Source organism: Acinonyx jubatus, chromosome B4 (assembly GCF_027475565.1).
Source record: "Acinonyx jubatus isolate Ajub_Pintada_27869175 chromosome B4, VMU_Ajub_asm_v1.0, whole genome shotgun sequence".
Taxonomy (NCBI): domain Eukaryota; kingdom Metazoa; phylum Chordata; class Mammalia; order Carnivora; family Felidae; genus Acinonyx; species Acinonyx jubatus.
In genome coordinates, this window is record NC_069387.1 from 37,829,498 (window position 1) to 37,930,692 (window position 101,195).

The 101,195-nt window shown below is 44.8% G+C and overlaps 1 protein-coding gene across 3 annotated transcripts; it reads left to right on the forward strand.

The window, feature by feature from the left end:
* Positions 1 to 3,313: 3,313 nt before the first annotated feature.
* Positions 3,314 to 100,515, forward strand: PRMT8 (protein arginine methyltransferase 8). Of its 3 annotated transcripts, XM_053225730.1 has the most exons (11): positions 10,656 to 11,699; positions 12,115 to 12,217; positions 44,383 to 44,568; positions 58,072 to 58,227; positions 61,403 to 61,466; positions 75,972 to 76,114; positions 76,740 to 76,827; positions 84,068 to 84,183; positions 89,783 to 89,933; positions 98,738 to 98,859; positions 99,636 to 100,515. In XM_053225730.1, the coding sequence occupies exons 3-11, from the start codon at positions 44,488 to 44,490 to the stop codon at positions 99,717 to 99,719; spliced, it is 1,005 nt and encodes a 334-aa protein (XP_053081705.1). In that variant the 5' UTR covers positions 10,656 to 11,699; positions 12,115 to 12,217; positions 44,383 to 44,487; the 3' UTR covers positions 99,720 to 100,515. The 3 variants fall into 3 exon arrangements, with proteins under 3 accessions (XP_053081706.1, XP_026929867.1, XP_053081705.1); XM_027074066.2 differs by lacking the exons at positions 10,656 to 11,699; positions 12,115 to 12,217 and adding an exon at positions 3,316 to 4,496; XM_053225731.1 differs by lacking the exons at positions 10,656 to 11,699; positions 12,115 to 12,217; positions 75,972 to 76,114; positions 76,740 to 76,827 and adding an exon at positions 3,314 to 4,496.
* The last annotated feature ends 680 nt before the right edge of the window (positions 100,516 to 101,195 follow it).

Below are 101,195 nucleotides of genomic sequence, written 5' to 3' on the forward strand. Positions count from 1 at the left end.
CTTGAGGAGCCAAGGATTCACTGCAGCTTGCCTTGGCCATATGTGAGCCCAGGCCACATGTGAGGTTCTCCTAGAAGGAAGAGGGGGGAAGACACAGGACATGTCTTATACATCTTTTATTGCAGCAACCACATTTGGATGAGCCAGAGTCCAGGCTTTCTCAGAGAAATTGCATCCTGATTGCAGGGGCACTGGATTTGGGGAAACAGCCAAGGCAGTGTTGACTACCTCCTGAACTTGAGCTACTACACAGTCTATACCTCCCAGAGGACTCAGAAATGAGAGGAGACCATTCAGGAGTCACAGAATGGAGTGGATGGAACCTCAGAGGCCTTGCTCAACCTTCTAGGGTTTGCAGTTCCACTGCAATAGCTATGCCAAATAATAGTCTGACTGAACCCTTTCCAGTGGCAGGAAACTCACTTCTCTGTGGCATCTCACAAAGGCAGATAACTTTTCCAATTATACCCTTCCCAAGAGTCTTATTCCAACCTTTGTATGCTGGCTAAACCATCAGCACATTTTCACTCTCAAGAACTTTGTGGCTCTCAAGAACTTCTGTGTTAGAGATGGAGCTTTCTATACTGTGGTGGGGGGGTCCTATAGTTTTGGGGGGCCCTTTCTATAACTTAGAGACCTTCTTTCTCTGTGGATACTTTCATCTTTTCCACATATCCTTATCCAGTTGTCCTTGACCATGACTGCTCAATAGAATCAGCTAGAGAATTAAAAAAATTCTGACGCCCAGGCCTCACTAAATCATACTCTCTGGGGGTCGAAGAAATGCACTGGTATTTTTAAAGCTCAGATGACTCCACCTTGCTGCCAAGTTTGAGAACCACTGTCTTGTTCACAGAATCTGGTTAACCTCTTGAAGGTCATGCTATGGAATAAATCATACTAGATTTGAATCCTGACTTTACGTAACACTTGGACAATTCTCTGTGTTTTTGTTTTCTCATCTGTTTTTGAGGGATAATAACAGTACTTTCCCAAAAGAGTTGTTGAAAGAACTGCATGAGGACACATTAAGTCTAGATGAGTCTCTGGCATGTAATAAGTGCTCTGTAATGTTTGACTCAGAGCCTAGCACAGGGCCTAGCAAGCATTAACACAACGTTTGTGGTCTTCCCATGAGCCAGACACTATCCTAAGCACTTCACATGTCCTCTTCAATACATCTTGTTGCACCAAAGACGTAAGTAAAGTAAAATGTGTCCTCAAGACATCTCTACCTGGAAGGGCATTTTGTTCCAGAATATTTAACCTACTTCTTAGTGTATGTCTGGTCGTCCTATGTATCTTCTTGCCTCCCATTAAATCCCTTCAAAATTTCTTCTATGAAAGTTCTATACACTTTCAAAGCATTCAAGGTAGCTAAATTGAGAGCTCCTCAATGATCAGCCCAATACTTTTTGTTGCCTATTGTCAAGCCCAGTGCCTATTAATGAGCTAGGCATATAACAGATATCCAGTAAATTCTTTGTGGAATTCTCTTAATATTGTAAGAGCTGTGCTAACATACTTATGCAAAAGAGATGGAGAAAGACTGAATTCCTGTGAATGGTGGGGTAGTGGGGATGCCTACTATGTGCTAGGCACTTTTCACACATCATCAATTCTCACAACCCTAGGACGTGAGTGTTCAGGTAATCTTTTGCTGTGTAACAAGGCATCCCAAAACTTAGTCTCTTAAAGTAACAATTCTTTTGCTTGTGAATTTGTAATTAGGTGGGAACACAGCAGGAACAACTCTCTGCTCCAAGGTGGCTCAACAGAGGACTGGACTGTTCGCTTTCAAGACTACTCACTCTAGCCATTGTGGAACTACCATGGTGGCCTATGGTTCTCACTCACAGCCTCAGGCTGGGCCTGCATTGGATGGGTTGGAATAGAAAACTCTTGCCAGGAGAATGCAGCTCTCCATATCAGCCTCTCCACTCCTCATTCTAAGGGGAGCTGTGTCTGTGCTTGGGGAGAAGCCAAGCCAAGCAAAAGATTTCAACAGAGAACGGAGGAAACACACCCACTGAGGTTCTCATAGCAACATAATCACGCACAGGCAGCAGCCTATTTCGGTGGGAGCTTGTCTCTGCTCCCCTCCTCCCTGGTTAGTCACAGAATGGATGCACTGCACAGGCAGAAACAGGGTGGGAGAAAAGTGTAAAGCTGAAAGTCAGGAGGCTGGGGAGCTTCTCTCAGATGCTCCCTCAGCTGGCTGAAGGATCATGGACAAATGGCCTCCTTTTTCTGATCTCAGGGTACTTATTTGTAAAATGAGAGAACTGGACCAAAGAGCTGTGAGGATCCTTTCCTTTCTGATTTTCATTGATTGTAATAGTACTGAGACCCTCTTTGTAGAGGATGAGATGTCTCAAATCTGTTGTTTCTGAGAAAGCTGCTTAGAGAAAATGGGGGTCAAGAGGGTAAAAGTCATTCCTTAGATTCATCTCATTCACCCCCCTACAGCTTTCTGCATGTGTGAAAGGGAAGGAGGATGACCAAGTAGGTGTTGCCAAAGATTCTGCTTCCTCACCCCCAATACTAGTCAAGGTCTGTGGTCTGAGTAAGAAAAAGGTTAAGGAGTTAGGCTCATTCTTTCATTTACATTCGCTCTTTCCCAAACACATATAACATGCACACACATGCACACATGCCCAATAACTCAAGCCTGTTGCCCATTATCTTTTCACTCTTTTTACTCTCCACTCCTCCTCTCCTTCCTCCAATTATTGCAATGCATCTTCTCTTTCCCCTAGGACCAGGTGATGGAGGCATTTTTAGATTCTGGTCCATTTCTTCAATGGACCCTGAGGTTAGCTGAGGACAACCAGGCTCACATTTCCTGGCTGTCAAAGGTGATAAAACAAATAGGGCACGCATGCAGAACTGATCTCCCGATGCAAGTACAGGGATGAAGTGAAGAGAGCCAGGGTGTTCAAGGAGCATGTATCTTTTAGGTCCCTGTCCTTGACTTGTGGGTTGAAAGCTTGAAAGTGCAGCTGTCTTTGAAGGAGTCCAGCCTGAGTGGCCTGTTGCAAAGGGAGAGACAGAGTGCCCCCCCCCCCCGTTCTATTTCCCACCCGCCTGACAGATGGCCAGTAAGACAGAGAAAAAGAAGCTCTCAAAGTGAAGACAGGAATGCATTGTATAAAAATTCACACCCCCTGCTGCCGCCCAAACTCCCTTAAAAAAGGATCAAGAGAATCCTAATGGGTACGTGACATCCTCCCTCTCTCCCATAAAAGGGACTTCAAAATCTGGTGACCGTGGGGGAGGGGTGAGGAGGGAGAAGAGAAATGTGTGGGCAGGGGGCTGCCGGGGAAGACTAGGGTAAGGGGAACAGGACTGTGGGCTCAGCCATTTGACTTTCTCCTATGGTCTCTTCCGAGCCACCTCTGGCTGAACCTTTGGCCCGACCTCTCAACCTGAGAGAAGCTTGGAGCCCCAAGTGCCTGGACGGGGACAGTGGGAGAAAAGGAGAGATGATAGCACACTTAGCCTTAGAGTTGAAGGAGTTAAGGACCCTCCCTCATCCAGACACCCACCCCTTCGCTCCTGAAACCATAATTCGCCAAGGAAGGAACCAAGAATTGACAGAGGATCTGGGAAGTTGGGGGTGGGGTGGGATGGGGGCGAGGTAACTATGGCCCAATCTTGCCCAGAGCTTGTCCTCGGTGGGAGGACATACACCCGGGTCTAAGAACCTGCAAGAGCCCAGCTCCGGCGCCTGCTTTCATCGAGTCTCCCGCGTGGCCTTGCAGCGTCCACGCCGCCCTTTGCCCCCGCGCAAGTTGTCCGCGCCGCCTGGGGGTGGAGGCGGCCAAAAGACCCCTGGAGCCTGGAGGAGGCGGAGGGCCCGGGGGCGCTGGGGGCCCTCCGTCTGCGCCCAGCCGCCGCTCGCTCTACCGAACCTCCTACCCCGCCCCCACTCACCCGGCTCAGCCCCTAGGAGAGACGCGCAGGAAGCGTGTTGCTTCGCCCAGCCGATCGGCAGAAGTTGAGAGGAGTTGGTGGCTGCCTCCGGCCGGCCGGACTTTGCGAGCAGCCAGGAGAAGAGACGCCGCCGCTGCCGCGAAGCCTTCGGGGCTGCCTCCCTCCAGCCTAGCCCGCAGCGCGGGTGGAGAGGGGCGGGGAGGGGGTCGGGTGCGCGAGAAGAACTTGAAACTGTGTGAAGGAATCCGAAGCAGATGAGACGGGAGGAAAATAAAACAAAGTGGAGACTGCAGAAAAGACTCAACCGTAGTTGATTGTATCGGCTGACGCTCCAGCAGAGGGGCTGGGTTGGTTTTTTTTTTTTTCCTCCCATTCTCTCTCTCTCTCTCTCTCTCTCTCTCTCTCTCTCTCTCTCTCTCTTTTAAAGCTACACCAGCTCTCTCTTTCTCTACTATCTCTGTGTCATCAAACCCTTGCTGGCTCTTATGGGCATGAAACACTCCTCCCGCTGCCTGCTCCTAAGGAGGAAAATGGCGGAGAACGCTGCCGAGAACACCGAGGTAAGGAGGCGAGAGGGCCGGGGCTCTCGGCGACCCCGGCAGCCCACCCCGGACCACCGCGCCGCCGCCGCTGTCGCTGCCGCCGCCGCCACCGCCGCCGCTGCTCAGCACCTAGTGCCAAACTTTCCCCGGCTCCATCCCGCTTGCTTCTGCCGGCCGTGTGTGTGTGTGTGTGTGTGTGTGTGTGTGTGTATGTGTGTTGGGGGAAAAGCCAGTGCATGTCTCAGGTCCCCTCCCTTTTGAAAATGCAAAAGAATCGCTCTCACCCCATCTCCCTCTCCTGCCACCCGCTGCTCGCTTCTCTTTCCCCAAGTCCCAAACCCTGGGCAGCAGCGCTCCCCTGCTCTCTCCTCTGGGCTTCATTAGGGGTCCAGAGTCCCAGCTTCGTGCAAAGCTGGGGTGGGTGATCCTGGGACCAGGAGGCTCCCTGCGGTGCCTTGACCATCTCCAGACGCTGCCTGAGCTTTACCCTTCAGGCTCAAGTCAGTCCCCCCAGCTCTCGGTCCCCGCAGCACCGCGGAGAGCTCCGGGCCGCGGTGGGGCCACACCGAGCGGGTGGTGGGACTTGGGCACCACCAACAGACCCTCCCGCTCAGATCTGGGCCGGAGAGAGGTCTGCACACCCTGGAATGTTTGAACCGCCTTGGGGCGCTAAACCCGGGGAGGGAGCTCTGGTCGCGGCCACCTTCAGAACCAGGGACAGCGCCCGCTCCTGCCGCAGCCAAGCCCGCGCCGGGTGGGGGCTGCGCGCCGCGGGCTGCAGGGGAGAAATGGGTCTACAGCCATTCGTCCCGCAGCGGCTTTGGAGGAGGCCACTCTAGCTCTTCAGATTGCGCTCTTGCCCCCCTCGCCTTCGGCAGCCCAATAGCTGCCCTTTCTCTACTCTCGAGTTGGCCCAGAGACGCAAAGAGCCTTGCTGGGTTTTGCGTCCCAAGACTGGAGGCTGTGTTCCCTGGCCTCGCAGTGACCCTGCTGTCGTTACAACTGGACTAGTCCGTAGGCTCTAGGCACCTGTAGTCACGAAGGGGATCAGCGTGGGCAGCCCCCTTACCTTCCTGGAGAAACGGTGCGCCGAGGTGGGGGCGGAGTGGGGTATGTGTGTGAAGATCATCCCTTACTCGGTGGCAGGAAAAAGACAGAGAGCAAACTCCCGGGCTCTATTAATAGCCGGGTGTCTGGTGGGGCTGCCGTACATTTCACATATGGTTACCCATATGCAGCGTGAGGCGGGGATGGAGGTGTGGCACGGGGATTGTCCCTCTGTCTTGCTGGAATGCAAAACGATGCAGAGACCCTTCCGATCTTCGGTAAGGTCTTAACTGCAGCTAACCTTTACCCCATAGCAATAGGCAGCAACGCTTTTAAAATCCCAATTCTCTGAGAGATTAGAAGCAGCATGCATCTGGCAATTGTCGATTTCGAAAAACAAACACGCTCAGGGGCTTGAAAGCAGTAGGGCATTCAGCAGCTAACGCTGTCTCCTTGAGTTAGGGCAAAGCCAGCATGCTTATCCCCTCGACACTTCCTCTTCTCCACCCGCAAAGGCGCCTAGCCTCACAGCAGAGAGCTAGCCTTCCCAATCCCCTTACACTCCTCCCTCTGATCGCCCACCCGCGGAAGAGGTTGCTAAAAATAGCTCCGAGTCAAGGCTGCACTTCTGTAAAGTGTTGGACCAGTGGGCACATAGCAGTCCCTGCAGCCAGGTGGCTGGAGTGCCAGAAGCAAGAAACAGCTTTCTCCTGCTCTTCCCTCCCCCCACCTCTGGGTTTCTAAAAAAAAAAAGTTTTCACGGGTCTCTAAGCCCCCGCACCCCAGCTGTTGTACGGGGTCTGGATGCAGACCCCTGCCAGGTTCAGCAGTGTGCTGTGGTGGCTGCTGAGCTCCCCACCTTGGCCAGGGTTAAAGGCGTCCAGAGCAGGCAGAGCGGTGCGCGCCAGGCTATTTTTACTTGCTTCCCCCGCGGCTCCACGCTCCCCCCCCCCCCCCCCTTCTCAGCAGTTGCACATGCCAGGTCTGCTCAAGGCATCAATGAAAACAGCAGTAGAGGCGGCTGAGCTCCTGCAAAGAAAAAAAAAAAAAACACGTCGCATGCCTGGCACAAAGGTGGGAGGGGGTAAGGAAAGACCCAGCTGGGCTCCTTGGAGGAAAGGGATTCTGGGGTTCAGTTCTTAGCAACTTCCCTTGAGAAGGGGAGGAATTCAGACTTGGTCAAATGTGCCCAGTGGAGGCATCCAGGCGCGTGACAATCACTTGGTTTTCCTCCAGGAACTTGCTGTTTTTGGAACACACCAGGACTAGAGCAGTAGTTCCAAAAGCGGAGGTATTATGGGTTTGCCTGCATTATGGTGGGAGAGAGAGGAAGGACACCTGTGTGTGTGTGTGTGTGTGTGTGTGTGTGTGTGTGTGTGTGTGTGTGTTGGTGGTGGTAGTGGTCCTTGTCGTTAATTCAATGTGTTTATCAAACACTGACTCTGTACTAGAAATAATTAGGTACTCCAGATTGAAAGATGAAGACAACCAGGCCCCTGCCTGTAAGCAACTCACTGTCTGGTGGTCAGTAGTGCCCAACAATCCAGATAATTCTGTAGCACTTTTCCTACTTTCTGTTGGTGTTGTTTGCAAGCACTTTATCTCTTTTCCTCTTATAATAATCCTGTGAGGTAAGCAAAGGTTAGTATTCATTTCATATCCCCATTTTATAACTGAGGACACTGTGGCTGAGAGATCAAGCAGTTTCTGAAAGTCACCTGGTCAGCTAGGACAGTCTTGGAACACAGACTGTCCTCACTTCTTTTTTTTTTTAATTTTTAATGTTTATTATTTTTGAGAGAGAGACAGAGAGACAGAGACAGAGTGTGAGTAGCGAATGGGAAGAGAGAAAGGGAGACATAGGAAGTTAAGCAGGCTCCAGGCTCTGAGTTATCAGCACAGAGCCCAACACAGGGCTTGAACTCACTATCTGGAGATCATGACCTGAGCCAAAATCGAATGCTTAACCAACTGAGCCATCCAGGCACTCCAGATTGCCCTCACTTCTGATTCACTGCCCTTTGCCCCACACTTGCTACTTCTAAAAAGATGTCATGTGTGAATAGGAGTGGGTAAGGAATGGGGAGAATAGAGATACTTTGGAAGGGAGAGATACAATGTTGGGGGTAGGCAAGGATGATGGGAGAAGGTGTTTTTCACAAGGTAAAGACAGGGAAAGACATTTGAATTGTTAGACAGGAAGGAAAAAGTGAAGAATAAAGCTATTTACGTTGTAAGCAAAGCCTCCCTCAATAAGTGAAGTTCAGAGCTAGGGCAGTGGGAACACTAGGGGCACAGGCTTAGTGGGCAGAGTACCTTCTGGGTGGCACTGAGTGCCTCAGTCCCCTTTAACTTGAGCCAATTTCCCTTATGGTGGAGGGTAGGCAGAGGATATAAGGAAATACCGTGACAGTCCCTGGAACATAACATACATGAAGCGATATCCGTATCATTTACACTTTGTCCAGCTACTTGATAGGCTTCTCCTCCTCAACTAAACGCATTGTCACCTCTGCTCCCCACCTATCATCAGAAACTTTCTGATATGGCCTTCTGAAATGTCTGCAAAGCCTTTAGTCAGACTGTTCCATCCCACTATCCTTTTCGGTTCTCTCCCAGTGCCTGAGGCAGGTCATCTTCACTTTTGCCCTCACTAAGGCAGTAGCCTCTCAACTGTTGGTCTCCTTCTCCAATCCAGCCTCATTATCATCGCTCAGTGGGTTTTCAAAAGCACCAAACTTCTCATGCTCACACATCTCTTTAAAGTCTTACCATGTTGCCCTACTGAATACAGGATACAAGATAAAAGTCCAGTTCCCCTAGCATAGTACACAAAGTCCTTTAATGCCTGTCCTATGCAATTCTCTGTACAGATCACTTTCTGCCCGAATACTTTTGTGCATACTTGTCCCTCTGCCTGGGATGCTCTTTTCCCTTCTTCTCTGGAAAAAAAATCTTCCTTAACCTGCAAGATTCAATTCAAAGGTCATTTCCTCTGGGCAGCCTTCCCAGATCTGCATTGATCCTCCACCCTCTTGGGGAGTGAGTACTCATTCTTCTTCTGTGTTCTTAACACACATCTCACTTTTCTTATTACAAGATGATTGGCTTTTTATATGTCTGTCTCTTCAGAACTTTTCTTTGGTATACCCTGTTCTTAACACTGTGCCCGACACATAGCAGATAATAAATGTTGATAAATTGTTGAATGTGAGCTGATTCATGTGATTATGTACAAGCAAGCTCATGAGCTTTCTGGGTTTTAGCCACTCAGGATATTCTGAAAATTGGGCTTCCTATCTCTCACCTCTCTGCTAATGTTGCGGACCTTTAAAACTCAAAATGACTAAAGATTCTGGGAATCAAGTTGCCGCAGTAACTCAAAGCATGGGTACATTTTGGCTATTCATGTACCTATTCAATATTCTGTAATTACTGACTCTTACTATGGGGTGTTCATCTGAATAGCAGATAAATGGATTAATCACAATGCCCAATTACGAACCATGGGGGGATAATGGACTTTTCTGAGCTGCTCCTTGCTTTACTGATTCTTAGTGAAAGCCTGATGCATTATTTATGGTGATGACTCCCTGATTGGGGTTTTAGCACCTCAGAGGAGAGCCCTAGGGGTGAGAAAAGAGTTTTAGCAAAGGAGTCATTTTGGAGACTGTTTTGTTTTGTTTTTTTTTTTTAAATGTTCTATTGACTTACTGGCCCAGGGAGTGATAATAATTATGGGTTGGGAAAAATCCTGCAATGGGACAAGGGGGTTAGTGTTATATAAGCACAGAGCTGACTTCTGACATGGTGTATGTATGTGGCTAAGGGATCCCTCTCCTTGGGAAGTTCCTTTCAGCTGAAGTGTGTGGTCCCATAGCACAAAAGTCAGGGAATTGAGGAGGAAGAGAAGAGGAAGCAGTATCCAGCCCCACTTCTTTGAGGATGGTCTGTATTCACATCTCCTTCCAAAGAGTGTGAAAGCTAACTTACCATGCCAGCTCTGGAACCAGACTGCTTGGCTTAAAATCCAGCTCTGAACTTAGTAGATGTGTTATGTTGAGCGTAACCTCTCCGGCCTCATCAAATTGTCATGATAATTAAGTGAATTAATTCGCGCAAAGGGTTTAGAATGTGGTGAGCTCTGGATAGGTGTTTATGCTATTAGCCTGCTAGCTTGTAGGAGTCTTGCTGAAAAAGTGCAAACTGGATGAGCTCTCCCACTTGCTTGCTTCTCCAGCTGAAGTGATCCATAAACCATAATCCACATTGATTTTTCCTCCCTCAGCAAACACCAATTTCAATCCTTAAGCAAGCTCAGGAGCATTAAGAAGATACCCATATCCCACCCCCCACCCCTGCCCCGTGCTCCCCTCCCCCCAGGGAAATTCGGCTTTTCAGAGAGTCCTAAATTGGCTTTTGGCTGTCAACGAGGGTGAAACACAACACTCTTGTCTCCAATTCAGGAGTGGGTTTCATTTCCTCTTTGCTAACTGAAATGCAAAGTGATTATCACACACCAGTGTGGAACATGCAAACATCTGTAAAAACAGTACTTACACCTTGGAGTCTAGTGTGCCAGCAGAGGAAAAGTCGGCAGCATGACAACATGTGAACTGCCAAGGTAACTGGAAGCCGGATTGTGTTGTGTGAAATGCAGGCGTTATGTGCCATTGTGAACTGACTGGGAAAAAGCATGGAGAGAACACAAGCAAAAAGTTCTCAAAGGGTCGCTCTGTCCTTGCTTCTGCTGCTGCACACACTTCACCCAGGACACAAAGTTGGCTGCTGGGTCTCTCATTGAAAAGTTTTAGGGGTGCCTGGGTGGTTCAGTCAGTTAAGCACCCGACTTTGGCTCAGGTCATGATCTCATGGTTCATGGGTTCAAGCCCCGTGTTGGGCTCTGTGCTGACAGCTCAGAGCCTGGAGCCTGCTTCAGATTCTGTGTGTGTCTCTCTCTGTCCCTCCCCTGCTCATGCTCTGTCACTCTGTCTCTCTCTCAAAAAAGAAATGAACATTAAAAAAAATTTTTTTTAGAAAAGTTTTAGAGAAGGTGATTTCTCCATACTTATGTATCTCAGAAGGAAGTTCTTCCTTAAGTGGGGCTCAATCTCTTCTAGTGTAATCCGAGTCACCTTTGTTCATATTATTCTAAAAGGAGATAAAAGCTGGCCGGTGGTTTTTGCATTTTGGGCTGTATTAGGGCTGTCTCACCCTCTTTACTGGCTTTTGTTCCAAGGTATTCCAACCCAGTCTCTGATATTCTGACATTAGCCTTCTCATATGAATAACCAGGAGAGGATTGTTCAAGAAAACTTACCTTTCCAGTGTTATCCAGCCCATTGGATATTTCACACATCAAATGGCTTTTCTGCTTCACTTGTTATTAGAATTCCCTCAAGCATCACAGCTTTCCCCAGATTTGTAATGGGTGACCCATAAGTAAAGAGTTTTTTTAAAGTGTAATTTTATAAGAGCAAACAGCTTGATGTGCACTTTTTCATAAAATCATAGAAACTTAGAGCTGGATGGAAACACAAATCATTTAAACTACAAGATGGAAAATCTTGTCCAGTATCACAGAGATCTTGAGTGCTGGTGTTGAGACTGGTTTACTCCTAGGTCAAAGCCATTTATATGTTGGCATTTGTACACTGGCATTGGTCCTTTAAACATAGCATCTGATTTATTGTTTTTATATTTTTGTGCTAATTTTGTAGTATGTCCTGATACGTGATATCTAAAACCAGAGTTTCTGTACATAAGATCTAGGAACTGTGAATAATGAGATCTCTTTCCTTTTCACATGATGTTTAAAATGCTTTGGCATATATCATCTTGGTCAATGTATACTATTGTGCATTACATACATACACACATGCATTATACAATGTATGTCAGATGTACATACATAACATATATGAGTTACATACTATCCCTATTGTACAGATGAAAAAGCCAAAGCACAGACACACAGACAGTTAGTGTTACTTACCTAACATCCCACAAATAGTGAGTGGTAGAACTGGGATTCAAACTCTAGTTTTCTAGCCACCAAGACCTGTGCTTTCTCTTCTCCAGCCTACCAGGCTATGAAGGCATCTGAGGGACCAGAGTAGAAACTTAAACTATGAAGAGGAAGAATGGAGATATCAAAAGGAGATGTGAGGAATGGTGGCTTTGGAAGAAATTGAAAACAAGACTTCACCCCCACCTTTCGTTTTCCAGGGTTTCTTTTTCTGCTGCCACCACCACCCTGCAGTCCTCATTTTTCACAGTCCTCAATGCGATGCCCTGTGGGTGGCAGGGACCTGATATGACTTGTGGCTGGGACAATCCTTATTCCACACCGCCTACTCCTGTAAGATATCCTTATCCTCCAGCCTGGAGTCCTAATTGGTGGGCCAGAGGAGAAGTTCTTGTTTAACAAAGTATGCCTCTTTGGAAGCCAGACCCAAGGCCATTGGATTAAACCTGGACTCTCATCCAGCCTCTTCTGGGGGGTGAAATGAATAGCAAAGATTCCAGAACAAGAACTTTGTTTTTTAAATGTATCTTGGTAATTTTATTGCTTATGTTTATTTTCTAGGGCTGCTGTGACAAAGAACCACAAACAGGCTGGCTTAAAACAACAGAGGTGTACTCTCTGGCAGTTCTGGAGGCCACAAGTCTGAGATCCAGATGCTAACAGGGTCAGTTCCTTCTGAAGGCTCTTAGGGGGAGCTTGTTTCTTGATCCTTCCCCAGCTCCTAGCTGTTGCCAGCTATGTTCAATATTCCTTGGCTTGTAGACACATTGCTGCAGTCTCTGCCTTCATCTTCACATAGGTTTCTCCCGTGTGTGTGTCTGTATTTCTTCTTCTTAAAAGGACACCACTCATACTGGACCAGAGCCCACCCTAATCTAGTAAGACCTCATTTGAACTTGATTACATCTGCAAAGAGCTTATTTCCAAATAAGTCATATTCCTAGGCAATAGGGGTTAGGACTTTTTGGGGGAGGGAGACTTGATTCAGCTTGGTTCAACCCACAACGTCATCTGACACAGTGTCCACATACAGTAGGTCTGAGCTGAAACGGCTGACAAATGACTGAATTAATACATAAAGGCCTCAGAGTAGTTGCAAAGTCGATGAAGGTAGTCTCCCTCCTTCAAGTCTCTTTCCTCCCGCTCACTCAGCGGTCCACCTTGCCCATGGACTTCTCAGTGTCTTTATCAGGCCTTCCTTCCTTGTGCAGTAGCAATAATTAAAACAAGAGCTGCCATCTTAATGTCTGTACTGTGCATTGGAGAGTGTTAAGTACTTTGTAAGCATCACCGTATTTGATTTACACAACAAGATTACAATGCAACTCCTTCTACTTCTATTTTGCAGTTGAAGAAATGGGAATCTGCGGTGGTCAGTTGTAGAGCCAGAAAGTAGCTGAGTTGGGGTATTCTCAGACTTGGAATGTGCTCTGCTGTTGACTCAGGCCTCTCTCCTTTTTTTATCCACATCACCAACCTCAAGCTTATTCTCGTCTTTGCCCTACACCAGCTCCCACCCACTGAAGGTTTTGGGAATCTGGGAAGGAAGTGATACACTTCCATGCAGGAGAAAGGGACTATAGCTAATTGGAGCCTGTCAGTACCAGGCTCCATGTATTAGATCCCCTCATCCTCCCAGGAGATTTGCTTTGTCGTTGCCAGAGGAATTATTTTGGGGGTAGAGTTGTGAGCCCATTACCAGCTTATTTGAGGGGCAATTCTGGAGGGCAGGAGGGATAAGGATTTTCTTGGTGCCTTCCAAACAATTAAATCATGTGGGCCACTGACTTCTCCCCTGAGGCAGTTCTGTGTGACAGGAAGTGTGCAGCCCTTGGGACTGGCACGCCTGGGGTCGGATCTCAGCTTATCAGCCTGCTGCGCAAGTTACCATCATCGTCTGTGCCTTGGCCCATCATCTATGATATGGTAATAGCACTTTATCCCATTGAGTTATTATGAGGATTAAATGGGTTATTTCACGAAAAGCATGTGTCTGGCACATGGTAAATGCTCAAGAAAGATTAGCTGTTATTTGTAATCTGGGCTTATCTAGTGCCATCCCAAAGGGGGAGTGGATGAATAAAGGGTCTTTACCACCAATGTCAGGGAACCAGTTTCAGTAGAGCTGGATGGAGCACAGTGGCCAGGGGAGGGCGTCTTTGATTCAGGTCATACAATCATTGAATCACCAATTCATTTTCAGGTCAGCCTGCCAGAGCCATGAAGACAACTGAAGACAAGGCTCTTTAGCAGCCCCCTCCCAGGGGCCACTAGTCCTCAAGTGAAGTGCTTCAGTTACAAGAGGGACCCACAGCCTGGCCTACCCCACTCCAAGCTCTAGGAAGCAGGTGTTTGGCAACATCTTAAGAATGAAATGGAAACCTCACTGGGTCCCTAACAATGTGAGAGAAATGGGGGATGTGAGAGTCTCAATCATGCTTGATTGCAGACCTTTTGAGGGAAGGCCCATTATCACAGACTTCTCTGTGCCCTTCACAAGCCTTGCGGCTAAGAAGAGAGAAACTCCTACCTGTTGGTTACTGGGTGGATTGATAACTCCCCCCGCCCCGTTCCCACCGAGAGAAACTGAGGCACAGGCAAAAGGAAGAGGGAGGATGGAGATATTTCCCAGGCTCATGTGGCAAATTGGATGTTTAATTACTGAGTTAAACTCCCTGTCCTCTTAGCCATAAATCTAGCAGAATATATCACTGTGTGTGAGGCCTCACCCGAGGGAGGTACAGCTAAGACCCAACTAGGCTAATGCCACTATAAAGGGAAGACTATTAGCAAATTCATCAATTAGGCCCCCATTTGTAGCTCAGTTGTGAAAGGTAATCTCTTGTTAGCTGAAGTAAAGAACAGTGGTGGCCTTTCTGGAAAATGGAAGACTGTAATTCCCACAGAAGCCTTCAATTCAAGGACTTCATCTATCTCTGACAAGCAGCTATGACAGCCCTTCTCTAAGGAGGCTCAATCAGACAGTCCCACAAAAATGATTACAGCCCATCATGAGTGTAAACAGGACCCTAATTAAGGAATGCTCTATATTTACGTGTATTTGGTCGACTCTTGCCTCCAGGTACATAGTAGGACAGTGATGAATATTTCTTAAATGAATAAAGGAAGTCAACCTGTATATCATACATATGCCAAAGATTCTGTTAGAATCTTTTCCTACTCTCCCTTCTCCAGAATAAAAGCTATTGTCCCATGGAGGCACAGGAGAACATTTTGGTCTTCATCCCTTTGGGATTCTAAAACCCATTTTACAGGTTAGCCATGAGGATTAAATTTGATCATGGAATAAGACATAAAGAAGAATCTCTACAAACGTTTTATTCTTTTTCCTCCTGTTGTAACTGCTTATTAGGCCAGTGTTTTTTGTTTGTTTGTTTGTTTGTTTGTTTGTTTGTTTGTTTTTGTTTTTTTAGGGGAAAACCTGTAGTTCAAAGTCACTTCTAATGTTCCATTTGAGTAGACATAAATGACCTAATCCAGACTGTAGGGTGTGTGGGTGCGTTTATGTGCAGGGATGTTTATGTACACCTAAGTCTGTGGGTCCCTGATGCAGAAGTACATCCTTGTACGCTTATGTACTTATCCTACGTGATTTGCAATTTGTAGTAGGAGATATATAAGGGACACATTTAATCACTAGCCTGGAGCTTCCGAGCTCAAGCCAGTGTCTGATGAGTCAACACGGAGAAGCGTGTCCTATGGGGGACCCATGTTGGGGTGAGGGAGAGTCTTGTAGAGACAGACCTGAATTTCAGGGTCATGAAGATTAGGCAGTGCCAACTTTGCAGCTGATGCACGACATTTATTACGCAACTCGGACACTGTGGTTTTCCTCTGGGCTGGGCTCTGAGTCACCTTCTTCTCTACCTACCCATTCTGTCCAGGTCATCTTATCCCCTCTCTTAGCTTTATTACTAGTTTATGTGTTGATTCCCAGACTCCAGGCTGTAGCCCAGATCTGTCCTCTGAGCTTGGACACACATAGCTAACTGCCTATGGGACACCCCCACTCAGATGTCTTGCTGGCTCCCTTGCGAGATAGCATTTCTTCCCACCAACCTGCCTCTCCTCTGCTGACCCTCACCCTGCTTAGTAAGAATCTACCAGTCACAAGCCCTGACTCTCATATCTCCTTTCTTCATGGTGAGTGATGATTCTACATCCTGCAAGCTTGTTTCTTTGTCCTGAACCTGTCCTCCCCTTTCTGGCCCCACTTTTGTAATCCTGGTTCATGGCCCACTCTCGTTCCCCATCTCTTGCCTGATCTCCACAGTAACCTCCTGGACACTGTCCACACATCCTCCCTTCCTTGCTTAAATTTGTTCTCATAGCAGCATGAATGCATGTTCTGAAGTGGAAATCTGATGATACTTCTCACCTCCTTAATCCCCTTCAGTGACTTTTCCATTTTCATTAGGAGAAAGGTCTCCTGCTTACCATAGCTCATAAGGCTCTGCACGGTCATGCCCTAAGCACTTTTCCACCTTCCTTTCCTTAATTTCTTAGAAGTCTTTTGCTCCTACGCCAGCTATACTCAACTGCTTTCCTCCCTTTACTTCCTGGCAACCTACTACTCTCCCTTTAGATCTCTGCTTAGACGTCACCTCTTCTGGAAGCCTTCCCTGACACTACCCCCTTATCCAAGTCTGACTTTGTTCTCCCACCCATGTGATCACATATTACCTGTGCGTCCTCTGTCATGGCACACATCACACTGTACTTGCTGATTTCCTTGTCTATAAGTCTACCATAAATTTTGTGAGAGTAGGGGCTGTTCACAATTGAACAGCACCTACCACAGTGCTTAGTACCTATTAGAGGTTTAAAATCATTTGCTCAATGATCATTGCTACATGTACCTTTCCTGTACAGAAAATGTTCTACGGATGCTAGTGTTTAAATGGATATCTATCCATTCTGTCCCTTCCTAATGCAAATATGGCCAGTTACTTAGGATTCCACTATAGAAAGAAATCCTCCTGACCTGAAGCCAGGCTGTAGTTAAGCTGACACAGTTAGATGTTCACTGCTGATGGACAAAGCAAGAATTGCAAGGAGAAAGTTTATACTCAAGGAAAACTCGGTAAGGGGAGATTTTTGGATAAACAAGGGTCTAAGTTTAATGCCCTCCTGAACAGGTAAGGCGTAAGCCCCAGAAAGGGTAGGGGTCAGGGTTTTGCCTGAGAAATTGGGAACTACTGCACTTTAGCAGTGACAAGATGCAGTATAGAGACTATGGAGGCTCCCCTGAAAAACCTTGCTTGAGGCAGAGGAGTTCGGGGATTTGGATCAAACAATATATTTGTTCCCAACATCACTGACTGATGTGAGCAGGAGACTGAGTAGGGGATGTCCCAAGACAAGGGATCTGAACTTCCCTGAGGCTCTGGCTCCTAACTGCAGGCACTCCTAACTGACTTGGGGCCCAGCTGCTCTGCAGAGTGGACACGATTCCTGCCTAGAGCTTTGCAGAGGCTCCTTTATTCACCATTATCTTGGTCCATCACTGCTACTCACTCCTCTGTTTAAAGGTTAAAAATAAGATGCTCCATTTTCCAAGATGTGAAGAAAACTAAACCACTGGCTTGGGCTTCCAGTACTGCAGGGTCCTAGGATTTTGTCTACCAGGCCAGATCTGGCGGCTTTTCTTGGAGGCTTCATGGAAGCTCTGCCAAGCCCATGCCCACCTCTTTTTCTTCTTCCACCTCTGCTTCAGCATCAAATATCCACAGTCTTAGAGCTCTTGAGATCCATGCCCTCACCTCTGGAGTGTACCCCGTATGATCTAGTCAAGACAGTCAGGCTCTGTCCTAAGCACTAAGGAGGAAATGCCTCAACTTTTGCTTATTCATTCCAGTTCCTCAAGCCCTTGGCTGATACTAGGTAGTGTAGAAGGAGTTAAAAGCCAACAGACAGAACCCATGGTTCTGACTCTGTTGCCATCTGCCTTCCATAACTCTCAGCGACCAAATGAAAAATGGATGAGTTGATCCTAATCTACCCTACTTGATAGGGATGCCCCTGAACTAAATGAGACAATGGGCATAAGGCCATTTGGGAAAGGGAGGAGGTATTGTGCAAGTCTTAAACTTTGTTGTGATTCACTTGCTATCTCAAGTGCCTTCCAGTGCAGCATTATGCCAATTTCCCCTTATTGAGTTGTCAGTGGAGTTGGAGACAAGCTCATCGCCATCCTCCACATGGCTTCCCCTTCCAGACATGCCCACGTGTGCTAAATTCGTGCTGTTCAAAATGGGTGATGTTTCCCCCCTCGGTGGCAAATGGCATAGAAAGTGGAGGTTTGGGGAAAAGCAAAAAGATGCTGTCAATCTGGGCTTTGGCTTGGTGAGAAGCAGACCTCTTTTAGGGTCCTGACTTGAACAAAGCATATAAGGGTAGGCTGTTTGCAGGCAGCTGTTTATCTGGGGAAAAGTGAATCCTCCCCCAGAAACCACTGCCTTCATTTTTGCTCTCCACCTGCTGGCTCAGTCTCTTCCATTCTCTCTCACTTCCCAGGCATGGGCTTCTAGGCTTCAAAGAGCAATGGCTCTTTCTTTTTCAGGCAGGAGAGACTGTGAAGGGATTACCATTCAGGTGGTAGGGGGAGACAGCCACAGATTCTTGGTTCTGGACTCTGGGGGCCTGGATGTTGGAGAGAATCCAGTCTTGGGCAGCAGATCCTTTAATATCCACTTGACTAGGCAACTGATGGATAACCTTACTTGTGCCATGGGTCTAGCCTGTTCTGAATGTGTACAGGGCTAAAGGAAAAGAAAGAGAAGGGGCACCTGGTGGCTCAGTCAGTTAAGCATCTGACTCTCGTTTTTGACTCAGGTCATGATCTTACGGTTCATGAGTTCAAGCCCCGTGTCGAGCCCCATGTCAGATTTTATGCGGCTGTTGGTGTGGAGCCTACTTGGGGTTCTCTCTCTCCCTCTTTTTCTGCCCCTCCCTCACTCTCACTTGCTCTCTCTCTCTCTCAAAATAAATAAATAAACTTAAAAAGGGGGATTATTTGAGCTTCAAATTTCTTAAAGCCATACTTATTTGTCTTCCCCAGTGTGTGGTGCTGGACCATCATTTCTAAAGTGTTGGGGTCTGGCTTATGTCCCAGATCAGGCCCAAACTAGGATGCTATACTCCTTTGGGTACCATGGCTGGTGCCAAAAGCTGAGCTTCATACTGGAGGCCTGGGGGAGCGATAATCCTATTTTATCCTTCTCTGACATGATCTTACTACCAACGTTGGAGACCCCTTTGTTATCCAGTATTTTTATGGACTCTCATTACACATGACCAATCAATAACATTGGACACTGTTGGTTATTGTATTTTTCTTGATAGCTTCTCCATTTTGGTGTCCTAAGCCCTACTTTCTCCTGCCTCTCCCACATCTCTGACTGCTCTATCTCAATCTTTCATGTGGATTCTTCTTCCTGGTCACCTCTTAGTGAGGCTGTCCCCAGATTACTGTCCCTGGATGATGTCATCCTCTTCTACATCTTGTGACATCCAGACCTGGCTGGATTTCCCTTTCTTAATATTCTGTAGGCACTTCAAATTCAACATGACCCAAACTGAGCTCCTTATCTTTCCTCTGAATGTGCTCATCTCTGTCTCCGTTTGTATGCCTGTCTCCATGACGGGCATTGCCATTCTCTCCATCGTTCTATCCAGAAATTAGGAATCATACTAGAGGCTTCTCTTATTCTCACCTCCCCTATTCCGATCCCAGGTAATATATAACAAAATCCTTTTAATTTTACTTCCTTAATCCTGTTTTGTTAACATCTCCTTTCCCTTAGCCCACTGCCTTAGATCAGACACTAATTATCTCTTGTCTGGGCCACTGTAACTGGCTTCCCTCTTACCAGCTTCTGCTCTTGCTCCTTTCCAGTCCATTGGCTACACTGAAACACAATGCCTGGACACAGAAGAACTCAATAAATGTTAGTTGAATGAATGAATGAGTGAATGAGTTATGGGTAGAAATTGCCTGCTCAGAGGAACAATGCAAGGTGATTGTTCTGCAGCTGGTAGGCATTGTGAGTTAACATCAGGGATCACCATTCTTTATCTCATTTGGCCTTGGTGGTGATACTTGGATGTTAAATAATATTAGAATGAGGTCCAAGGGATTCAGGAAACCCAGCGATAGTCCAGGCTCTGCAATTTGCTTGCTATGGGACAGGTCTTTTCTGATGCTATCTTTGACCCTGAGAGTACTGCAAAACAAAGAATCAGGGAGTTTGAGGTTCTCGGTTGCTTTGCATTTACCATGCAGGCATCATCCTTTGAGAGGAAGAAGAACAAATATTATGATAGAGAGTGAACCTGGATAGGTGGTTGAAGACATATGGAGGTATCCTGGGAGTTCCTTACATGAAGCATTGTTCAACATCCTCAGAATCACTCAATTCTTTCAGAAAGCTCTAATGTGGGCTTCTATGTCCTCTTTCTTTTTCTTTCTTTTATGACAGGATGGGCTTGATCTTGGGGATTCTGGAAGTCTTTTTTGCAGAGCTCTTACTCCTAAACCAAATCTAGTTTGTGCCTATTTAACAGATAATTCCTATTTAAGTTTCCCTTGTATTTCAGCTTGAGCAGGGATTTTACATTTAGGTTGAGTAGTTGGCTGATGACCCCAGTAAGTCCCTTAGGTTATTTGGGTCTGGTTAATAACACCTTACCTGAATCCAGGGGACAGGGATACATCTCTCATTGAGGTCCCTTTCTGGCTTCCACCTGTTAATTCTACTTTTCCAATTGCAGATTTCAGTGAATATAATTATGCTCTATACTTGTACATACTATCTTCTCTTACCATGGTAAACTCCCTGTGATATCTTCTATGCTTTGTTGTACCTGGATCTTTTTGGAGAGCTGGCTACTTGCCTCTTCCAGGCTACTTTCTTCATCAGTGTGAGGGAAGTGCACAACATCAGTGCTGTTCAAGGGTTCTGGAGATGAAAACCAGGAAATGACTAAATAGAGCACCAAAAGTTACTGGTCTCAGGAAAACATTTAGTAGCAGCTATTTTAATTCAGTCGTTGCTTCAGCAGATTCCTTCCCTACAGTATATTATTTTGCAGTAGTTCATTCTGTCCAATTTTAGATAATGAGCAATTACAATTATATCAGGTATTGCTCTAGTGGTTTCCTCCAAGGAGCCTAAGGCAACTTAGCACATCTTGGAATTCTTTTCCAGGCCCTACCTCTTGAAGGATAAGGAGGAACAAGGTGGATGAAGAGGGCAGGAGTGAGAGTGACTGTCTTTTAGAGAGGGAGGCTCTCAGGAGAGATGCTTCATCAAGGTCAGAGAGTTGGTTTCAGGGCCAGAGCCAGGGCCTAGGCACTGCTGGTCCTATATATCAGGCTACTGTGCTTGTTTTCAAGTTTCTGCTAAATTCATCCTGTTTTTTCTGCTTCCTCCAAGGTGGTCTCTTATCCCTTACAGAAAGCCAAAGAGTTCAGTTTTCTCCACGCTTGGTGCCTAATGAGCTCACTGTCTGAGCCTTGGCTAGGTCTCAAACCAGGATCTTCTGGCTCACCTTGCCAGGAATGCCAGTGACCAGATTGATGTTGAGGTGTGACTAGCATTTCAGGATGTGGACCAAATCTATTAGCTCCTTCACTGGGGCTCACCAATATGAGTTGGGTTAGGGGCCACCTTACCTCAAGGTGGGGGTGTAGACAAAAATATCTGTAGGCCCTTTTCAAAGTGTGCTGGTGTCTTACATTTGTTCCTCCAATTTTCTCTCCATCCTTCTCCATCCTTCTCTGTGCCCTGGAAGACTGAGCTATAATGGACTACATCAATAGGCTCCCTTTCCCAGCCCCTCCAAGCTTCTGGCTGGTTGAGTTCCACCAGTGGGGAACATCAGCAGACTAAAGAAGGGAGAGAAGTGAAGTCAGAGTAATTATTCCTCCAGTTCCTTCCCTATGGGGTCACAGTTGACTCTTCCCCAGAACTGAAGTTTTCATGTAGTCCTTTCCATATAACCCTCACCATCTCTGGGTTCCAGTAACTTCTCTCCTCTTTCCTCATCATACAGCTCCTGTGTTACCAGTCCTGAGGTACTCCCACTTTAGCTTCCATTGAAATACTTTTACTAACAGAAATTTTTGATGGCATTCACTGAGTATTTACTATACTCCAAGCACCTTTCAAAGCTCTTTATGTAGACTGTCGAATTTAATTTTTAAACAATCTTTGGAGTAGATACTAATAATGCCCTCAATTTACAAAGGAAGGAACTGAGATACAGACAAATTTAGTGAATTTACCAGTGTCTAGTAACCAATGGACCCTGATTCCAAACATAAACAGTCATACACCAGAACCCAAATTCCCACTGGTTACCAATGTGATCGCTGGACCAACCAAATCAGCACCATCAGGGAACTTATTAAAAATGCAATTCTCAGCCTTGCCTGAGACATACTGAATCAGAGACTCTAGAGATAGATGTTGCAATCTACTCTTCAGGTGATTCTGGTGCCCACTCAAGTTTGAGAACCATTGCTCTACACTGAACATGGAACATGAATCTAAACACTCACCACTTTCTTTGAGTGAAATTCACTCTCCCTGTACCTTCTGGACTTGTGTGGCTGAATTAGCATGGCTGACTCCATTCTCTAACCTATTCTAGGCTGTCTTAAATACCATGCATTGCCCTTGGCTTTGGCAGTTTCTATCTTCTGTATTTTGGTTATTCTGATCAGCCAGAAGCTCAGGTTCCCCTCATGGTTTGTTTCTCAGGGTTGTGTATCTATTTGCCCCAGCCTTTTTCTTTCACTGACCTTCTTCTTTTTTGCAGACCTCAGCTCCCCAATTGGGAACACAATGGTGATAAATAATGGGAAGACATGAGACAAACTGCTCACAGTTTTTTTCATTTGGTCTCATAGAGGCCAGCATATAAAAATCAAAATATTTCTGGGACACCTGGGTGGCTCAGTCAATGAAGTGTCTCTTAATTTCAGCTCAGACCGTGATCTCCTAGTTCATGAGATTGAGCCCTATGTCGGGCTCTCTGCTGGCAGCACAGAGCCTGCTTGGGATATTATCTCTCTTCCTTTCTCTCTGCCCTTCTGCCCTCAAAATAAATAAATAAACATATTTTTAAAAATCAAGATATTTCTGATCAAAAGATGACATTATGGGACACCAGGCACCTCTTATAGAAGGTGCCCATCCTCTACCTGCTATAGCTCTCTGCTTACCCATGGTAGGTGTCGCCACCTATATTCATGCACTCCACTGGTTTACATCACCAGTTTGGTCCCTGTGGACATGCTTTTTTGATTCTTGGGCCCCATGGTATTGAATCTAGTCCATTTTCTTTCTATAGTTGGGAATCCAAGGCCAGAGAGGTAGAGGCTAACTCAAGGATGCACAGTGAATTAGTGGCAAGATGAGACTAGAAATAAGGTATGTTGGATACAAGTATGACTTTGAATGGAAAATACTTTGGGCAGGGGCTGTCATTACTCGTCCTACAGCTCAAGATCTTGACCTGGAGCAACACTGCTTCTCATAACTTTGTTAAAATTTGGGAGGCAGCTTCCTCTAGGCTTGATTCCATGCTCTGCCAATTTCTAACACAATGGCCTTGAACTTATTTGTTTTCTCTGGGCCTCATTTTCCTTTCTGTAAAATAAGAATCATATATTCTTTCTTCAAAAGATTGTTGTAAGGTCAAGTGAAATGATAGTGAAAGTGCTCTTACCATAGTGCCTGGCTAACAAATGGTAGCTGTTGTTTGTGGTGGTCAGTGTTGGTCAGGATTGCTACATGCTCACCTGTTTTGGGTGGATTCAGAAAAGTAGGCCTGGTTTGCATGTCACAGTTAGGCCCCAAGGGAGATGAGGCCACATATGGGCCCCATTCATCAGGAAAGATTCCTGGGGAATGGAAGGGGAAACTGGACCCAGAAATAACTGCCTACAGCCAATTCTGAAAGCATGGAGGCCTTGAGTTCTGTCATTTGTTGGCATCAGGGATCTGGCAGAAGCCGCTTAAACTCTTTGAGCCTCAGTCTTCTCTGCTGGACCATTTGCCCATCCATCCATCCACCCATCCATCCATTTAATTAGTCACTTCTTCAATAAGCATTTGCTGAGAATGTACTATGTGCCAACTCCATGTCATGCATTATGATAAGTCCTGGGGCTGCAACCCAGTAAGAAACCATCCTTGCTTTTGAGGAGCTTATGCTTTAGTAGGGGAGTCAGACAGGATACCAGCCATTACAGGGGATTTGTAAAGACTGAAGGAGGGGTGCCAAGGGAACCTCTATAGAAGAGAGACATTGGGTGAAAAGGACAAGACTTGTAATTTAAAGACTTCACCATTTGCTAAGAACTGCAATGCAAGAAGAAAGGCAAAGGCATGCCCCCAAAAGGCTGCATGCTTCAGTGCCCTCCATTCCTTAACATTTCTTTTTTTAAATGTTTATTTATTTATTTTAAGGGAGAGAGAAAGAGAGAGAGAGAGACAGAGATAGAGACAGAGAGAGAACACCAGCATGGGAGGGGCATAGAGGGTGGTGGAGAGAAAATCCCAAGCAGACTCCAAGCTGTTAGCACAGAGCTCAATGCTAGGCATGATCCCATGAACTGTGAGATCATGACCTGAGCTGAAACCAAGAGTTGGACGCTGAACTGACTGAGCCACCCAGGCATCCCCATTCCTTAATATTTCTTAGTACATCAAAACCATAAGCTTTCTTTTATACAGACATGAAGCCTAAGCTTTCCTCTGTCAACTGTCTTGTGGTTGCACAGGAGACAAATTTTGTGACACTCACCTGGGGAATAAATCCCATGATTCTTTTTTATTTTTTAAAGTTTGTTTATTTATTTATTTATTTATTTTGCGAGAGAGACAGAGAGAGAGAGAGAGTGTGTCTGTGAGTGGGGGAGGGGCAAGAGAGACAGGGAGAGAGAGAATCCCAAGCAGGCTTCATGCTGTCAGCACAGAGCTCCACTAGGGGGCTTGATCTCACCAACACTGAGATCATGACCTGAGCCAATATCAAGAGTTGGTCACTCAATCAACTGAGCCACCCACGTGCCCCAGCAATCCCATTGTTCTTAATAAGAAATCTTGGGACCCTCCGATTAGTAACTTTGAAAAACTGTCCTTAGAAAGGATTCTTGCAAAGCATTAAGGATGTATCATTCTGTTGAGAATTATCTTTCTCTAACAGTCAGATTGAATGTTCTGTGACTGATTTCTTCTGGAGGGGGTTTAATATGACAGGGAAAAAGGTAGGGAGACTTGCTGTAGGAATGACATCTGAGTCTCCTTGAAGACTAATTGGAGTTGTCCAGATGTGGGTTGGACAAGTATGTGGCAGTTGATAGTGAGGAGCTGGTGATTCTAGACAGAGGAATAGCAGGTACCAAGGCCAAGGGGCCTGGGCACAATGCATCAGGGGACACAGAGAAGGGCAGTGGGACTGGGGCAGCATTTGAAGAGGAACCTGAGGAGTAGATGGGGCTCAGATCATGGCAGAGAGTAGAGTAGTGTAAAGTTTGGTAATACATTTAGATTTTACCTGTGAGGACTTTGGTAGCTCAGCTTCTGCTTAGGCCTCATGGACAAAGGGTTTGCTAATAGCTAACCCAGTTTTCCTGGGCTCTGGAGTGTTCAGCGTCCTTTGAAATAAAGCAGGGCAGAGCAGGACATTCATAACGGGGAGAATCTGAGAGCCAGCACAGTGTGGGGCCAGAGTCAAGCACAGACAGGTGGCAAAATGTGCACTGGGGGCTCTGTGAGTTAGAGCTGCCTGGTGTGGGGTGAGAGTGGGCTTCCAGGACTGACTTCCATCTGCTCCATCATGGCTGTTCAGCCCTTTTCTTTTCATAGGTCCCCCAGATATTTGTTGAACACTCAGTGTCAGGCACGGTTCTATAAATTGGGATTACAGTAGTGCCTGATGGTAGCTACTGTAGCTTTCATTGTGTGGGTAAGACAGACATAAGCAAATATATGACCTATTATTAGGTAACAATACAAGTTCTGAAGAAAAATAAAGCGGGTAAGGGAATAGAATGTGATGGGAGGGGGTGTTTGCAGAAAGAGTAGTCTGGAGAGACCACTCTCTGCAAAAGTGAGATTTGAATAAAAACCTGAATTAGGTGAAAGAGGGAACAATTCAAATATATGGGGGAAGCAGTTGGCACAAAGTTCCTAGGTGGGGCAAGTTTTGGATGCACAAGCAGTAGAATGAAGTCCAGACTGTCAGAGACTGAATAGCAAGAAGGGCTTTGAGAGGCTGCAGTGCCTTATAGGTATGAAGGAGGGTATGAAGTTTGGGGACAAAGTTTAGAACCTAGAACACTGAGGGGATGGCAGTTCGACTCTGTGCCTTCCTTCTTCTCCTTTAGCACATGGCCTCCTTTTGCTTCTAGATATTATATTTCTCAGGCTCCAGGACCCATAGGTATTCCTTGGGCAAATGGTCTTTGGGTCTTACCTTCTTCTTCTTTCATCTCATTTCTTTTTCCTGCTTCAACTTTATTAGTAATGAAGGTGATATTTTGTTTTGCTCTCTCAATTTTTTCTTGTTCTTTTTTTCAAGTTGAAGTATAGTTGACACACAATGTCACATTACTTTCAGGTGTATAACATAGTAATTCAACTAGTCTATACATCATACTATGTTCACAAACATAGTTACCATGTCATCATGCACTATTACAATACTATTGACTATATTTCTTTCTCTGTACCCTTCATCCTTGTGACTTATTCATTCCATAATTGGAAGCCTCTACTTCCCATGACCCTTCACCCATTTTGTCTATCCCCCCCACCCTTCTTCCCTCTGGTAACTATCAGTTTGTTCTCTGTGTTTGTGGATCTGTTTCTATTTTTTCCATTTGTGCATTTATTTTTTTATTCCACATATAAGTGAAATCATATAGTATTTATCTTTCTCTGTCTGAGTTAATTTACGTAAGATAATGCCCTCTAGGTCCATTCATGTTGTCTCAAATGGCAAGATACCATTCTTCTTTATGCTTGAACAATATTCCATTGTATACCACATCTTCTTTATCCATCCTTGCATCTAGGCATGGACACTTGGGTTGCTTCCATAATTTGGATATTGTAAATAATGCTGCAATAAACATAGGGGTGCACACAATTTTTCACATAGTGTTTTTGGTTTCTTTGGGTAAATACTCAGTAGTGGAATTGCTAGATCTTTTGGTATTTCTATTTTTAATTTTTTGAGGAGCTTCCATGATGTTTTCCACAGTATTTGCTCCAATTTACATCCCCACTAATAGCACATGGGGGTTATCTTTTCTCCACACTTCTCTTCAACATTTATTTCTTGTCTTTGATATTAGCCATTCTAACAAGTGTAAGGTGGTACCTCATTTGGTTTTAATTTGCATTTCCCTGATGATTAATGATGCTGAACATCTCTTCATATGTCTATTGACCATCTATATACCTTCTTTGGAAAAGTGTCTATTCAGGTTCTCTGCCCATTTTTAAATTGAATTATTTGTTGTTTGTTTTGATGTTGAGTTTTATAAATTCTTTATATATTTTGGACCTTATTGGCTATATCATTTGTAAGTATATTCTTCCATTCAGTAGATTGCCTTTTTGTTTTGTTGATGCTTTCCTTGACCATGCAAAAGCTTTTTATTTTGATGTAATACCAATAGTTTATTTTTGCTTTTGTTTCCTTTGCCTGAGAAGACGTATCTAGTAAAACATTGCTAAGGCTGATCTCAAAGATATTGTTTATGTTTTCTTCTAGGAGTTTTATAATTTCAGGTCTCACATTTAGGTCTTTAATTCATTTTGAGTTTGTTTTCACCTGTGGTGTACGAAAGTGGTCCAGTTTAATTCTTTTGCATGCAGCTGACTAGTGTTCCCAGTACCATTTCTTGAACTGATTGTCTTTTCCTTATTGTATATTCTTGCCTCCTTTGTTGTAGATTAATTGATCATATAAGCACGGGTTTATTTCTGGGCTCTTTATTCTGCTCCATTGATCTACGTGTCTATTTTTTTGTGCCAGTACCACACTGTTTTGATTACTATAACTTTGTCTTTCTTATCATTATTAAAATGTACTTTCTTCCTCCTTTCAGGAACTAAGAGACCTGATGAATGAGTTTACACTAAGGTGTTAATTTGACGATTAAATGCTTATGTGTTGTATTAAACTCAATAGCACATAATATAAAACTTACTATAATAACCATTTTTAAGTGCATAGCTCAGTAGTATTAAGTAAATTCACACTGTTGTGCAAACATCAGTCCTATTCATCTTTAGAACTCTTTTCATCTTGCAAAACTGAAACTATACCCATGAAACAGTAACTCCCCATTTCCTCCTCCTCTCCTATCCCCTGACAATCACCATCATACTTTCTGTGTCTATGATTTTGATTACTCTTAAGCACCCTATGTAGGTGGAGTCATACAGTATTTGTCTTTTTGTGACTGGGTTATTTTTCTTAGCATAAAGTCCTAAAATTCATCCATGTTACAGTAATTGTCAGAGTTCCCTTTCTTTTTAAGGCTGAACAATATTCCATTTTATGTGTAGATCACATTTTGCTTATTCATTCATTCGTTCATTGATGGACACTTGGGTTGCTTTCACATTTTCACTTTATGAATAATGTTTCTATGAATATGGATGTACAAATATGTCTTCAAGACCCTGCTCTCAATTCTTTTGAGTGTGTACTTAGAAGTGGAATAGCTGGATCATATGATAATCCTATTTTTAATTTTTTGAGGAAGTGCCATACTCTTTTCTCTTTTCCATAGTGACTACATCATTTTACATTCCCACTAACAGTGCACAAGAGTTCCAATTTCTTCACATCTTTGCCAACACTTTTTATTTTCATCTTCTTTATTTCTTTTTAAAAACATATTAGCTCTCCTGGGGTGCCTGGGTGGCTCAGTTGGTTAAGCATACAACTCTTGATTTTGGCTCAAGTCATGATCTCACGGTTTATGAGCTTGAACCCTGCATTGGGCTCTGTGCTAGCAGTGTGGAGCCTGCTTGGGATTCTTTCTCTCCCTTCTACCCTTCCCCCCATTTGTTCTCTCTCTCTCTCAAAATAAATAAATAAACTTTTAAATAAAAAAAATTTTAGCCCTTCTAATGAATGCAAACTAGTATCTCATTGTAGTTTCAATTTCCATTTCATTAATAATTGGTTCTATTGGGTTTTGCTTCATACACTTTGCATATCTTTTATTAGATGAATATGCATTTGAAATTATGTCCTCTTTATGAATTGATGTTAATCATTATGAAAGTATCTTCTTTTTCCTGATATTATTTGCTCTTATTTCTAATTTTGTCTTATATTAATATAGCTACTTTAGCTTTCCTTTCATTAGAATTAACATGGTATACCTTTTTTTATCCTTTTACATTTTTATGTTAAAAGTAAATTTTGAATAGGGTGGCATATGGGTGTGCTTAAATCTAATACGACAATCTTTGATTTCTAATTGAGGTGTTTAGATCATTTATATTTAATGTAATTATTGATGCTATTGGGTTCAAACCTACCATCTTGCTATTTGTTTCTATATAGTTTATCTTTTCTTTGTTACCTTCATCCTTGTTTTAACCTTTTGGGGGAGGTAATACTTGAGTATGATTTCATTTTATACCCTTTGCTGTTTTTTTTGCCTATAACCTTTTGTGCTTTTATACAGTGGCTGCTTTAGAGTTTGTATTATACATATTTAATTTATCACAGTCTATCTTCAGGTAATATTATAGCACCTCACATATATTATAAGAATCTTATAAGAGAGCACTTCCATTCTTCCCCTTCTGGCCTTTGTGCTATTGCTATCATACATTTTATTTCTATGTATGTTATAAATATCACAAGACATTGTTTTTTTTAAACAGTCAATGATCTTTTTAAAAAATTTATTTACTTTATTTTAAAAATTTAAATATTTATTTATTTTTGAGAGAGAGTGAGTGAGGGTGGGAGGAGGAGAGAGAGGGAGACACAGACTCTGAAGCAGACCCCAGGCTCTGAGCTGTCAGCACAGAGCCTGATGCGGGGCTTGAACCCATGGACTATGAGATCATGACCTCAGCCAAATGTTGGACACTTAGCCAACTGAGCCACCTGGGAGCCCCTTCAGTCAGTGATCTTTTAAGGACATTTAAAGAAAAAGAACAAAGTTCTTTTGTATTTACCCATTTTCAGAGCACTCCATTCTTGGCATGGATCCAAATTTCTATCTGATATAATTTTTCTGCCCAAAGAATATCCCTTTAACATTTCTTATAGTGTGGGCCTGAGGATGATGGAATCTTTCAGCTTTTGGAAGTCTCAAAAAGTCTTTACGTTGCCTTTATTTTTAAAGATATTTTCCCTGGGTATAGAATTCTAAGTTGATAATTTTTCTTTTTTCTTTTCGGTACTTTAAAGATGTTGCTGTTCTGTTTTCTAGGCTGTGTTGTACTTATAAGTATTTATAAGTTGGCTGTCATTATATTTTTTGTTCTGTGTATAACATCTCTTTCCCTCTCTCTGACAGCTATTTTCTATTTATCAGTAGTTTTAAGCAATTTGATTATTATTACCTTGGTGTAGTTTTTCTGCCTCAAATTCACTTTCTTCAGGGTTGGTTGAGGTTTTTGGATCTGAAAATTTATGGTTTTTATTATATGGAAAATTTCAGCCATCATTCCATTATTTCCTTAACTATTTTTCTGTTTCCCCTTTCTTTGGGTACTACAATCACATGTGTACTAGGACATCTGAAGTTGTCCCACAGCTCACTGATGCTCTGTTTAACTTTTTAAAAACTATTATTCAAGTATAATTAACACACAGTGTTATATTAGTTTCACATGTACCGTATAATGGTACAACGGTTTCATACATTTCTCAGTGTTCACCAAGATAAGTGTACTCTTTGTCCCCCTCACTTACCTCCTCCATCTCCACCCACCTCCCCTCTGATAGCCAGTTTGTTCTCCGTATGCAAGACTCTGGCTTTTGTTGTTGTTGTTCTTTTTTTCCCCTTTGTTTGTTCATTTGTTTTGTTTCTTAACTTCCACATATGAGTGAGATCATACACTACTTGTCTTTCTCTGACTCTCTTATTCCACTCAAGATTATACCCTCTAGCTCCATCCATGTTGTTGCAAATGACAAGATTTCATTCTATTTAACTTATTTTCAGTATTTTTTCTCTTTGTGTCTTATTTTGGATAGTTTTTATTGTCCTGTGTCAGGTTCACTAATATTTTCTTCTGTAATATCTAATCTGCTATTAATCTAATCCAGTGTATTTTTCATCACATATAATTTTTATGTCTAGAAGTTTAATTTGGGTCATTTTTCTATCTTTCATGTCTCTACTTATCAGGTTTAATTTTTCATCTCGTTTCTTGGACATATGAAATAGTTACAGTAACAATTTTAATGACATTGTCTACCAGTTCTGTCACCTATGTCCTTTCTGGGCTGGTTTCACGTGATCAGTTTTTCTCCTCATTATAGGTAGTGTTTTCTCACTTCTTTGGCAAGTCTTTTAATTTTTGACTGAATACCAGACAGTATGTAATCCAGACCTTGAGACATTGTTGGGTGCTGAGTATTTTTTGATATATTGTACTTCTAGGCTTTGTTCTGGAATATGGTTAAATTACTTAAACAGTTTAACCCTTTCAGGTCTTGCTTTTAAGTTTTGTTTGGGGGAATTAAAGCAGTCTTTAGTCTAGGGCTAATATCCACCACTAAGGGAAAAATAACCTCTTCTGCATATTCATGAATTATGAAGTTTTCCACTCTGGCTTGGGTGGACAAGAAGTATTCCTGCCCCTGTGTGAGAAACATAAATCAGTACCTCTGTCTTCTCAGTACTTTTTTCCCCTAGCATCAGGTAGTTTCCTCACATGCATGGTTTAACCCATCTCAGCTGAAGGCTTGAGGGGGATTCTGTCCAGATCACCAAGACCCCTCCTCCCTTAGTCTTCTACCCTCCAGTATTTTGCCTTGCAAACCTTCACTACCCTGATGTCTTCAGAGTCCTGACTCTGTCTCTTTCACTAACACAGATTTCTAGCAGGTTTCCTACTGCCTACTCTGTAGCTTGGATACTCACGCTAGGTCATCATAGGATTCACTTTTTTTGTTTGCCACCTCAGGGATACAGTTTTTCATTGCCTGATGTTCAATGTCTTAAAACCTGTTATTTCTTATGTTTTATCTGGCTTTTTAACTGATCATGGGCATTGCCTGGGAATGCTTTTAAAAATCCATATTCCTGGAATCTGTCATTGGCTAATTTCAGCCACCATTGGAGGAGTGGTCAAATATATACTGGATGGTTGATATTGTTCTGTTTCTAGCTGGAATGCCAGTATTTTCAGTGCAAACTTGCATCAGAATCTCTGATTAAAGGAGTCAGTTATTTATGCTAAGGATCTGGGTGGAAATACATTTATTTGAAGTAAATGGGTTTTCTAGAACTAGATGGAAATTGTCTGGGGGGGGGTCCATGGAAACCAGATGAGGATCTAGATGGTGTGTCTGTGGTCTAGACAAACAACTTGTGATTTTCTTTCTGACGTGTGTCTGTAGCGCACTTTTCTTCAGCCATCAGCTTAATGGCCAGATGATGGGGCCTGAGGCTCTCTGAGGGTCAGCTCTGGGGTTTAGACCAGCTATGCTGTATGGGCTGAATCTGTCAGTCAGCTTCCCTGAGCCACAGTATCATTAGCTGCAATTCTGGCCTTGAACTACTTGGTGTGAAGAGATTGTTGGGAAAATGTCTAACAAATATGCTTGAATCTGTACTTGAATGCACTTATAGTCTGTACAGATGGAATTACGGGTGCTTAGTAAATTCATTCTGTATTTGCAAGATATATTCTTCTAGAAATCCCAGGAGACACTTCTTGACAAAGACATTTGGAGTACCATTGAACTTTCCAAGGAGTGTTGAGTATTATTAAGATCCTGATAATTATTTTTCTCAGTTTTGTCTTTCTTCCTGCCATCTCTCCACCCTTTCAAGGGGAATGAAAGGTCTCTGATTACACGGTGGGAAGAAGCCTCCTTCACTCCACTTTCATAATATATTTATGAAGGGCAACATTGACGCAACTGAAGTGTATAAGGATACTGTAACCAACACATCTTTATTGAGCCCCAGGTCTGTGCCAGGTATTAAAGGAGAAACAATAACACATCAGATATGGTCACTGGCCTGGGGGAATTTACTTCTTGGTTGTAGAAGCAACACCTACAATTATGAGACTATTTGTCAACAAAATAAAACAAAATGTAACCAGTAGCTTCATCAACAGATGCCATATGAGTTCAGAATAGGAGTAGAAGAGACCAGGTGTCAGGGACTGGAAAAAATGACTGATTTTCCACGACGGCCTTGTTCCTAAAGATAGCAGTTGCATAATACTCAGAAAGCTCCAAGGAAGGGGGGTAGAACAGAGCCTAGTGAGTGGACAGTATGGAGGGGGAGGACAAGAGTCAGGCAGGCAGAAGAACAGAATGCTAAGGGTAGCCAAAGCCACTGTGTCTAGTGCCAGAGCAGAGCCCAGAGAACATCCAAAAATAGCACAAGGGCATAGATTCAGATTGCCACAGATGGAAGTGTCACATACTCTTTCACTGCACATTACAATTTCCTCCGAATATTTATACACCCAGCATCTTTCAATCATCATAGTAGGTTTGTAAAGGAATCAGGACACAGAACTGTTGTCATTTGACAGAAAAGGAAACTGAGAGTAGGAAAGATTAAGTTGTTTTTGCATAGTGACCCAAACAGGGCAAGAAAGAGCCAAGACCAGAATCCACAGATGCACTATCTGTACAACTTCTGCCTGATACTCTTTGCCTCTATAGATGACTCAGCCTAGAGTGCAGACCCACAAACCATCTCATGTCCAACAGGGACAATTTGACCCAAATATGAGACTAAAGCTTAGTCCAACTCTGGGAGAGGTTAGGGTGTGAGGACATTGGCTGTGTCTTTCTGCACATTTGCCTGTACAGGAAAGTGGAGAGAGAAGCCAAGTGCTTGGCGACCTCTTTCAAGTCAAAAGAGAGAAAAGGCTCCTGTTGCCTTGGGGAGGGAAAAGGGAGGAAGTGGAGGGGAAGTCTGCTTTTTAAGCCCATTAAGGAGGAAGAGCCAGGAGGCAAGCATCCAATTAACCTGACATCTCTTGCAGCCAAAATATCTGAGGATATAAGAAGAGAATTTAATATGTGGAGGCTTGGGAGAAAAGTGACTAATAGCTGGAAAACAGCCCCAGTTTATTTAAAAAATAGGTCAGGCCCAACAAATCCAATAGATTCCTTCCCAGCAGTTACTGATCCAGGCGACAGAGGGAGTGCCGTGTGGGTGCAATGCCATTTTGATTTGAAGCAAGCACTGCTATTGTACCACAGACAGCCAGGGGCTGATGGGAAGCACGCAGACAGTGTGCACAGCTGCCGAGGACTGCCCTTTGAGTTGAGCCACATCATGACCCTGGCAATGCCAGCAAGGTAGGGACTGGTCCAAGGTCACCTAAGACTGAAGGTGAGAGAGCTCACACCCAATCCCAGCTCTTTTGCTGTGGGAGCTAAGGCAGCCTTTCTTCCAGGTGTCCTTGGCCTGGCTCTGACATTGGGGATCACAGTGGCACAAAGAGTATGCCAGGCTGGCCTCTGGGGGCTGCATTAGGGGTCAGAGAGTAATGGAGAAGGCAAGTAACTGTCCTCAGCTCTGTCTGGACCAGGATTTCATAGGCATCACTGGGGGAACTTGTTAAATGTGCAGCTTGTTGTGTTTTGTCCCCACAAGCTCTGAGATCAGACCCAACAAATCCAATAGATTCTTTCCCAGCAGTTACTGATCCAGGAGACAGAGGGAGCAAAGGCATTTTGATGGCATGGGTCTGGGGTCGGGCCTGAGACCCATCCCAAGGTGGTTGATACATATTTTAACAGAGAAACACTGTCCTAAATCAGAGTCACCCAGATGGTTTCCTCAGAACATTAATTTCCAGAGATGTTTATAGATGTCTCAGAAAAAAAAAGATGTCACAAATAAATTTAGGAGCAAAAGACACCCTAACTCCCTCTTGGAGATTCACAATTCATTTTAGCAAATTAACGATTTAAAAGTACTGCAATTAAGAAATCTCTTTCAATTTTTCATATATACATATATTGAATCATTATGGTGTACCTTAAACTTACACATTATATGTCAATTATATCTCAGTAAAGCTGGAGAACAAAAAGAAAAAAAAATCTGTTTAGCTTGTTTGTCCAAACTTGTTTGACCATGGAATCCCTTTTCTAGGAGTATCTATTCTGTGGAATACAATGTGGGAAAATGCAACTCTAGACTAGTGGAGCTCAAACTCTGTGATACATCAGAATCACATGGAGGCTTGTTGGAACAGATTGCTAAACCCTACCGCAGAGATTATGATTCAGTGGTTTCTGGTAAGGGCTGAGAATTTGCATTTCTTACAAGTTCCCAGGAGATGCTGTTGCTAGTGGTCTGGGGACTAGACATTGAGAACGACTTCCCTAGACCCCTTTGTAAGTCCTGGCTCATCCAAACGTCCTGCCAGGCCTCCTGGCAATGTTCCTTAGTACAAGGCATCCCCCCCAGTGAGAGAATGGGGACTGAGAATAGTGGGTGACAGGACCCGAGGGAAGGCGAATCCAGAGAGAACAGTCTCAGAGGGAACTTGAGTCTAAAGGAATAAAGCATGTGAAGATGGGCTCTACCAAGTTATAGTCAGGGACACTGTGAAACAGGAAGGTCCCAGTGGGTGACAGCAGCTGATACTCTGTGACGTGCATCAGTGCCTGACCTTGCCCCAGGGGGGTCTAGAGAAAGTATATGCCTTTAAAGAGAAAACTCTAGTGAGGGACATGAAGGTGACTGTTGACAAATATACAGACCAAGGCACCCTGGAGGGCCAGGTACAAGAAGACAACACTGTCTTGTGGGACCAGCAGCATCTAGATGTTTCTTCCCATCTCCCAGACTCACAAGTTTATGATTCCTAGGACGAGAAACCATGATCTGGGGCTATGTACTCTAGCATAGCACTTCCTTCTGGGGAGGCTTACTTTGACATTGCTTCCCTGGGAACCATCTTCAGCCCAGATGATAGGGAACATGGGTAGATATGAGGGTGGAACCAGGATTGTTTTTGGCCAAGGCAGACACGAGAGCTATACATTTTTGGTGTGATCTTTGGTATGAGTAGGAGAGGTCCACATGCCCACCAGAGCCCTTTCTGGCCTTGCTACTGCCGGACTTTCTACCATTAAAATGTTCTCCTTTCAGTTAAAGCTCTGGTCCCTATCTAAAGGCAGACACAGTGCTAGAAGAGCTCACTCTAGGCAATTACCTCACAGTCTTGTGAGTAAACATTGGGATGGAGAAAGAGTGTGAGGGTCTGAGGGTGACCCTGGGACAGGGGCCAGATGTGAGCATGGGCTAAAAGAAGCTGGGAGGGAGACAAAGGCATCTGGGAAGAAGGATGTAGTGAGACCTGGCCAGGGAGTCACCCCACCTCCCACACCATCTTCTACCCACCCTGCAGTGACCCACCCTTTGCAGTCTGTCCACCACTCCCCCCCATCCCGCCCCCATGGGACTTCAGGCCAGGCAGGCTGCTGCTAAGGACAGACGACTCAGGTTAGAAAAAGCTCTCTTGACATTTGGAAACAGAGCAGGATTTGGCTCCTCCAGTGGAGCCTCTTGTTCTCAGGAAAATCGTTTTTACAGCTTGGGCTGGTGCCAGTAAGAGCCATTTATAGCCCAATGGGCTTGGGTTAGCTTCAGCTGCCTGGTGCAGAAAGTGCTGGTTTCTCTCTGCCCCCTGCTGCCTAGCTTCCCCCTCCATATTCCTTCACCTCCATTCTCCTTCCTTAAGACCTCTTTCTCTTACCCCCTCCTTACCCTTTTTCTATTTTCTTGAAGATTCCAGTTCTGGGTTTACCTGTGTGACCCTAGACATATTCCTTTGCTTATGTGGACTTCAGCTTCTCCTTCTCTAAAATAGAACTTACTATTGACTGCCTTTTGAATTCAGTTACCTTGGAGAGATACTTACCTGTGCCTACCTTCATGGAACATTTTCTTCTTTTTAGTCATTGCCTTGTTGACCTTCTTTCTCTCCCCAGAACTGGGCGTGCTGTTTGGGCCAGCTTTGCCACCCATTTCTGAGGACAGGGCTCCTAGCAGTAGCTCAGTTAAGCTTGGTGTGACTGAACTGAGCTAACCACAGCATCGGTGTCAAAAGCATCAACTCTGGTGTCCAACAGATAATGGTTCATATCTCGGCTCTGTTACACCCTAGCCCTGGGCTCAGACAATTGACTGAATTTTTTGAGTATCAGTTTCTTTGTAAATTTCAGTTATTCATTCAGTTATTATGAGGATTTTAAGATGTGGTATTTGTAAAGTGCTTAGCACATTGCCTGGTTCACACTGAGCCCTCAATCTATGTTAAGGATCATCATCATTATCATCACCTATCACTCACCCTTACTTTCAGATGGAAGTCGAGTTAGGTTAAGAAAAATAAAGGAAAAATAAAATCTCTCACTGAATCCCTACCCCTGCCTGTGGAAATCTTAGCTACCCTTTGAGGACCAGTTCAAATGCTACTTCTTCAGGAAACTATCCTTCTTTTTAAAAAAAAAATTTTTTTTTAATGTTTGTTTATTTTTGAGAGAGAGAGAGCGCACAAGCGGGGCAGGGACAGAGCAAGAGGGGGACAGAAGTTCCAATGCAGGCTCTGCGTGCTGACAGCAGACAGCCTGATGTGGGGCTTGAACCCACAAACAGGGATATCATGACCTGAGCTGAAGTCAGACGCTTAAGTGACTGAGCCACCCAGGTGCACCAACTAGCCTCCTTTTGATATACAGCTTTGGTGTTTCCTCCAGCTTTGGTGCTTCCACAACACTTTATCTTTTTTTTTGTTTTTAAGTTTATTTATTTATTTTAAGAGAGAGAGAGAGAGAGAGAGAGAGAAAGCACAAGTCAGGGAGGGGCAGAGAGAGAGGGAGAGAGAGAATCCCAAGCAGGTTCTGCACTGTCAGTACAAAGCCCGATGTGGGGCTCAAACTCACGAAGCATGAGATCATGACATGAGCCAAAGTGGGACATTTATCTGAGCCACCCAGGCACCCCAACCCTACATCTTATCTCAGCATTTAGTGGGGCCTGGACCCATTCATCCCAGTGGAATGGGGTGGACTAGGAAGATCATACTGGGGAGAAAAACTGCTGAAAACGCCCCGGGAAAGACCAGGCCTGGAGGCAGATCACAGTGTCTGAAGAGTCCCAATCAGCAGTTAGCACTAAGAGTACAAGGCAAAGTCACAAATCCTGATGGTGACAGGTGACTCTCAGCAGATTGGGAGAGCAGTTGGCATTAGGAAGCCTTCTGCAAAAGCATTGCCCTGAGCCTAAGGCCCTTGGGAGGAGGTGGGAGAGCAAGGCAGGGCTTGCTGTATGCATTGCAGCACCAAGCATCCCACTGCATCAAGGATAGAGACAGTGGTGCAGGAATGGTTACCAGCACCAGACATCAAGTCGGAGAAGGCAGGGCTGAAGCATAAGCCTCACACTGCAGGGCTAGAGGGGTTAAGATGTCTAGTGGGAAGGAACTTGGGCACAGGGAGAAAATTGGAGCTGTGACAGTCACAGCTGCAGAGAGACTGATATGCTGAGGCTGGGAGTCAGTCTGGCCACTGTCTCCTACTGTGATTCCCAACCCTAGTTTGCCCTCTCAGCCAGTATATACAAGATGATTTGAAGTTTGAAGGCTGCCTTCACCCAGAGCCTCTGGTTGGCCTATGGAGGAGTCAGGGCTTCTGACTTCCCAAATGAGCTCACCATGGTCCCCCAAGGCCCACCCCCTACATTGCTCAATTCTTTCCAGGACACTGGAAGGTAGGCAGATGTGTCAAAAGCTGGGTTTTCTGAGCCTTTCCAAAGGACCTTTCTTTGTGGTGTGACCAAAATAAACTTTAATAGCTTCCACAGACACACCTGGCTTCCTATGCTGGCTCCTATATGCCCATATGGGGACCTAGAGGGTTTGTATGCATCTCTGTTCTTTCACAAGACCTGCACAGTGCCTTGTTACAGCAGATGTTTGGTCAGTATTTATGGGATGTAAAACAACACCCCCATGTAGCTGAATGCCTAGAGACCATGGGCCACTGCTGTTTCCCACTCTTGGGACAGGGCACACCTATCAGATAATGGGATAGTGCAAGTCCCATATGCGAGAGGCTGAGCTAGGCTGACAGCCTTTGGGACTAGGGACTGGTCCGTGGTGACCTCTTTGTCTTCATTGTTTGACCTGTGGTTATCGAGGTGAATGGCCCCCCAAATCCATTCACCACCTTGCTTCATGAATGCAATGCATGGTGCATGGTAGACACTTTTTGTAGGTTGGCAGATGAGAAAAAGGTTTTAGGAATCTTGTAGAAAAGGAAACCTTGGAATCAGAGCTAAGGAGTGCAGAAGGATCTTATCCTGATCATGTATGCTGCCTGTACCAGCTAGGATTTTTTCTCTTCTTAATACCTTTACATAGAGTAAAGATTGGGGTCAGCTTCATGCATGGAGCTTTCTTCAGCTTTAGAAGTGACTGCACAGCTTCCTAGGCATGGTGTCCTTCTGGGTAAGTGAGGCTAGATAGAGGTCGTCTTTGCTTTGGTACCATTGACTGGTCACTGGAGTGTAATGCTTGGATCGCACATCCTCAGATGAGGGCCAGTCACAGAAGTAACTCCTCCCTAAGCCTCTCTCCCCAGGTCCCCTGGTGCCTCCAAGGTCCTCAGAGAAGGAGGCTTCCAGCTTCTCTCCCTGGCCTAACCTCATTCCCCTCTACCACCTTCCCTGGGGGGCTTTCTCAAGTGAACCCTTTAGCCTTTCTCTGAGCAGAAGGTTTCCACCCAGAGTGTCAGCCTCAGCTTCTTTCCAGAGGTCTGGGATATTTTTTTTTACCAATATTATTACGTTTTGCTGTTTTCAAAATAGTACGTGTCAATGGCATACATTTTTGAAAGTATAAACAAGCACAAGAAAGGAAAGAATTAACTGTTTGTAATCCAGCACCCTGTCATAATTGCCGCCAATTCTGGTGCCTTCCTTGAATCTCCCCTCTTAACACACAGGCATGAATAAGTTTTAATTTTAAAAATGTGATCACACTATCTATTCTTCTCCCACTTGTTCTCCTCAGCCCACGGTTTATCGTGATCACATTTCTCTTATTAACCACTCTTCCACAATATTATAAGCAGCTGTATAGCATTCTGTTGTGTGGATGTACCACAGTTTACGTAAGCAGTTTTGTTTTGTGGAACCTCTAGATTGACTCCTATTTTTGTGTTGTCTGCCATGATTCTTTCCTTAGGATGAATTCCAAAAAAAGTAATTACTGGGTTTAAGGATTTGTGCTTTTAAAGACTTTTAACGCATTTTTATCAAACTGCCTTCCAAAAAAAATCCTCTCTAGAACTGTATGAAAGTAACTATTTTTTCTGCAGCCCTTAAAAATGCAGTGTTTTAATAGTTTCTGGAGGAGTCAAGCTTATTTGGTAATTAAAAGTTTTAACTTTTTGTTTTAATTTGAAGCTGCCTGATTTCTAGAGAGATTGAGGCAGAGAGAGGGAGACAGAATCCCAAGCAGGCTCTGTGCCATCAGCACAGAGTCCGATGCAGGGCTTGAACTCACGAATGTGGGATCATGACCTGAGCTGAAGTCAAAAGTTAGATGCTTAGCCGACGGATACACCCAGGTGCCCTTTCTTTTCTTTTTAAAAATTTTATTTGAGAGAGAGAGAGAGAGAGAGAGAGAGAGAGAGAGAGAGAGAATCCCAAGCAGACTTCAAACTCAGTGAAGAGTCTGATGTGGGGCTCGATTCCACAACCCTGGGATCATGACCTGAGCTGAAATCAGCCATTGGACACCCAACTGACTGAGCCACCCACGCACCCCTCGTGTTTATTTTCATGTGAATTGAGTAGAAGATCCTTTGTCCAATGCTAAATGGAAGATGTTTGCCTTTCTCTTATAGGTTTATAAGAGCTCTCTGCATATTAATGATATTCACTTTTGTCCATATATGTTAGACATGTACTTCTCAGCTTATCATTTGCCTTTCTATTTTACTTATGATATTTATTAACTGGAACTGCACTACTCTCTGCTTGCCTGACATCTTTTCTTAGATGACTCAATGATATTTCAAATTTCACAAATCCAAATGGAAACTCATTATCCCCCCCCATCCCACCTGCTCTTCCTGCTGACTTGCTTATTCCTGTTAATGTCGCCACCATTTTGCTAGTCACCCAGACTTGAAATGTTGAAGCCATCTTGGGTTCCAACGTTTCTCTTTCCCCCATATCTCATCAGCTACCAACTCCTGTGGATTCTATTTCTGCAATTTCTCTGGCAGGCAGGCCCTCTAATACAACAGTGTTCAGGTTATCATTATTTCTTGACTGGACTTTGAAAATGGCCTCATAATATCATATGCCTCCCCAATCCCCAGACCCTTGATGTGACATTTCTCCTCCTTGCCCCACCTGTACACTGCCACCACATTAATCTTCCTAAAGTAGAGCTCAAACATAGAACTCTCTGGTTACACACCACCAACAGCTCCCCATTGTCTTGTATTTAATTACAATCTCTTAGTCTGGCCTTAATTTCCTTTCAATGGAATCTCCCACTATTTTGGCCAAGTTGCTCCTCAAACAAGCATGCTGCTTTCCCACCCCTTTACATTTTTGTTCAAGCTATCCCCTTCTCTCAGAATTTCCTCCCACCAGCTCCACCTACCAAAATCCATTCAGAAAGCACTCCACCTACCCCACTGCCTATCCCAAGCGCTTCTGATTTTTAAAATGGAAGTGAATTCTCTCCTTTGAAACCCCTACGACAATTTGCTCAAGCTTCCCTTATAAAGCAAATCCTATTCTATCATCTAGTGGAGCCCTCAAAGGTCTTATATTCCTACCAGAAATCAGAGACCTTTGAGGGCACTCTTCTTATATGTCTGTTCTTCCACAGGACCTGCACAGTGCCTTGCTGCAGTCAATGCTCAGTAGGTATTTATGGAATGAAAAGCAACATCCCCAGGTAGCTGAATGCCTAGGGATTATGGGCCACTGCTGTTTCTCACCCCACTCCCAGCCTCCTGGGACAGGGTACACCTATCAGCTATGGGCAGAGTGCCAAGTCCCCTCTGCCAGAGGCTGAGCTAGGCTGACAGTCTTTGGGACCAAGGACTGGGCCACAGTCACCTCTTTATCCTCATGATCTGTAGTTATTGAGGTGAAAGGCCATCAGATCCACTCATTCCTTTGCTTCATGAATGCAACGCATGGTGCGTGGTAGAATGTAAATTGGCAGCTGGGAAAAGAAATCTCACAGACCTCATGGAAAAGGAAAACTTCAAATCAGAGTTGAATGGCAGCTAAGGGGTGCCGGAGGCTCCTGGGACCCTGACCATACATGCTGCCTGGACCAGCTAGGACTTTTTCTCTCTTTAATATATTTAAATAGAGTCAAGATTGGGGTCAGCTTCATGCACAGAGCCTTCTTTAGCTTTAGAGGTGACTCTGCAGCCAGCACGGGAGTATGCAATTGACACAGTCTATTTTTAGCCTCCCAGAGACCGTGACCAACATCCCAAGCTGAGGGTGGGCACACCTGCTGCATTCTAATGAAGCAGCCCCGATTGCCTCTGCCAGCCAGCCGGGATCTCGCCGACCTCAAATCTGATGTTGCTAAACTGGGAAGTCTGCTTATTTCCCAAAGGCTGTAGCCTAGATACACCAGGAAAATGGGACCATTACACTCCCCTGAGCTCACTGTCTTCCAGCCCAGGGCACAGGGCAGTCTTGGGGCTGTATGAACAGCATAATGAAGAGATGGAATCCCTTGGGTTTCTTGATCTTGCTCTGTCCTAGGGTCTCCCTATTTCCCTTGATGGGAAGAAGATTAGTAAGTCTGAGCTGATTCGGCTCACAAATGAGAAAATTGAGGCACAAAGCAGGGAAGTGTTTATGTAATCTGAATAATAATTATAATGGTAACAATAATAATAATAACAACAACAATAGAGCTTACTATTGCAAGGCAGTGTTCTAATGCTTCATGTACATGAACTCACCCAAACTTCTTGACCACTCTCTCAGATGGGTTTTGTCATGATCTCTATTTTATGGAGGAGGAGACTGAGGCCCAGTGATGACAAATGACTTCTAAAGGTCATTTGTCAGCCACCAAACAGCAGGGCTGTGTTTCAAAGCCAGGCAGTGAGGCCCCAGGATTAACCATGACACCTGCCTCTCAATATCTATTTTTAATTTTACTAGAGGCAGGATTGGGATCCAGGAGTCCCAGAAGACCAACTACTGGATAGTACTTCTTCTCTATTTTTAATTTTTATTTATTTTTAAATTAAATAAAGTTATTTTATTTTTGAGAGAGATGGCAGTGGGGGGGGGAGGGGCAGAGAGAGGGAGACACAGAATCCCAAGAAGCTAACAGCTGCTAATAGCATGGAGCCTGATATGGGGCTCGAACCCAAGACACTGTGAGATCATGACCTGAGCTGAAATCAAGAGTCGGACGTTCAACCGACTGAGCCACCCAGGTACCCCACTATTTTTTAAACTTCTGTCCTGCTTTGAAACCTTTGCTGTGCTGCTCACACACCTGGATTCCTACACTCCAGGGAGAGAAGTTTCTTCTCCTGGGATGACTACCCTTCTGCAGTCAAGCTGAAATTTTGGGCCCCAAAGCTCCCTGAACTTCTTCTCTTTCTCCCCTTAGCCTATAGAGGAAGAGGGCCTGGCTGGTGATTGGCAGCTGCAGTGGGGTATAGAGCCAGGCTACATGGTGGGGCTGGGAACCCAGAAAGAACAGTGATTGGTTGTGTGCAGGCAGGAGGCCACCATCAGTGTGGGTATTCAAGCTCAGAGTAAACTTCTGCCAAAGTTCAGAATAAAGTTTACAGAAGCCAGGAGGGAAGACAAGAGGTGTGAGACCCCAGAACCTAAGATACCTGCTTCTGTTGGTGGGGAGGGAGGGCAAGTGCTGCCTGCTGGGGGAGAAGCCCAGAGACTCATCTAAGCATGCAGGTGGGACTCAGTTTAACAAACACCTATTATGTGCTAAGCCTTTTTATAAGCCCTTCACAAATACAACTATTTAATCCTCAGGATGACTCTAGGAGATGGGGATCATTTTATTCCCCTTTGAGAGATGGGGAAACCAAGCCACTGAGAGGTTAATAATTTTGCCTAAGATTGCATAGCTCAGAAGTGGCAGAGCTGGATTCAAGTTTCAGCAGACTGGCTCTGGAATCTACACTGCAGCCACCATGCTATGTGACGCTATACATCTTGCCCTTTAGTGAGTGTTCGCTATTTGCCTATTGTTGTCCTCATTTAGCACATATGAAAACTAAGATCTGGGTCGGATCAGGTCGCCTGACTATTAAGAGATGGAATTAAGTTAAATGGACGTCTTTTTTGGCTCCTCAGTAGCATGGCACCTCTCCATAAATCATGGCCCTCAGTGGGACTTCCAGAAGGGTCCATTCATCCCTTAGGAGTGGCTGCTGTGGCAGACTGGAACCCCTGGGCTCAGGGAGGGGAGGCAAGCAGGGGTGACATCTCAGAGGGCAAGAGCTGGTCTCCACTGCTGACGCCAGACCCTTTATTTTCCCCCTCAGGTGAGCAGTGCCCCCCCGCAGCCCCCTCAGCCCGTCGCCCCACCCAAGCCTGTGCAATGTGTCCATCATGTCTCCACGCAACCCAGCTGCCCAGGACGGGGCAAGATGTCCAAGCTGCTGAACCCAGAGGAGATGACCTCGAGAGATTATTACTTCGACTCCTACGCTCACTTTGGGATCCACGAGGTAAACCGTGAGGAGCTGGTGGCAGAACAGGGCAGCTCAGCCCTGCTGTTTCTTCACTGTCCTCTGAGGCAGCCTAATGTGTTCATCTGTCTACTGTCTTAAAGTGGGTTTTCCTAGTGGCTCAAGGCCTCTGGCCCTCCTTCCCTCCTGTGAGCCTCTCTGGGAGAAGGTCAGAGCCAGGCCCAGAGCAGGTGAGTAGCTGAAAGCATGTGTCTGTGTGTTTCTCAGCCAGAGAGCAAGGGGTGCTTAGGGTTTCTTTGTTTTATGGTCCAGCGCCTGTGTCTCTTCTTGACCCTAAGTTCAGGTGATCCAGGCGGACCGATGTCCTTGTTCTAAGTCCTGGCTCTGCAGGAGATGCTCTGCAGCTCGAGTCCTAGATGCTGAGAGGACCTCCCGGAGGCCATGACATCAGTCTTTAGGCAGGCATGAACATGAACCCTTGGGCCCTAGACCAATGAGCACCCCCAGGGGAAGAAATGCAGGAAGCTTCCTTGAAGACCTGGCCCAGGTCTGTCACCCTGATTGATTCTCAGGAAATTCTTGTGTCTAAATGCTTGCCTTATACCACAGCAGGGAAGATTTATATTAGCTGTAGAACAGAGCAGAGCTTCCTAACCAGAAAATTCCTGGCTGGGGTTGGGCCCCTGCCCCCATCACCTCCAGCATTTTCCTAAGCCAGTCAGGTTGCAGAGTGCTTACTCATTAACTGGGTGTTTATTCAGTGCCAGGCATTGTTCTAAGCACATCATACGTATCATTTCATTTAGTCCTCCTAAGAACCCTATGAAGAAAATATTTCTATTATCCCCTTACAGTATGAAGAAATAGTGAAAAAGGAACGAAGCCTTGCTTGCTTTGTAAATGCATTTTCAAATAAGTCTCAAAGTTTCTGTTTCAATCAGATGCTTCTGTAAGCCCTCCCTATATCAAAATGTCATTGCCAGACGAGTGTTTAAAAATAATAGCCAGCACTTTTTTCCTTTTTTTTTTTTTTTTTTTTTGAGTGCTTACAACATGCTGGGTGTTGTTCTGAGATTTTACTCATTTATTCCTCAGGTCAGCCCTATGAAGTTGGTATTATTATTTGCCCCCAAATTATTTGTAATTATTTGTTTTTTTAATAAGCAAAATCTTTATTATTTAGTATTTACCCCTTTTGTTTATGTTTTAACATCATATATTCCTTTAAAAAAAAAGCACATTGTTCTATATGCCACCCAGCCATCTACTTATAGAAGTAATACAAGTTCATTATAATGAACTTGAGGAATACAAGAAGATTATTAGTCCCCAGTTTATACATGAGGATGTAAGACCTTAAGAATCCAGATCAACTTACATTCCTCACTTCCTTTGCTTACAAGGTCACAAGCTAATAAATGGGAGAGCTAGAAATGAAACCTTCACATTTGGGGCCCAGGGCCTTCATTCAGAACTTCCATGCCATATAGACTTTAAAACAGGTCTTTCGTTCTTCCTGGAAATTTTGATTTTTTTCCTGCTGGTTCCTTTGCAATTCCATGTGGAGATAGAGAGTGAGGGAAGTGTTCCTCAATGAATTCTAGACTCAGGGACCTGGCCCATTCACCCGAGAGAGACTCAGGGTTTGGTCTCCCAGGAACTGCTGTCCACATAAAAGTGTTAGGCCTGGGGCCTGCAGGGGAGGAAGACTGGGTCCTGTGTGTGTTCTGGGAGTCCTGGCCCAGAAAGGCCTGGGCCAGCTAAGCCTGCCATTCTTGGTGGCTAAGATGTCATCTTTGGACAGATAAGTGAGCTGCTGTACCTTCCCTGATCCTGTTCCCCATGCTGGTGGGGATTGGAGTGAGGTGGTGCACTGAGCCCTGTCCTAGGCCTGTGAGAAGTTTTGGGAGCAGAAAGGGGGCATCTTCAAGAGTTCACCCTGTCCCTAATTCATGTGACAAATTCTAACAGGCGTGTGGCTCTGGGTACCTATTTCAAGGCAGGTTCCTAGGAAGAGATGCTAGTTCCCCAAAATGCCTCCCCTTGGGCTTGCCTGGAACCCCGCCCCCCCCCCCCCCCCCCGCCATGAGAAACCAGCTAATTATGACATGTACCAGGTGCCTGTCCTTCCCCATCTTCAGGAGCCATTCCTCCAATGGAGCCTCCTGTGACTGACGTCTGGGACACCTCCATCTGAATGGCTGCATTCTTGCTGGGCCACAACTTTGGCTCCTAGGATGTGCTCTCCTGTGCTATGATTAATCTCTGTAATTCCTTCAAGAATTGCTTCCCCTGCCTCTAACCCAGGGCTTGATGCACTGTCTGATTTTGCTAATCTGATCACTCAGGTGATGTCTGGTTAGCACATCAATGGGCATACCAGAAAGTATGATCTCCAGCAGGAGAAGACACCAAGGGTCATCAAATAAATACTATACCAGCTTTCCTCAATTTCATGTATTGATAGAAAAACCTAGTACATGAAACATTGGTAGAAAAGTAGTACATGAACATATATAAGCATTGTCCAGAATGAGCTAATAAACATGGAGTAAATGACCTTCAGGTCATATATAACATTTCTTTCCTTAGTAACCTGACCTGGAATAGTTTTAGCAACACTTTGCATCTGGAAGTACTTCTGATGCTTAGCTCAACTGACACTACTAGATTAAATCCCTCCTACTGCTGCCGTAGGCCATCTCTAGATCTGGCTTCTGGGGAAATGCAGAGGTCTTCAGTGTCAGGGTGGCTACCTAGGCTTCCTTCAACCTTGAGGCTTCCCTCCACCCTATTTGGTCTCCAAGATCATCTGGTATAAAAAAAAAGTAGGGGGGCATGTGGACGGACTCTTAACATTGTTCTTTGCAGAGACAGGGCCTGCTTGTTTCTCATTATCAAGCACCAGGGATCTCCGTTCTGTGCCAGACAGCTCGCGGTGATGCCTTTGCCTCCTCAGTCTGGACAAGACCCATACCTCACCATCCGGAGCCGAGCTGGCCGTTTGGCAGTCTTCTCCCATCATTAACAAGATGCTCACAGGGGCGGGCAGCAGCACCGCCAGCTTGCTGATTAATAGTGATCAGTGAGTGTTTAGGAAACATGGTGTGGGATGGATTGGGTTTGATTAGTCTGTGAATACGAACAAGAGGTGTCAAGTTTGGGAGAGGGCACTGCTTGGGGCTGGAGAACACAGCAAGAAGTGATTCTGGATACTTCTATACTTCCATTCCATGGCCCCATCCAGCGATGACTCTGTACTCAGCCTCCAGAAGGAAGACTGTGACATTCTGTCACAGGGCGTCTCTGAGAGGAATGGAATCTTGAACAGGAGAGGAAGTGACAAATGTGTGCCTACTGAGGCTTCTGTTCAGAGGGGAGGGGACCAGGACCATGACCTCCCAAATCTCAGCTCTGAATTCCCAGCATCTTTGACAGTTGGTCCTGGGCTTGGTTTCTCAGCATCCAGAAGACTCCCTGCCAGTGGGGCTGTGTTCCCAGCCCCCAGCTCTGGATGCCCATCCCATTCCTGGCCAGCTCTCTTCTTTTGACAATCTTGCTGCAGGTTCTTTTGAAATAGATTCTTCAGGGCCTCATTTCCCAGCAATTAGTCAATGTGCTGTCATGTGTTTAATAGGCAGGGAAACTGGGAGACAAAGGCATCCACAGCTGGGGGCTGGGAATTGTTTTCAACAAAGAGTGACATGCTCTTGTCTGAAATGTCTGGAGACTTCTTTGGGCTATTCTCTCCTAGGGATGATTAAAGCAGGGGTGGAGAAAGGGGAGAGAGTTTCCCTTTTGATGGGTCAATCAGGGGAAGCCTTGCTAAGTCACAACTCTTCTCCCAGGACTTGTACCTTTGGACCTAACTCCTGTGGTCTGGAGCCTTAGAGGGAAGAAGGGGTCCAAGAAGTGATGGAAAGCATTGAATCAAAGGTGGGATGCTGGGAACCTCTTCTTTAGCAACAACAGAATCTGCTGAAGTACTGGACCAATCTAATTCCAGCAGGGCAAGCACTAAGGACTTCCAGCTATGGCCATGATGACAAACCTCCAAAAACTTTGCCATTATTTTGCTTCCATTCCTCAACTACTGCTCACCCTCAACTGTTTCCTTGCATGGATAAAAATGGTGACAGCTGTCACAAACAGCCGGAACTAACACTTTTGTAACACTTACTACATTTATTTAATCATCACAACAACCCAATGAAGTAGGTACTGTTATCATTCCACCTTCAGCAGGGGAAATTGAGACAGGCTAAATGATGTTCTGGGTTAGGGAGCTCAAAAGCATGGGATCTATGAGTTGAAGAAATAGATGTGAATCAATTTCTAAGACTGATAAAAACAACAACGAACCAGCAACACTCTGTATTGATTTTCCCAAGCAATAAAACCACATATGGAACAGCTACTGCAATTGGAATCTCCAGCTGATGATGTTTATGATAATCTACAGTCACTCTCGAAGATCTGCCTCTGTCTTCTGCACAGGCAAACAGGTCACTTAATTGGGGATGTGGGTCTCCTGGAATTGGTGTCCTGAACTAATGGGTCTCATGGAATTAGTGTCAGTTCAGATCCAGGGTCCAATGATCCTCCAAAGTTTGTTTACTTTTCTTTCTCCAATGCAGTCACACTGTACTGTGGTAATGGCTGCAGATCCTCTTGGTGAAGACTTGAAAAAAGATTAACAATATCCATTTTTGGCAATGTAACAAGGGTTTTCTTCATGGAACGTGGCCTTTCCTTCATTCAAGGGGTTCTGGTTCTGTTAACTGGCTCAAGTCTGGGAATCAATTGAGGGGCATGACTCTAGATTTTGGCAATTCAAAACAGACCTCTGTTCACTGGACCTATAATTTTTCTGCTTACACAGATCAAGTAAGAATTCAGTATGCTTCCCATTTATTTATTTTCTAGAGACACTATGATCTCTTTTCTAGAGACCTATGGCCAACACCACATATCTCTGAAATCAGACTGTTACGCTTTGGCTCCAAGCCCTTTGCTGTAACCACACCCACCTAATATATGAAGTTGAGTGCTGTGGTTTGACCTGAGCCTCCCCAGAATCCCAGGTTGATATTATTCTTGTTGCATATAGGGATTTAAGTTTGATGGTAGCAGTTCCCGTTGTAATTTATGATCTATAGGAAAGAGCAATCACAGAGGTCTTTAAGGTTGCTGGACTCCCTTTGCAAATTTATTTTTCATAGCTGTGATGAAAGGTCTGTTCTTTGGCTTTGGTGAGTAGGCCTCACATGACAAATACAGTCTAACATTCCAATCTTCTAAGCCTTTGGATACCGTCCTCTTCAACATATCAACGAAGTTCAGCATTTCAAATTTCATTTAGAGAAGGGTAACCCTAGGTCCATGTTTCAACTACCCAACTAAATCAACTGTTAGAGACATTCTAAGCCCCTCAAGCTAAAACAGTGAATACAAAATTTCTGCTTAATGATCCTGTATTGATAAACTTGGCCCCCATCCAACTTTATCCCTCCATGTTGATCCCACAGCCTTCATACACATCCCCATACATATTTCCCAGGATTCAATCTATATAAATGGGAAATATAATGTAGCTCTTTTGGTGTATATCATACCTCCTCATGAGTCACATTTTATACCTCACGCTTTGGGGTTTGCTTAGAGTTGAATCTTGTTATATGGTTAGCAGCAAAGAGGGCAGGGGTAGGTCCTGAGGAGAATCAGTAGTACCTTGCAAGCAACTACCTCAAGGTAGGCCAATATGGTTCTTCAGGGAAAGGAAAACTAAATCCCTCAAACAGGGGTGGAAGATACTTCTATTGGCAAAGAAGATTCTGTAATTTAGGAACTTCAGGCCCTGCTTTCATCATATGTTGTCTATGTGTTCCAATTCCAATTTTCAAGATCCTGTTCCTTCCCAACAGATGCCTCACTTTAACAAAAGAGGCCTTGCAAAGATGGGAATGCAATTTGTGTTGTAATCAGGTACTTGCAGGATTAGACTTTGGATTTAGGTTTTAGAAATCTTGGCTCTGGCAGGGGGCCTGGATGGCTCAGTTGGTTGAGCATGTGACTCTGGTTCTCAGTTCAAATCTTGATCTCAGGGTCTTGAGTTTGAGCCCCACGTTGGGCTCCATGCTGGGCATGGAGCCTACTTAAAAAAAAAAAAGAAGAAATCTTGATCCTGAACCTACATGAAATGTTTTTGCTTGTGTGTTTGTTTTTCCCAGAGAAGTCATAGAACCTTTCAGGTGCTATACTCAGACCCTGAGCTGTGAATTTAAACCTCTAAGGTCATTTTCTTTCTCCCAGTTTTTTAGAACAGTTAGTAACAACCAACCAACTAACCCACCCATTATACTTCTCATATTAACTAAAATGTTCTAAGGAAGCAAATGCTTGCTCAACCAGAATCTGGTTTCCATAGGTACTTTATTAGAGATATGTAAGTAAAATTTAAGTAACTCCTTTGCCATTTCATGTTATTGATGACAAGTGCCCTCCTTATCAATGGCAACAGGGTCATTAGTGCCTCTCTAACAGTTTCCAGAAAACTCAAAACCTATTCAGAGCACACATCCTTATATTCAGGAGATATTCTTGGTACCATATTCTGTATCAGTCAGAGTTCAACTATGGAAGTAGATTCAGTAGGAGATATATATATATATATATATATATATATATATATATATATATATCTGTATACATATATGTATATATACGTATGGCTCATGTAATTGTGTAAGGCTATTGTCTCCATGTCTGATATGATGCTTGAGCTTGAAGTCCATAGGGCAGCTAGTCAGAAAGAAATATGAATGTAAAATAGGGGGAAATCAGGACTAGCTAGAACCAATATGCACAAGCTTGAACCCTATGAGGACAGACCAAAAGACATGTCCATTCTATTGCCTTTGACTTCCGTGGTGGGCCTATCTTATAGAGGCTGGGCATTTTATCATGAAGCTAAACACACACACCTGGCCCAGGAGACAAAGAAACTGAAGAAGGCCCAGCTTCTGCTTCATGCCAACAAAGCGAGCCAACACATCATCATTGACAAGTGTGCACTACAAAATGATTTCTGCCCCCCTTCTACCTTCCAAATCTCATAAGAATCTTCTTTGGGACTCACTTTAGCTGGTGACATAGTAGAAAGAGAATTATGGAAATTCAGAGTAGCCTGGCCAAGGTGACACATTACAAAATTGTCATACACGTGTGCACAGAGCATTAAAAACATCAGGCAAAATCTATAGGACTAGAGGGAGAAAAATACAAATCCCCAACCATGGTTAAAGATTTTTCTAAACACTTCTCTCTTGATAATTGATAGAACAAATAACCACACACAAAATTAGTAAGATGTAGAAATCTGAACAATTCAATCAAATAACTTGACCTAATTGGCTTTTGTAGATCATTGCATTCTCAAGGTAAAGAATACACACTTCTTTTAAATACACATTGAAACATTCACTAAGATAGATCCTATGCCAGGCAATAAACAAATCTTAACACATTACAAAAGATTGAAATCATGCAGAGTATGTTATTTTGATCATAATGAAATTGGAAACCAAAAACAATAAATTATCTAGATAATCTCTAAATATTTGAAAATTAAGCAGCACTGAAAATAGGACCAGAGAAGAAATAACAAGAGAAATTAAGAAATAATTAAACTGGGGGTTTAGTGGGTTAAATGTCCAACTTCAGCTCAGGTTATGATCTCATGGTTCGTGAGTTCAAGCCCTGCATCGGGCTCTGTGATGACAGCTCAGAACCTGGAGCCTGTTTCAGATTCTGTGTCTCCCTTTCCCTCTGCCTCTCCCCCTCTCATGCTCTGTCTCTTTCTCAAAAATAAACCTTATAAAAAATTAAAAAAAGAAAATAATGAAACTGAATGATAATGAAAATACAATGCCATGGACTGAATGTGTCCCTCAGTATTCATATGTTGAAATCTTAATCCCCAGGATATTGGTATTAGGAGGTAGGGCCTTTGGGAGGTAAGTAGGTCATGAAAGCGAAAGTGGAGCCCTCATGAATGGGATTAGTGTCCTTATAAGAGGAGACATGACACAAGAGTCCCAATAAGTTAAAGAAGAAGGCAGAAGAGTAAGGTCAGAGTTAGAGAATGAGATATGATGACAATGGAGGCAGAGGTTACACTGATGCAGTTGCTGGTTCTGAAGGTGCAAGGAACCATGAACCAAGGAATGCAGGTAGCTTCTAGAAGCTATGAAAGGCAAGGGGATGGATTCTTTCCTAGATCTTCCAGAAGGAACACAGCCCTGCCAATACCTGACAAGTCCATGAGAACTGTATGAAACTTCTGACCTCCAGACTGTGTGATAGCAAATCTGTGTTGTTTTAAATCACTAAGTTTTTGGTAATTTGTTACAGCAGCAATAGAAAACTAATACAGTCTCCTAAAAGCTCTGCTAAGGTTATTTTTTTGTTTGTTTGTTTTTTCCTCCATATTTAAATACTTATTTAATCTTTAAGTAATGTTTTAAATCCTGTGAGGTTTTGGTCCAGCCTTATTGTCTTACAGATAGTTAGGCACTGCAGCATCATTTGTTAGATGATCTATCCTTCTCTCACCAAAATAAATTTACAAAGTATTCTTTGAAAAATACAAAGATATAGGAAGGCTTGCCTTTTCACTCTGCTCTCCACCATGTGAGGACACAAGGTAAAGATGGTCATCTGCAAACCATGAAGCAGGTCCTCACCAGACAATGGATCTGCTGCCTCCTTGACCTTGGACTTACTAGTCTCCAGAACTGTGAGAAATAAATGTTTGTTTTCTAAGCCACCCAGTCTATGGTATTTTGTTATAGCTAGAAACAGACACATGAAAATTTGTGGAATGTAATTAAAGCAAAACCTAGAGGGAAATTTATAACTTTAAATGCTTTCATTAGACAAAAATAAAGTGCAAAATCAATGGTCAAAGCTTCCACTTTATGAAGCAGAGAAAACAAATAAAACCCAAGTAAGTTGAAAAAAAGCAAATAATAAAGATGAAAGCAGAAATCAGTGAGGTAGAAATAAAGCAATAGAGAAAATCAACAAAGCTAAAAGTTAGTTTTTGAAAAGACTAATTAAGTCAACAAGCTCTATTTAGACTAATCAAGAAAAAGATGAAATACAAATTATAATATAAATGAAGAAAAGGACATCATTATAGATCATATAGATATTCGACTGGTAATTTGAGAATATTATGACAATGTTATGCCCATAAATTTGATATCTTAGTTGAAATGGATACATTTATTAGAAAAACACTTTGTCAAAACCGATCTAAGAATGCATGGAAAACTAAAACAGTCCTGCATCTATTAAAAAATTGAATCTTCTGGGGAGCCTGGGTGGCTCAGTTAGTTAAGTGTCTGACTCTTGATTTTCGCTCAGGTCATGATCTTGCAGTTCATGTGATTGAGCCCCACATTGGACTCTGCACTGAGCTTGGAGCCTACTTGGGATTCTCTCTCTCTCTCTCTCTCTCTCCCCCTTTCTCCCTCTCTCTCTCCCTCCCTCTGTCCCTCCCCCACACATATGCTTGTGCTCTCTCTCTCTCTCTCTCAAAAATAAATAAACATTAAAAAAATGGGATCTTCCTACAAAAATGGCTCTAGGCTCAGATGGTTTTACTAGTGAATTATATGTCAAATATTTAAAGAAGAAAAATACCAATCTCACACAAGCTTTTTCAGAAAATATGTGAGGAGAGGACACTTTCTAACTTGTGTCATAAGCTCAGTCAGCATTACTGATTACCAGAGAAGGTAAGAGAAAATTACAGATTAACATGTCTCATAAATATAATAGAAAAATCTGCAACAGAATATTAGTGAATAAAACCTAGCAATATTTAAAAACGATAATACATTATGACAAGATGCTGGTTCAACATTTGAAGACAATCTATGGAGGTCAATGCATTATCTGAATGAAGGAGAAAGGTCACATATCATTTTAATAAATGTAGAAAAAGCACATGACAAAATTAAGTGCCAATCATGATAAAAGCTCTTAGCAAATTATAAATAGAACTTCTTCATCTGAAAAAAGACTCATAGAAAGCCTACAGCAGACATTATACTCAGTGGTGACATTTATATATTATTGGAACAAAGATGCCGGCCTTCTATTTTATTGAATGTTTTACTTCATGGCAGTCCTTGCCAATGCAGTAAAATAAGCGCAAAAAAAAAAAAAGAACAAAAAATATAAGACATATAGATAGGAAAAAAAGTAAAATTGTCTTAATTCACAAGTGAGAAGATTTTTTTACATGGAAAAACAAAGGAATCTATGGAAAATCACACTAGAATTAGTATATGAAGGGAGCAAGTCTGCAAAATGCAAGGTCATATGTAGAGAGACATAAAACAATCAGAAAATAAAATTTTAGAAAATCATATACAGTATCATAAAATAAAAATAGTTGAGAATAAATTTAATGAAAGAAATGCAAGACTTCTAAAATCTGTAAAACATTGCAGAGAGAAATTAAAGAAGACCTAAATAAATGGAAGGCTGTATCAGTGTTCTTGGATTGTAAAACTCAATATTGCTAAGATATCAATTCTCTCCAAATTCATCTATAGATTCAGTGCAATTCCAATCAACTCCAGGAGGCTGTTCTTTGTGAATTAATAAGCAGATTCTAAAATGTATATGGAAATGCATAAGATCTAAAAAAAAAACCAGAATAACCTTGTAAAATAACTAGGACTCACACTACTTTCTTTTTTTTTTTTAATTAAACATTTTTTTAAGGTTTATTTTTGAGAGAGAGAGGGACAGAGTGTGAGCGAGGGAGGGGCAGAGAGAGAGGGAGACACAGAATCTGAAGCAGGGTCCAGGCTCTGAGCTGTCAGCACAGAGCCCAACATGGGACTCAAACTCATGAACCATGGGATCATGACCTGAGCTGAAGTCGGACACTTAACCGACTGAGCCACTAGGTGCCCCACTACTTTATTTCAAAGTTAATACTAAGTTACAGAAATTGAGTTAGTTTTGAATTGGCTTATTAATGGAACAGATTAGAGAATGCACCAATATATAGTTAATTAAACTTTGACAAAGTTGGCAAGGTAATTCAATGGTGGAAATGATAGTCTATAAATGGTGCTTACACCATCTATTTTGTGTAAAAAATGAACTCACATCCCTAATTTACACCACATAAAAAATTAATTTGACATGAATCATAGACCTAAAGGTAAAAGCCATAACTATAAAACTTCTGGAGGAAAACATAGGAGAATATTTTTGTGACCTTGGGGTAGACAAAGATTAGACAAGACACAAATAATTCTAATCATTAAAAATTTAAAAAACACCTAAAACCTTAAAAATGTTTTAAAAAATAAAGAGGAGCACCTGGGTGGGTTTGTGGGTTCGAGCCCCGCGTCAGGCTCTGTGCTGATAGCTCAGAGCCTGGAGCCTGTTTTGGATTTTGTGTCTCCCTCTCTCTCTGCCCCTCCCCTGTTCACGCTCTGTCTCTGTCTCTCTCAAAAATAAATAAACATTAAAAAAATAAAAACAAAGCAACCTAAAAAGTTGGCCGTTGTCAAAACTAAAAACTGCTTTTCAAAGACAACATTAAGAAAACAAAAAACCCATCACAGATTGGAAGAAGATATTAACAACATGTATATCTGAAAAAAGATTTGTTTCCAGAATTATATAAATTCCTACAATTCAATAAGGAAAAGACAAATAGCTCTAGAAAAAAAGTGGAAAAAAGACTCAAATAGACACATCATAGAAGATCTATATGAATAGCCAATAAGCATATGAAAATTTACCTACATCAATAGGTATCAGGGAAATGCAATTAAAACTACAATGAGATACCAGTTCATATCTACAAGAATGAATAAAATTTCAAAAAGGGATAATACTAAGTTATTGGCATATAGAACAGCTCGAGTGCTCATACATTGCTGGTGGGATCATGAACCAAAGCAACTATTTTGGAAAGCTGTTTGGCACTTTCTTATGAAATTAAACACCTACCAGCAAACCCACTTCTAGGTATTTACTGAAGGAAAATGAATATGTATCCTGAAAAATACTTATACAAGAATGTTTGTACCAGCCTTATTTGCAACTGTCCAAATAGTCATCAACAAGTGAATGGACGTCCGTATAATGGAATGCTAGTCAACAACAAGAACAAGAAAAAAGAAACAAACCTTGGATATGTGCACTAAAGTCAATGAATATCAAAAACCTTATGTTGAGCAAAGGAAGCCATACATACCATATGATTCAATTTATATGAAGGCAGAAGGAAGCTTTAGCGATAGAAGTTGGATGATTAGTCATCTGGATGGGGGTGGGGATTGACTGTCAAGGGGGATCAAAGACTTCCTAAGGGGAGGAAAATGTTCTATATCTTGATTATGGTAGTTGTCCCACAGGTGTATGTGAGTCAAAACTCTTACACCTAACCACGCATTTAAAATATGTGCTTTTTGGGGTGCCTGGGTGACTCAGTCAGTTAAGTGTCTGACTCTTGGTTTCAGCTCAGGTCATGAAGTCATGGTTAGTGAGTTCAAACCCTGTATCAAGCTCCATGCTGCCAGTGCAGAGCCTGCTTGGGATTCTCTCTCTCTCCCTCTCTTTCTGCCCTTCCCATGCACTCTCCTCCCCCTCCTCCCAATAAATAAATAAACTTAAAAATAAAATAAAATAAAATATGTAGTATATGCAAGTTATACTAAAATTATACTATAATCCCAATATTACTGGTGATGAGTTAGTCAGAAGTGTTTGCTGATAGCTTGAACGGACAAAGATCCCGGCCTCACCACCATACACAGATGAATTATGTTCTCCTTAGGTTGGAGATAGTTGTAAAGGGTAACCTACTTTCTCTTTTACCACAAAGTACTAGAATAATGGTAGATTAAGAAACACTTTCTATTCTTAAAAAAAATCAAACAAAAAAGTATGCACCTCCCACACACAAACCACAAAAACACGCAAAACACAAACCTCCTCCAATAACCTGTTCAATGACAATTTTCTCACTGTAGCAGAACATTCTGCTTCAGGTTTAACTTAAATCCAGCAAGTTGCATTGCACTAATTTCTACTTTTGTTCTTTGGTAAATGGAAGCTTTCCCAGGGCTGGCCAGGAATTTCTTCTCTTACAGTACAAAATTATCTTTCTTGGGTAGTGTTTTAAGGCTGGAGACGTTTGTAATTGTGCAGGTAGCCCCTGGTCCAGCTGCCTTACAATACTCTCCTGCAACTCAGCTTAATTATGTCTTTGAGATTTTCATTTTTAAAGATCTTATTTTTAAGTAATCTCTACACCCAAAATGGGGTTCAAACTCACAATCCTGAAACCAAGAGTTGCATGCTCCACTGACTGAGCCAGGCAGGCGCCCCCAGCATTGAGATTCTTGAAAAATTGGCAGGACAGTCTTGGGATTGATGATCTTGGTGTACTCCCGGTGCCTTGAATAAATTGACATTGCCTTTCCTTTCCTTCCATAACAGGAAATGCTGAAGGATGAGGTGCGGACACTCACCTACCGGAACTCCATGTATCACAACAAGCATGTGTTCAAGGACAAAGTGGTGCTGGACGTTGGGAGTGGTACCGGGATCCTTTCCATGTTTGCTGCCAAAGCAGGGGCCAAGAAGGTGTTTGGGGTGAGCATGCCACACCCTCTCTCCTGTTGGCTTCTGTAGAGATAGCCCTTGCCTCCCACCTTCTCCTGCCCTCCCTACAAGTACAAGCCCAGGTCCACCCCTTGCTGGGGCCACATCCTTGAAGAGGAGTAGAGAAAAATCGAGTGTGACTCTCAGGAGGTGTGGCAAGATCCCACGACTCCCTATCATCCAGGCATTGCTCCTGGCCCCTTGCCCTGACAAATGCTGACATTTACAGAGGATTTTTGACTTTCTGAAAATCATTCTGGTGTTATCATTACCTTAGAGAACTTAGTCCTAGCATCAGCTTGAAAAGCAGCGCAGTGTGATTATACATGTGAGCTTTGCCTTGAATCTCTGCCTTTACAGTCATGAGATGTGTGACCATGGACAATTCACTTCTGTACCTCAGTTTCCCCATCTATTAAATGGTCATAATAACAACACCTTGCTCATGGGGTGATTGTGAAGAAGAAGTTGAGTTTAATACATATGTAAAGTGCTTTAGAACAGGGCTTAGCATATGACCAACACTCAGTGTTTGATATTAATATAGTTAGGATAAGGCCCTAGCGGATAACAAGACAATCTCTTTTCTTTGTTCTTTGAAGGGCAAGTTGGTAGGTTTAAATTCTGCTCTGGTCACTGAGGTCTTCCAGATAGAAATGGAGGCTGACTCTCTGGGGAGCTTCCCAGCCTTCCTCTGGCTGCCACCACACAGTTGCACACGGACTGATGACAGGGAGGCTGAGGGTCTGGACCTGGGAAGAAACTGTGAAAAAGAAGAGCTCTGCACAGCTGGCTGATGTGTGAAAAATGCAGTGGGTCCAAGGCTGGAATATGAAAATTAATCTTGGTCCAAATTAAAGAAAGACACGCTACAGTCAAACTCCCAGCACATGCACAAGATAGCTGTTTGCAGAAGCCCGTGGGAGCTGAGCAGCTTTTAGTAGGGCTTTGTTCTCTGTGCTTTTAGCTGGTTGTCCTGCAGCCTGTGCTGACAACTCCAGGCCCCCAGGTTGACCAGAGCCCTCCAAAACCCCTTGCCACCCACCCCTACTTGGCCTCAGAGGCCGGTCCCTGAGTCCCCCAGCAGGGACAGCATTCCCCCTCGGCACCTGACTTGGACAGTGCCTGGGCTGCAGAGGGTCTTCTAGAAACCCGGGACATCCTCAAGGCATCTCTGCCACAGACCAAACTGGAAAAGCCATGATGTATTCAGCTGAGACACTTGTGATGAGGTGGGCCAATCCGGGTGCCTCAGGTCAAGTGCTGCCCTTCCCTACCTTCCAGCTTTCCTTCACTGGGCTCTCCTCACCAGGAGGGAGGCTTTCCAGAAATGGACAGACTCCACTTCCTGTGATCACACAGCCTGGGGGTAGGGCTTGATTCATCTAGCCATGCTCCTGCTTTCCCTGCCAGCCTTGTCTCTGAGGCCTCGTCCTGGTCTGGGACACGGGTAGCTGAGGGCTGAGCAGGGAAAGGGTAGGGCTGCCCCTCACTGGCTTCCAAGTGGCCAGCAGCTCCAGCTAAGGAGCTGTCAGGAGACATCCACTCAGCGCCTTCCAGCTGTGGTGACTATCCCAACTGTCCCAATCCGTCTGCCTCCTGATCTGTTGCTGTCACAGCCTTTATAAACAACTCCCACATGTAGCTGGACCTCTTTCCTGATGGCTCATTTCACAGTCTCTCCTGATCCAGGCTCCCCCTCTGCCCACTGCTCTTCTCCAGAGAGAGGGAGAGAAGGAGAGAGGGAGAAGGAGAGAGAAATAAGAGGGAGAGGGAGAGAGAGAAGGAGAGAAAGATGGAGAGGGGGCAGGAGAAGGGGGAGGGGGAGGGAGGAAGAGAGGGAGAGAGAAATAGAAGGAGGGAGAGGGAAAGAGAGGAGAGAAAGAGGTAGGGGGGAGGAGGGAGAGAGAGAGAGAGAGAGAGAGGGAGAGAGAGAGAGAGAGAGAGAAGAACAGGGGAAAGGAAAGCAGGGGGCAGAAGACAGGAAAAGAGGAAGGAGGACTGTGAAGCTGCCAAGGTCCTGGGGCCTGGGGCCGTCAGTGCTCTCAATTGTTCGCATGCTTTGGCTTATTTAATCCTCATGATGACCACGTTAAACAGGGACTGTTTCCTCACTTATGAGGGAACTGAGGCATAGTTAGAGAGTGGCCAAGGCCTGATGTGAATCCAGGCCTCCTGCCTCCAGAATATGTGTTCTTCACCACGAAACCGCACAGCCTCTTGCAGATGGATGCCAACGTGGCAAGGAGGGGGAAAGAATTGGAGAGAAACACAGTCCCACAGAAAGTGGGATCAAAGGCCACAGGACCTCGTAGTCCAGGAAAGGGCCCATCCTCTTGGGCTCTGAGCCTGGCCTAGGTCTATCTTCTCTGAAAAAGCAACCCCTACTTGATCCTGCAGGTGCCCTCATCCATCCCCAAGGATTTTATGGAGGCTGTGGGCCAGCCCCTCAGTCCTCCTATGCAAATACTCTCTCCTCTGGTTCCAGCATCCCCTGGCTGTCTCCTGACACATGCCCCAGGTGTGGACCTGATCTCCCGCTCTTCCCATAAGGTCCTGCTCTCAGCTGATACTTGGCTAATTTTTCACATATCTTGGCCCTTTACTTAGGAGATTTGGGGAGACTGGAAATACTTGTAGATTAAAAGGAATTAACCATCTCAAAGGTGAACGCTGCAGAAAGGGTAAGAATTGACTTGTGCATGACGTGTGTGGCAGGACGGATCTCAAGACTGGTCCTGAGGCCCTGACGTGGCATTTTCCTGTTGGTCCCTATCCTGGAATGTGCCCAGTTCAGCAGGGAGGTTGGGAGGGAGTGGGTAGAGTACAGCAGCTAAGCAACCTCATCCCATTCTCCTCTGGCTAGGAGGAGACCTGCCAGGTCTTACTGAATCTCCCAAGTTGGACGCCAGGTCTTCCATTGTGGAGCAGCGGATTGAAGTCAGCCTCCTTACAGCAAAGGCAGCCAGATTCAATGCAAGAGCCACTGGCCTGAAAATTGGGAGGGATGCACTGTAGTTTTCAGTCTGCTGTATGAAAAAATAGCTGTATGACTGTGGGCGGGTCACTGTACCCATCTAGGCTCAGCTTATTTGTCTGTTAAATAGGAGCTAAACAGGCTGTGATCTTTTTTACACCTTTCTCCTTTGTTCTGTGCCCTTTCTAGATTGAATGTTCCAGTATTTCTGACTACTCAGAAAAGATCATTAAGGCCAACCACTTGGACAACAGTAAGATATACCTCTGTGTGTTTTCCCATGGACAGAGGGAGTGAGGGGGTTTACACTTTCTTGTTTGGGTGGTATAGACTGATGTAAGAGGGAAAAGTACAGAGCACTTGGCCTTGGGAAGGTGGAGCCTGGTAGAGGCTCTATTAGCAGGACTGAACCCACAGGATTCTGAGGTTCCCAATCCCAGCCATGTCAGCCAAGGGCACGTTATTCCCAGCGCAGCTTTCATGGCTTAGCTGCCATGCCTTCTGCTTGGCCCCAGCTGTAGGCATTCTATTGAGTTTTGCAAAATGGCAGCTATTCCTCCTCTTCTTCCCTCTCCACAACCCCATCCCTACCTCTCCCTTTTAGCAAACCAGTGGCATCCTAGCAGACCCCAGGCTCTGCCTTTGGAGAAATGTGGTCCTCTACTGCCCATGGGCTGTCTTGCTGATAATGCTGTCTTGGCAATTAGGCTGCCTTTGGGAGTGGGACCTTCTCCAAGCTGGTGTCTGATTATAAACAGAGGTGCCTTCCCTTCCCTTCCTCCCTTCACTCCTTACCCATGCATTGCAACCTTTCCCAGGCCCCTCTTCCTGGAAAACTATTTTGAACACACTCACACCCACAAGTGTCCCCAATCCAAAGAACTCCTTGCATCTTTTATTAGTCAACTGGATGAGATTTAGCCTCTAGGCCCTGTGCTGAGCTGGGCCATACATAGGGTTTGTAAACTAGGAAAACAAGGTTGACTTTTTTTCCCTAAGGATGATAGAGGCATTTTGGAGACTATTATGCAAAGAAAAGTATTTCCTATGGGGTATGGATTAGAATGTGTTGTAGGCATCAAGAGTGTAAGCAGAGACACATTAGGAGGCTGTTTCAGTGCTCAGGGGACATGCTATGGCATGGACCAGGGTGGTGGCAGTGGAGGTGGAGAAAAGTGATCACTTTGGGCTAGAGGTAAGGGGGTCTACTGATGAGATGCATATGGAAATGATAAAAAAGATATGAGCAAGAGCTATTTTGTTGCCTTGAGTAACTGGGTGGATGGTGGAAGACAGAAAGTAAAGAACTTCTGGGGATGACGGGAGGGAGAAAGAAATCAAGAGTTCTCTTTCGCACATGTCAGATTTGAGATGGACATCCAGTGGACTTGTTAAGCAAGAGTAAATTTATGAGTTTATATTTCAGGGAGATCCAGCACATGGGATTTGGGAGTCTTCAGCATATGGATGTTATTTGAAGCCACAAGATGATGTCACGTAGGCTTAAAGTATAGCTGGAGGAAGAAATGGACCAAAGATAGGGCTCTGGGGCATTTCAACGTTTGGAAGCCAGTCAGAGGAGAAAGGGCCAGTAAGAGGGAGAGAAGATACACCCAGTGAGGCTGATGGACATTCAAGAGAGAGAGATGCACCATGAAGCCAAGGGAAGGAGGAAGGAGTGACTATGGGGAATGCTCAGAGATCAAGTAAGGGAAGAACAGAGAAGTGACCATTGCATTTGGCCACATGGAGTCCATAGGTGTTCTAAACAAGAGCAGATGCAATGCTGGGGTGGGGACTGAAGTTCAGTTAGAGTAGGATAAATTGTGGAGGGAGGGCTATAAATAAGTCTTCTTGCTGTGCCGGGGAGCAGGAGAACAGAACTGTAGCTACAGGTGAATGTGGGGCCAAGGCAGGTAGTTGTTTTTAAGGGCAGGAGATATGAAAACATGTGTGTCTGATTCAGTTGTCCTGTAGACAGGCACATACAGGAAAAAGAAAAGTCAGTCATGAGGCCCTTGGGTCCAGAACACAGGTATAGGGGTTGGTCTTTCCCTTGGAGTAGGGACAGTTTAACCACAGAAACAGATGGAGACTGAGGAGTGTGGCTCCGGATAGAGGTGGGCTGCTGGTGGAAAGCCCCCAGTTTGTTGCTTCCATTTTCTTTTCAAAGAATGAGACAGTGATTGGCAGAGAAGAGGGGGATGAGAAAAGATGTGGGAAACGATGGAATGGTCTTTCAGAAGGAGGGAGGGAGGCAAATATGCTGGACTGGTGGGGATTGCTGGAGATGAATCAGCATAGATATGCAATAAGCTCAGTCCTTGTGTGAGTTTCTCCTTACCACGCTCACCAGCTTGGGTGTGAGGAGGGCCGCCTGGGTGGGGGCTTTGATAGTGGGTGGGGGCACACAAGTTCGTTTCAATAATGGATCATGGAATTTTAGCTGGGTAAGGCAGGAAGTGAGGAAGGGATGGGGGGTGGTAGGTGAGTGACAATGAAAAAGGTTAGCGGTATTGGGGAGGCCATGAGCAGAGGTCCAGAGGCCTTTTTCCAGCTTGAGTAGAGGACATGTTTCCCTGACCTCTGACTTTGGTGTCCAGTCTCTCCTGGTTCACTTCTGGCAGCCAGCTATCCTGCACACTCTTCAGAACAGTCCCTGACATGGGCAGAAGGGAAAGAGAGGTGAGCTCTCTACTTGCCTACTAAAGATAGGAAAAGAAAACTGGCCAATTCCTTCTCTGCAAGGGTGCAATAGCCTGACATCCATGTGTTTTCATCTGACATCCCTTTCTCCAACTCTGTGACATAGGGCAAGAGGTTTCCCCCATTTAACAGATGGGGAAACTGAGGTAGGAGAGGTAGGGCAGAAATTTGGTCTTGGTTCTTGCTCCTGTACTCTCTCCTGAAGTGTGTTTACATTGATGTGGAAGCCCCAGGAGTGGCTGCCAATCCTGAAAATGAAAATTAAAACCTGTTAGGAGAAGAGGGTGGGGACAAATTGATGTCTGATCAGACACCCTCCCAGTACCACCCCTGGGCTCCAAGGGGCCTTCAAAGGACATTTAGACCATTCCCTGCCTCTGTACAGGTTCAGTTGCGCAGTGACGCCTGACCTTGGAGGGACGGTCTGCCTTCCCCGTCCCCCTGACTCTTCATCTGTCTCTTGCTACCAATTCTCTTGGGATCTGGAACTATAGCCCCCCAAGCTTGCAAAGGGCAGCTGCTTGCAGCCATTGGTAGCAGTGTGTAGAGTGGGCCTGAGTGAGAGTGGGGGAGAATAGTCCCTGTGAGGAGTGCCTGACTTTGGGAGAAGGGAGGTTTGGGTCTGAAAGTATGCCAGGAAAAAGAAGCCAATAACCCCTCATCATGCCCTCTAATTCACACCTCGAGAGCTTTCCCTCTCTGCCTCTCCTCTGCTTCAGTTTCCTGTAATTTTTTTTAATGTTTGTTTATTTTTGAGAGAGACAGAGACAGAGTGTGAGTGGGGGAGGAGCAGACAGAGAGGGAGACACAGAATCTGAAACAGGCTCCAGGCTCTGAGCTGTCAGCACAGAGCCCGACGCGGGGCTTGAACCCACGAATGGTGAGATCATGACCTGAGCCAAAGTGGGACACTTAACTGACTAAGCCACCCAGGCACCCCCTGTAATTTGGTTTATTTCCCTTCCTATCTTTATCACTTCTTTCCTTTAACCTTCAAAACATTCCAATATATAGACAAGGTACAACTTTTTTTTTTCCTGAACACTTTGAGAGCAAGTTGTTGACATGATGCCCCATCAGCCCCAAATACATGCATATGCGTGTCATACAAACAGGGACATTTCCCTGCATAGCCACACTATGACCATCAAAATCAGGAGACTAACGTTCTTCCATGATCATTAGCTAGCGCTCAGATCCCGCTTATGTCTGCCACTTGTTGAAATAACATCCCTTAGAGTAAAAGGAATCACCTTCTTAAAAAAATTTTTTTTAACGTTTATTTTTGAGAGAGAGAGAGAAAGAAAGTGAGCAGGGGAGGGACAGAGAGAGGGAGACACAGAATCTGAAGCAGGCTCCAGGCTCCAAGCTGTCAGCACAGAGTCTGACGCAGGGCTCGAACTCATGAACTGTGAGATCATGTCCTGAGCTGAAGTCAGACACTGAACTAACTGAGCCACCCAGGCGCTCCTAAAAGGACTCAGTTTCAAACCACATGTTGCATTTAGTTGCCACATCTCTGGTTTCCTTCAGGCTGGAGTGGCCAGATGCTCTTCAACTCTTGTTGCCTTGATGCTTGACGATTGCAGGCTAGAGTTCTGTAGAATGTCCCACAGTTGGGGGCATGTGATGCTTCTGCAAGATTGGGTTCAGACCGTGCCTCCTGGCAGGAGTTCGCGGAGATGCTGTGTCCTTTTTCCTGCATGCTCTTGGGGACATGCAGTTTTGATTTGTCCTGTTATCGACAGCATTTGCTTTGATCACTGCTTCTGGTGATGTCTGCCAGGCTTCTCCATGGTCAAGTTGCTCTTTCTCCCTTTGTAATTAGTAAGATTTTCTGGGTGAAGTGGTTTGAAACCATGTAAATATTTCATTCCTCATCATTAATTTCCTATTTTATTCAATAGGTTACATCTATTATTAAAGGTACTTATTTTGATACACGAATTGTTCCTAATTTGGTCATGGGAGCACCTTTAAGCTGGCTTCTGTGTCCTTTTGACATTCCTTCTTTATTTTTTGTGAGCTTTCTTATTTTCTGGCACTAACGTTCCAGTCTCATCTTGTGCTTTCCACGGCTTTGTTTTAGAATCAGCTGTTTGTCCAAGGAGTCATGAGTCCATTTACTGGACAATGGCATTTAGAAACTAGAATCTGGGGCTAAATGTGCTCATTGATTTTAGGGTGTTGAAGCCCCCAGGCTGCTTCAGTAGAAAGAACTAGAGAATGTGTGTGTATGTGTGTGTGTGTGTGTGTGTGTGTTTACATACACATTTACATAACGTGTACTTCTGAATCTATCTATACATACTGTCAAGTGTAAGTCCATGTGCTACCCCACCTCCTGCTCTAACCAGCACTGCAGGGTCCTCTAACTTTCTGTCTTCCCATGTTTGCAATTCCTTTCTCTGACAGTGAAATACCTGGCTCCTACTATTCTTTTTTTTTTTAAGGTTTATGTATTTTTGAGATAGAGATAGAGATAGAGATAGAGAGAGCAACCATGCAAGCGGGGGAGGTGCAGAGAAAAGGGAACAGAGGATCCAAAGCGGGCTTGGAGTTGACAGGCTGACAGAAGCCAGCCTGATGCGGGGCTCAAACTCATGAACCACGAGATCATGACCTGAGCCAAAGTCGGCTGCCCAACCTACTGAGCCACCCAGGCTGCCCTGGCTCCCAGTATTCTTAATATGTTTACTTATTGAAACCATCCCCCTGGATGTACACCATCTCCCATTGTCACCACCTCCTGCCCTATGCAGACGTGTCTGTCACCCCGTGTTGGGCTCTGACACTGGCATGGGTACTCTCCTCTCCCTGCTTAGACTCCAGCTTGCAGAGCCAGGCTGCTTCCCATGCAGCAGCCCTCTCGGCCCCTTGGACTTTACCCTCCCATCCCAGGCCACCTCTTCATGCCCTGCTTACCACACTGCCCCCACACTGCTCAAGCTTCAACACCCCATGCTGGACTGTTGTGCAGGTACACACACCCCCTTTCTGGGCTGCCTAGACATCTAGTTTGCTCAGCCGCATTCTTAGCATGCAATCATCCCAGGCGCTGTACTTTGATGGCTCACACTTGATTCTCTACTAGTGAGCAAAGGCCCAAGAGGGACAAACCCTTATCTCCAAGTAAATAGCCAACCCCATGCCTCATTCCTCATACATACAGTGTACCGAGGAGGAGGGAACACCAGGCCCAGGGGCCTTTACAAGGCAAAGTTGTTTCCACTTCTTCCTTCCTGGGCTTAGCAACAGGTGGGTGGAGCCGGTGAGACCGCCCAGGGCCCTGTCTGCTGCACCCGCTCGCTCAGCCTTGGCATGTGTACTGGAAAGAGGACAGCTTGACTGTACAAATGCTTCCATGGAAATGCTTTTGAAATGTTGCAACAGCCAATTGTGTGGGGCTTGGGAGCGTAGGTGTACAGACATAAATAACAACACAGGACATAAAATACCTGCTACCCAGAATCAATCAATCTCTCTCCCCCTCCACCTCCATACAGCTCCTGGGGCTGGATTTATTCACGTGTAGACACACACCTCCACGAAGCCACCTGCAGTGGTCATGCAGCCTTCACATGGCTTCTTCCACATGCATGGCCCACTCACGTGCTCAGAGACTCCTGTGTGACTTTGACTTCCTCCTTTTCCCTGCTGTGGAGCTGAGTGCGCTACCAAGATGCTTAGAAAGGTAGATTTGTTTGTGAAGATTGACATAGGAGCTCAGGGATGGATAAAATTTTTATAGCTCTAGAAACAAAAAAGTTATAACCCATTTACTTCTCAGGAAACTCAAGGGAGAAAGTGTATCCCTCCTTTCCTTTCTCTTTTCCTGCCTGTGCACGTCCTAAAGTATTAAGTGTCACAGACGAAGAAACCTGAGCACACGGCAGAGTGGCAATGGACAGAGCATGCTCCACAACGTAACAGTAGAGATGGCTCTGTCCCATCGCTTGGACTTTCTGATCCACCACCTGCTGCCCAGAGAGGAGCTATGTCCCCGCACAGCGTGCAGGGCTATTCGGGGATGAGAGACAGTGTTCACAGAGTGACTAATGCCAGGCTTCGTGTGTGGTAGGTGCTCAAACGTTAAGTGTAGGTCCTTTCAGGCTTCATGTTCTACACTTTGCTCTTTCTTGGCCGCACACGCACCCTGAGACTTTTGGAGATGACGCTTCAATCCTCTGCTGCCGCAGGTTTCCTCCGCACCCCGGGGCATGCAGCCTTGGGATGGTTCGCCTGATAGGAACCCTGCCACCAGCCACTTGGGATCCGTGGTTGTGAAGAGCACTTGTTTCCGGGGGTGGGGGAATCCTCCTCCCTGCAGCCTTGCTGAGGCTCCCTTCCTTTCCTCCGGGCCATGCAGAGTAGGAGCCTCCTGTCATGTGGCAGCCCTTTGTCCACATCCCCCGACAATGATGACACCCTCCCAGATCCTACACTCTTTGCTTGGTTTGAGCCACTGTCTCCCCCTCACACTTGGAGTTGTGCTAAGAAATAAGCCCAACCCGGAGACGCGAGGGACCCAGATGCTGTGCTTCTGACACCATGGCTCCAACTTCCTTCCATTAGCAATTGTGGAAAATGCAATGTCATCTGGTGCTGAGATGGAATCAGCTACAGCCTGTCGTCTGTCCGTATCCATATCTGTTGACTATCAGAATTACTGCCCAGCTGGAGCTCCTAACCTATGTCTTGAATCCAAACGGAGAATCACACTTCTTATTCATATTAGACTTCCTGTTGGTAGATTTGGTCCTTCCTTACAACTACTCAGGGTTTTGAGAGAGCATGGCTCTTCCAGGGTCATTGTTCTCTGCTTGCTGTTCCCACATTTTTGATGGGTGCCCTGGGGTGAGTGTGGAAGCTCTCGTAGGCTGGTCTGTGTTCAGCTCTTGATCAGTGCCTTTGAATACAGCCAAATAGCCAGTGGCAAATCCATACGATAAGGATGCTGTGGGGGCAAAGCCTTGTCAGAGCTCCTGTTGGAGGTCCCCACATGGTACACTGCAGGCAGGGGGCTGAAGAGCACTTACTCTGGAACCGGACTTCCTGGTTCACGCTCAGTGCTGCCCGATTAGCTTGTGATCTTGGATACCCTATTTTTTGTGCCTTAGTTCCCCCATGTGTGAAATGGGAGCAACAACACGTCATAGGGTCATTGTGACGATTGCATGTTACTGCACGTAAAACTGTGGCATGCTGAGACAGGCTCCTACAGGCTCCTGAGGGCCAACTGTTAAATTTTCAGTGTATTTGTAGAACAGATGAAGTCACTTTGGTGGCTTGAAATTGGCCACAGTGGGAATATTTACACCACAGAAACAAGCAAATGCTACAAATCAGGGCTACTTTCCCCTGGAGACCCAGTTGTTAAGTATCTACCAACACACCACTGTTAAAACACAATGGTGTCCCATAGGCAGTAAGCAGCCAAGAAATTTTAGCATGGTTATTATTATTTCATTTGTTAACTTGACTAATAACTCTGTCAAAAGAAAAAATGAGATTAATCAGATATAATTTTTTTTAATGAACCTGTACTAGTGACTCCTGGCAATTGCTGCTTCCTTTCCTAACTGCTCGTGAAGAAGCCTATTAATAATCTTAGGGCTGGGTTTCACGCCCTTGTTTCTTCAGGCATTGTTGTGCCACACTCCATGCCCTGTACCAGGTGCTGGGAGCCAATGGTGAACCTGACAGACAAGCTTTTTGCTCAGGTGAAGCTCACTTATCTCACGGAGAAGACAGACATAAGCTCAAGTGAACAGACATCATGATAAAATTACAAATGGTGAAAGGTCTTAGAAAGAAACATGATGGAGTCATTGAGAAAAGTGGGGTGCCCACTTCTGAATGGGGGATCGCAATGGCATGATGGAACTGGCTCACAGTTCACACCCCTTGTGAGAGCTGATCCTTCACTTTTCTTCCCAACTGTGCACGGGTGACATCCCAGGCGTGAACAACAGAAATCAGCCATGGTGGAAATATTTACACCACCGACACAGCAGGTGCCTTTTTCCCCCTCCTGGAGCCAGTTTTAGACACTGACCAGCACAGCACTGGAAGTGCGGAAGCTTCTGGATCGAGGGCACTGAGGCACAGACTTGACTAGTGAAGAAGCCACCTGCTGAGTAGACAGACATGTATCACACAGAGGGACCACTGGTGCCAGCTCCCTGAGATGGAAGACATTTTGTGCCTGTAAACTCTAAGTATTGGGTGACAGTGATACCTGGAATGATTTCAGAGTCCCAGAGCCTAAGGAAGGCTTTGCTGCCTTCTACATTCACACTGATTCAAAAACCCTGTCCAGTACCCCTGCCTTCTTAATCCCTACCCTACTTGGCTAAGCCCCCACAATCCTCTGCCTGTGGCCAATGTGTGGGGTATGTACTCAGGCTGTGCCATGCTAGGGATTCTAAGTGGTGGGTGATAGGTTGGGGTGGGGTGAGTCCCAGGATGGTTTTGATTGCCCAAGTATTAGTCCAGCCAGTGCAGGGTATCTGGGAAGGGAAGGGCTCGGGCCAAAGCTAGCAGGACTTCAGAGCTCTAGCTAAGCAGAGTAGGCCCTCAGTCCTCAAGGGAGCCAGAGCAGGTCAGGACATGAAGCCAGGCAGATTATGCACTAGGGGCAAGGCAGAAGCTCAAGCCCTATGTTCTTGGGTGAATGGGGGGTTATGGAAGAAAGAGGGGTACCATACTGAAGGTTCTACTATATGGAGGCTACATAGCACACATGGCTCATCTATGCCAGCTCCAGTTATGGGATCTGTTTGCTGCAGGGTATTTTCCAAGTTCCACCAGATATTGGGGGTAAAGTTATTGGTGTCTTCTTTCTCCCACCACCACTGGCCCAAGAATGGGGCTTACACTGACTGACCTTGTAAAAGAGGTTTATCCATGCATCTGGACCTTGGAGAAGATGAGGGCAGAAAGCTGAGGCAAGGCTGATACCAGGGAGGTGTCTCAGTTCCACCCCCACCACCCTGATGGCTCAAGATGGTTCTACCTCTCCTCACCCTACTAACCAACCTGACTGGCCTTCAGGAGAAGGATAGGTTAATCCTTGGCCTTCTCAGGTTTCTTTTCTCCCATCATTCCCAAGCAGCTGCTTGGTGTCCACAACAATCCCACGATTGTTGTGGGAAAGTCAAGTATTATATCCACTGGCAGACAAAGGAGGGGAATCTCAGGGAGGCTGGTGACTTGTACCAGGGTTACACAATTGGCCTAGCCTTTGGCTCTACCTTTTGATTTCTCTAAACTCCAGTTCTCTCATTTAGGTAGATGGAATAATAAAACAAACCACACAGGTTCCTGTGAGGGTTATAGAGATAATGTAAGTGAAATCACTCTGCAAGCTGCTATTCAAATGCCAGCAATTTTTTACTATCATAATTAGGACTAGTTTGAGGATCTTTTGTCTTTGAACCCAAATATCCTTTTTTCAAAATTGCTTATTCATCCATTCATTCATTCAGTAATGATTTTTGAATGTTTGTGAGGGGTCAAGTGCTCTGCTAGGTCTCAGAAATAGGAAACTGAAATAGACAATTAAGAAGAGGAGATCATAGCCTGGAGGTGAATCAGGCCCCCAGAAGCTGTTTGGCAGCTGGCATGGGTGTCGCCAAAATAGGCCTGTGAACAACATGGAAAAGGAGCTGAGCGGCAGCTGCTGTCCATGCTGTGGTGGGGGTGGCATCAGAGAGGCTCTACCACCTCAGAGCATGCTCCCTGCCTCACACTCATGACCCTCACGCCCACTCCTCCATTACACAAGATCTGCTCTGGGGAACAGAGGACTGTAAACTGGGGAGACTACTAACTCCAGACCTGTAGGGTCACCTGACTCTGATGGACATGTGGGAGGCCCAAATGAGATCAGGCTGGCCCAATTTGTTTTTTGGTTTTTGGTTTTAGGTTTAATTTTTTAAATTTATTTTTAGTTTTTATTTGAGAGAGAGAGATAAAGAGAGAGAGAGAGAGAGAGAGAGAGAGAGAGAGAGAGAATCTTAAGCAGGCTCCACTCTTAGCTTGGAGCCCAACATGGGGCTCGATCTCATGACCCTGGGACCATGACCCGAGCTGAAATCAAGAGTTGGACACTCAACTGACTGAGCCACCCAGTCACCCCATTTTTTTAAGTCAAACCAATGACCATGAGTCAGAATGGCTAGATTTCTGTAATGAACACTGAAGATGAAAAGAAAACAAATCCAAAAAAAGAAAAAAATCTGGATGTCTCATTTGCATACTTGAAATTACAGGGGAAGAATCTCCCAATTTAGAGTTTAGAGTTTATTGCTCCCTGTTGCGCACTTAGTTATGATTAATCATTCCAAAATTCACAAGCCATGGTCCTCTTATTTGAACAAACTTTTGATCATCTTTATGGAATAAAAACATAGCTCCAAAGAGTGACCTTAATGCAACCTTGAGTTAACACAGTGTTAGTGATGTGGGGATCAGATTGGGAGCAGAGTTCTACAGACCATAGCTGCTCAGAACATGAGAATCAGTGGCTAAGATCCCCTTGAAAAAGCTTGACATGTAGAAGGGTTGGATGCCTGCACACTTCTTGGAGCCAACCTGCTGCCATGCACTGGTCAGTAGCCCCTGGTTAGGTGCCATAAAGCCTACCATAAGAGGTAGCATTGTGCAGACTAGGAAATTGAATCTGGGAGTTTAAGCGGTTGCCAGTGGTGACTATAGAAAACAGGAAGAATATCCCTGATGATTCAGCTGGGCAATTATATTTGGGTCCATGGAAACAATGTGGCCTCTTTCTTTAAAAATTGGTCCTAAGGAATTTGTACAAATTCGAGTCGAGCTGGAGGTTGGAGGTACATCTTCTTTATTGGTGTCAGCTACCAGTAAACTTTGCACAATGCCTTTTACATGCTCACACATACTTGAAGAATCAAAGCATTTTGGCACTGCAGAGCATCTTGGGGAATTTTAGGTTCAATCCCCCTCTTTTTTCTTCCTCCAATAAGGAAATCGAGGCCCCAAAGGAGAGGAACTGTTTGATCAAGGTTTGTTTGCTGTCGGCTGGAACAAAAATGAAGTTGTCTGTCTCCAGGGTGCCAACATGAGGTTGTGAAAATTGAGCACCCTACAGAAGCACCTGGGCAAGGGCATGAATGTCTGGAATCCAGTCCACAACTGGCTGAGGGGAAGCCTACCTTTTTCCTTTCACATAAGGCCCATCTACTCACCAAGCCAAAGTAGGGGCTACATCTGCTCTGAGAAATGTTTGGATGCAGAAGGGTGATGTTAAATGAACAGAGACGCAGACTGTTGATTTTTTAATAGGGTTAATTGATTCCTTCTGCCTTTCTGTGACCCACTCTCATTCTCTCTCCCTCTCCCTCTCTCTCTCTCTCTCTCTCCCTCTCCCTCTCTCTCTGTCTCTCTCTCTCATCTGTCTATCTGTCTTCCTACCTATCATCTGCTGTACCCATAGTGATCAAGATATAGCAACTAATGGATAGAGCGCTACTGCAGAGAACAGGGACAGCATTCACTCATGCTGGGGGACACCCAAGGAATATTGGGTACATACCAATCTGTCAGACTGGACTATAAATTCTTGTCCAGCTCTGCTTCTTGCCATCCTACTAGAGTCCTGTTCATGGAATCATTCTCAGTGAACCATATACTAGGCACTGAGAGTGGAGGCTGTGGTGCAACCACAGGCAGGAGAACACATCTTCCTGAGATACAAGGAGGTCACGATCTAATGTAAGAGATGGAGCAGACCTATAGCCTCACAGACACATGCAGGCATTAGGGAAGAGCCTGCAAGAAATGTGCAAAGAGAGAAGAAAGGGAAGCCACCTTGAGGGCATCACAGTAAGTGAAATAAGTCAGATAGAGAAAGATAAATAATGTATGATTTCACTAGTAAGTGGAATTTAAAAAACAAAACAAAACCCAGACTCATAGATACAAAGAACAGATTGGTGGTTGCCAGAGGTACGGTAGGGGGTGGTGGGGGAATGGGTGAGGGGGATTAAGAGGTACAAACTTCCAGTTATAAAATAAATAAGTCATGGAGATGTACTGTATGAGGAATATAGACAATAATCTGTATCAACTTTGTATGGTGACAGATAGTAACTACACTTATGGTGGTGATCAGTTCGCAATGTCAAATCACGGTGCTGTGTGCATGAAATTAATATCATATGATATGTCAGCTATTCTTCAACAACAACAAATTTGCAAAAGTAAGACAAACCAGGCTTTGCACTCAAATAATGAGGCAGGTGGGTCAGGCATGTATTTGTCAGTTCTTTTTCAGAATGAGAAATAAGTTAGGCACTCGATTTACATTTTCAAAAATCCCTTACTTTGTCCCTGTGTGAATCCTCTTGGTTCATCCTGCATCCTGCTTTTGCTTGAGCTCCTGCTCTTAAGTTGTGGAGCCCCCAGAGAAGCAGAGCTTTGATATCTCCTCTTCCTACCCCTTCTGAACATTTTGGAAGTGACTAGGCCTTCCTTAGGGGTAGGGCTCATGAGTAGCAGCCAAGAAAGCCACACAAGCTGGGGGCCTCACTTTAGAGTGATCAGGGCCACGTGCTCGCTTCGGCAGCACATATACTAGAGTGATCAGGGCCAATATGCTTCTGCAAAGTGTCTGACTCCTTACAGAGGAGGCCTTATCTGATTAAGCCCTGATTAAATGCCAGATATCAAAGAGCAAATCATCATTAGAGGGTACTAATGGGCATTCCATCACCTGTGTTTTCAATGTGAAGACATGAAGCAAAACCAGTGACCTGTGTGCCCTTTGTCATGCAGCAACCTCTAATCCAAATTAATTTTAATGAAGCTTAGATTCAGGACAGATCTGTTCTCTTTGTGTGTATGTATGTGTTTTTTTTCCACTCCTGAGTACAAGCTATTGTTCAATTTTCCCAGCAAAGCTCAGGCATGGTGTGATTTTTCAGAAGATGGTGCAGAAAGAGAATTTCAGAGCATGAATATGTGTATCCTTTCAGAGGAAATGTTCAGATGGAATCAGCCAACCAATACATCACCCTGTCAATTTCACAGCAACATCTAAGATAGTATTTGCTATGATCTTTATGGCAACAAATGTAAAAAGAGACTCCAAAATTATGTGTATGACTGTGTCAAATGATCAAAACCCCAAATAAGAAGTTTCCCCTGCCACAGAAGGATAGAAAGGTCTTGGAAGTGACTTATGAGCAGAGGCCACTAAGAGCAGGAGAGTGTTCCCAACCTTATCCCATTCACTTCTCTATCAGCTGGTCAGCAAGGCGGGGGAATGTCAGATGATGTCTACCTTCTGTTGAGCCCTGGCTAAGAACCTGGCACTTCACATTTGCTGTTTCATCAGATAAGTTCAACTACCCACTCAGTAGATACTATTCTCCCTGCTTATTCTCTGGGGAATCAGAGTTCAGTTAGGTCAAGTAACCTTTGGAAAGTCCTATAGTTAATAATGAGAAGATCAGGATTTAAACTCCCGACTACAGAGCCCATGCTCTTGTCAAGACACAAAGTTGCCTTCCTCATGAACCCACTGGGAGATGAGCCCTGGATGTGAACAGATGCAAGAGCAATAGGTATCCTTGCCCTTTGGATTTGAACCATCATGGCAGCCTAAAATGGGATGGGCACCATGATCAGAGTGTTAGAGTCATAGCATATCAGACCTGGTCTCTACTTCCACAGCCACCAGTTAACATCTCTAAGCTTCAGTTCTGAATGAGAATAATAATAACGCGTTTACTTCATAGAGTTGCTGGGAAGACCACATTATAGGGTGTATATCACAAGCTTGGCACAGGGCCAGACGCATAGTGACTGCTCAGTAGATTTTAGGAAGAAAACACACAAGTAGTTTGCGGTTCTTTTTGTATAACTAGCTTGGTGAGGGATGAGGTACGTCACATCTTAAAAGCAGAATCAGAACAGGGATACAACCTGTAGGTCTGGCCCTGATGTGGGATGCTCATGGTTCCAGGCTAGGGTCCCTGCAAAGTGTGGCCGTGGGGTTCATATTTTCCAGTCATCACCATATTTAAGGGTAAAGTGGAAGAGGTGGAGCTGCCTGTGGAGAAGGTAGACATCATCATCAGCGAGTGGATGGGCTACTGTCTGTTCTATGAGTCAATGCTCAACACGGTGATCTTTGCCAGGGACAAGTGGCTGGTAAGTGTCCTGCATGCTGTCCCCTTGTTGGTCTGCTGGCTGTCCTGCTGCTCTACCCTTGGCCGACAGTCTAGGAAGAACATGAGTACTCCAGAGAGAGGTTGAGCTAAAAGGTCACCTCCTCCAGAACCCTCTCTTTAAACCAGATCTGCTTTAGAGGACAGAATGATGGTACCTGGGTCCAACATATCTATCACATTATTCTGTAGGTCTATCCTTGGCCTCTTTGGTCATAAACAACACCCATTCTCTGTTGTCAAGACAAAAATCTATTCTGATCAACAGGTGCTTAGGACTTATTTGGCTGCCAGGGAGCTGAGCATGCTTATGACCTTGGCTTCTCTGGGCTAAAGGTTATAACATCTTTTGCTGTTCCTCATAGACTAACATTTTCCCCAGTTCATTTGTTCTATTAACTCTACCTAAGTCCCTCAAATTCTCCTAGTTCCCAAAGAAAAACTGAGCATTGCCATCCTAACCCTAACCCTGGCCAAGGTGACAGTCTGCTGAATGAGAAATGCTGGCAAGGGGGTGCCTGTCTGGTGACTCTATGTGCAGTTCAAAATGTGATGTCTTTGTCAGGTGAATAGATTACGAGACCCATTTCCCCACAATTCATCAACAGAAACCTGGAGGGCTTATGTTTCCAGACCGGGCAGCATTGTACGTGGTAGCAATTGAAGACAGACAGTACAAGGACTTCAAAATCCACTGTAAGTCACCTTTTAAGTTTTCATTGGATATTTTTTTTTGTACATTTGGGGTTGGAGACACTTCATTGGCCCTGAGATGAGCATCTGATCTCATGAATATAGCTGCTATGCCTATGGAGAGTTTACCTGTGACTTATTCTGGATTCTTCTCTCTAAATGTTTTCTTCTAGTCCCAAGGGTGGGAGGTCTACAGAGAGAAAATAAGCAATACAGCTGGTATAAGATACATATGCTGGACTGAGAGAATGAATGCAATGTGAATGAAAAATGAATCGAAGCAGCTGAAGCTGATTTTTGCAGAGCACATCAGGCCAGCTGGTGGGATCCTGTGGAGGTTCAGTTATCTCAAAAGTCCACCACAGAGGGTCAGAAATGGCAGATTCCTAGCCAGGTCAACCATTCTCAATCCTGTCTCCATGCTACTCAAATTCTTCTTTGAGGTTCTTTTGGGGGAATGGACAGCAGTGGGGGTGGGGAGAGATGGAGACTGTGTGTGTGCACATGGGTACATGCATATGTGTGTGTGCATGTTGGGCGTCTCATATCCAAACCTATATTTATACTGCTTTATCACCCGAAACCTTGTTCTCTTAGGGAAAAAAAGCAAGCAAACAAAAAAACAAACAACCTCTCCAGTGTTTTGTCTGGTCCAAAAGGGATGCTTTGTTTTTTTCAATTTAGAGGGTAGCATTTCTTGGTGACACAAGTTAGGTCTTCAAGCTTATTCCAAGTGTGTTTTTGTAAGTTAGAAATGGCCATGTCTCCTCAACCAGAGCTAAACATGACAAAGGAGTAAAGAACCCCTCACACAGGCAAGCACGTGCATGATCCAACCCCAAGCATGAGGCAGAAACTCCACACAGTGATGGAGTCAGTAGACCTGCGGTTCCTACCCCTGCAGTGGACAAACCCTCCTTGGCAAGATTACCATGGAAGGGTTCACAGACTGAACATATGCTCAACGCCTTCTGCCCTGGGAGGCAGAGACTCCAGAGTTTGACAGAGTACTGCTCCATTGATTCACACAATTGCCATCTAAGTATTGCTAGTGCCCAACAATACCTCAGCTGGACTGTGCTATGGAATGTGAATATTTGTGTGTGTATGTTCAAACCCTTCTGGAAATATAACATCAAAACACGGATCACATTTGATGATAATATAACATCAGAGCCAGATCCAGGAGAAGACAGTAATGGGACAGTTATTTGAAGCTCTATGGCCTCTGTCTTCAGCCAGTCTGGTGTCATTTCTAACATTTGATGAGCAATGAGAGGGAGGGTGGCCTAGGTTAGATGATCATGATTCAAAGACTGTCAACCCTGGGTTCAAATCCTACCTGGATGACTGGAAACAAATTCTCTAATCCCTTTGACCTCAGAGATTATATTGCCAATCCCATACACTAGCACCATGAGGATTAAGTGAGATGATGTATATCAAAGGATGTGACAGTTCCTGGTGGTATATGGCACCAGACTGGACCTAGGCTCTGAACATGTCACTAAGCCCCTTCTTGTTTGTAGCTCTGGCAAGCGAGACTGACTGCCAAGCTTGTTGGCCTCTGGTGCCTCAGAATGTAGGACAGGTGTGCTCTCACAGTAGATTGCAGAAACAACTCAACAGTGAACGTTGATCAAATGCATGTAAAATAGGGCATATTTTGCCCTGGAGCTGCATTATAATGCAGCTTTTGGAGTTCTTGCTGTGTAACTATACTGAATAGTGTTTTGAGGAGAAACTTCAGGTGCATTCTTCATTCTTATGTGTAAATATTTATTGAGTCCTGACCCAGGGCACAGCTCTTTAAGGAACTTTTTCATGGTTTAAAAGCAAACATACCTTGCCCTCTTCCTTCCCCTGGATTGGGTTTGGGAACCTGTGGCATATGCATGTTGTAATGAGCCAGCTGGAGCTGGAGAGGACCCTGGGCAGACCCTGGGAGGTGCAAGAGGGCAATTGCTGCCACTCAGATGCTAGTCCAGGACTGGAGATCATGTGATTTAATCTCACACTGCTCACTTCAATTTTCATAGCTTCTGGGAATGGAAAAAAAAATTACATCAGCCTCCTTTTTTCCCATAAAATGTTTGCTCTGGAGTCTTCTATCCAACCTCTGCCCCTCCAAAAAACCTCAACCCCCCCAAATAAAAATCATACATACATTTAAAATTTAAAACACTGTGAAGTTTTCCATTTAAAAATTTTTTAATGATATGTTTTTGTTTTTAGTAAAGGAAGTGAGCCCGTTTAGAAATCTGTTTCAAATAAACAGAGATTTTGGTTACTCTGAGTTCTAAATCAAAAGTAAAGCATAAAGGTTGCTGGTTGCTAAGGGAACAATTGTAAGCAAATTTCAAGAACCAGCTAAAAAAGAAAAATCTTAAAGTGGGGCAGGAGAATGAGACCAGCCTAGACCCTTTCATAAAGTAAATTGTTACAAAACAGCTTCCTCCTTGCCCCTCCCTTTCCCTTCTCCCCTCTTCCCCTCCTTCCCTCCCCTATCCCCTATTCCCTCCCCTCTCCTTTCTTCTCTCCTTTCCTTTCTCAACCATATGCAACATGGAAACACAAGAATGAGTGAAACACAGAAGTTGCCTTCAATATGCTCATCAACTGCTAGAGAACACACAAAAAGAGAAGTGAATGATTGGCATGTACTAGACTCACAGTACATATTTTGTTGAGTGAATGAATGAACAAATAAAGGAATGAAAATAAATAGTAAAGGAATGTTCAAGGTGTAGTGTTTAACCCCAAGAGAGGAGCAACCTTTATTTATTTACTTTTACATTTCTGCTATCGAGATTTATAGAATCTTAAAACTGGAAGGAAATGTGGTCAGTGTTGTATATGATTTCTTAGCCAATACATGAACCTCACCCAATATGTGAATCTACAACCTACTGAGAGTCGGAGACATGGGGACCAGCTTTCTGGCTCATGAGAAGACGAAAAGGAAGGCCTCCTATGGAGTCAGTGGTGCCTGCTACTGGAGGGTTGAAAGGCAGGACCACTTGGAGGACTCAGTTGCTTTCCATGGGGTTCTTTTCCAACTTCACCCCCAACATCCAGAGTTCTATCCTCTGGCTGTCTCTGATTTTATAGAAGGAGTTGATTCCATTCTTTAGAGACTGAAATGTATGAAAGTTTTCCTTTCTGTCTAGAAGAGAAACTGTAATTAGCACCTCGTGGCACTTGCTCTATTTTTTTTTTATCTCTGAGCACATTCTGAGGCAGCCCCATTAGCTCTAGCAGAGAAACTCAAGTCGTGGGGCCAGGGTGGGAAAGGAGGATGTAGCTACAGCTCTCTCCAATGAAATGTAAAATGTGTTCTCTAGTGCTTCATATTTCTTTTTCTGCAAATTGCTTTTGAGATTTTCTCTTTATTTTGATACTCATCAGGTTGACTGTGATGTGTCTATGTGAGTTTTTCTTTGTATTTATCCCACTTGGGATTCTATAGCATTCTTGGATTGGTGGGCTGATGATTTCATTCATTTAGGAAAATTTTCAGTCATTATCTCTTCAAATATTTTTTTCTGCCTGATTTCTCTTTCTCTTCTTCGGGGAGTCCAATTACACATATATTAGATACTGTTTGATATTGCCCCATGGATCTTGGGTGTTATATATGTTTTTTTTTCTTTTATTTTTCTCTTTGTATTTAAGTTTGGGTAATTTTTATTGACCTATTTTGAGGTTTATTCATTATTTCCTCTGATGTCTGCATTCTGTTAGTAAGCACATTGAAAGAATTCTTCTTCTCTGATATGTGATTTTCATTTCTAACATTTCCATCAGCTCATTTTTAGTTTCTGTCTCACCAGTGAAATTCTCCATCTGTTCATGCATGTTTTTCCATTAGATTCTTTAACATACTTATTATAGGCACTTTAAAGTCTCCATTGGATAACTCCAATATCTGGGCTGTCTCTAAGTCTGGTTCTGTTGACTGTTATTTTCTTCTGATTATGGGTCATATTTTTTTCCTTTATCATTCACCTTGTAATTTTTTCTTAATGTTGGGCATTGTCAGTAAAGGCACAATAGAGACAGATGCACAGTATTTATGCCCAGAAAAGAGTATGCTTTTTCCTCTGTCAGGCTGTTAAAGTGGAAATTTGAGTCAATCTAGTCTGTAATGATGATAGGTCTGGGCTTTGTTGTTGCCTTAGTTGCATTCATTATACCACAGGGCAGTCCTTTCCAAGAGTTTGGTTTTTAATCCATTAACAAAAGTTCACAGGTCTTTCTGATGTTATTTTTTTCAATTTAAATAAGAAAATTATTAACAATATTTTTGGGTAGACAATAGCCCTCACCCCACATACACTCAGGCAATAGACAAGAAATTGCAGCAAAAAACAAACCTATTTGATTTGTTGTTGTCCCATCCCTGAGCCACATATATTAAAGGAGCTAGTGGGAAATGAACGGTTAGCAGAAAGAAGAGAAAACTAATCTAATGTCCTGGGTGAACTTTCTCCTGAATAATTGAAGACAGGGTAGTTTAGCTGGGGAGAAAAATAGGAATTAACCTCTGAAAAAGTAACTAAAACACTGGGCATTGCAAAGCAATGTAGACATTAAATATTTGGGAATTAAATTTAATTTAAAAAGCATTATCTGTGCACTTGTATTGTGCTAGATGCTGGCCTATAGGTGTTGAGAATATAGAAGTAGTCCCATTGTTGGGAGTGGTTAGGAAAGGTTTCACAAAGGCATAAGACATTAAGCTCATCATTTCACAACTGCATGGGCCTTTAAAGATCATCTAACACAAAGTTTTTCACACTCTGGTTGGAATTACCTATATAGATTTGTAAAATCCCAGCTTCCTCGATGCCAAATCTGGAGATTCTGATTCAGTAGGTCTGGTTTGGGCCCAGGAATTTGTATTTTTAAAAAGTGTACCAGATGATTTTGGAGCACAGAAGCACTGAACCAAACTCCTCACTTTTACAAGCAAGCCTAGGTAAAAGGATTGATCTGTCCACGGTCACACAGCTGAGATGGTGGCAAAGCCCAGAACTCAAGCCACATAATGATAACAACTATTATGTATCAGCAGCTTTCTATGTGCCAGACATTGTCTTATGCACTTTGCATATATTATCACATTTAAACCTCATAACAACCAAATAGAGTCATTGTAATTATATAATAATCTCTATTTTAAAGAAGAAACCAACTCTTTGAGAGGTAAATTTTCGCTGAGATTACATAGCAAATATATGGCAGAGCCTTGATTTGAACTCTGAAGCTTAGGCCTTTAACCATTATGCACAGAGACTTCTTGGATATTTGCCTAACAGTTGCCCTACACCTCAGCTTAAGGCAGGGCTGAGAGAGGAAGGAGCAGGAACATGGCAGCAGGTTCCTTAAGGAAGGATTTTACATGAAGGCAGCGTGTTTAGTGTAAATGTTTTGTCTGGAGAGAGGACAGATAGCTATTTCCAGAATCTAGAAGGGGGTCTTCTCTGAAACATGTCCCATTGCCAACCAAACAGTTTCCTTCTCCAAAAGTAAATTCCAATTGGGAATTTGGCACCAACCTTAGGTGATTTCATGGTATATGACTGACATCTTATCCTCAAGCCAGAATTCACAAGGGCTTGTCCTCTGGGAGATGATTATTTTCTCTGCCTCTTCTCCCTGAAGAAGGTCTTTGTGTGCCTTAGAAAAGAGTCAATGAGGCACAGCTGACCGTCCCCACCTCCCTCTTCACACACCTCCTCTCCTAAACATACAGAAACATAGTTCCCTAAGGTAACATTTATTTGATGTACATTTTAAAAGGAAACTTAATCCCGTAAGATTTTGAGAAAAGCATCTTTACTTTGATGCATTTCTAGACTCATCTGAACAGACAAATGAAATTCAGCTGCTCAGTAACTAAAATCTCTGCTTAGGCCACCCTCTGCAGTACAAGGAAAGGAAATTGCATTCCTGGTTGCTGTCACAACTGGGTCATTGCAGCTGAAGAGTCAGGGGAGAAGCTGGGGTGAGCCTTAGCTCCACCATCTCTCTGAGTGTGATCTTGGCCCAGATACTGTGTGTGAGCCAGATGCCAACTTCTCCCAGCCTGTTTCCTTGACTGTCAGATAGAAGTATCCCCTTGAGGTTGCTGGGTATATTAAATGAAGAGTCTAGGGGTGCCTGGGTGATTCAGTCAGTTAAGTGTCTGACTCTTGATTTTGCCTCAGGTCATGATCTCAGGGTTCATGAGATGGAGCCCCACTTCGGGCTCTGCACTGACAATGTGGAGCCTGCTTGGGATTTCTTTCTCTCTCCCCCTCTCTTTCCCCCTCTGCCTGCTTGCATTTTCTCTCTCAAAATAAGTAAATAAACATAAAAAAATGAAGAGTCTAGCCTGAGCTAGGTGGCCAATCAATGGTAGCAATGATTATCACCATTTAAGGATGATCTTAGGCCATTAGATGTGCATTCATTTACTCACCAACCCTGCACCCTACATCTTTCTCCCTCTCAAAGCACCTTATGAGCAGCTACAAGGGGCCAATGAGCACCACTGGGATGGTTGTGCACTACTTGGGGCTTATTTCTTATGGGATGGATTCCTAGTGAGTGCATCATGGCATATGAAAAAGGCAAAGACGTTCATGGACCCACTCTCCCCTTTCATTTTTCAGTTGACAAAACTGAGGTTCAGAGAGGTTAAGGAATTAGCCCAAGGCCCTGGCCAGTAAGTGGTGGTGCTGGGATTCAAACTAGCCTATACCATTTTAAGAGCCCATGTTTCTTCATGCTTTGTTAAAGGTTCGGTGGGTGAGGTCAGGAGAAGGGACAAAGATGGGTCTTCTAAGTATGCAGAACGGCTTGAACAAAGGCACCAAGATAGAAACGTCAATGGCAAATAAGACTTTGTAGGAGACTCTTTTGGCTCAGAGGGAGGGACAGGAAAGTAGACACAGGAAGAGTCAGGCAATTTGGATTCTGGTCTTGGCCTGTGGAAGACTAGCTTCCTGTGATATTCTAGCTGTGTGGCCATAGAGAAGTTTCTCAGCCCCTCTGATCTTTAGTTTTCCTAACCATCAAGTGAGATCTGTACATACTGCCAAGCTCTCCACCCAGACAAGCAATTTTTCTATTCTGATGCAGGGAACATGAGCTGTCCCTTGCTCTCTTGGGCATGCTGTGCTCTAGTATTCAGGAGAGCTGGGAATACTTCTGGAGGTCCTGCTGCTGGCCCTCATGTCTCACTCTGTTTTCACAGGGTGGGAGAATGTCTATGGCTTTGATATGACCTGTATCCGGGATGTCGCCATGAAGGAGCCCCTGGTGGACATCGTGGATCCAAAGCAAGTGGTGACCAATGCCTGTTTAATAAAGGTCTGCAGACTCATTCTGCTTGGGCCCAAGCATGCTGGGAATCCAGCTGTGCCACCCTGGAAAGCTGTGGGCCTTAAGTAAAGGCAATACCAGCTCCTGCACACCCCCTGCCTGGTGAGGCAAGGCCACCTTGGCTGGAGCCTCTGGCATCCCAACATTACTGCCTGTCACAAGAAGGTGCTCACACTGCGCAGAGCCAGAGAGAGACCCACTGGACTCCACGGTGGCACAGCTGAGGGGAAGGAATCAGTTTATATCCTTTGTGATGCAAGTGGAAGGGTGTGGGGGAGGGAGCATCAAAGGAGAGGCAGGAGGGTATGCTCAGGTTTGGGGAAGCTACTCCATTCACAGGTGGATGGCCCTCTTAGGAAAGAAATCCAATACCTAAATCTGCTGTAATCTTCATTATACTCCCACCTCCAAGTCTACATGTGACCCAGACAGACAGAGCTACTCAACCTCCTTCCTGAGTAGTCTTGTTTGTACAGGCTCTAACAGCTTTTCTTACAAGGCTTTCTTCAGTGCATATGATGAGCAGCTGGTCAGCATCCTCAGCACACCGATCCTTAGTGCATTCTTATGATTAAATATTCAAATGTATCAAACTTGATAGAGTAAAACCGAAAGCTCCCCTTGACCTCTCCTCCTTCTCAACCCCATGCACTTCTTGGAGGTAATATTGTTTACACATTGTATTGACATTTCCAGCCCCTTTTCTAAGTATTTGCATTTATATATGCTAATATATTATGTTGAACCATATAAATGACTATTTGTTTTTTAAAATCTAGAAAGACATCACTTTGATATGGTTGAGGTTAACTTTTTCGTTTAAAAATCTGGGTTCGTTCTGTAAGTATTCATTGGCTCATGCAGCCCTCATCTTGCTAAAACATACTTGCCTGCTCTGGTCCTGTACATGTCACTTCCTGTCTGGGAGTACTCAGCTGGAGACCTGCAGCATTTTCAATGGATAAAGGGGAAGAGTGTAGGGCCACTGGGGATGAGGAGAGGTTTCTGAAGTTCTGATGTAAACCACTGCTTTGCCAAGGGAGAACTGTCCTTTGTGCCTGGGCACAGTCTTCCTAAGAAGAACCATAACTCCTGGTCCATAGTGTCACTGTGGCATTTAGAAGGGACCTCTGAGGACAAATAAAACTAGATGAGCCTCACACAGATGAGACTCATCAGATGCTGCCTCCCTCTTGTAACATCCTGCCTAGGAGGTGTGGCTGGGAGCTAAGTCTTGGGCCCTCTGTTGATGGTGTTCTCACTACTTCTTAACTTGGTCCGTTCCAAGTCCAGGCAGGGTTGATTGCAAGCAAACGTGTTCTTGTAGTTATTTCCTACCAGCCCCTCTGTCCCTGAAGCCTCTCCCTCTCCCTGCCCCAATGAAGAAGCAGGAAAGTGAACCCCCAAATAAGCCCACCCATAGCACAAAACATTTTTGTAAGTACTGTAGAATAGATAGAAATCTACTGGTGCAACTGAATTTGCCCAAATGACATGTAGCAGCTATATGTAACCATTAGGCACCTGCATGTAATGGAATCAGCTTGAAGATATAATTCCTTTACTGTGCTTGGGCCCCAGGTTGCTTTCTGCCTTTGGTGGGGTGGGATGGGTGTGGACACTGTGCTTCTGTAGTTCACAGGCACATGATGCTTCACCCCCACCCCACCTCCAAGGCCACTCTGCCTTCCCACCACCTTCTCCCCTCTCCTAGTAAGACTCTTTCACCTGGTTATACCTGAGTGCAGCCAGAGACAAAGTAAACAAACTCGGTGAGGGCATTATACACACTCCTGTAAACTCCTCGTGGCTATGAGTGTGTGTCGAGCCTGGAGCTCTGTGCTGAGGTCCTGCCCCATCCCCATGCAGTAAACTTCCTTCCTCTCTCTTCTGAGAAGGATAAGAGTTGTCTGTGTTTTCTTCTGCAACCAAGAGAGCCCCTCCGTCAGCTTTCTTGCTAATGTGCTAAGCAACATTTTGTCAAGCCTGTTGGGAAAACACTTGCCCTTCTTCACACACTTAATTGCTGTTTTCATCGCTATTAACGTTTTAGAGTGTAACACTTTATTATAATTAAGACTCTGTTTTGACCAGACCTCCGCTCTGAGACATCCATTTGTAACATTATTTAGTGGTGGGGATAATGGCGGCCAGGGGCTCTTCTCAGTAGTTGGTACCTATGGAGCTTTCATGGGGGTTGCTGGAGGCCAAGTCCTCCTGGGGTGTCAGAGATACTGCTGCAGCAGGAAGACAGAAACCTTCCAGCATGGGGCTCTGGGATCTAGGAAGCCAGAGTAACCAGGTTTGGCTCTGTAGGCTTTGGTTATGATAGGAGGGTGGGCCTGAGCCCAGAGGGGCCTCTGTGCCTCCAAAGCCCAGAGCAGCTGGCCACCTTTGCAGATGGCCCTGCCCCCATTCCAAAAGACCAACTGCCTCCATTGTCTTCATTTTAATGTATAGCTTCATTACTTCTGTCTTGAAGGCTTTTGTTCCTTCAGAAGCCCCTATTAAGATGCAAATGTCTGTAGGACCTAGTGAACACTGTCAGCTAACACAGGATAGCTGACAGTGGTTGATGCATGTCTGAGAGCAGGACCCTGTGGAGGTGGAATTCCTGATCCACGGGTGTGGTGTGTGTGTGTGTGTGTGTGTGTGTGTGTGTGCCCCGAAAGTGGTGAAGAAGTGAGAGAGTTGACAAGAGAAAGGAGCCTGGTCCAAATGTGTCACAGAGCCTACTTCCCAGGTCTTCCCATAAAAAGTCATGGAAGGGTTTGGATTCAGGGAGCAGCACAGTCTGAATGGATCTGAGAGATTAGTGGGTTGCTTTAGAGGAAAGGTCTGGGGTGGGGTTTGGGGGAGGTAGGCAGGAACATTGTCAAGCAGGGAGACCTGTAAGGAGAAGACTGAGAGGTGTCAGGTGCTAGGTTACACAGCATGGGTACACAGACCAATAATGGGCATCCCCTGCTCTGGCTCCAGACTCATGGTGGGGGCCAGGCTGCTGAGCTGAGCCAGAAGTACGGCGGAAAGGCCAGGCTAGGCTGGAGGCAGGGGACCAAGAGAGAAAGATAACAAGAACCTTGGAAAGAGCCTGGAGCCTGGCTGTCTGGCCCTGGCTAAGAAAGAGATGGTAGTCCATGAGTGCAGGTACCATGAGCCTGGTGGACTGTGCTGATGCCAGTAACAAAGATACAGTTAATCACATTTTGCTCTGAGTTGTTGAGCTGGAAAGAACTGTGGATAATACGTGACCAGAGGGATAATGAATGTCATGACTAACAGGTGCTGGGTTTAAAAAGGAGCAATGACCCAAACTTAACAGGATGACGTATGATGGATGACCCTACACTCGGTTCCCAGGACAAAAGGAAAAAAGGAACATGAGCAGGATGCGGTGGGGGGAGGTGGCTTGGCCAGAATGAAGTCTGAGCCAGCAGTGTGGTCTTTGAGATCAGACGCTGCTAGAAGTATGTCCCAAACAAGAAGGGTGACAGAGTCAGAAATCATGACTCATGCAAAGTGAATAAAAAAGAAGACACAGTTTATGCTGGAGAAGAAAATGTTCAGGGGGCCCATGTGAGCTAGAATAGACATTTGACTTATTCCATGGGTGGAAGTTACAGAGACTGGTGTGTACTCTCCTTACTCATTTAGAAGAGGGACCTGTGCATTGGAGGTGTCAGGAAATGGAATCAGCTGCCTGGCAGGTAGTGAATACATCATCCATGAAGGTGTCCAAGCAAGCATCAGAGGGCCACTTCCCAGGAATGCTACCACAAAGGGGCTCTTGCATTGAATGAAGGGAGACTGGCTTTCTAATCCCATCAAATTCTACATGCTCAACCCAGGGCTTCCCATCCCATTAATTCTTGTTCCCCATCCTTGGTTCCAGAAGCACAGCAAAACAGATGAGGTGACATCACTGAGGAGCTCCCCATCCCCCTAAATTTGCATTCCACTGTCTTCCCAACTAATAGGTCAGAGCTTCAGCTTCCCTCAGAGGATGTGATGGCTGCACACCGCAGACCACAATAGGACTCTTATCTGACCTTCTCCCTTGACTGCACCTCTTCCTTTGTCCACCCCCTTGGAGGCAGGACTTCTCTTTGAGGGCCTTGGGATGCTTTGCATCTGCCTTTCCTTTATTTATCCTGGAAATATGTAGAGATAAAAACCACTTCTGCTACATCACTCTGTGTCTTCCCTGCTCTTGTTTCCCCACCTTCAGACCCCTCTTCTAATTATCCCCAATGTATTCTATCATCTGGGTCTCAGGAGAGCCCCTTGGAACCAGTCCAGGCACACAGATATCTGTCTGGTTCTTACAAAGTCTTCAGGACAGAGGTCCTTGCTACACACCCCCGACAATGGGAAGCTTCCTTAGACCTCTGAAAGCTGTCTGGATGCCTCTAGGGCCCTTGGAAGGTTGGCCCTGTCTCATCGGAGCCAACAAATAGCAGGTCAGCATCCTTCACACAGAAAAGAACAGCATATTGCAAACTGTCTTTCATTATACCAGCTCCCCACGCAACATTGATTTTCAGCCACTTCCCAGCTGAAATTGTTAGAATTATTAGTTCTTTGTGCTCTCCATTTCCTGGCCAGAACTGAAAAATTCTTACCTCTTATTGTTCCCTTTTCTTTCTTCCTTCTTCTCCCTCCCTCTCTCTCCTTCTCTCTTTCTTTCTTCCTTCCTTTCCTTCCTTACTACCATCCTTCCTACATTCCTTCCTTCCTTCTTTCCTTCCTTCCTGCCTCCCTCCCTTCCTTCCTCCCTCCTTCCCCCTCCCTCTCTCCTTCTCTCTTTCCCTTTCTCTCTCTCTACCTCCCTCCCTCCCTTCCTTCTTGCCTTCCTTCCTTCCTCCCTCCCTCTCCCCTTCCTTCCTTCCTTCCTTCCTTCCTTCCTTCCTTCCTTCCTTCCAGGTTTGGTGTAGATGGTCAGCAGGGCTCCCCTTAGTTTAGTCTGTGACTGTGGGTGGGCTCAGTTCATCACTCCTAAGATAATACTTGGTGTCTCTTGTTGCTGGGAACTTGAATATCAAAAAATTGGGAAATGACTAATCTGGTTCACTGATATCACTGGGAGGGTTTGATAAAGTACAAATTGCTGTTTTGATCCCATAGGTTTGAGATGCCCTCCCGACCCCACCCATACAGAATTTGCACCCAGGTGATGCTAATGCCCATCATCTGGGACCGCACTTTGAGAACAACTAGATGAGCAGAGCAGTGCTGAGGTGGACTGCTCTGAGGCTGTTCAGATTGGGTTCAGGAATGTTCTGTCTCATTAATCCTCTCCCTTTTCCACCCTCTGCTCCATAAGCCCCCATCCCCAGCAGATTTACCTTCCTAATTCTGTTGCCCTCACATTCTGATTCAAATGTGTTTGCACCATTGCCTGAGCATACCCCACCCTAAGAAAGGATGGAAGAGGTCATTGGGAGGTGGTGGGTGGGCCTGGGGATCCATCCCAAGAGTAAATGGTAGCCCCAGAGCAGTGGTCTTCCACGGGAATGTAGCTGCTGACCAGGACCCAGACCTAGTGAAGATGCTAAGTGTCTGGCATTCTCTTTTCTCTGGGCCACAGGAAGTGGACATTTACACGGTGAAGACGGAAGAGCTGTCATTCACATCTGCCTTCTGCCTGCAGATACAGCGAAATGACTACATCCACGCCCTGGTCACCTATTTTAATATTGAATTTACCAAGTGCCACAAGAAAATGGGGTTTTCCACAGGTGAGCCTTTTGTTGGCACTCCAGACCCTCCCCACCTTCCATGCTGAGGCTTTGTGGAAGTGACCAGGGCTGGCCTGACCTGGGGAAAGGACCTGGGGCATAAGCCCTTGCTTAGCATCTTGTAAGCCTTCTCCAGCACTTCCCCACACTTTTGGCTGCCAAAAGGAGAAGGTAAATGAAAGTGTATATTGTATGATCAGAGCTGAGAGTATGTGTTCGGTGGAGAGAAGCAGGGGGGAAGCCCAATTTCAGGGGCACATTTGTTCATTGAACATTTTCTAGGCATAGTCTGTGTGAGGGGTAAGGATACAGAGTGTGATAAGATTTCCCCATCTTCACCACTGTGCCCTACTTCAGGATTCAATGAATCTCTCGGTAGGCTGCAGACTATGTCTCTCTGTCTCCTTCTGCCCCAATCCATCCTTCCTGACACTGTTCCCCAAATACCACCTGAGCTCCCCTCCCAGCCCCCCTTCAGAGGTGCCTCATTGCCTGAAGCAGGTAAACCCACATGTCTTTGCCCTGTAAGTGGGGGTTCCACCATACCTGCCCCCCTACCAACTTCTCCCAACTCATTTCTCACTGCCCTTCCTTTGCTTTGCCTTCCTCCCCTGTCTCATTGTTGCACCACACACAGGGTCCAGTCACACTGAGCACCTCACAGTCCCCTGAACTTATAAAGGCTTCCTAAATCTCTAGGCTATTGTCTCTGCACATGCCAACCCTTTGTCCACCCAGGTGTTTCACGGGGACAAGAGGGTCTTTTGTCAGAGGCTCTTGTCATCTCCTTTCTCCCTGCAGTAGTCTGCTAGGGCTGCCATAACAAAGTATGACAGGCTAGTGGTTTAAACTACAGAAATTTACTTCTCACAGTTCTGGAAGATCAAGGTGCCAGCAAGTTTGCTTTCACCTGAGGCTCTCTCCTTGGCTTGCAGGTGGCCTCCTTCTCTCTCTGTCCTCACAGGGCATGTACTCCTGGTGTCTCTCTGGTGTTCTAAGACATTAGGACATTTATGTATTTGTATGAGGAGACTCTAAAAGGACACAGACCAGATTGGATTAGGGCCCACCAAAAGACCTTATTGTAAAGGCTTCTTTAAAGGCTCTATCTCCAAATATAGTCATATTCTGAGGTGCAGGGGGATTAGGGCCTCAGCACATGAATTTCAGGGAACACAATTCAGCCCCAAACACCTCCCCTATGCCCACTCCTCACCTGGACAATCCCAGCACAGGCCTCATCTCTCAGCTCAGATATTACTTGATCCCTTCCTTCACTCCTGGTTAAGTTTAGGAGTTCTTCTTGGGGCTTCCTGACATCTTGTGCTTACATTTTCATGGAAATGTAAAAAAAAGGGTATAAAAAAGTCAAGAAGGGCAGCTGGGTGGCTCAGTCAGTTAAGCGTCCGACTTCAGCTCAGGTCATGATCTCACGGTCCGTGAGTTCAAGCCCCACGTCGGGCTCTGTGCTAACAGCTCAGAGCCTGGATCCTGCTTTGGATTCTGTGTCTCCCTCTCTTTCTGACCCTCCCCTGTTCATGCTCTGTCTCTCTCTGTCTCAAAAATAAATAAATGTTAAAAAAATTAAAAAAAAAAAGTCAAGGAAAAAGTCCTCTTCCCACTCCAGCCCAGTTCTGTGCCCCAGAAGCATATGTTAACCACTTTTTATTTTTTGCTTTTTATTTGAAATATTTCTCATATGAAGTTGCCAAGATAGTACATAGAGTCCTGTGAACCCTTTACCCAGCTCCCCCCAACTATGGTACCACATCCAAACTACACTTTTCTTAAAACATGGGTTGACTTATACCAAACACACTGCCCTCTGCTACCTTGTCTTTATTTAACAATAAACCTTAGAGGGCATACTTAAGCAAGAAACTCATGATCTCAGATCTGGTCTTGCTCTCAGGGTCGTGAGTTTAAGTCCCATGTTGGGCACCATGCTGGGCTTGAAGCCTACTTAAAAAACAAAACAAACAAACAAAAAAACAATATACCTTGGAGACACTTTCACAGCCTCATTGACATAACTACTTTATTTTATTTTATTTTTATTTTTTGTTTTTGAAACAACTACACAGGATTTCAATGTCAGATGTAGCTTATTCAACATTTTTCACTCTGTTTGCAATTCTCAGTCTCCCCATGGGCTGGGATCACATCTCATGAATCTCTGAACTCTGGGCTTCTAGAGCAGTGTTTGGCTTGTAGTGGGTTCTAAACAGATCACTGTTAAACGAGTATATGAGGATCTGAGTCCTGCTCTTGGGAACATGTTCCTATTGGCCACGCATGTGAAGTCTTCTTGGGAAGCAGGAGCATGTCGTTAGGGGCAAGCCAGCATGCATGTGCCAAGGGTAGGTGAGCTCTACCAGAGTCCAAGGACATGATTCTTCACTTCCTGAAGCCTTGGTGACAATGATTGATCCTCTTTGACCTATTAACAGAGAGGGCAAGAGGTTTATCCAGCCCCTCCAAGAAAAAAAGGGTTTTTTCCAGAACTGGTGTCTCCTGACCACCAAGATCATGATCTTCTGGTCTCCAACATCTGGCCCAGTGCTGGTGCACCCTGTCCTGGGGAAAACCAGAGGCCCCCAACCTTGGTCATTTTTAGCTGTTCCCCTTCTTAGAGTGGCAGCAGGAGAGATTGTCTTCCTGGTAGGCAGGGATGGCTAGGAGGGAGAAGAGAGGTTTTACCTGGACCTTGAAGGGTAAGTAAGACTCAGCCTCACAGTGGTGGGGTGTGGCAGTGGTGGGAGGGTGGAACAGGAGCCTGCTTGAGGACCATTGCTGTGATTGGAAGCCAGGGATGGAGCCACAGAAGCTGGCCCTGCCTCTACCATCTCCAGGATGATGTTTCCACCGGGGTCTGCCCTGCTACAGATGATGAGAAAGGGTGGCAGGGATACTCTGGGAAATATTGTGTGTTTGTAAAGCTAGGATCTAGCCCATAGCTTTCAGCTGGGGGTTTCCCTTCCCTGAGTTTATTTCCATTCCTTGAGGTCAAGCAGACAGGCTGTCCCACCCCTGCCCAGAGGTGGTTCTCTGGCACTGTGATGGCGGGAACAACATTCCTGATGCCCCACAGGAAGGAGTCCTGGTTAACCTTAAGTTCAGAATCGAAGGACTCAGCCCCTGGCTGCCTGAGGGATAATGAGGATTTGCCCTTCGTATTAAAGTCTCCAGCCCACTGGGTCAGTTTCTTCCTGTTCTATGGTCATACTCCCACTGTAGTTCGTCACAAGTCCCTGTGAGAAACAATGAGGACTATATTTCAGAGGCTCAAAGACCATGGGTCTAGATCAAGGTCTGAGCTCATTTGTCTTTTTGGTTTTTTTTAAGATTTTATTTTTTTTTAAGTAACCTCTACTTCCAATGTGAGGCTTGAACTCTCAACCCCAAGATCAAGGTTTTCACGCTCTACTGACTGAGCCAGCCAAGAACCCCTTGTCTGTCTTTTTACAGCTATAGTATTACATCACCTCCTCTTTGCACAGAACCCCAGAAACGTAGGTCTGAAAGGTCATCCAGAGGTCCTGCACTGCCTGTTTCCATGCCTTGGTGCAGAGGTTCTCACCGTGTAGTCCACGGCCAGCAGCATAAGCATGACCTGGGAACCTGTTAGAAATGAAAATTGTCAAGACTTGCCCCAGATCTTCTGAATCAGAAACTCTGGGGTGGGGTCCAGAAATCTGTGTCTTACCAAGCCCTCCAGGTGACTGTAATGCACAAATCAGTTTGAGAACCACTGCCTCTGTGCTAGGCTGCCTGAACAAGAAGATTGTAAATTTGGCCAATGTTGATGCTTTTCACATCAACTGGAAAGCTAACTCCATCCGCTTACTACCTTTTCTCATCAAGGCCTATGCCTTCTGGTTGACATAGGTCCTTCTCACAGCAGCATTCCCATATAGAGATCAGGATTGGGGGGATACTTTGTTTCACTGCTTCCTCAGCCACCTGGGGAATGTCCACATGGGGTTTTGCTTCCAGCAGGTAGCAAACATCTTTACCAGGTAGTGTGGGTTTGTCAGTGGGCTTTTCTGATCCTCTATACTTTGACCATCTAGAAAAGAGTATTTGCTTTTTGTTTTCAAGGACCTCAGATGCTCAGAATTGAATTAATCCTAATTCTTGGTACATGACATCATTGAATCAGGCACAGTTCACTTTTGTTTATTTATAATGAACACCTGTGAACTCACCACTGCCTCAGTAATTAGGACATAAATAATTATTAACTAGCACACATTAGTAACTAGAAAAAAATGTATTATTGTTCTTAGAATGTAAATACATTAGTTGATATCAAGAAATAAACTGCTACTAATTAGAATATAAATATTAATCAGAATACATTATTAATAAATATAATGATACTATTTATAATTAATAAGTAAATTAATTCACAGTCTCATAATTAATCCTTGTGTGCTCACCACCTAACTAAATGGAGGCTCCACACCAACCCATCACCCCCCATGTTGCCTCTAGATGAACATTATTCTGAATTCTGTGTTCTTTATCCCCTTGCTATTTTAAAAAAAGTTTTATCACATCTATGTGTATGTCTGTACACTGTATTGTTTGGGCTCAGCTATTTTTGAACTGCATGCAGCATGTAACCTGCCATATGTGCCCCCATCCCATTGACTGACTGCCTGCTGAGCTTTCTATCTCAGCCCAGCCACAGCTGGCTCTGGAGGGGCCAACTCACAAGCACATCACGTATTGTGCTGCTTGAAAACAATCCCTGTTAATGGTTCTGGCATCTCCTCTCTGCAGCTCCAGGCAGAAGCTGTCGCAGATGGGCACAGGAACCTAGGGTTCCAGGCTGTGCCAGCCAGTGGGCATAGCTGCCCCTCCCCTTGGACACATCCTCAGTGGATGGGGGCAGGGACTCTTGGGGGTGCACGGAGGGACAGTGGCTTGAGTAGAATCAGACCTGGGGTAGAGTCTTAGTCTTTCCAGGAGTCAGCCAGGTAAGGCGGCCAGACAAAGGAGATAGGTCTTGAGTAAGTTACTTTCTGGGCCTCAAGCTCATTATGGATGATGTAGTTGGACCTAGATGCCTAGCAGCCCCTTCCTGCTTTGCCATCTGGTGACAGTGAGTCATTGTCTCAGGTCAGAGAAGCTTCTTGGTGCGTAGTCTTTCATTCTCTAAAAAGCTTCTGATCTCCCTGGGCAATATAAATTGCAAATTTATAGCTAGAAAAAGTTTTAAATTTTAAGCAAAGCTACCAGCCACTTAGCCACTGTGAAGTGAAACAAGAAGCAGGATTCCACTCCCTTTCCAAAAGCACCAGGAAAAATCTTCTTATGAAAGCCCCTGCCATTTGTTCCCACAGCCCCCTGAGCTCTGCATCCCCATCCTTGGTCACAAGGATGACCTTGCTGCCTGAGAGTCTTCTCATTTAGGCTATAGGATGTGAGGGGGAGGCAGGGCTGTATAGGTCGCTGTTTTCCAAATTTAGGACCATATCTGGGAACTGACAGGCATCCTGAATTGATGTCTGTTGAATGAAGGAATGCATGCATGAATAAATGCATATGTACTTGGAATGTTGGGGGCAGTACTGGTTATACTCACTGTAAAATATAGAACAAAAGCTGTCCATAACCCACAACCCAGAGAGACTGTGAAGGGGAGGGAGAAAAGGGGAGGTTAGCATGTGGGGTCAGGATATTAAGAGGATAAATATATCTTCATAATAGGGAATGCTGAAAGTTACATGATCTAGAAGGTTATAGCTGGGGCAGGGTAGGGTGGGAAAGACTTATTTACTGATGAGAATTCTAGATGTCATCCACAGCCTTGTTCTGGGTGCTCACCCTTGCACCTAGCACCTTTCTGGATGCTTCCCCAGGACATTCTAGACCACTAGAGTGATGTAGAACATCTTTGAAGGTCAGAGTCATAGATTATGGATAAATAAAATGATATGCCACCTCCCATAATGATTATAACCACATAATTCAATGGCTTAGCAATACCCTAACATGGGGTTAATGTGTTATGGTAGGGAGACCATATTTATCTTTCAATTAAAGACACTTCTGATAGTGAAAAGGAAAGCTATTAATAGTTATGCTAGGAAGACAAGTAAACTGAAGCTGTCTTGGGCACAGCAGGAGATTTGGTCATATACTTTTCCCCTTCTCATCCCATCTGATTCTCAAAGTACTTGGGGAGATAGATATCATGCCCCACATTCTGCAGGTGTATAAAATGAGCCCCAGGGTCATAGTGCAAACACAAGGCAACATGGAGGCATGAAACTGGGACTGTTGTTGCCTAATTAAATGTTCTTTCCACTCTTGCCCACCAAAGAGATGTTATTAGATGCGAAAGAGTGGGTTTGTAAAGGGATTTCAGCCATGCTCTGTGCCTACAATACATGGGGGGGATTTTTAAGTCTTGGCAAGTCTGCTCCCTTCACATCCCCCAGAATGACTGAATTCAAGTCTCTAGGAGTAGAGTTGAGAAATCTGAATTTTAATCAGTTTCTCCTGGACACCTTGATGGAGAATTAGTATTGTGAAAAGTGGTCTAGATGATTAGTCCACGGCTGATGGACCCCATGACAGAAATGTTTGGGGAGGTTCTCAAACTTTTCATGTTGTCAAGGGGAAAAAACCCACTTTTCTCCAACCCAAGGCTGGTGTATTTTTTGGACCACCACCAGACACACCTAGGCTTGATGGCTGCCAAACCTGAGACAGTGAATCTCTGGGACTCTCATAAGGCATCTGATTAGGTGACAGAAGGAAGTTGCTTGAATCCCCTTGCCTGAAGGTCTTTAAGAACAGGAGAGACACCTGTCTGAGCTGGTGTAGGAGGAAGTGGGGGCGAGAGTGCTGTCAGTCATACGCTGCCATTCTCCGTATACACCAGAGACTATCTTTTGACAATTTATTTAGATGTAGTTGGCAGGGAAGGGGCTGGGACAGGTGGACTTTGTCTGTAGACAGCAACATGCTTTAGAGGCCATGAAGGCTGGATATGTTTGGGTATCTAGGATCTAAAAGCCACAGACTGCACGTTCATGATCCTCCTTCAAGCCTTTCCAAATGCTCAGGCTGCTTTTCCCTGCCATGACCTTGAGTTTGCACTGATTTCCCAAATGCATACATTGAAGGCTACCCAAGTCTTTACCCAGATCACTGACATTTGATCAAGCCAGTTCATTGCAAAGGGCAAAGAAAGACTCTTCACTACCTTTTAAATAGATCCTGGGGTTTGTAAGATCTTAGAAGTGATCTGATCAGACTCAGTGCATGATAAATCCCCAGTGTTTGTTATAGGAACACCTCAAAGCTGGACCTCAGGTAGCTCAGATGATTGCAGAACAGCCCTAATTTTTCCTGGTGAATTAAAAATCTGCCTTCTAGTAACTCCCAGTGACTAGCCTTTGTTCTGCCTCCAATGCCATATATAAGACCACATATGTCTTTCTATGTGACAGTTTTTGAAGTATTGAAAGGCACTTATTATTATTCTCCCCAAGTCTTCTCATTTTTAGCTCTGGTCCCAAGCAAAGAGGAAATCAGTATTAATGAGTCCTACATCCAGGTGGAGGAAGGTAAGAGACTGAGGGGCCAAGAGGATCTTACTATAGTGGGTTCTTTTACTATCTATAGTTTTCAAAGTCTCCAATGTAATTGAACATCTATGGGTACCTTGAGGCATAACAAAGTGTCTACTATTTGGGTTTTGCCATCTATAAGTGTAGTAGTTACAGATCTACCAAGTGTGGTGGTAGGCACTGAGGATATAACAGTGAACAAGTCTGGCATGGTGCCTGCCTTCATGGAAATTGCAGTCTTGTGGAGGAAGCACACAGCTGAAAAAAGACAAAGGTATTTATGCTGCAGTATGATAGGCATTGTGTTAACCAAAGCTCAGGGTGGGTGGCCAAACTAGGCTTCCCAAAGGAAGTGACTTTGAAGGATGAGGAAGGGAGAGACTGGTGGACTAGGAGGGAAAAGTATTCCAAAGATAGTTGTTGCTGAGGAAGATGGCCCATAAGCAGGCCCCCTCTTCTGGTTGTAGAGTATGTAGTGTGCTGAGAGAGGATGGATGGGATTTAATGGCAAATACAGGGAGTCGCCAGGATTGGTGTGCCTTTGGATCATGCAGGAAGAGTGAGCTATGGACCAGTGGTGAGGCTGTGGGATGAGAAATATCCCTTACTTCTTTTAGATCCAGTTAGGAGGACACAGCTGAAACACCACAACAGATGTGGGCCAAGGGTACCAGGTTCAGTTCTAGGGCAGAGAAGTGGCAGGGAAGCCTATGTGTAGGATTGGGGTGTTGGTGGGACACGGGTTTAGTTAAGAAATTTGCACACCTGATGTCATTTAAGGGGAGACAGGATGGTCTACTCTACAAATCTCCCTCTTACGCTGTCTGAACGTCTTCACTCTGTTGAACTAATTAAAAACAGTAGCCTTTTGAGATTCTTTTATGTTAATGAGTTTAGTTGGTGAGAGGGTATTCATCCCACCCCTTGGAAGGAACTTGTAATACCTGCTTCTTTCTCTTCTGATTCCTAGCTAAGATCAGCAGCCTGGAGGATCTGGGATCTTGATGGAAGGAGGAGCCCTGGGGCTGAGTGAGGATTTCTGGGGTTGGAGGCAGGCTCCAGGGGCTGGGTGCCTTGACCCACACAAGTGCTGGGAGTTGGTTCGGTGAATCCCAAAAGAAGCCCAGCAACTTCTAGGCAAGGTCTCAGCCTCAGTCCTTCTGGAGACATCTTCTCTGACTCTTCCTTCCCACCTCCCTTTTCTTCTCCCCTCAGCCCCCGATGCCCCCTACACCCACTGGAAGCAGACTGTCTTCTACTTGGAAGATTACCTCACTGTCCGGAGGGGGGAAGAAATCTATGGGACCATATCCATGAAGCCAAATGCCAAAAATGTGGTGAGTGCTGAGGCAGTCTCTGTCTGGGACAGAGTCAGAGGGAAGAAGGGACCCGTGGAGCTGGTTCCCTGGAGCTCCCAGGGCCTCCTCACCCTGGTGCCCCAAGTGCCTTGTGCACAACCAGACAAGGTACTGGGGGAGGGGCAGTAGAAAGCCAGGTTTGGATCTCACTACGTATAACTGAAGGCCTCCAACCATGGACCCTTAAAACTCAAGGGTGATAGATTTTCTCGAAGACCCACTCTGGACTCTCAGCCTTCCTTGCATTTAGCCTCCAGTTCTGCATCCGAGGGGCTTTGGGCACGGAGGCTGTTGCCATGGGTTTCAGCTCATTTAGAACAAGCCAACCCAGGAAATAACAGCTTCTGGTGGCCGGGAAGATGTTTGGTTCACGTTTCTTCAGCGAGCCTGGTGGGTCAGGGATCGTGTGATTCTTTCTGAGCAACCGCGGGTGCAAGCGTGTGTATTAAAAGCATCTAGAGAATGCTTTGAAGGTTGTGCCACAGAAGACTCAACCACCCCACTCTGTTTTCTCTCAGGATGAAATCAGAGGGAACATTTCTATATTATAACAGGAAGGCTTTAGGTTAGGAATCAAAGAACTTCCTGTGTGGATAATGAAGCACTAGAATAGATTCCTGAGGGCTGTTTGTGGGAACCCTTTAGCTAGAAAACCTTAGAAACACTGTAGTTACCCATCCCTCTGCCTGCAGGAGGGGGTGGTGCTTGCCTTTGCTACCACACTAATGCTGGGACCCTTTGCTCTTCCTTTGTAGCGAGACCTCGATTTCACGGTAGATTTGGATTTTAAGGGACAGCTGTGTGAAACATCTGTATCTAATGACTACAAAATGCGTTAGCATACGTGGGAGGCTGCAGACAGCGAGCAAGAAGAGAAACTCTTGCCTCGATCTGCGGCTCTGTAACAAGGAACACCGTTTGCAGGACTACACTCTCGAAAACCAGAGTTTTTAAATTCTGCCTTGAAGATTGGTGAACTCACCAGGGCTCCCGTGGGCCACTGGACAGAGAGCTTCCAGTTCCTCAGCTCTGCTCTGGGAGCCCTTCACAGAGGCTTTGTTGTCGCCGACAAAGAGCAACCTCCAGTGCTGTGGCTGGGGCCCCCGAGGATGGAAAAGTATACACGTATACCCATTTGTCCTCCTTAACTGTGAATCTCTGGAACTTCCAAGTTTTGCATGCTGCAGGCATCTAGGACAGATTGCTTCACTAGAACCTGGAGACATAGTGTCTTTGATAGCATAAGCCAGATTACCTGTCTGTGCGGTGGTGTGCGTGTGTGCGTGTGTGTGCGTGTGCGTGTACAGCATATACATTAGTTTATTTACCCACACCTGTATATGCATGCATATACAACCACGTGGGTATATTTCTGTGTTCATTCAGGGTGTGTGTGTGTGTGTGTGTGTGTGTGTGCGTAGAATATATATTACTCTCAGAGGAGATTCTGTTGCTTTCGAATAGGAATTTGTTTTGTGATTAGTTCTCCCCACTTCCCATCCCTTACAGATGTTAAGCAGCTATGAAACGTTCTCTGTACTAGCTCTGGTCTTCTTCTGACTAGACTGTGGCTCTGAACCCTGAGCATAGTACCACGCACTCTGTTGGCACTCAATAAATGCACATGAGAGCGAAGCGATGGCCTGGTTGTGTTCCTGGTGCTCTGGGGTGGGAGGGTTTGGGAGGAGGTCAGAGGCCACACTGGAATGGAAGATCACAGGAGCAACAGATGCTGTTCCCAGCTCCCAGAAGGTAGTGCCTTGGTAGAAGCAGTCAGGACTGGTCCAACAGCATGTCCCCTGCAAACTCTCACAGGGTAGGGAGAGGGACTTAGGGGTGAAGTTGGGTGGGGGGGACGACAGGAGCTAACCAAGAGTGCTCTAGAATGGAAGGCTACGTGTAGCCTGGAGGAAGGCCAACCTCAGGAATAGGAGAATCTAGGGTGTGCATCCCACTGGGAGGGCCTGGAGAAAGCAGGAGATGGTGGTCCTGGATCCCTGGGGAGAGACTGGGGCAGGGTCTGAGTGAAAGACTAGGGTGCTGAGAGTTTGCTGTACTGCACAGTGTCTTGTCCCTGGTCCCTCACCCCTGGCTAGTGTTTGGCCTGGTCTGCCACCCTTTGCACCGACAGGAGCTCACCCACCTTGAGTAGAGCTTTCCCACCCAGCACAGGTGAAAAATACGTGGGTCCTAGGATGGTGCCCCAGGTTCCCAAGGCAGCTCCCTTCCCCAGCATGGCTGGTAAATCTCTAGCGTCCCCAACTTCTTTGGCCCTGCCTAAGCTGGCCTCTGCCTTCAGTGCACCATGGACCTTG

Coding starts and splice junctions, on each gene's coding strand:
- PRMT8 (XM_027074066.2), top strand. CDS start 4,422: ATGGGCATGAAACACTCCTCCCGCTGCCTGCTCCTAAGGAGGAAAATG. Junction 76,115..76,739: donor TTGCCAGGGACAAGTGGCTG/GTAAGTGTCCTG, acceptor ATTCATCAACAG/AAACCTGGAGGGCTTATGTT. Junction 76,828..84,067: donor CAAGGACTTCAAAATCCACT/GTAAGTCACCTT, acceptor CTGTTTTCACAG/GGTGGGAGAATGTCTATGGC.